The sequence below is a fragment of the Drosophila kikkawai genome, chromosome 2L (genome assembly GCF_030179895.1).
Source record: "Drosophila kikkawai strain 14028-0561.14 chromosome 2L, DkikHiC1v2, whole genome shotgun sequence".
NCBI classification, from domain to species: domain Eukaryota; kingdom Metazoa; phylum Arthropoda; class Insecta; order Diptera; family Drosophilidae; genus Drosophila; species Drosophila kikkawai.
Genome location: NC_091728.1, coordinates 4,497,681 through 4,605,541, shown reverse-complemented (window position 1 = coordinate 4,605,541; position 107,861 = coordinate 4,497,681). Strand labels below are relative to the sequence as shown.

General features: G+C 43.3%; 13 protein-coding genes and 2 long non-coding RNA genes across 24 annotated transcripts; 8 read left to right on the top strand and 7 right to left on the bottom strand.

Moving 5' to 3' along the window:
• Window positions 1-17,491: 17,491 nt before the first annotated feature.
• Window positions 17,492-19,610, bottom strand: LOC121502393 (uncharacterized). Of its 3 annotated transcripts, none has more exons than XR_005990969.2 (4): window positions 19,475-19,610; window positions 19,323-19,415; window positions 19,202-19,268; window positions 17,492-17,582 (listed from the first exon to the last, which is right to left on the bottom strand). It is a non-coding gene; the product is annotated as an uncharacterized lncRNA (long non-coding RNA). The 3 variants fall into 3 exon arrangements; XR_011444311.1 differs by lacking the exon at window positions 17,492-17,582 and adding an exon at window positions 18,633-18,765; XR_011444310.1 differs by lacking the exon at window positions 17,492-17,582 and having other exon boundaries at window positions 18,714-19,268.
• Window positions 17,553-71,564, top strand: beat-Ib (beaten path Ib). Of its 3 annotated transcripts, none has more exons than XM_017168568.3 (7): window positions 17,553-17,752; window positions 38,571-39,257; window positions 68,127-68,338; window positions 69,569-69,704; window positions 69,768-70,024; window positions 70,080-70,251; window positions 70,870-71,564. In XM_017168568.3, exons 2-7 carry the CDS (start codon window positions 39,188-39,190, stop codon window positions 71,004-71,006), a joined length of 984 nt encoding a protein of 327 aa, XP_017024057.1. In that variant the 5' UTR covers window positions 17,553-17,752; window positions 38,571-39,187; the 3' UTR covers window positions 71,007-71,564. The 3 variants fall into 3 exon arrangements, with proteins under 3 accessions (XP_017024057.1, XP_070139289.1, XP_041631745.1); XM_070283188.1 differs by lacking the exon at window positions 17,553-17,752 and adding an exon at window positions 38,366-38,481; XM_041775811.2 differs by lacking the exon at window positions 17,553-17,752 and having other exon boundaries at window positions 38,420-39,257.
• On the bottom strand, window positions 20,401-21,905 carry LOC108075928 (uncharacterized). 2 transcript variants are annotated; one of them, XM_017168565.3, is made up of 5 exons: window positions 21,774-21,905; window positions 21,631-21,726; window positions 21,187-21,582; window positions 20,809-21,122; window positions 20,401-20,746 (listed from the first exon to the last, which is right to left on the bottom strand). In XM_017168565.3, the coding sequence occupies exons 1-5, from the start codon at window positions 21,809-21,811 to the stop codon at window positions 20,520-20,522; spliced, it is 1,071 nt and encodes a 356-aa protein (XP_017024054.1). In that variant the 5' UTR covers window positions 21,812-21,905; the 3' UTR covers window positions 20,401-20,519. The 2 variants fall into 2 exon arrangements, with proteins under 2 accessions (XP_017024054.1, XP_017024055.1); XM_017168566.3 differs by having other exon boundaries at window positions 21,631-21,720; window positions 21,774-21,852.
• LOC108075929 (uncharacterized) lies at window positions 35,897-37,229 on the bottom strand. Its single transcript, XM_017168567.3, has 3 exons — window positions 36,621-37,229; window positions 36,268-36,563; window positions 35,897-36,211 (listed from the first exon to the last, which is right to left on the bottom strand). Exons 1-3 carry the CDS (start codon window positions 37,175-37,177, stop codon window positions 35,994-35,996), a joined length of 1,071 nt encoding a protein of 356 aa, XP_017024056.1. The 5' UTR covers window positions 37,178-37,229; the 3' UTR covers window positions 35,897-35,993.
• On the bottom strand, window positions 43,574-44,072 carry LOC121502392 (uncharacterized). The gene is made up of 2 exons (XR_005990968.2): window positions 43,920-44,072; window positions 43,574-43,860 (listed from the first exon to the last, which is right to left on the bottom strand). It is a non-coding gene; the product is annotated as an uncharacterized lncRNA (long non-coding RNA).
• Window positions 51,985-61,773, top strand: LOC108075931 (phenoloxidase-activating factor 2-like). Of its 3 annotated transcripts, none has more exons than XM_070288770.1 (2): window positions 51,985-52,010; window positions 60,789-61,773. In XM_070288770.1, the coding sequence occupies exon 2, from the start codon at window positions 60,834-60,836 to the stop codon at window positions 61,572-61,574; it is 741 nt and encodes a 246-aa protein (XP_070144871.1). In that variant the 5' UTR covers window positions 51,985-52,010; window positions 60,789-60,833; the 3' UTR covers window positions 61,575-61,773. The 3 variants fall into 3 exon arrangements, with proteins under 3 accessions (XP_070144871.1, XP_070144869.1, XP_017024058.1); XM_070288768.1 differs by lacking the exon at window positions 51,985-52,010 and adding an exon at window positions 60,369-60,573 and having other exon boundaries at window positions 60,792-61,773; XM_017168569.2 differs by lacking the exon at window positions 51,985-52,010 and adding an exon at window positions 60,369-60,573.
• On the bottom strand, window positions 56,847-57,535 carry LOC108075932 (uncharacterized). The gene is made up of 2 exons (XM_017168570.3): window positions 57,376-57,535; window positions 56,847-57,227 (listed from the first exon to the last, which is right to left on the bottom strand). The coding sequence occupies exons 1-2, from the start codon at window positions 57,446-57,448 to the stop codon at window positions 57,085-57,087; spliced, it is 216 nt and encodes a 71-aa protein (XP_017024059.1). The 5' UTR covers window positions 57,449-57,535; the 3' UTR covers window positions 56,847-57,084.
• A 2,157-nt stretch (window positions 71,565-73,721) lies between the features above and the next one.
• Window positions 73,722-75,336, top strand: LOC108075807 (retinoid-inducible serine carboxypeptidase-like). Its single transcript, XM_017168379.3, has 2 exons — window positions 73,722-74,706; window positions 74,978-75,336. The coding sequence occupies exons 1-2, from the start codon at window positions 73,734-73,736 to the stop codon at window positions 75,286-75,288; spliced, it is 1,284 nt and encodes a 427-aa protein (XP_017023868.1). The 5' UTR covers window positions 73,722-73,733; the 3' UTR covers window positions 75,289-75,336.
• A 578-nt stretch (window positions 75,337-75,914) lies between these two features.
• Window positions 75,915-77,504, top strand: LOC108075788 (retinoid-inducible serine carboxypeptidase). The gene is made up of 2 exons (XM_017168353.3): window positions 75,915-77,051; window positions 77,133-77,504. Exons 1-2 carry the CDS (start codon window positions 76,079-76,081, stop codon window positions 77,441-77,443), a joined length of 1,284 nt encoding a protein of 427 aa, XP_017023842.1. The 5' UTR covers window positions 75,915-76,078; the 3' UTR covers window positions 77,444-77,504.
• Window positions 77,505-77,522: 18 nt separating this feature from the next.
• On the top strand, window positions 77,523-79,542 carry LOC108075789 (retinoid-inducible serine carboxypeptidase). Its single transcript, XM_017168355.3, has 4 exons — window positions 77,523-77,759; window positions 77,814-78,153; window positions 78,237-79,148; window positions 79,211-79,542. Exons 2-4 carry the CDS (start codon window positions 78,078-78,080, stop codon window positions 79,501-79,503), a joined length of 1,281 nt encoding a protein of 426 aa, XP_017023844.1. The 5' UTR covers window positions 77,523-77,759; window positions 77,814-78,077; the 3' UTR covers window positions 79,504-79,542.
• Window positions 79,543-81,378: 1,836 nt separating this feature from the next.
• On the bottom strand, window positions 81,379-82,991 carry LOC108075812 (uncharacterized). Of its 2 annotated transcripts, none has more exons than XM_017168384.3 (4): window positions 82,785-82,991; window positions 82,650-82,730; window positions 81,849-82,576; window positions 81,379-81,754 (listed from the first exon to the last, which is right to left on the bottom strand). In XM_017168384.3, the coding sequence occupies exons 1-4, from the start codon at window positions 82,808-82,810 to the stop codon at window positions 81,474-81,476; spliced, it is 1,116 nt and encodes a 371-aa protein (XP_017023873.2). In that variant the 5' UTR covers window positions 82,811-82,991; the 3' UTR covers window positions 81,379-81,473. The 2 variants fall into 2 exon arrangements, with proteins under 2 accessions (XP_017023873.2, XP_017023874.2); XM_017168385.3 differs by having other exon boundaries at window positions 81,849-82,558.
• Window positions 82,992-85,365: 2,374 nt separating this feature from the next.
• Window positions 85,366-90,386, top strand: Tep1 (Thioester-containing protein 1). Its single transcript, XM_070289099.1, is given in 10 exon segments — window positions 85,366-85,395; window positions 85,856-86,658; window positions 86,661-87,045; window positions 87,096-87,357; window positions 87,422-87,650; window positions 87,708-87,770; window positions 87,835-87,940; window positions 88,001-88,179; window positions 88,290-89,212; window positions 89,299-90,386. Coding segments are annotated over 9 exon segments (3,993 nt in total). The 5' UTR covers window positions 85,366-85,395; window positions 85,856-85,871; the 3' UTR covers window positions 90,358-90,386.
• An 11-nt stretch (window positions 90,387-90,397) lies between these two features.
• On the bottom strand, window positions 90,398-91,926 carry LOC108075811 (phenoloxidase-activating factor 2-like). Its single transcript, XM_017168383.3, has 2 exons — window positions 91,401-91,926; window positions 90,398-91,256 (listed from the first exon to the last, which is right to left on the bottom strand). The coding sequence occupies exons 1-2, from the start codon at window positions 91,899-91,901 to the stop codon at window positions 90,486-90,488; spliced, it is 1,272 nt and encodes a 423-aa protein (XP_017023872.1). The 5' UTR covers window positions 91,902-91,926; the 3' UTR covers window positions 90,398-90,485.
• A 487-nt stretch (window positions 91,927-92,413) lies between these two features.
• Window positions 92,414-93,575, top strand: LOC108075808 (phenoloxidase-activating factor 2-like). The gene is made up of 2 exons (XM_017168380.3): window positions 92,414-92,541; window positions 92,607-93,575. The coding sequence occupies exons 1-2, from the start codon at window positions 92,482-92,484 to the stop codon at window positions 93,396-93,398; spliced, it is 852 nt and encodes a 283-aa protein (XP_017023869.1). The 5' UTR covers window positions 92,414-92,481; the 3' UTR covers window positions 93,399-93,575.
• Window positions 93,576-98,946: 5,371 nt separating this feature from the next.
• LOC108075950 (aminopeptidase N) lies at window positions 98,947-102,120 on the top strand. Of its 2 annotated transcripts, XR_001770749.3 has the most exons (5): window positions 98,947-99,536; window positions 99,595-99,750; window positions 99,827-101,186; window positions 101,416-101,637; window positions 101,699-102,120. XR_001770749.3 is itself a non-coding variant. In XM_017168596.3 (4 exons), exons 1-4 carry the CDS (start codon window positions 99,082-99,084, stop codon window positions 101,509-101,511), a joined length of 2,067 nt encoding a protein of 688 aa, XP_017024085.1. In that variant the 5' UTR covers window positions 98,947-99,081; the 3' UTR covers window positions 101,512-102,120. The 2 variants fall into 2 exon arrangements, 1 of the variants encoding a protein (XP_017024085.1); XM_017168596.3 differs by having other exon boundaries at window positions 101,416-102,120.
• Window positions 102,121-107,861: the final 5,741 nt, after the last annotated feature.

Below are 107,861 nucleotides of genomic sequence, written 5' to 3'. Positions count from 1 at the left end.
ATTGGGCCACCGCTTTTCGTTATTTTCCTTGATAATCGTCCAGAAATTGGTAAAAACATATTTGCTGCCTTTTCCTATTTTCAGTTTTTCCTCTTTCATTCTTCTTTTTTTTTGTAATGCAAATAGAATTTGTGATCCTATAAATCGAGTGCTCAATGCGGCAGAACTGACGCCCCAAGAACCGAGAGCTGGAAAGGGCGGCGACGGCGGAGGAGATGGAAAATGATTCGCAATTGCATGCAAAGTCTAATTTATGAATTGGCCGGAGGCACACCAGCGATGAGAGGTGTTCGGATGAGTGGGTATCGGTGTTTGGCAAGTGGAACATGTCAGTGGCGAGGGCGTGGCCACAGGCCAGCTGTCAGGGCAAAGCCAAAAAAATGACCAGAAAAGTTGGCCAACCGGGCAGCCGGCAATTTTTATAAAAGTATTTGCGATAAAGTTTCATAAAAAAGGCATGGCTGAAAAGTGTCAAGCTGTCATAGCCAAGATTGTTGGGATCCCAAGGCAGATCAACGTATTTTCACGCGTATGTTTTAGAATTCTACTGATCAAGACTAAAACATTGATATTTTAACTTGCAACCGTTTAATTCTAGCATTACTGAAACGTTTCTAAACAATTAAGAACGGGCAGAAAAGTGGCCTCACATGGATCCCTGCCCCATCACGGAGAAAAATAACCAAATGGGGGTGTGTGGTAGCCCCAGTAGCCAGTGGCCACAACATGTCCTGTCATTCCAGCGCCGAGCTGTGGGTAATGGCCATGCGGTAAATGTTCCAGTTGTTGACAGCCATGTTTGTACTGTTTAGTTTCAGTTAACAAGATGACACACAGAGGAGGGAGGTACTAGCCAAATGGCTATAAATATATTTTATAAAATAAATAATAATATTATTGGCAAACTCTTTAAAGAAAACCAAAACCTTGTTTAGCTAAATTTTTACTTAACCCTGGTCACGCCTTCCCTTAAAGTTGACAAAGCTAACATTTAATTCGCATAAGTTTATGGACATTGTTAAGTTTTCGCCAAGTCACTGTTCCGAGAGCGGCAAAAGTCTGCCAAGGACACCTACTTCTTGCTTGTTAGTCCTGTTTGTGTTCTTCGTGACGCAAAACTTTTATCTATGAAAATATTTTTTTGCATAAAACACCTGGCCACACTCAGACCGATATCGGGTTGGGGTAAAAGGGGCGGGTACTGCGGCACTGAAGCTTTTGCATATTGAAAACTTTTGCATTGGACAAACAACATGGTAGAGTATTGTCTGATAACAAGCGATGGAAGAGATAGATGGTTGCCTGGCTTCTACTTGTTGGCTGGTTACCCTTTTTCGAGGCAGCATGCGAAAGTTTTGTTCCAACTTGGCTAACATATTTTCCAAGCCATAAACAATATCTGTTAACTAATTACGGCCATCAATTTTGCTGGAAACTGGAGTAGTGGAAGCTAACCAATTACATAGATCTTGCATCGTCGGTAGCCAATAAGTGTCTGCGTTTTGAAGAATGAAGTGTTATTGCTCATTGTCCGAAATTCCAGAATGCGCAGCTATAAATTTGCCATGCACAGGCGGCGGTTTAATGAGTAATCAATAAAGCTGTTCGATTGGCATTCAAAGGCCTCCGCAGCGACAATAGACAAATATTGCCCCTCGTAATTATCAATTTCAAGTGCAGTCATCGTACCCTTTGTTTGCAGCAATCATAAACGTCGGTCATTGCACTCAAAAGAAAATTTACTTACAATTCACTAACAAGAAATGCTGAAATGTGGAAAGTTTTTGTTAGGTATATAGCTTTTACTAACAACAAATAGTATATTTTCGGAAGCTCTAAGCAGTCTAAATAATTTCATTTATTCAGTTAAGACATTTAGCTTGGTTTCTCTTAGTGTGTCGACTGTCTTGGCCAAACGATAGAACCCTCTCCCCGCCTGAGCCCTGCTCCTCTTGAATCCTGATGACTCAACTGGAAGGACGGCTTGTCTATTTGTGGTTGTGTAACTCAAAACTCGATTGCAATTGCATGTGTGTGCAGCGGCGGGCGGACTTGTGGTGCGGTGAGACGTGAAATTTCGGCATCTCCCCGGCAGCAATGTTGTATTGATTGGGGAGTTAGGACCCTACAGAGTGGGCCAGATGGAGTCGAGAACTGCAGCGAATCGCTATTCCGGAGAAAGAGCAGAGCCCTGCAGATTTCAGCCTTCAATTAGTGTGTTTGTTTGCTGCTGTGATACGAAGCTCCCCATAAAGCCAGGATAATACCGACAGAAACCCGATAGTCGTATGAAAGGGCATGAGCAAGATTAATGCGAATAATCCATACGGTTACTATATTAAATATGATATTATCTGGCAGTCTAATGAGGGGTTTCATAAGTTATCGAATTCATAGGCTGGTGGATATGCATTTCAATGTAATAATTGCTTTAAACTTTGCCTTAATTTTGAGTGCTTATGAAACTTGAAGTACTCATGGCAAACCATCAACAAAATAACCCAACTGAGCCCTAGGATAGGTATAAGTATTTTGTATTTGTGTAAGATCATTAACTGAATACTACCTTGTAATTCTACTAATTTAACGAAATTATTATTTTCCTGGCTCTTTGGGGGAAGAGCAATTGCATCTGCAAGATATAACCCAAATTCATCTCGCTCTTGCTAATTTGATTACGGCTATAAGGAGATAAGGATAAGGAGAATAGGGCAGGACAAATCTTAGGGCACCCGGAGAGAACAGCAGGACATGACTTGTGTGATGTGTGGAAATGCGGCAAGGCAAACATTTTATAATTTGCTGCAGCACGACGCATCGCATAAGTCAGCAGCAGCAGTCCTAGGCCAAGGAGCTACGGAGGGGTCACTGGGCTGCGATGAGGACCCTTACTGCCCGAATCCTGCAGCACATGAGACAGGAGCGAAGGGAGACGAGGGACTGGCGCATTCAGCAGGCTGCATGCGAACTTTGTTCCGGCGACTCGCCGCAAATGGCAAATGATTTTGCAGCTGACAGTTGTCCGTTGCCATTTGGGGAATTTAGTGTTAATTATGGTCGTAATAAGTTATATAACATCAGGCAGCAAGCCCCAGTCCAGTAGGCTTCCCTGCTCCTCCCGGAGATGTCACAGCCCGACAGTCTGTCAGTCAGCCTGCCTGCCAAGTGAAATAGTATCTATCCACAGGCCACACGAAATTGTATTAAATGCAGTGTGTTTAGGTAGGTCAGCCGACCGTTGATCGTTTGTCCAAAAGGACTCGCTACTACATGAGGTCCTTGCTCCAGAATTGCAGCTTTTTGACCCCTAATAAATTGTCGGGATCTAAGTTTATGTTTTTTAATTTATTATTTACTCTTAGTATATATTTTATATTAATGTAAAAGCTGTAGTAAAAACTTCAATATGGAAAAGGTTGCCAAAAACAAGAAGTAAGACTCAGGACTAATAACGAAAACTACTCACAACGAACTGCAGTTGTCGAAATGGGTTGAAAAACATTCTCCAAGTGCTCTTTAATTGCATCTTTTCATGGCTTACGAATATAAAAGTCGTTCTCCTTTGGCCCTGGCACCCTGCCACCGCAATTACATGCAACTGTCTTCCACTTAGCTGCTTAAATTTACATGTTTAATGCCCGCCCCCATCGTCATCAGGGACCCCTTCAGAAGTTGAGACACTCAAGACCTTTACGCAAATCGCTTGATAATTACTTAAAATAATCTGCAGACGAGTAACCACAGGCGAATGCAGCTGGGCCCAGGACGAGGACGAGGACGAGGACCACGCCCACGCAGGCACGAGAATCTAAAAAGCCGAGCACACCGAACAGATACCGAGGGGATCCTGCGGGGAACACCACTGAAATGAGGAGTGTAAATAATTCCCCTAAAAAAGGCAAAGGCAGAGAGTCCTTTTCAATTTCCCAGGCACGTCTCGGCAGCCAGCAAAAACAACAATAGAAGGACAGTGTTCGCCTTCCCCTTTTTTATGTGTGGAAACTCGAAAAACAATTAAGCGACAAGTGTCTCAATTTCAACGTCACTTACAAACATTTTATGCACCGCTCTTTTGCTCTGTATTTGCTTGTGTGTGTGTGTGTGTGGGTACAGGACATGAAATGCAAAAGTTTTTACACATTGAAAGTTACGTGTCGAGGAGCAGGAGCAGAAGCAGGAGCACAGAGACAACCAAGACCCGCCGCTACCAACAGCCAGGACATCGAAAAAGTTAGAGAAAAAACTTAATTATTTGTGCTGTTGAAGTGGGCTTGGCGGAAGTCCTTGATGGAAATCTGTGCCCCTTTGCCTGAGTGTGTGTGAGTGATTGTGCGAATATGCGCATAAAAGTATGCTGCGCATTTTAATCGAAAATGTCTGCAGAAAATGTGGCCACCATTCCAAGGTTCTTCATGGAGAGATTTTGCATGATGATGGGTCACAAGAAATACTTGTACAATATAAATATATTTATTACATATTGATATAGTTAACATATCAAAAAGCATGGGAAAAAGGAGAAAGAAAATAATCTGTAAGTCTGAAAAGTCTTGAAAATATCAAAATATGTGTAATAAAATACTTCGAATACTAGTAAAGATTATATCTGTTAATAAATTGAATTTGCCAATTGATTTGAAATCCTTCATAGGACATCATCTGTTCCAATTCTGATGAAAGCCTTCCCCTTTTCAAGTTTTCTTTTCACTTTTCCAACCGCTCAAGATGTCATCTCGTTGACTTAACTCTCAGTGTTCCCGAATGCGAATCAAATTCTGGTCGCGAACAGATTCCACAAATAGAAATATTCGGAAATCCTCCCACCTCCCCAGCGTTGAACGCACAATTTCTATCCGCGCCCTTCGCTAAGACAAATCCCCTGGGATTATGTGATTCTGGCCCGTAAACTCCGACAGCGGCCATAAACTGACCCGGAAATGTAGCTGGCCGGCCCCAGCTGAGATTCCGAGACCTGAGAGGGCGTCACTGTCGGCCAGGTGTACGATTCGGATTCAGGTGCACAGACCGGGCCTGTCCGGCACCTGGTCAACCGACACACAGACTCGCCGCACACACACACGGGCTCCTGCCAATCGCTTTCCATTTCGTGTTAAATTACACATCGAATCGGATTGCGGCGGCCATAACATTGTGGCCAAAAGGGAAGGAGCAGGCCAAACCAAACAGTTGCTGCGGTCTTTGGGGCCCTCAAATAGGTTTTTGCGGTTTTTTAATCAAGTTATTTGCTCGGTGCAGGAAATTCGTAGGAGATTTACTAGGTGAAGGTGGGAGAGTCCAGCCTACGGTCCGAGAAAGTCGCATAAAATAAATATATTCCGAGGGCAATTTATTAAATGTTTGCGCAAATAAATCACAAATGTGTTTTCCAATCAAACTTTTTCTTGGCCCCCACACAAACGGCTGAGTCTGTGTGTGAGTGTTCAACCAACAAATCTTCTGGCCCTTTGTTTGGCGGCATCAAATTTATGGCGTTAATTCGCATGTAAAACATTTCTGAGCACATTTTCTAAGCATTTATCAAGCGTTTTATTATTGACAGTGCTTATAAATATACATACTATATCTTCTTCTATTCGTGCTGCGTCTGCAGTGGCAAAGTTTTCGCTTAAAATAAATACATATCTAAATTATATTTATGCCCGACATGGTCAGCAATAAATTTGGACTCGAGTTGAGTCCAGAGTTTGGCATGGGCATAATAAGTATAAAATAATGTTTGGCATTTGGCAAATTGAGTTTTGATTTCGATTTTGGCCAGTTTAATCGGCTTGAATGGGGCGAAGAGGTCAAGGGTCAGAAATTATGGATAATATCAATTAATTTTGTATGGGTATTTGAAACATAAGTCTTTCCATTGGGGTTGCTAGGAGAGATAGACAGAAAAACAAATGAGATGGGACAGAGAAACTTTTCTATTTTATTTAGTTTTATATTTTTAATGTTTTTTTACCGAATTCAAGACTTTATATTCAAGACTTGTGCTTTGTAATTTCCAGTAATGAGTCAAAATTTTCGGATTAATCCTGCAGTGTCCAAGAATTGATGGAAACTTTAGAGCACCCGCCCCGCCCATTTGCGGCGCACGCATCTCCTTCTTACCCGCACACCCTGCTCGGTCCGACAAGAACTCAATAAATTCTTGGCGGTGGATCGAGGGGCGGCAAGGGCTTCGAGCGGGCGATGCTACAAAAATTTCTGAACAAATTGAAAATTCCAAAATTCGCTGAAGCATGCGAGTAGAAAATGATAGAATCTACGATGAAATGCACAAAAAGACGGGCGGCAGCCACGGGGCTGCATCCACACACGCACCCTGCCTGCATCCGTAACTCCTTCTTCTGACATCAACTGAGCAAAGGTCACAGAGGGGGCGGTGGTGGGTGGTCAGGGGTTCAGTGGGTTTGAGTTGGGGAGAATGACACATTTGGCGTGGCTTTGGCATCAAAGTCAAAAGCAACATTTTCGGGGGAATGGGCGGGGAAACTGAACAAAAGTCAGTTGGGAAAATATTTTGTCATGTCATCAGCGGCATCAGCAACTGAAAACTGAAAACTGGCAACTGTTGCAATGGCCACCACCACCACCACCACCACCACCACCGATGACACCAATGGCACCACCTCTCCGCCACCATTGCGCCACCAACAAGGACTCCTCCGGCTCGGTTCGCTCCGCTGCTTTTCCCTGTCGCCGCCAAATGTGGTTACAATAATTTATGCACTTGTAATGACAGACAACAAAGCGCTCAAGAAGCCAGGAGTCGTCATCCGAGAGAGACCCAAAAAAAGAAACATGAAAATGAGTTCATTTCCTCCTAGTACCGTTTCAGTAAATACCCTTCTTTTAGTTTTTGTGTATAGAAAGAAGGAAACATATATTATTCCAACCAAATGTATACTTTACAATAGCACATTTATATATTTTATTTATATATTATATTATATCTATTAACCTGTAGGTTAGGCTTATGCACAATTCCTTAGTACCCCTTGGTAAGGGCCTAAAAAGGATTCAGACGCAACGGAAGAACCCATCTCAGAGCTTCGTTCTCTGTCAGTTGCGGCGACTGACGCGCAATAAAATGCGTGTCATGTGTGTCGTCACTCCACCAGCACTCCGCCAACACCACTCCCGTTCGGCCAAGCCTCCCTTAGCCCGTTGATGGGTGGCCTTCGCCAAACGGAGCTCTGTAACTCTGCAGCTCCGGCTGCACTTCAAAATTAATTTAAAATTTATAGTTGGCGCTATTGCGTTAAACGATGCTCTGCGAACAGCGGTCGGAGTCGAAAAGGTGGCGTTTGCTGAATACATCTATCATGGCGTTGAGTGATTTGCGAGTGTCAAAGGAGTGGAGACGGGTCTGCTCGTCCTGTGGCGCGCATTCGATTTATGTTAATACGCCTGCCAGTCGGCCAGCACAAAGCCGGCAGTGCGGTTAAAGTGCTTAAGACAGAAGCCTCCAGGAATGGAACTGGAAACCGAAACGCATTTGCCCACAGTTATATAGATTATCACCTGATATCCATTGGGATAGCTCGTGTAGACAATTACGAAATGGGTTTCCTAGGAGATTAATTCAAGTTTTAGCGTTCATTTGAAATGTGTACTCTCTTTACCAACCAAAATAACAGTTGTTAAGGCAGTTTGTGTTTTTTGTTGGCTCCAATAATTAATTTGTTAGAAGTAATAAGAGGATTGAAGTCCAATTAAAGACCACAAAGTCTAGAATACCAAATTTTTTTTCTAGACTGGTTTCTATTTGCTCCAAAGATACACATCCTTGGAGCAGCCGGTGATCCTTTCAGTCGCCCCCTCCCATGCCGCTTATTCATCTTCATCCGGTGTTTGTGTGCGCTCATCGTCAGCTCGTTTGTCAACACTGTAAGTGGGGTAATTTTCATAGTAAACGCAACGCCTACAGCAGCTGTTTCCCTTTCGCATTCACGTTTGCCCTTCGCAGAGTCGCCGTTTTCGGAGGGGGAAACTTCTGGGAGGAGGAGACTCTTCGTCTGCAGCTTGGGCGTAGGACCTCAGGGCGTGGCCCATTCATTTGCATTGCACGGGCGAGGTTGGGGAGGCTGTGGGCGAGGCGTAGCAAGGCTGCATTTTGAATTCTCCCCCAGCACCTTAGCCCCTCCAAAGCAAGGTCTCGCTTAGAGTTGTTCCTGTATAACTGAGGAGTGTTTTTACAGTGCCAGCAAACATATTCTCCCCACACGACCCCCTCAAGGTTATCCTATGCTCTGCTAATATGCAAAATTCACTTGGCCCGCCGTCGCCTAGAGGTTATTTCTTTTCGTTTCTCTAGTTTTCGTTGTGATACTTTTTCATTTCTTTTCTTTTGTATTTTTTCATCTTTTTTGTATGTGTATTTCTGCTCAGTAACTGTGGGAATCGGGAGTATACATTTTGATATTATTCTGGATTAAATAATATTTTAAAGTTATAATTATAGAAAGAGTACTTAATCTGCTTTCGTATTTTTAAGCTTCCAATATTTTAATACCCAAAAAAGTATAGCTTAAGTTATAGATTGATTTTAAATTTTCTATTTATTTGTTGTTTACCTCCCACAGATTCCAGGATAAACTCGAGTCGATAGGATAGCTACAGAGTGTCCTTTGGCCTATGCTTTTATTTTTTGTATGTTTCCAAACTTCAAACTAAGCATAAAGTGTTGCCTAATGGGTTTTGAGTGTTTTCGACGACTAGAACTACGACAGCAGCGACAAGAACAACAGCAGGAGCCGAGGAAGAAGCGGGACGAGGACGAGGACGTGGGCAGGATCAACACTGCAATGCATGGCATGCATTTTTTGTTTGCCGCTTGCCAAAAGTTGGTCATTAGCGCTGTTTTCCAGCACTTTTGCCTCCGCTTCGGATTCTGCTGCTATTGTTGCCTTTGCCTTTCGGGCAGAGAGCGGAAAAGTAAATAACAATTAAAACAATTTTCGTGTGCAACGCAAAAATCTCCTAATGACTCGGAGCTCGCTCTGAGGTCAAGGATAAGCGCTGAGCTGGCTTTTGTTGCCAGCAGTTGTTGCATATTTTCGAATATTTATCGAAAAGAGATTTCCTTTCTCCCCCAGAGATTAATCTAGGATTTCCGAGCAACTTTCCCGGACAGGAGAAGGACTACACTGAATAAATGAATTTTTCTAGAAGGATAAGAGTATGAGGGAACATGGATTCCAATTAAGAATTGTAATTCCTTTCTTTTGAGGAGAAATAACTATTAAAAAAGCTTACTTTAAAATTTATAACTATTTAAAGTTTTAAAATATATCTTGACCTCATTATTCATCAAATATACATGAAAGTTATCGCAAGCCGTCTTAATTCTTTGAATAAAATGAGCAACTTTTAATAAATACACATTTCCTGCAATCTTTTCCCTTATTTACGAGTCACCATTGAAGGCAATCTCTGACCTTACCCGCTGCCAAATCATAAATTAAACAATTCTATGCGGAGTAAAGTCCCTCGCCAGTCCCACGACCCTCGTCCGGCGCCTGCTAACCCAAAATAAACATTAAATTTCACCTTTTTGCATACGATATGCATATAAATCTATTATAATCACTTCGACGCCACAACAAATTATGATTGAGAATGTCCTCCAACCCCGAGCAAAGACGGAATAAATCTCCAGAGACAGACCAAAGAGCAAAGGAGCAAAGGAGCAAAGGAGCAAGGAAAGGCATCCCAACCCAATGCCACAAAAAGAGGAAATGTCAAGCCAAGCAAAAGATCTGAGGGATATGGTAAATCAAGCTAAATAAATCATTTAAATGATTACAGCTTAACTTTTGACGCTTTTAAGCGAAATTAAATGAAGGATCAGTCGGGACCAGGGCCGAAATGGAGCAGAATGGATTGGAATGGGCTGCATGCCATCATAAAAATTATTTATTTGCTTTGAAGAACGTCGAGGCGAACCAAAAATAGGAGCGCCAGGCCAGCAGAAATGTAACCCAAATCTATGTAAGTGAATCAAGAGAAATCACTTAAGTATATTTTTATGCTGGACATGCTGCCAGGAATTACAAATACAGGGCGGCACGCACGCACGCACAGGAGCAGGACCACGACTACGACCAGAACTGAAATGGAAACGGTGACGGGAGACAGGACGAGGGCAGGACATCGACGGTCGGTCTGTCTGTCGGTTGTTCAGTTCCTCTGTTAGTCGCTTGGCGGTTTGTGCGGCAGTCATTTGGCCCCGGGGGCCGACCCGATATGCGGAGAGGGGAATAGGATCCAGGACTCAGAGAATGGGCCAGGAGAAGAGCCATCAAAAGGACATCAACACGTAGCAAATAAAAGACATGCCACAAGGATATGCCGGCGCTTCTTCGGATGCTCTTTGGCCAATGCTACATTGCAAAATTATTATGATTTATATGGCCTTTGGGAATGCGCACTAAAACACACACTCTCCCAGGGGGCCAGAGGGGACAGAGCGGCCAGAGTGGCGAATGGGGAGCGGCAACAATCGGCGAGTGTCGCACAAAGGACTTGGCCAGGATACGTAGTATACTTTCAGGCGAGTCGTCGCAGTGGCCGCAAAACTTTTGCCCGCTGCGACAAAATAGAAAACTTTCTTGGCATAATTCTTTCTATTTTCCTCTGGCCTGTCGTCGTATTGCCATAGCTGTGGCTGTGGCTGTTGCTGTTGCTGTTGCTGCTGTGTTGCCTTTGCCACCCAAGTTCCCTCCGGCATCGCACTTGCCATCTTGCGAAATTAGGTTAACACTGACGAATTAAGGACATTAGCGTCATAAAGAAATAAGTAATGAAAAGAGCAGCCAGTTGAGCATTTCTGCCGAGTGCGTATAGCGCCAGAAACAACAAGAAAACAAAACCCGAAAACTTTTCCACCTCCTCGCTTCAACTGCAGGATTCGTTTGAAAGGCTTCGCAGGCTCGGACAAAGCGAATAATACTTGTGACAAGAGCCCCAATTGAGAGGAATCCTTACATTACATTTAAACACTTGTTATAACAACAATCTGCCAAAGAAGTCTATGTGTTTATTTAGAACTTTAAATGTTTTCGTTTGACAAGCTGATTAAAAACGGTTTGGTTTGGAAATAAAATTGAAAAATTAATTTCTACTAAAACTAATGGTTTGTTTTTCCTTTGAGATTTTAATTTCCTTAGGCTCCTTTATTGTATTTGAAGACCTTAAATCAATTTTCCAGAATATGACAGATTAACTCAATACCTTTGTCGTAACCTTACTGACACAGAAAGGTGTTTATTTTGCACTTCATATTGTTTATTGTTGACAGAATGGCAAAAGGCTTGTGTGATTGCATTTGAATGGGCAAGAAAATAGCTTTATTTGTGTGAATATTGTGATATTTAATTACATGAATGCACCATATTCAAGGAAAATTCCAATATGTTGTCGTTCGCCTCTCTTATCTGCTTGTCAGCCAAATATTCCCCTTCTGTGACATCGGCTCACGCATATTTTTCAGCTAATAAAATATTGATTTATTAAATTATGCCCCGGCAACGACGACGAGTCGCTTGTCAATATTTTGCAAATTTGTGTTCCCATCAAGCCGCCCAGAGCCCCATGTCCGCAGACACACCCGCACACGCACACACACTCGGCTTATAGTTGCCGCAGGCAGTTGCCACGCCCCTGTGCCTGCGCCCAGCGTGCCACACGATCTTCTGTTGGCCTTCGCAAAGTGCTTTTTAAAATCCCGCCCGGAGCATTTTGTTTGTTTGCATCATTGGCAGCTGTTGGTGGTGGCCAGCTCCTGATTCGGGCGGGAATCGGGGGGCCTTACAGCAACCGCACAACTTTAAATTTGCCGTTCACCCTTTTCCCTTGCAGGCTTTGTTTGTCCCGCCCAATAAAGCATCTTTGACGTATAACCACCGCCCACGCTCCTGGCCCACTCTAGGGCCGATAAAAATATGAGCGGAAGCTTTACGGCTCAGCCTCAACCTCAAGTCCCAGGGTTGTCCCTTGTTCCACACAGAAAAATAAAATGTGCTGCGAAATGCGGGTCCCTTAAATCTGATTTCTTATTCCGTGTTGACGCTTCGAGAGTCTAAATATCTATATATAAATAATCTTATTCGCAGCGATGTATACAAATAAAACAATTTCACTAATGGGATTTTTTATTGGCAACAAAATGAGCCACAAAATCGAACGCAAAAAAGAGCCACATCATAATAAGTTCTAAGACATTTGATAATTAAGGTAACAAGCCAAAGGTTTAACTTGATACACTGTTATCCTTCAAATACATTTTATCGATTTCAAAACACAAATACCATGGATTTTACAAGTCATCCCCTTTTGTTCTCTGTGCACCCACTCCGCTTTTCCCACTCGTTGTGGCACTCCATTCCAGTAACTGTCTTTTACACTGTTTATTGATGCTTTTGTTGTAGTTTTCTACTGCCGCTGTCACAGACATTTTCTGACGTCTATTATGCCTTTTTATAGAAATTTTCTTGGGCTCTAGAACAACAACAACTTTTCCTCCCAAGAAGAAAGGGGTGTTGGGGCGTGCTGGTCTTAGTTTACAACACTGTCTTGCGGTTTCTGCAAGCAAAATGGTTATGCTCAAATTTTCCATGCCCGTTTTTTTTGTTTGTGGACATTTTGGGAAACTGTTTAAAAGTTTATAACAGACATTTTCGACAAGGGCTCTGTAATGGCTTTTGTTTTATATTGAATACAAGAATTAATAGTTGATATAAGGTAATACAAACCGTTAACGAATAGTTGCTTAAAAATAGTATTAAAAGAATGTATAGGCAAGATATGAAAAATAAAGAGAATATTTTTTATTTTTAAATTAAACACAGCGCAAAGCTTTTGAAGAGCTGTTACATTTCTGCAAACCATAAAAAGTGCAATTATGCACTCTAATACCCAAAGTCTTTAACCCAAATACAGCCAAATATGGCTGCTCACAATATACCTTGACATCCGCTCGAGAGGATGCAGGAGCCCCTCCTGGAAGCCCCATCTCCCCGGCTCCTGGCCAAAAACTGCAGTCGGGGGAGAGACAAACTGCTATTATGGCACACGATAAAAGGCAAATGGCGGAGAGAAGGACACGGACGCGCTGAAAAAAAAAAAGAAATAAAAAATCGGAAGCCGAAAGCGGGCGCATAAAAATTGCATTAAAATTGCCACGCGGACATCCGCAATGGACCCCGAACTCCATTTTGGGGGAGGGACTCGGATCCGGGGCTCGGGCTCAGGTTGGTTGCCCAAACGGGGCGGAAGTGCAAAAGTAGACGGAAGTGCAAGTTGTGCAAGAACCACTACATCGAATTCTGGGGCGCAAAATTAAATGTTTCGGCATACAGATGTCGGTTCCGAAAAAGGGACCCCAAATAAATGGAGCACGTGGCCATTTTCTAGTCGTTTGCCGGACGCCATTTTGACGGTTTATTGCATACGCTTCTGGCCGGGCTCCCCACTGACCCGGGGGCGGAGGAGAGTCAGTGCTGGCCTCTCCGGGTCGTGTCTAATTTGGCACATCATTTAGTGGCGGCAAATCCCCGCCCGACTTGACTTGGTCACTTGTCACCTCGACGCTGGCGCTGGCGCTTGACATCCATTAATCAATCAAGTGGCTTTCTTTTTGCGGCATAGTTCGGAGGACCTCGACCTCCAATGCGTGCGCACACCGAGACAATTAGCGCCAAGTTTCCTGGCTTATGGGTTTCTTTGAAGTGTTTCCTGTTAATGAGAGACAACTTTTGGTTTCTGGTCAATTGGCCTAGCTGTTTTTTAAGAGATTCCTAGGACAGAAGTGGCGGCAAAAGCGGATTACTTGGTGCTTGAGGGTGGTTGAAATTTTAGTAAACTTCAAAGGATTTAATTTAATTTTATATCTATTAATACAATATAAACTAAATTTGTTAAAAATATATAAAACAACATGTCTGTCAACCAATTAATATCAAGGTAATAAAGCTTATCTTCAACTTTGGCGAAAAACTTTATTTTACCAGGAACTTCTTGTGTCAGCTCGTCCTTAGTATCTGCTAAGCCCGCCCCTGGAGTCGAACTCTGGGTGCCTCTGACCTGGCTCGCCTCATCAACTCTCGCTTCATTAGCCGCACACTCCGACGAGCTCCCAATGCCAAAAGGTGAAAACAAAAAATCCCCCGCACACGTATATACTTTTGGGGGGGAGAGAAGCTGCTCCTACTTGTAGACAATACGGCAAAAGAACGAAGGAAGCGCTGCGAGCTGAGCAGGTCAAAGTTACACAAAAGGAAAAGTTGCAAAGAGGCAGTAATAACAACAAAAGCCACAACATCGAGGAACAGGATCCGAGCTGGTTTCCCCCTCTGCAGCAGCAGCATCAGCTGCTGTTGCCCGTCCTGTTCCAGCCTGCGGCTGATTGATCTCGTGGGAAATTTTGCACAGTTGATGCAACCAACAGCAGCAGGGACAGAAGCAAAAAAATACAAAAAAACAACCAAAAGTAAAATAAAACGTAAGTTTTTCCCCATTGCCACTTCCTTTGTTTCAGCTTTTTCGTTATTTTTTTTCCCCAACTCGCTTCTCTCTTCGATGGCGCACACGAAAATTAACTTAATGTCACTTACACTTTAGTGCTTTGGGTTAATTTGGTTAGATTATTGTTAATATCCTTCGGGTGCTCTGAGACAGAGCAAGACTGTCCGGATGTGTGTGAGAGAGAGAGCGAGAAGGAGTGGCGGAAACTCTGGTCGTAGAGGTTTTCCTCCAAAGCTGGGGGCACATTAAGCGCTTAGGCAGTTCTAAAATTTTTCACATAAAAATGATGCATTGGACTTGGTCGCAACTTTAGGGATTGGCGGCTCGGCGAGAGATTTGACAGATTCATGGAGAAAAACGGTACACATATAAATTTATGCAATATAAAGTGTTAATTATAAAACTGAGATTCTTATACTCTACTCAAGCCGCTAAATTTGTCATATTAAATAGTTCTTTATAATTGAGGAAAATGGTAATTGACCTGGATTTTACTTTATGCTTAAACCTAGCCAAGATATTTACTTATATAAAATTAATCTGGGAGCTGAGCTCTCACTGAAATTTAGAATTGAACTGAATATTGCTGGCATTCGGAGTTGAGTTTTGCTTGTTTGCTTACAAAAAAGAAATAATAATAATATCAAGATTAGGGGCACATTTAGGCTCATTTTATACTCCAAAAGCAACCAAGATTTCAGAAAGGAAATTCTTTAAAAAAAAATATCTTTTGGGAAGACAGAATTAGCAAAGCGAGAAATAAATTTAAACAATATTCGTGGGCTTATAGGCACGTGTGGGCGCTAAAAACTTTCCGTGGGCAAAGAGCACCCTCCATATTCATAAGTCAATTGAAATTTATGACACAACACATGCCGCCCCGCAGCCACCAGCGAAAATACTTTGTTTATCTCTGGAAAAAAATATATTTTTGTGCATAGTATGTGGGGTCTAAGCACCCACCCCGACTTGGGGTCTTGGCATAATAATTTACAAAGCATTTTACGCTTCGCTTCGCCTGCCATCTGCATTAGCCGCAAAGTCAGTTTCGCAAAGAATTTCGGAGCGAAGGAATAAATATGTTTGCATAATGTAAATATAAAGGAGCTGTCCTGATCTATGGTCGCATTTTATTGCCAGGTTGGAGTTTATGAGGTGATGCAGAAATATATTTGACGGACACTTTACAAATAGCTAAAAGCGAAATGTTTAAAACAATTAGCCAAGACAGGCGAACTAGATCAAGTTGACATTTAAATGTGTTTATATTCTTGTACTTAAAATTTTCTTTATATGTACAATATAACCTTAAGGGAGAGACTTGAGAAACCAATTAACGATTATAATTTTAAAAACTCCTTACAGCCTGAAGCATTCAAAATGCACATTTAATTTTCTCCTGCTTTCCGCAGGCAACAATAAAAATCGCGTGATTTTGTATGGGTATTTTTATGACAGTCACAGGTACGTCCTAGCCGTGCTTCGTCCTTTTCACGAATTACGCTTTCATTTGTATTCAGAGATGCGGCGCCCTTCTATGCGATTCTCATAATTACATTAAGCATATTAAAGCTCGCTGTCTGAGCCGTCTCTCCTCAGCCCCAACCCCAACCTGCCCTTCCCCGAACCGCGGCTTTCCCCTTGTCCTGGGCCAACTAATAACGTGTCATAAAAGATTTTCAGTGCTTTAAGTATGTGTTGGCAAAGCGAAACACATTGAGGCGCCTTGAAACACTGTGTGGGCGTGGGAAGAGAGGTGAGGCTGATGGCTTACACTAATTCCTCTGACTCTGCACCAAGCGGTAAACGCATAATTCCCAATTAGCGGCAATTAATTGAACCTCGCCCAGCGATTAGACTGACGTGTGAGGGCGCGGAAATGTGGTCTAAACGCAAGTTTTTCAATTAATAAAAAGTTATATAAAGTTGTTTTTTGTTTTCGAGATCACTTAATAGAAAAAAAACATATTATTTATATCTATTTCTCCGACTTTGTGTACTGGATAGTCAGACATCCCATCATTCATTGGAAATCTATACGAAGAAACCACTAAACTGAGGTATTTTAGGTATTTTTACAAATACGGACTATTTGTGTAAATGCCACAAAAATTTAAATATTTTTTTAAATTAAATTTTGGGTTGATTTAAATAAAATTTTTATTTTTATTGAACTCAAAAAACGAGCAAATAAAAATATTCAAAGTTGTTTGACTTACTAGGTAAAAGAAACACTATGGAAATTATTTAATTCCTATTATTAATATATTATAGTAAAAATATTATATTAAAAATATTTATTTATATTAAAATCGTAATAAATATAAATATGAATTTAAATACTTACTTGAAATTACTTTACATCATAACAATAATTTCCCCCTATTTTAACATTTTTGGGACTCTGGATATTTAATAAAATCCCTAGATTAACAGTGCCTTACAAAAGACAATTTAGTGTTTTATTTATTCTACTCTACAAAAATTACAGTGTTTATTGTTTATATAATTTTAAGTTTTTATCAAATGTTTTATGAAAACTTTTAAAGTAATAATGGCACTACAGCTTCAAAATATCCTGAACGTTAAATGGCCCTGCCAGGAAACAGAGAGTGTCTCTCGCCGAGGACTATATACACTTCGGCACCTTCGTTAAGTTGAGAGCGAGAGAGTCGCGCCCTGCGAGAGAGAGAGAGAGGGGATGAAAGGACTGCCGAATGGCCACGAGCGAATGTCCTTTTTGGGGCGATGCTGGCGACGATGACGAGAAAAATCAGCAGTTTCATTGATAACGCGCAACGAATTGGATCTCAGACGAACAACGGCCACGGCTACACTGTCAAAAAAAAGTTGTGAACTCCTCTGCAAAAGCACACAAGGCAAACATTCCAAATTGAGGACTCCTTTGCCGCTAACACTGCGTATGAGTGATAATAATATAACGTATCCGTGGTGTTTACAGTCCCATTTCTTTCCGCCGACTTGACTCTCGATTCTCGCAGCGCGTGTGCTTTATTATAACGCCGCATGCGGAGGATTATCCCCTTTGCAATAATAACGAAAACAGGAAATTAAATTAAAGACCCGCAATCTGTTTAATGTGCGTGAAATAAAAAGAAAACGATAAACACAAATCATGCCGAATCATTAAAAACTCTAATTAAACAAAAAATATATAAATACAATTCAAGTGACTGAAAATATAATATAATAAGTAAGTAGGTATTAATATATCTGTTTCAAATATAAACTTCACTTAGCAAGGCTGCTGCTCAAGAAGCCTAAAATTTAACTTGTTCCTTTAAGAATCCCTTCAAAAATATTATTGAAAAACGTCTCCCTTTTAAATGTCTTTTCGAAGGACATTCACTTTTTTCAGCTTTCAATTAAATTCATATTATAATTTAATTAAACTGCGAGCACCCACAAAATGGCCACTAATTAGTTTGGCCTGCCCCGCCTTTTTTGGAGACCCAAGTCAGTCCCTGACCTTCGGTTCAAACAGCAAAAAAATTCCTGGCATTTCCTATATAGGACAGAAAAATAAAAACAAAATAAGGGAAACGACCTAATTAAAGTGTGCGGAAAGAGGGTGCCCCCAAAAAGAGATTTTTGTTTTCTCGGTTTTCATTTAAAGCGTCGACATTTTCATTCCAACCTTTTCAACAATTTTTTGCGACCCCCCCGTTGATTTATCTAAATACATGGGAGGGGTTGTAAACACCTCCCACGCACCCTACTTTTTCACAGAGAAGATATTTTATTTTTGTTGTGTTTTTTTTGCTCTGAGAAAAGTTCCACGTCGATTTTCGAGGGACTGGGGCTCTGTTCAGTGGTCGCCTGTCGTCCAGTTGGCGTCACATAAATTTATATATATTTTTTTTTCCGCCAGCTTCCCGCCCCGGGAACTGACAGTGACTTAATGAGCTGCGGAAGTTAATGTGCAACTTGGCCCAGACTTGTTTCCATTTTGCTGGCAAATTTATTTGCATATTTGGGTTAATTCAGTTTCTCCGCAGTTTTTTTTTCCCTATGACTAGCATTATTCTTAGCTCTTGTTCACTGTTATTCCGCTGTTTTTCTGACCCACTTTTGGCTTAATTAGCATGTTCTTTTTTTGTCTGGCCCAAACCATAAAAAAATCTCACTTGCTTATAAGTGTATGGTTAATTTTATTATATTAATGCTGTTATTATATCGATGCTTTGTACAATTTGTAAAAATTATCTGTTGGGGAAGAGATAATCTATTAGTTAACAAGAAAGAAAGCTAACTTTGGCCAGCCAAACAAAGTTTGTATACCCTTGCAGGTAACAATTAAAATATATCATAACTAAGCCAAAAATGCATTAATTTCGATTCGGAAAGCAGTTTTGTTTTAGTTTTTATTAATTTAAAAAAACTGCATACCAAATTTAAAATGAAAATTTTTGGCCATTTTTGCTGATTTTAATGATGTAACCCCTTATCAAATTTCGCAAAAATGGCCAAAAAATCGATTTCTTCCGGGCATGTCTAGAAAGATTCCCCTGTTGATGCTGATCAAGAATATATATACTTTATAGGGTCGGAAACGTCTCCTTCACTGCGTTGCAAACTTCTGACTAAAATTATAATACCCTGCAAGGGTATAAAAATCTGGAAAATTAATTTCCGGTCTTACCTGTTACGCATTGTTTGTATAAGGAATCATTCGGGTAACAACTTTAAGCGCAAGCTTCAAGAAAATTCTGGAAATCAAAATATAGATTATTTTGGTAAGGTATTATGTATGATAGTCTTACCTGTCCTATGCTTATGTGACGAACCATTCTCATGTGTGTCTTGGAATCCGTCTAGGGAAATGCAGGCCGGATTGTGTACATCTTTTCTGTATTCTAAAAGCCGAGTTTTTAGAATAATAGTTCCAAAGAATTAAGCTACGAGATATGCTAACCTGTTTTTTATAAATTCATTCTCTGTTTGTCTCTCTTTTTCACTTTATGCTTAAACCTAGCCAAAAGATTTACTTTGTACTTTGTTTTTACTGAGCTAGGAGATGTGTTCACTCTGGAATTTGGAATTGAACAGAATATTCCTGGCCGCCTTCGAAGTCGAGTCGATTTTGGGGGTGAATCAAAAATGCCAGACTACTTTGCTTGCTTGTTTAAAACAAAAAGTGAATACTCGTATCGTGCTTCAGTCCCTTAACCCCAACTGAGCCCTGGGAGCACACAGACCTTCCAGGAATCAGAGGAAATAGAACGGAATGTTGACTTCTGTGGCCTCACAATGGCCATGCCACGCGCTTCCCATGCGAGAAAGGAGGAATGTGTAAATACCAGTCACACACAATCAATAGCAAAGATTTTTTCTGCACACACGTTCTCGGCTCCTTAGCCAATTTTCTTTTATTTCAGACGTATTTTCCCAGCCGCTTCTTTCATCTTATTTTATTCGTGAAAAGTGCTGGGAGAAACTCTTCAATGGAGCCCAGCGACACAATTGAGAGCCCGACCAATCTGTGGGGAAAATTATATTCTGCACAGCTCTCTGGGAGCCCCAAAACCTTTGCCTTTGCTTATTTGTATGCCCAAGTTCATTAGCGTCAGTTGGCAAATATTTACCGAGTTGGCAAATTGTGCTTCACTTTTTGCTAAGGCGCTTCTTTTTGGCTGCAACAGCAAACATAATTAAATTTAATTTGTTGCCAATATTGAACCTACGTACATACCTTGTGTGTGCGGAATCAACACAAATACAGGGCAGTCATGGCATCGAAGGGGTCAAAGAAAGTCTGGCTTAAAAGGCTCACACTGCTCATACATTCATGTGTTCATTTTTGGGAAAAGTTTCAGTGAAAGCAGGTAAAAGATTCCAAAATGCTGACAAAGTACATGATTTTATTTCTATTGGCTGCCTCTGCAGATCTCAAGTAGCTTAAAAGCTTTACATTTTTGTAAATTATACCTTACAAAATATACAAAGGTGTGAAGAACTTTTTAATTATCAGCAATCTCGGCGGATGCTCCACAAATGCACAGCCCCAGTCTGCCGAATATATCCTCTAGGTTCTCTTGGGCCTCCTCCAGAAGGACCTTCATATCGGTATTTTTGAATATTTCCTTCGGTAGGACCTTATCCCCATTCGCGTTATGCCACTTCTTCATGTCGCGAGTGATGCGCTTAAAGAAGGCTGTTTTTTTATCTAGCCGATAAGTTAACTTGCCTGCAAACAGATGGAAAATTATAGTTTAGACTCTGCTAAAAAAGGCCAGTCAATTGACTTACTCGCTGCAATCTTCGATTTGCGTATATACTTTGACTTCAGGTTCATATCGGCCTTTCCGGCCACAAATTTCCGAATCAATTCGATGGCCTCAGGGGTTTGCTCAACCACTTCCAAGGACGAGACATGTCTCTCGCAAAGTTCTTTATAGTCGAATCCACGAAAGGGAACGTTGGTATAATCTGCAGACACCTTGAAAGAGTTTCGCAAATCATTGATTTCTTGTTTTGTCTGCTCCATTCTGTAGCAGGCGCGGCCATTGTATATGCGATAGTCGAATGTGGAAACCAGCTGTTCTATCGTTTCGTTGCACTTCCTAGACAAGATCTCATTAGTAAACCGATTTCAAGTTCATTTTAATTTTAAGTCAATTAGCTCACTGCGGAAGACGAATTCTGACTCCTGGAAGCATGGCCTTGTCCTTGAGCTCATTTAAGCAATTGCCCAGAATACGGATTATGTACTCTGACATGGACATCTGCAGATGCCTGAGCTTTCTCATGTCGATGCCTTGCTTCCGGTACCACCAGCCACGAAAGACTTTCTGAATCAGGGTGGCACTCAAGTTGTACAGCTGCACTACGGCCAGCTGTAATTTGGTTTCGGCCACGACGATGAGGTTCTTCTGTGCCATGTATCGGCGCCACCACTTCTGAATCACCACCGTAGCGAGCTTGAGTTTCCGCAAGTTAGTACGCACCAGCCAGCCCCGAATGTGTCGCTGAATAAGTTGAGCCGCCTTGAACTGCTTATAATCCAAGATCAGTCTTAGTGTGCTGCAGAGAATGGTTAGAGATATCGGGGAGAACAGGTGGACTACTCACCGTGGCAAGGTCACCACCACAGACGAACATGCCGAGTTCTCCTCAACTTCCTCTTCAGATGACCAATCTTCTAAAGATATTTCGGAATCGCTATAGCTAAGAAACAATTATGATAAGTTTTTCTGTGTACGGTAAATTCTTACACTGGGGTTGTGTTGAGCTTCATGTTGAAATTACTCATTAGAAAAGTTATCTAAGAAAATGCAGAAGTATATTCCACCTAGAAGCCGTAGAACAGACCTGAAAGTCAAGGCCAAGTTGATGGGTAAGCCAAGTTCCTAGGAGAGTTTAGAAATTTTCCAAATTTAAACCACAATTTGGAATAAATATAATTTAATAAAAGGATTTTTACTGTTAACACTAATATATATAATTACAATCGCACTTTGTCCAGTACAAGTAAACCCGAAACCATCTATCATCCTTACATTTTACGCCTTTAGAGAGGCAGAGAGCCAGATAGTCGCGCATTTAATACATTTTTAATGGCGATCCGGCTCGCTCGATATTCCAGGGAAGGCGCAACTTTGCCACTCAATGCAATCATTTGCCAATGCACTTGGCCAGGAGGGACGGGGACGGGGCGTACCAAGAAATGCGGAAATCAAAAGTTAAAATAAACTTCGCTGTCCTTGTCGTCGTTGCTGCTGGCTTTGTTGTCCTTTTTTCGGGTGCCTGCCAGGGAGCTCCTCCTTATAAAGTTCCAGGATATCCGGTTGTTGTCTTCGGTGCTCATTTTTCGTCCTCCCTCGCCAGTGCGCCGTCGAGAGCCCCGGCTCTGGTCCTTGTCTCGTTTAATGTTTCATTTATTTGTATTTTTGTGCTGGGGCTCGGAAAGGAGCAGGCCAGCACTGAGAAGCCAAGGAGGAGGGTGCCGAGGCTGCAAGGACTACGAGCTGGGACCGGGTATTGCATTGTACTGGGTCGCTGTTTTCACTATTTGACGCTTGTTTACTCATTTCCGGTGGCTGCCTGCATTGTGTCCCATCCGAAGGACATTGCCTTGCACAGCGGCTCTGTTGTCGTCTGGAAAAACTGAAGCACTTTGTAGCTTCCATTACGAAAATGCTTTAACGCTGACTTGACTTGGCAGCCGAGTGTTCTTTCATATTAAACAAATGTTACGAGTCCTTCAGATGTGAGAGTTATGCAATGGGTTCTCTTTTATGATGCGAAAACTCGATTATTCGATTATATCGATTAAGGAAATGCAGACAATGTTTAAAAAACACATTCTCTTGTCTCGCTAAGCTGAAACATTCAACTGAACAGATGCCCCAATTAAACTGTCCACTTTAAATTGAATTCAAATTGCAAATAATTTCAAACCCCCTAGATCGTCCTCTGCCAAACTGTGAAGGCTAAACTTTCAACCCCTGAACCACCAACCACTCGCCCGCGGCGCACAAATAAAAACTTTGTCAATGCGGTTTGCGCTTCTAATTTGCCCCAAGGCCCAGGCAATCGATCAATATTCATCAAAATGCTATTTAATTTGAATGCAGCCGCCCCGCGACTTAACGTCGTCACGTCCTCGTCCTCGTCCTCATCCGCGTCCTTCGCCGATTTTCAGACAAGGAGGCACACGCAACTTTCATTACTCTCTAACTCGGCGACAACGTGAACTTTGAAGTGTCGCAGTCGACATTGAGGAAAAGCCAACACGGAAGGATGCACTGAACCAAATGGGGAGCAGATGCAATTAAGCCTAAAGTGAATGGAAAAGGGGTATAATTCCAAAAAAATACAAATGCTTCTCCAATGCAAACGTTTGAATTAGAATTTTACTTTACTTTTCACATTTTATTTATAAGTTAATTATTAATATTTATTCTGAGCTTGGGCAAGTGTACATTTTGGCAGCTTCCGTTTCTCGCTAAAATTTCAATTTTTTAGGCTGCACAAGTCTGCCTTGCATCGGAAATTCTTTGACTGAATTTTGCATTCTTGGTCTCGGCTGCTAATTGCAGCAACTTGCTTTCCCCGCTTCCCGTTTCCGTTGAGGAAAATTGATCACGCATCCCAATTGCCCCAGAAGACAGGTCTTCGTTAACCTGATTTTGCAGAGAAAACAAGGGAGCGAATGGAGAGGTAAACATTTACCAAACTGCATTTGTATGGCTCACACATATAACGAGTAAATAAAACATCAATTGCTGGCCCTTTACCCTCAATTTTTCCCGAAGCATACTTTATTGGTTCATTGATGAGCCAAAGGAAAAAAGGGTCAGACGGGCTCTGACTTCCAAATTGGCAGCTGTAAATTTCAAGTTGCCCCCCAGCCCAGACAAATATGTGGGATTACGTGTAGCTGGCAGGGGAGCATTAAATTGACGAGTTTCAGGGGGGAAGGAAAGGTGAAAAACTTCTACGAACGTAAATTGTATACTGCAATGCGATTTGAAAATAAGTTATTCCGTTAAGTAAGAAGCTACAGATCATTAAAGACAACCAGAGCAAAGCCTTAAGCTAAATATTTTCAAGCAAACCGAAGCGTGCTAAGAATTTGATCCTTGCAGCAAATTTAAAGAAAATGCGTTGGCATTATATTGCCTGCCAGACTAATATAAGTTTTATTGGCCGCACAGACGTTCTGATGGAAACTTTGCCACCCCCGCATGTGGGGCGAAAAATAATTTTAAAGACCACAAAAAGCATGTCCTTGTGTGGAAAGTTAAGACCACTTAATGCACGCCAAAAGCAGTTGTTATATGTATGTATGTGTGCCTGCCATCTATGTACATGGCTCATAAATACTTGTATACTCGCACATAGGGCCACTCGCACGCACACACACCCTGACAAAACAGGGCCAACGACACATGTTTTGGGTTTTTGGCCCCTTGAAGGCATCATTTTGGGGGCCTGCTTGTGTATGCGGTGTTAATAATGCCTTTGATGTGTGTTAAGGACAGCTTCAGACTACGACAACCGAAATACATGGCCAACTAAGACGGCTCCATGTCCTTTGTTGTTCCTCTCGATCTGCAGCTGCTGCTGAAGTCTGCAAAAATGTTGGCAAATGTAAACAGAATTTGCAAGCAAACAGGATGCATGTGAATATTTTCACAAAAATTGAGCTTAGCCTTTCTGTTGAGTGTTGTTTTCATATATCTTTAAGTAATTTAATTTTTCTAAATTACAAAAGAGAACCGAAGTTAAGCAGGACAATTTGTTTTCCATTTCCTTGTTAGAATAAATTCCCTGTAAACCTCAAGTCTTTTACAGCGGTTAACGAACCCTGGCAGTCATTAAATCTTTTGAAGGCCTATTAGCGCATAAATAAAACGGCATTCGCGCATTACGCATACGCGGCGTTGACCAATTTTTTTATGGCTACACCTGAGCCTCAGCCGTTCCTCTGGCAAGTGGCCAGTTGGCCCCAACGCTCTGTCTCGGCTTCGCGTCCTGTAAGCCGAAGGAGGCGAGGTAAGTCTATTAACGGCAATGACAAAGCACGCGAAAAGCTAATAGAGAGACACAGAAAGTGAGGGCGAAATAAGCCGCCGGTGGGCGGTTAAGTAGTTTGGCAAGTCTATAAAAATGTATTAACTGCCGGACGACGGGAGGAGGCGAAAATAAAGTCATAAAGCGAAGTGCCGGAGAGTGCGGAGGTGTTCGAGTCCAGGGCCCAGAAACAATGGCCGTAATATGATAATCATTGCGTAGGCACACACACACACACACACACACACACTCACTCGCACCCGCACTTAGGGGCGTGTGAAAAGTGGGCAAATGATGCAAAGCAGAAGGAAGCTTTCCGAGGTTCCTTCAGGCAGCCTAGGATGCCTAACGGCAAATCCATTAAACCCTTATGATGCACGAGTACAAATAAAGTGAGTGAAAGCCGACAGACAATGGAAATGCCACGAGTGCTGGCTGCGGAGGTCGCAAGGAAAACACACGAGGCGTGGGGAATCGGTGGAAAACAAAAACATCTGGGCGCAAAAAAGGCGTGTCAAAACATATGCGAAAAAAAGAGCAGTAACCACAGACCGAAGCGACGGGAGAAAGTAGGGAAAGCTGCCCGCAAAGTGAGCAAACACTTGAGTCAAGTGGTTAGCTGGTTAAAGCGCTCCTATCAGGATGCGAGTGCAAATGGGGGTGAAGGGGGGCCACGGCGTGTGAAGTGGATGACAGAGCGAATGTGAAAGTTCATTCAAGTGCACCGTCGAAGAGGCCTAAAGGTTCTCGCCTCAAATTATAAACAGATGCTGGCGGGCAGATTAGCCGGATCAGGCAGAACAAGTGGGTAAACGGGCCAAGAGGATCATGGCTAAGAAAAGCCCACCAGAGTTACGTGCAATTATGTCGCATTTTATTAGCTAGGAATAAACATAAGGAATAAGTAGCAAACAGAAATCTAGAAATAAAACATCTCTTGAGAGTTGTGACATATTTCTTAGTGAGTTTTGTAAATAGTAGTAAATAAACAAGTTTCTGTATTACCCATATGTTTAACCTTCCACCCACCTTGATACAAAGTCCCCAATTCAATGCCACGTTTTGGGAGACAGCTTATCCCTGTGTGGCTTATCTCATGTCCAGGCGAGCAGGTACAGAATGCAGGGAAACGAGGACAGTGGAACAAATAAAGCGCAGGGCTGCAACAGTGGCCTAGCTACGATTCAGATTTCAATACCTGAGAGCATTTTTAGCATTTCCTAGAATGCCAGACCTGAAAGGGATACCGGTGGAATAACAACAATACAATATATGATACTTCCGCCTCCATTCATTCCCCCTGCTTGGTGCCGGTGCACAGACATTACGTATACGCGATGTGGGTCTGAAAGAAGCAGGAAAACATGGAGAATACCCAAAAGAGATACTTGCATTAGAGACATGAGCACCACCACCGGGCATCAAACTAACAAAAGCAAGTTTTTTTCGCATAAAAATAATACTGACAAACACACACGTACATTGAGCAGGCGAAGAAAGTTTAAATCAACTTGTGGGAATTTAGACAATTTTATAAACATGTATACGAGCCGGAGGACTGTGGCAAGATAAATCCGCATACATATAGATGTGCGACTAAAGTCGAAGGAGTTGCTTGAAAGGAACATCCGAGCTCATGTTCACTGAGCACATTTTAATTTAATTTAATATTTAAATAAGTTTATACATTATGATTTTTGATAAATAATAATATGCAAATATATAAATAGTAATTTTTAATATAAAATAAAAAAAACAATACCAAGCAAAACTAGAATAATACCTCAAAGAGTTATAAAAAGAAAGGAAAATGAAAAATAACTTTATTTCAAATAAAATTAATATTATTTTAAGCCCAAAATGTAGTATTTCTTTCAGTGCACCCACATGCACTGTGCACATATAGTACAAATTTAAAAGTAAACCAAGCCGCATCGCATCGCGCTATCTGCGGATGCTTCTGCCGCTTATTTCTTGGCGAGCCCACAGACACACCCGTCTTGTTATTGTTGTACGGTGGTGTTTATGCAAATTCTCGCCCTGTGTGTTGGGCCAGCGCCAAAAGGAGATACGTGCTTTATATATATTCATGAATGTATGAATATCTCGCCTGTATAAACAGAGTAACTGAATAATAATAACAACGGCAGCAGCCGACGGACGGCCAGCCACGAAAACTTGACGGAAATGTCGCCAGGGGAAAAAGTTTTTCACGTAAGAAAAAAGTAAGCTGACAAAATAAATATTACATTTCCCTGTTACTTCTTTAAACGCTTTAAATTAGGTTGTGGGAAACAGCGGGATAAATCAGTGTGGAAGCGTTTTATTTAGTCTGAACTCGTGCCAGCGATGAGTGCAATATCAGCTACCGAAATTCGAGAAATCGTACGTGATACATGATACTAGCCCAAGTGGGCTGGAATAAATTACCATGTGCAAATTATCATTTTTGCTGAGCTATGTTGTTTCAGAAACTATTTCAAAATAATACGAAATTCCTTTTTATAAAAGCCAAGGTCCGATAAGAATTTAAAAGTCGTCTGTAGGGATTATTGAAATCAAAAAACTACCAAAACATATTGCGCTTTTAATTTTCTAACTCGCTTGCCACCGCCAGCGGGTCAGTCATCCGTGGGCGATATCCTGGCCCCTGACCGGGTACGCCATTCGGTGGCACAGTGAAGCGTGAAACTTGTGCGCTTGTCACAGAAGCGCTGCCCGTCAGCCTTCGTTGCGTTCCTTGTGGTTGCCCCTGCAACAACAGTGGAGTTGCAGAAACGTCGCCACATAAATTACCGAATAGAGCAAACCGACGAACGAGTTGCCGCACAACAAACGACGGATTGGATTTCACCTTCTTTTTTCGACCACCTCCTGGCACCTCCCTCACTACTCTCCACCTCAATTGCATTAGCATTTTGACGTCTGAGTTTCTTTTTTTTTGTTTTTTGCTGTGGGTGCCATTGCCACTTGTCTCATTTCGAGCGCTGTCAAGCTGCAGAAAAGTAAATGCACAGCGCCATCTTGTGGCCAGCAGCCGGAGCAGCTCCTTCCCACTTCCGCCCATTTCCGCCCACTTCCACTTCCGCTTCCTCCGGTGGCGACTGCATCGCTGAGTGGATTCCACAAGTCCGGCACTTGGACATTGCTCTATTTTTTCCATTGCGAAAGTGATTGCTTGTTGCTCTCTTTGTTCTCTCGGTTGCTGATTTGCTTTTGTTTTCTAATTAATTATGGAGGGAGCACTGTGGCCTGCAAAAAAACACCCGCAAAAATGCAGAAAAATAACATTTTGAGTTTTTTCAAGCAACCTACAAAAACCTAGCAAAAACCAATATCAACATAAAAATACTTCTGAATGGTTCTAACTTCTTTTAATGTTAAATTTATTCTTGAATATTTAAAATTTTATTAAATTGAACATAAGTTCCCTCTAAATTAAGTTGTAAACTTCTGCAAATAGAATTTCCTTCCGTGTAAAACCCACTGTAGCTCAAAAGTTGCCTTCTTCCAGACAACACTTTTTGTCACTTGCCCATTGTTTTTGTTTGTCATCGCTATTTTCATAGTTCATTAGTGTGCTGGCCCCTCCGTAAACTCCTTTTTCCCAGTTTGACCAACACTTTTCTGCTCTCGGCGCTCTCTTCTTTGTCGGGATTTTCCGTGGCATTTAACAGCTGCTGTCAGACATTAGAAAAATATTTGCACTTTGTTTTTATTTTATAATTTCCTTGCACTGTCTGGCAGGCTCTTAACTTGACAGCGTTGCAATTTCGCCCCTGTGTGGCCCGGACTTTTTGCGCGGGTCTGGCATTGATTTTCCGGGAAAGCAGCTCCTTTAAGCCCGGGTTGGCTAATGACTTTAGTGTGTATAAAGATAAGCAGCCTCTGTGTCGGGCTCCCAGAATGCAGGATGCAGGATTCTTGAAACTGGATGCTTCCATATGCACCGAGCACAAGGAGCGACGACGACAACAAGGCAGTGAGCGACGATGACGACGACAACTAAAATTTGTTTCGCCCCGGCATTCCCCCACCCCTCCCCACATAAAACAGCTTGGGGTCCCGACTTCAGCTCCTGGCAGTCTCCCGCCTCCTGTCTCCTTTCGGCGGCTGCTTGGGTAAAATAAACGACAGCTAATAATGCGCACAACGAGCAGCCTCGGCGTAAAGGAGCCAGGATCTGGGCGGCAGCGTGGAAGTCGAGAAAGCTACTTGGGTAGTGGAAGTCAGGCCATGAAGGTTGGATAGTTCCTTGTGAGCAAACATGAACATTTTGGGTGTATTCAGCAGAAATATTAAAGCTCTTATTCTCAGAATCTAAAGGTGTATAGAACGTAAATGCAGCGTCTGAATGAAATAACATATTAAATAAGAATTAATATATTAATGCTTTTCTTTCGCCTCAGGACTTTCACTTTTAGTTAGTTTGGGTTTGTGCAAATTTCGCTGATGTCGCAACTATTTATAGAACATTTTAGCTTCGAATAGGGTAAAGTATTTCGTCCTTAAATATCAAGAATCCTCTACGGTTGGAGGCGTGGAAAGGTCTTTAATTGGCACACATGCAACAAAAGACGCCGTGACACACTTGCCGCACTCACACCATTCGGGACGTGGGTTAATGAGAGGCTGGAGCTGGGGCTGGGCACCGGCTTCGAGGACAAAGTTTCTCTCGTATGCATAGACACATTTCTAGGGCCGGGTGGGGGGCCTGGCGGCTGGGAATGGCTCCCCGGTTGATCTTTTGGCTGGTAGGCGGCAAAGGCGCTCCTTATGCAAATGAGCCAGGATGCGGCCGAGACAACGGGCCGGGCGCAAGTGTTAAGGGTCGCGCAGCTCGAGTTTAATTAGACGCAGGACGTGTGATTTATTTGATTGTCGCCTCGGCAATAGTTGACAAATGGTTCTGGGTCACACCCAGTATGCCCAAACCCGGTCCCGAAATAGTTTCCAAAGTTCCAAATCAATAAATATATAGTGGGAATCGAGTCGGTGGGGATTTTGTGAATATTATGAGCTTCAATAAATTGTAGGAGAAAACTTCTCAAACTTCTTACTCCTGCAAACATAATTTAGCTATGGATTTATTTTACACAACTCTCGATAAGCAAATCTAACTTATTTCTTACTCTCATCTTATTTATAAAACTAGTGAGAATTTATTTTAATTTTAATAATATTTGCTATTGTTTTATACTTCATTTAGCAAACTTTATTGGATAAAGTGAACCATCTATCCCAATTAATAAACCCATCATAATTCGAAAACTTCTTTTGGGGTATGAAACCAGATCGTTTCCTGGACATTCAGCTGCAAAACTTTGAAACTTATATTTATGTCGGATGCAGATTTCGGTCAGCCAGGCAACGTGAATAATCATATCTGTCAGTCGAACGGCAAAGGCCACTTTTCTTTGTCTGTCGACCAAGGCGTCTGGCTTTACGCCTGATTCGTTACGCAACTTTGGTCAGGTAATTTCCAGAGGAGTCGGGTGCATCACTCAGTGACGCAGTGGAGCGAACGAAAGTGAGTAACTGTGGCGACGGAATGCGCAATGTGTCCGCGGACTGAAAACCCAACTTTGACCTGCCTTAGAGTACGCATCCCTAGTCCTAAGTCCCGAGTAGCTGCTCCTGGCATCTCCGCAAAAACTTGTCACTTGCATTCAGTCGCTGACAGTTGGCGTGCAGCTTCCCTCAGCTGCCACTGACAGTTGCATTTATTTATTTCCTTCTGGAAAAACCTGGCGCTTGAATGCCGGATGAGCCCGCCTTCATCTCCAGTTGGGGCAAACTGTAAGCCGAACATTCGTTACGCTGGTAATTTCCATTAGCCCGGCTAGAAAATGAAAATTTCAATATGGAAATATTAAAATATGCATTCGCACAACTGCAAACTTTGCATGCAAAATTAATCTGGGGGGAGGTGGGCGTACGGAAAGGCCTGGGCACTCTGCTGTGCTCTGGCAAATATTTAATTATCCATAAATTAGGGCTGCCTTTCATATTACCCCTCTCTAGTTTTCCACATCCAGTTAACAAATTTGTACATTTCCATAGCTGCTGAATGTTGATGTTGTCTGCTAATTGTTTTAAATGCTATGCAGAAGTTTTATTTTGTTATTTTACATTTACATTTACATAGTGTTTTCTATTCATAAACATACCTTTTGTGCTTATTTTATTTCAAAATAAAAATGGTATGATTATGGTATTATGTTTATAGATAGAAAAGTAATTAGAGCAAACTAAAATGAAATTTTTTATATGAAACAAAACTAAAATAAGCTCAATCGAAACTCTATATCAAGTTCATTCTTTCTAGATTTATTGCCTCGGTCCTTCCACTTGGCCCTGCAAATCGTTTCAATTCAGTTCGCTTTCCCACATATCTGAGCCTGGGAGGAGCACATCCTTCAGGTATTTCTCCGGGACCTCCACTTCAGTCTTCGCTCTTGCAGGAGAAAATACAAATTTCTCCGTTTACAATACAAATTATAAATAACGATTTATCATGAGCTGCCGTGGCTGTTGGCTGCTGGCTGCCGGCTGATGCATTTGCCAATTGCCCACCTGAATGCGTCCTGGAGTGCCTTCGCATCTTGGCCAGAAGCAATTGGCCGGGCCGAGGACAAAATCCCGCAGCTGCAGTTGCTCGGCTGGAGGAAATAAATTGCCAATGGCAACGAGAGCTTGGCTTCCAGTCAGCCAGCTCCGCTTTTGTTGGGAGTTTTATGTTTATTTCTTATTTTCTGCAGCCAGACATCGCAGGCACACACAGTATATGCTGGAGTTGATTTGGAAAATGTTTCCGCAGTGCATCTGGGCTTAAAGCGGCCAGAGTTTGCAGCAAAGGAAAAATAACATTTAAATTGCAAGTCGAGTTTCGAAAAGAAAAGTCGAACATAAACTCGGCACATTTGCCGCTAATCGCTTCCCCACAGACGCATTAACAATTTATCTTGCCTTATTTTATGCGAAAACTTTTTCGCCAGCGCCACGCCCATGTAACCGCATCGTTCACCTTCTCCGTTTGCCCCAGAAATCGAATTCCCGAAAAGAAAAACATTTGAATTGAAAATCGTGGCGAGCAGAGAAGGAGCGAGGAAAATATCAACGGCATGCGCATAATTTCAGCGCACACAGGCATCGCTTTCCACGGGGAAATGCGAGTACGTGGCTGCGAGGATAGGGCGAAGGGATTGGATAAGGATTTGGATATTGTGTCTGCCGAGTGTGAGTGTGTGTGCTTAGGTAGGCCTTTGGGGTTTCGATAAGGGAAGCAGCGTATATTTGGCAGCTTAAGGAGGCAAAAGTTCGATCTACTCTGGATGTTTTGTGTGTGCGGAGGGATTGGGATAATGGAAAGGTAAGGAGCACCTTCTTGACATTGCTTATACTGCAATATTTGGATGCTGCTCCAGTGCGGGGAACTTTAAATGAGCTGTAGAAAAATAATATTTATACCCTTGCAGGGTATTATAATTTCAGTCAGAAGTTTGCAACGCAGTGAAGGAGACGTTTCCGACCCTATAAAGTATATATATTCTTGATCAGCATCAGCAGGGGAATCTTTCTAGATATTTCAGGAAGAAATCGATTTTTTGGCCATTTTTGCGAAATTTTATAAGGGGTTGTTACATCATTAAAATGAGCAAAAATGCCCAAAAATTTTGATTTCTTAAAATTTTAAATTTGGTATGCAGTTTTTTTAAATCGAAATTAATGCATTTTTGGCTTAGTTATGATATATACAAACTTTGGCTGGCCAAAGTTAGCTTTCTTTCTTGTTTTAGCCATGTTTAAAAGCTTTCCCTATATGAAGGTATAATCCTTTGGCCATCAGACACATACTTAAATTTAATTAATTTACTTTGACCTAATTCGTTCTATACTTTATAGACTCTTTCTATACTTTTCAAGACTCTATAACTATCTTTCCCATATATGTATCTCCGCTTAAACTCAGATCATGTAACACATGTCAAGTACTGCTAAACTTCAGACAGTTACTTTAGCTTTCAATGGACTGAAAACCCACTTTTCACACAGTAACCCTGCCCCCTTTTAATGGAAAGTTGGAGTTCAATTTTCCGCAGCTGCCAGTTGTCAGCGAGTCGAGTAGAGTCCAGCTTTGTATGGCCCGATCAAATCCAATAAATTCGTAAAATAAAATGTGCCAATAAATTGCTGTCTCCACTATCCGCAAGCTGCAAAACTGAAACTAAAGTTAAATTGAATTAAAATTCAGAGCGCTTAATGTGCCACACACACAGAGAGAGGGAACTTACACACATGTTATCCCCCTTCGAGTCTTCACATGTCGCAGATTTTTCAATAAACTAAACAATTTACGAAAATTGAAGTTTATCTCAATTGTGCAGCTGTTGTTGACAACGCTCTCCGCCGTCCCCTATATGGCACAGTACACTGAACGCTTTGTCGTGCTCCTTCCCGGCCGAGAACTCAATTTGGCAATAAACCGGCATTCAAAGCTCATGGATTCAGGACTCCCCGCCCGAGCCCCAACCGAACCCTATAGATGAGGCACGATGCCTTTGTGAAGTGGGGCACAAATGCGCTTAGTTGCTTTATTGGTCAAGCTGTTGTGCGTGGATAAAACCCTTTTAGTGCACAATTGCTATAAATTCGCTTGGCCCATTATGCTGGGCACTGACGACGTCGACTGGATATGTGCGGAGGGTCTGGCATTGTCATGTGGGCGAGCGATATGCAAGGGATGGCACCCCGGACGCTCCAAGTCGATGTCGATTGACGGAAAAGCTTATTTTAATCTCATTTGACAGCCATGAGCGAAGGAAGCCGAGCAAAGAAAAGCCCGATGAGGGGCGGCGGCGGCGGCGGTGGGTGGAAAACTATTTTCCGGCGAACAGCTGCTGTGTCGAGCCGACCATTTGACAAACGGGGACCTTGTGCCAGGGTCAAAGGGTGCTGCCCAATATAATTTCCCATGATTAAGTCCGAAATTTGCATGGACCGGCCTGACACATTTTGATGACCCAAGCATTCGGAGGCGCTCGGCAGTTTGGTGTTAGTTTATGGCCAAATTGGGTCGCCTGCCTCGTCGTTTTCGCACATGGTCTCTCTATTTTTTTCTTTTTTTTGCATAATTAACATTGGGGTTAGAGAAATGGATGGGGCTTAGGTTGGCTATGACCTCTAATTGGAATCCCTTTGTGCCCTCGCATAATGGTCAGTTGAGCAGCAAAACACTTGAGTGAATGAGTGCTAAAGAAGTGCTTAAGAAGTTGTATACGATTAGTTCAAGCAATTCCGGTCGAGGCTGATGGGATCATTGCGGCAAATTGCTTAGCGAAGCGAGAGCTTCTCCATAAACTAATATTGAGGCGGCTATTAAATATCAAATTATCAACTATAAAATAATAATTTGCTAATAAGTATCTCACTCATACTAAGAGATGAAGCTGAGTTCATTAAATTAAACCGTTCTGACAAATTGAATAGACAAATCCTATGCGGCTGGGAGAGTACATAATTGTCTTTTTAGCATTTGAGCGGGCTTGCCGATTCTTACATTCCAGGCCAACACCTGGTACAAGTTGATTCCCCAATAACAAAAGGGAAACTGTAGAGGAGCCCGATTTCTTCTGCCAGATTGATGATCCAATCGAGAGCAGAGAAGAGATAAAGATACCGTAAACCTTCGATTTTTTCTTTGCCCGACAGCTTAATTACATTCGAACGAAACGAAAATGGCCAAAAAGGCAAATAAACAGGGTCTCTCGGGGGGGAAACGGGGAAAATTCCCGACTTAGATGTGGGCTATATACGTATGCACTGGCATCTTGGCCAGCCCGACTCTCTGGGCTGCAGCCAATCCACTTCAGCACCTCGGGCTTGTGTTGCGGTTTGGCGCTTGTTAATTTTGCACTGAAAATTGCTTTGGTATTTACAGTGCACTTGGCCGAAGGCGCATTCCGGCATGCCTTACAGCCCTCCATTCATTCCCCCCAGAGAGCCCGCTCAGCCTGAGATCCGTCCTTCTGCCATCGACAGCTGTTAAGCATTTTCACGTGCAGTCTGCTGATGCTGCTGCTGCCAATGCCTGATTGTGTTTGCCCTCTCGTCCTGGCAGTCGTCCTGGCCGGCCCCAAGACGAGCATCTCCACGGACTAATCAAGACGGCCACTTTATGCCACAAAGTGTGCTGCACGAAATTGTGTAACCTACTTATCTTTAAACTAATTTGTTTCCTAGGTTGAGGTCCTCCACATCTGTTCTCCTTCTGGCGCTTCGGTTTTATCAACCTCGGTTGTCCGCTTTTCAGCTTTTTTATGGCGGAGCATTTCGTTACCGACCACGACGCGACCATAAAACAATGCAGCATAAAAAGTGACCCCTCCACTTCCCGCTCCACAGCGCGAGGAGGGAAGTACTCAAAGCGAATAAAACAAAAGTAACTATAATAAATGTTTGCAAATAAATTGTGAGCTGCTAAAAACGCACACTCACCCGGGCGAGACTTTGCTTTCCTTCAATTTTTGTTGCCGTGACATTAAAAAGTTGGAGCGCCCTGCTTTATTCGTCTGCAGTGGAGGGACGAAATCTGTTTTATGCTGAGGAATTTGTGAAATTTTGTGACTGATGACTATGGGAAAATGAAATGGTCGGAACTGTCGTACAAGTCCAGTTTCGAAGAGGATGTTGGGGAACGTACGGGGGATTCCCAAGACATAAATATCCATCAAGCCAGAGGAATCTGTATCTGTGGTATGTGTTCAAGTATTTTAAGCAGCCACAGGTGCCGTTTTCGATATCTTGGGTCAACTGCATATATATGTAATTATATACTTTGCTAAAATGTATCTGCTGTGTGTTGTGACAACACAAAATTTCAAAAAATATTAGCCAATATAACGTAATCTTAGTTACTACATCCCGGTTTCCAAATCATTGTGGACCTTCGAGCTGCAGTAGCAATTGTACTCCCCGGCGTCGTTCAGGAGATCGTCGATGAACTGCTGGATCAATGCGGAGCTGGGCTGATAAGTCGACTGGTTGGGGTGACCCCGGATCGTCCGCTTTATGAACTCCTTACAGAAACGGCGCCTAATGACTTCGCGATTCGCCTCCATGTTAGATCGGAGACCTGCAAATAATTTGTATTTGCGGGGATCTGTTCAAAACAGTGCACGGAACACTTACGCGCCGAGAGATTCAAGTGAATCTTCTTCACATGGCTGTCCCGATTGCACTTGTCGTACAGCAGGAAGAGCCGCTGCTGTTGTGTGCCAATCCTCTTATATGCACAGAAGTCTGGTTGATTTGCCAACTGCGAGGCGGGTGCCGGGAAGGGAGCCGGTGTGAAGAACATGGATTTCTGAAAGTCATGGCGCTGTCTCGCAACCATGGCTCGCCTCTGGGCGATGGCCGCCCGCATGCGTCCGTTGTGGAAACGATAGCCGAAGGTAAGGGACAGGCCCTCGATCTTTTTTAGGAAGCTGCAAGCGAGATATTATTTATTCCCTGCAAAGTATTATTATGTAAAGGGTACGTACTCAGATCCCCGCAGGCAATAGATTCCTGGCAGCAAACGATCTTTCCGCATTTTGTGGAGACTCGTGGCCAGCTCGCTGAGCATTTCCTCAGCGTACTGCATTCGAAGTGATTGCATGCCCTGGAAGTCCTGGTAATTCATCCGGGCATGCCAGCCCCGGAAGATAGATTGTATCTTGATGGCCATGTCGTCAAAGTACTCCATAATACGCTCCTGCAGCTCGGCCTCGATCACGGTGAACTTCATGTTTCGTACCCAGAAGCCGCGCCACCATCTGGAAATAGTGGTTGCGGCCAGGTTCCGCTTGCGTAAATCGAGTCGGCAAAGCCAGCCACGCACGTTGCTCTGTATGATCCTAGCGGCCAAGAACTGCTTGTAGTCGAGCAGGACATACTCCAAGTGGCTTCTCTGCTGGGAGCTGCAGTCGGAGGGCAGATTGTCCGAGTCTTGGGGGGTGGACGTCACATTGTCGCTGAGATTCCATTCCACCAATGTGTTGGTGTCTTCGGAGTTAATAATGGACATGGTGTGTAGCCGTGTGCTGTAATTGATATTCATTCAATGTTTTAAGACTTGGTGGAGTGTTTGACAGGACTGCAAAATATTACTGAGGGATATTAGAAAAAAAAATTCTAAGAGGAGCCAAAGTGTATACAACTGGAATATATACTTCTAACAAGGATTTGACCCGGAATCGATGCCTATCATCTATCAAGCAGCGCTGCACTGCCTCTGCTTGTGAATACTCCTCACTCAGCCGAAAATATTGGGCTTACTTGATTCTGGTATTTGCACACAGTATATCTTCTGTTCTCGGTGGGGCGGGCATTAGAGCTCCCTTCGTCCCACCACTTGGCACACATATCGAAGACTTGACGGGGCCGAAACCCACTCCGTAAGCTGATCCAGGTCGCTCTTCGCAACTCCTCCGCTCCAATCAGAGCCGCAGTCAAGCTGTCAGTGGGTCGGCGATGGATCCGCGGGCCGAGCTCCCTGCGAGCGCATTTCCAGCTTAAAGGATTTACATTGAATACCGAATACTGATACTTCATATCAGTTTAGTTTGGCTGGCTCCTCTGGCTGGAAGAAAATCTTCGATTTCCATAAGTGAATTTTCGCCATGCACACAGGCATGTCAAGTAGGCGGCGCCTTACCCACATGTGCGCCACTGTCCCCGTCCCCGTCCCCGCCAGTGGCAGAGGCAGTCGCTGCGAAATGGTGTCATGTACGAAATGTGAAAATCGTGTTGTACAATTTCATGGCTTGGCTTTTGCCAATTTCCCATGTAAAACCGTGCGGCTTTCGCTTGGCGCCAAAGTCGCCGCCCTTCTGCGGCGTAGCTGTGCGTATTTGGTTTGCTAATGGGCAACATTTGGATTTTCAAATCAGTTGGAAAATGCACTGAGCCCGTGTTTTGTTTTCCCGCGCTGCCAGGCCCCGAATCCCCGATGCAGCTTAAAGCGTCCGTCAATGATTTAGACCCGTGGGATTTCCCGAGTTGAAGGCACTAAATCCTGGCGGGGATATTGGATTCATGATGATTGGGGTTGTCAAGACAGGGAAGTGTCACACGGAACCGGATAAGCGACCGCCGAGAGGCAATAAGATTTTCGAAAATTAAAGCAATGTTTGTGATTTACAGAATATGTTGGGATAATAAAATAAACAATCTTATCCATAACATGGTCTCTCTTAAGTAAGACCCTGAGTTGCGATCACCTTACTTTAAACACTTTGTTTTTGTTCTTTAGTTAAAATAACATAGTAAACTTTCCCAAATTCGAGTTAATAATTCAATAATCTTCTTATAAGTAGTAAAACCCTGCCAAATTAAACAAATAAAAAACTAATATTTTCTGATGTATGGTTTATATTTCGAAACAAAAAAAAAATACCTTTGCTCGCAACTAAGTTTAATCCTATTTCCCTCTCCACTCATCCATTTTTCAGGCTAAATCGGAAACGGACTCTAGTTCAATCATCTGCCAGCAACATTGTTCGGTCCCCAGTGGAAGCAGAGTGAAATCATATAAAATACATACGGGCAAAGTGGAAAAATTGTGTAAAAAGAGGAAATGAATATGCAAAAGAGGCGGAGGGGATATGAAAAATGCAAATAACCAAATCGAGTTCAATGAGAAATGCAGCCAACCCGAGCGTATTTACACAATTCCCAGTCCCATTCACATTCCCGGTGCGCGAAGGTGGCGTCGAGGAGCGAATACCAATGCGACTCACTGTGCAGATTGCTAATTGTGGCTGACTGGTAAACCGAAGAAAGCGCCGGCCGGGGAAAATGAAAAATGCATTAAATGCGACCGCGAAATAGAGAAAAAAGTAAAACCAATCAAGCGACGAAAAAAAGGAAATTGCACATGCTGGGCGCACAAAACAAAGGATGACAAAACGAGTTAGCGAATGTAAAAATTGATTTCTGCGGTCTGGGCAGCGGATATTGCTCATACATATATGACTTTAAATCGTTCGTGGTACACAGTGCGATATAAAACATTAAGTGATTTATCAATAAACAATCACATTTGGGGGGCAGAAGGTCAACAAACAACATGCTAAAGCCAGCGCTTAAACTGCGAAGATTCTTCCTCATCGCGGCTATTTATCTAGCCAGCCTGCCAGGTGAGTTGGTTTAGGATAAAAGACCATTATTGTCACCTGTCTGAGGATTTTACATCCTGACGACCCCTTCTCTATCGCAACTATTACAATTTGCCTGAAATATTAACCAAGAATTATGGACCTGGGCTCTGTTGTTTTCCAAACTGAACAAATCACTCGCCCTCAGGTTGACTGCACTACCCGCATCATTTGCGGTTCAATTATGCTGCGGTTTCCATTTGTGAAAACGTTTTCAGCTCCGGACGAGTCCTTGTTTTTCTCCCATTTGTCTGTCACTCGGGAAATGCCTCGACAAATCGCATTAAACCGCAACGAGTAGCACAAGGCAAACCGAAACAGTAGTAGCTCAAAAATAGTGTGTTTCAGGCTAAAAATTTAAAAATATTATTGAAAGTAAGTAAGTATAATAATGTGTATTATAATATGGAACTAAACCAAGGCCATGTTCTACTCCTTTTCAAACAATTTGATTAGCTTATGCACTACTGGAGTTTACATAGACAATGCGTACTATGAAATAACATTCGGCTTGGCAGGACTTTCAGTATATTTGAAACCAGATTCAATGGAAGCATTGTTTTCATATCCCTTTGTTCCATATAGAATTGCACTGACACTGGCCTTAGCTTGTTCCACCTGCTGATTGTCAATCCTATTATGTCCCTGGAGCTTTTGACTGGCTCTTATGTCCGGTCAATCTTCCTTGACAAGTTGGCTTTCGTTGTTCGCAGTCGGATGCCTTATTTAATTCCCGATCCTTTGGCCATCACTTTCGTAATATTGCAAAAGCCGCCTGGCTCCGCCTCTCAGGCAAATGTCGGGTCCACTTTTCTTTGCGAAAATGCTTTTTATTAATATTTTAGCACATTTTCTTTTATTTTTTCCTCTTGGTGCGATGACTGTTTGTTTGTCACTTCGCCGCTCTCCCTCCAAATGCAATATGACTCGGATTTCATTTCAGTTTTCCGACTTTTCCCATATACCCGCTGCCGCCATCTCCGTCTCCGGGCACACTCCGGGCAAAATAGCTGCTGCTGCAATGAGTTGTCGCTTTGTCTGCATTTCCGGCAGCTTTAATTTTATTTCATATTCCCCTGCCCCTCCCTACCCGCCCACCACTTTGAGCGCTCATTCATTGTGAGATTTGGGCCATAATAAAGTTGTAAAAGAGGCGCTCATAAATCCCCATCGTTTTATATTAAAATCTGAAAAAATTCGAGCAGCGCTCTAGGCTGAACTTGAAACTCTCCTAAATGCACGACCGGGAAATTCATCACAGTGACTTCCGGTTCCGGTCTAGGCCAGATCTGCACATCAGCTCGATTTTAATTCGGACCAGCATGCCCCTGACTTGTGACTCCCAGCTGGCATGTGGCCAAGTGACTGTCCTCTGCTTCACCAGTCTGGGCCAAGTTAGTCATATTTCGGATATTCCTGGGCACAACCCACTGAAACAAAGGGAAGCAGCAAAAGGACCTGCTAAAAAATTCTCATCACGTCTCGCGGATCCTTCACTAGACACGCATTTCAATGGCCAACATTGGGGCCCGGCTTTCGATGGGAAAATGTGGCTGGGAGGAAGCCCAGAAATAGCACTGCGCTGTGGCTCCAAAAATGGTTCCACATTCCATGTCAGAATTTTGATTTTATTATTTTCTTAATAGAAAAACTGACAATCACAATGGGTGAGCTCATCATTGATTTGGTATCAGTTGAAATGGTGTCCCAAAATTGCATTGATAACTCTAAGTAAGGATTCAGTTAAAGAATACAATTAAATTAATTAAAATTCGAGGTAATTTATTATTATTATTATTATTATTATTATTATATTTCTTTTTATTTTCTCAATGCAGTTCCTTTTGTTTATCGCCTGCTGCTGCCTATTACTGCCGATACTTTTAGACTTTGCGTTTGAAAGCCGCCAACAAACCGTTGAACGATTTTCAGTACTAAACTCTTGACACCCGACCAAACACGAACACCAAAACACACACACACCCTCCGATACACACACCCACATGTCCCATGCCCACACACTGGCAGCACACTTGTTGTTGTGACACGCACGCGATGCATGTGGCGGCTGCCGGAAATGCCGGGCTCAACGTCCAGGAGCAGGAAAAAGAAGAGAACGCCAGGAATCAACTGTTGGCATGTTGATGTTGACGTCCTTAACCGCCCACCCGGCCCCGCTTAGCTGACATTTTTGCCAGCGTAATCACGATTAAACTGTCAACGGCATACTAATTAGATTTTTATTTTTATTGCGCCATGACAACGCCGCGTGACGTTGTCGCGTCCTTCCGCGTCCTGCGAACACAACCTCCCCCAGAGGGTCCTGCTTAGCTACTCTTTTTTTGTTTTTTGTTTTGCTTTTTCTCCCGCTGTTGTTGTCCTTTCCAGAGGAGCGCGTGCCTCGCATGACCAAGTGGCATTGCAGACAATCGGTGAGAGAGTGTCCTGGACACGGAAAGAAAATTTGATTCGAACAGGATCTGGATGAAAAATAACTGTCAAATCTAGATATTTGAGATATCAAAGAACAAGCAAGGATGAGTTCTGGTTCTTGGTTGGTTATCGAAAGTTAGAAAATTTATTAAGGATATATTTACATGTTTTCTTTGAACTAAAATGTAGTGCATTAGTTCCAAGTACTCAAATTATATCTAGAAACTTTTTTTTTGTCAGTGTTGGAACGACGAATTTCAGAGAGACGGAGATCCCCGGGCGACAGGACCAGATACGGGACCCTTGGCCGGGCACTTTGTGGCGCCTGCTACTTTGTGATTTATGTCTTATCATATTTATGAAAATTATTGTTATTGATGGCATTCAATATTAAGTGAACGAGGAAAGAACGAGCCACGAACCAATTCAAATTGATTGATTGAAAGATTGAGCGTAGCATTTACGTAATTGATTTAAAATGTGTGGCTGCCAGTGGGCATATTAAATAGTTCAAATATCAGAAGATTTGGAAACAAAAATTCAAATATTTACATATAAAATCCTATGCAATTTTTAGATGCTGTGTTTTAAAGACTAAATATTGCCTTTTTTCAGCTGTTGTTATAGCAACTTTACAGTCTCTTCAAATACTTTATCATTTGTTTAATTTAATACCAAAAGTCTCGGAAAATCTAATTTCTGCAGGCATAGGACGAATGTATTCTTTTTCTGAGAGCAGGAGTGTGGCACATCACACGGTCCAAGTAGTCCTTCCTTGTGTGTCCTGGTATAGAAACTGGCTTGTAAAGTTTTGTGTTCTCACTTAAATTTCCAGACGCCTTTCTGTAGAGTTTTCTGGGTTTCCCTTCAGTATTTTTGTAAGGGCAGCGCCCTTCTTTCGTGTAGGCAGCTCTTTGTTTGCCCTGTTTGTTAGGGTCTATTACTTCCAAGCTGTTGAATGCGTCATCAAGGAATCCCGCAAGCCGAGTTCCAACTTTAAGCCATACACCTACGAGCACTTCCCCCCGTCCGCAGGGTTTCCCGACGCCTCTCTTTTGTTTCTATATATATTTTTTTTTCAGATTTATTTTCATAAAGTTTCCGTACAGGAAGTGAAATGTTTTATTCTCGTTGTTGGGTAGTTCACTGGTCCAAGTGCTAATGCGGCCAGACAATGGGGGCGTGGTGAGGCTGGGCGAAACAAAACCCAATAAAAAATGGAAAAATGTTTATTGCAAGGGGAGGTGGATTTAATGAAAGGACGCAAATTACAGAGAATACAATGCAAGTGCAGGCATCAGGGCTATGGCGTTGTGTTTGTTGTGCAGAACTGCCAATTACGAATGCGCAAATATTTTTGCCTACAATTAAAAATAATTATTGTGTCCGGTAATCGCGAGTAAACAAGGCTCTCGTCCTGCGAATTGTAAGGCACCGAAGTGCATGGTATTTTTAATAGATTAAGGAAAGGTTAACGGATTATTGACCATCATGAAGGTTGAACTTTTAGCGGTTTTAAATTTTCCTGTTTTTAATTAATGCATTTTTTATGTTTGACCAATGTAAAAGTTTCCTCAACCTTAAATTATTTAAAATATTTACAAAATTGCTTATTTATATATCTGAAATATTATTATCTTTGAATGGATTTATGGCTAGTACACATCCGCAAACATAAGTCAGAGCCAAAAACAACATTATGTATCAATCTCAATCTCCATCTCACATCAAAGCCATAAAAATCAGCTCAAAGCCGCAGTTTGAATTATAAAAAAGTTTTCGCTCAAATCTGAAATAGTTGCACACATCGAGGGCAATCCTCTGAGAAAGAAACAAAATAAAGCAATACAAATTAAATATTAATATGAGTGGGACACTGCCATGCAGAGGATAAATTTATTTATGCTGATTCCTGATGAATATGCGGGAACTTTCTGCACAGACACAAGTAAAGGCTCCCGTTGGCAGCATCATCATCATCGTCATCGTTGTTGCCATCGTCATTAGCGTGACGTCATGTGGCGTGGCCAACATGACGCATGAAAATTAATATATATATACCAGTATTTATGTGTTGTACACTTCGCTTTGCCTGAGCTGTCGAACAAAGCCATAGAACGTGCTCCGTGGATCTCCCATTGCATATTCATAGCTGTGGAAATATTTTGAATAATGCTAATCTCATTTGGTGCCGTGTGCAAGTGTTTTCACCAGCTTTAAGGCTGCCTCGAACCCATTGCTTGCATTTAAAGTGGAATGGTATACATTACAGCTTGAGCCTTTAATTTAATTTAAACATTTTAATGACAAAAATACTATAAAAAGCACGCTAAGCCTGCTAAACTTTTCAAGGCACAATAGACGGAATCGCCTCGTAAATATTTTGTAACTTTTTCAATAACTCAACTCCGTGTTAGAGAGGCCGGCTTTGGCCGGCATTACATTCACTTAAAAAATCGACGGTACATTCAACTTGGCCAACTTTCACAAAAGAAACCAAGGGACTTTAATAAAAAATTGCCAAGTCCCGCAATCGTCCTTCTTGAATTTTCCTTTCTCCATATTTTTTTATGAGTTCACACAATGAACGCACTTGGCGCACATTAAATAAGCCCGCAAGAAGCATTTATCAAATTTCTCCCTTTTATAAATGCTTTTTTCTTGTTGGCACCATGACTATGTAGTGTTTGCTTTCGTTTCGCTGGCTCGGTGTGTTTTTGAAACATTTATAAAACGGCAGGTGGGCGGGTAGCCAGCGGGCAACAGGCGCGGCAGCTTGGAAGGGAGCTGGGGAGCTCGGCAAGTCCTGAAACTAGCAGGTGGGCAGCATAATGGGAGCCTAATGACAGCGATGAAGATGCCAAAATGATAAACAGCGGCAAAAACAATGGCAATGCGTTGCGAAGTAGGCTAAATAGAATGGTAAACAAACACAAAATAGAAAATGTGTTTGGTCATTAGGACTTTAAAGTGGAGCTGCCAGCTAATTCTAGGTTTGTAGATGTATTTACTATATAGATTTTAAAATACAACAGCACAGCTAACTTAATTTAAAGGGATCTCTCTATACAAACCTAACCTTCTTGAGTTTATAGATAGTCGCAAAATAATTACTAATCATTATAACTTAGTTGACATGTTATCGAGATGCCAGATGATTCATCACTCGGCCAGCTTTCATTTGTATGCGGCTCCTTCATTCCTGGGCGCACTTTAAATGTCAATTAGTTGTCAAATGTTTTTGTGTCCGGTGGTTCGGAGGGAAACCCAGCACAGGCGGAGAAAAAGTTTCTGCTCTCGGCTCCAGGCAAGCGTACAATGTCGAAATAATAATAATTTATAACTATCAATGTCACGAGTTCATGACATGCTCATCAATCAATGCATTAGACAGCTCAACAACGTCGTCCTGGCCTGGGACTACAGCGACTCGCATCGAAATCGGGTCCGAAGGACGTTGGCTGTCCGAGACTTTTCCGCCCCCGGAAAAGTTTTCCCGGCCCCAATCATAATTCTATGTTGCATACTCCACGTTTTTCGCGCTAAAATTGACAGCAATTGCGTGGCCGGGCTATGTGTGCGTGTTGACGCCTTCGAGTGTTTGCCAAACTTGTCGAAATGTTGCTGAAAACTTATTTCGATTTAACATGGCGAACTTGACTCGCTACACGAATTCCCGGGGTGTCCTTTCGAGTGACAGGATAGAGAGATGCTGATTCTGTCAACCGATTGATTGAGATTCATATAGAAGTGGGTAGAATACCAGATACTTGGGTTACTTGGAAGGTATGGGATTTAAATTGAATTATTTTCTAAAATAATTGTTGATTCTTAACAATTATTTAAAGTGGTGAATATTATTATTTAATATTGAAATCGCTTGCTTTTCAACTCATTATCCCTATGGCCATTCAACTCTGGTTGCACATCGACCAGGTCAGGTATTGTGGCCGTAAATTTTTTCACTTTGCCGTAACTTTCCCATTTCACATTGCGTTGCTCGTTTTCTTTGGGATTTTTCCAGTTTGCTCTCCTGGTTTTGTATTTTGCTTTCATTGTTATTATGTTTTCCATTCGTCTCGCCGACTTCCCTTTACTTTTTGCTGCAGTTCGCCCCCTTTTTCCATAGCTTATTCAAATTGACTCAATTTTTGTTAAATTTCCGTTCGCCTTGCCTTGGCCTCCATCTCCGGCTCTGCTCTCCTGCCGTTTGCGGCCAGACTGCTCTGGGAGCTTCTTCGGACTGGCCTTAATCCTGACCAGCAGCAGCAGCAGCAGCAGCACCGGAATGTGCCGGCCCAGAAAGCCAATTTAAAAATGCCAACAATGATTTATGCTCGCCGCCTTCGTCCTGCTCGTAATGTTTTTTTCATTTTTCCTCGACTCGTCGACACGTGGTGGGCAATAATTTAAATGGCCGCTTCTTTCGGCTTTAATTTATGCAATTAACCCATATGCTTAACCCCAGCAAGCCGGGGGCCCAGTGCGATGTAACTAATAAAACGAAATGACTTAATATCCCGGCCACATCCCTTAACGCCTTCGTTCGTGCCAAAGGTGGCATTATCCGCAGCAATTGAGAGTGTAACAACGCCATGCGGGTCCTTGCCAAAGCTAGTGGTAACGTCTCCATTTATATTTTAACCGCCTTGCGTTCGACGCCCAAAGTCATTGACTTCCGCTTGTGGGCCAAGTAATGAGCGTGTGCGAGTATGGTGCTGCCCGTGTTAACAACATTTGCTGCAAAAGGCACAATTAAAGGACACCAGCCAGGGGCACGACAGCGACAAACAGCAGCAGCATAAATGACAAAAGGGAATGTGAAAACGGGGAAGGAGCCAAGAAAATGAAGGGAATAGCCGGAAAAAAGCATGTGTAAGGGAACTCCAAGATACCCTTTCCTTTAAGGCAATGGTTACCACTTCAGTTTGTCTATAAAGTTTAACCTGCATCTCCACAAGTCCAACTGAGCTTCATCGGCGACTGACTCTGCGCCGAGCCATAGAGTGCCTTGGCGACAACAATGATGACTCGACTCGTGGTGCTAGCCGGTCGGTAGTTGCTAGTTGCCGTTGTGTGGCAGTTGCAAAAGGCCATTATAAGCATATGTGCCGGCTAGGAAGCCTAGGAGCTGGCGGAGTGCTTCCGCATATCGGCCACGGATGGCTGAGGGGCAGGCCATTACCGACAGTGGGCTCCCCCGGCCGGGAAAATGTGTGTTATACCACGAGTAATGGGCTTGGTGCTCGTCCTCATGGCCACTATCTACGTTCCTGATCCCATTGAGTACCGACTGACAAGTGGGGAGGTCCTTGTAAACGGTCCCATTTTCCCATATTGGAGGCTGGGGCTGCATATGCAGGCGCAAGTTCATCTCCCTTTAATTGCATTCCCCAGCATTTGTTTGTATTTTGATAACAATTTCACCGCAGACACAGGGCAAACATTGACGGCTGGCCGAAAATTCAAGAGCTACTGTTTGTTTTTCTTCAGGTGCCAACGAATGATTAAAAATCGTTTGCCTAAAATATTTTATCATGCTGTGTGCAGGGTCCATGGAATGTTTTGACAGCCTCTCCGCTCTTTTGCAAACGGTTGGCGCCGGCAATATAAATATATATCCTGATGTGGACAATGTAAATTTTGCTGGTCAAAATGTTTCTCAATTTCGGAATGATTTTACTGCGTTTCTAGTTGAAAATTGAATTGGATGAGAAATTGCTAGTTAAGCTGAAAATGTAAATTGTAGAAAATAAGAAAGCTATATTCATCTATGATTACCCCAACTAAACACCCGCAGAATCATTCAAATGTAAGCTACTCCAAGTTCGAAAAGCTGTGACAAAATGCTCAGCCCAAAAGGCTTCTCACACCCACATTTTCCCCTATAATTAATTACACATAATTAATAAATTTAAACAATCTTATGCGGCGCTTTACAAATAAATCACTCGGCTCAAAGTGCCGCCTCAGAAATTTAATTACACTTTCAGCAGCTAATCACACAATTTGCACCACTCGAAAGGCTTTAAGGAGCCGGTGGCATCGTAAAGGCGGCGAGCAGCACTCGTAAAAGATGCCATAAATCTGCCCTGGAGACGTCACTGGCTCCGGCCCGACTTCGCCTTTGACGGGAGAAGGATCTGGATGCCCCGTCAACTCCCACATCCTGCCGTGGCATCCAATTATAACTCACGCCAGACGTGATAAATCAATAAAAGTGTCCTTGGCAGGAGACTCCACTCCCGTTGAGGTGTTTACTCGCCTGATGGCTTCCCTTGTCGATGTAAATATGCCAAAAAGGGGAAGCATAATGTGACTTAAAGTCTGGCTCAAGATTAATCTCCGGCTTATGGCAAGCTGTTGTGGGTGCTCTGCAGCCAAGTAGTTGGGCTCAAAATAAGTTGTGAGCGCTTGTTAATGGGACAAGAGAATTATCAAGCACTTTTAATTGTCTTTAGGTATTCTTCTTAACAAAATAAAACGTTCTACGCTCTACTTACTCCCATTAAGATTTCTTTAATTATTAATACAAATATTAATTAAATCAAACATTCAATTGAATATCTCGTTATAATATTTAAAAATCATTCCTTGTGTACTTTTCGCTTTACTAACATTTTCGGCTTCTCTCTTAATTCTCGTTTTAGGTAATTGATTGCAAAATTAAATTAATTTCCACTCCTGTGTGCCGGGACTCGCTTGAGTAAGTACGGGCCATATATCACACATTTGAGTAGACGACGGGCAGCGGCGGAGAGGCAAACAACTACTAAATAATTGTTAATGTATTACGAATAATTTATGGCACTATTTCATAAAAAGCAATAATTTTTCAATATCAAACCGAGCGGCAATCCCCGCCCATTGCAGAGCTCCCAAAGTGTTGCACAGTTGCAGCTGAAGGATACGCTCTCCCAGGAGGACGCTGCTGCTTTCGTAATAAGCTTGATAAATAATAAAATAGCATCGGGAGGGCAGGGCCCAGGACGGGCTTTCGGGTGGGGCGGGCCCTGGGAACGACGGGACAAAGTGAAATTTATCATTTTTCATGGCTGCAAGCTGCAGTTTCTTGAAACGTTTCACTCAGCATCGGAGGGGCTCGGCCACTCCACCAGGATACACATTTTGGGAGCTGTACTCGGAGCCGGACTCGGACCCGGGACTCCTTAGATGTCAGCATGCCGGCGTTGTTTTTTCGGCTTGGGGCCACTGGCAAATGTTTGCAAGCAAAGATTAATTGATTCCGCTTGGCTGCATCCAGAGTGTCCCTTCTGGTTTCCCTCGCCGACCAAAATGCTGGGAAAAATGAGTAGCATTGCAGGACCTGGCTATGTCTTTTGCTCCATCTATGTTTTCGAGACTTACTTCCATTTACTAACTAAAGTTTGGTTAGGAACTTTATATGATTTATGGTAGGTTCGATTGCTTCTGATAACCTTGAGGAGGAGAAAAGTAAAGTGTAGGTTGTCTTCTTTTTGCATGATTAAAAAATATGAAATCTGAAAGGAGTTATATTTCTATATATTTTCTTCAATTCAAATATCAGTGTTCCCAAACCAAAAAGATATACATTAATGATCGGCAGAAGGTTTAGTTGCTTTCCCAGGACATCTTGATTGATACACACAGCTCCGCAAGGCTTGGAGTTGCTAATGCTCCACATGATTAAAACTTTATAAATTTTCACCACTGCAGTTAACTGCGAAAAGAAAACTTTGCCAGAACTTGTCACGAGTGCCAGTTACTGGGCAACTTTACGTTAGGGTTGAGGGTTCTTTGCATTTGCGGGGCCTCTGAGATGTTGCACAGTTTAATGTTTGACAGCCCCACCGCCCGGCAGCTCTCGATCTCGATCCTGCTGCGGTTTCGGCAAAGTCCTGGCTTGTCAGCCATTTTGAAGTGACAAATATATTTAATTGCTTGCAAAAGTTTGGTGAGCAAAGTTTGCGATAATTCTCGGTTCACTTGTATATATATTTTTTTGCTGGCAAAATGGGGTGATGGCGCATGTGTGAAATAGACGTTTTATAATTGCTTGTAATTACTTTTTCATTTGCAGCCCTAATGAAACTCTCTGCACAATATTACTGCTCGCACCAATGTGTATCCAGAGTCAAACCTAAAAATGCAGTAGCCTGCAATATAAATTCAGCTGAATTAACATTTTATGAGTCTGCGACTGCGACTGGCTTCGCCTTTGTACAGAAATGACGCAGAAATGCGAGCTGAGAACGGAGTCCAAGTGAAATGATTACATTTTAATTTCATTTGCTTTTTAATGTTTGCCAGACAAGTTTAACTTTAGCAGAAGGCAAGAAGCTATTTATTTCGGCATAACTACTATTTATATATGTTTATACTAGCATATTTTGTGGAAATTAAAGCAAGACATGGGACCAACTACAGTGCTTTTCAATATTATTTGTTTTATTTTGAAAATTCATTTTTAATCGGTTAACAACTGATTCCATTGATTCCAGTTGCGCTTATTATTCATAAATATTCATTACTTTTTAATTGTCGATGTTTTATAGCTAAAATCCATTTTAATATCAACTCATTAGCCTAATCCATACAGGCGATTCCCACTGATCCGGCCAGTGTAAGCTGCTTTGCCAGAATTTAATCACTTGCATTGAAATTATCAACATAAATTCCACGGAATTGCGCACTTTACGAGGCGTCGTAAATATGAAATATTAAACATTTTTTACCGAACAACTAAAAGTTATTCCGTGTCTGAGCTGAGCTCAGTTGATGTTAAACAGTAAAACGCGAATTACGACTTTGTGACACATTAACAGGACCGCGTTGCGAAAAAAATATGACAGAACAAATACATCAATTTCATATTAATGCATTTTTTATGCAAAATAATAGTGCCGGCCAGGAACCAACGGGCCAAAGTCGGGGCAAAAAGCGCAGTAAACTCTTTATCGGGGGCCAATCGAAATGACATTTCCACCGGCTGGTCCCGATTCCCTTTGATGCTCACAAAGGCTTCCCCCCTTTTTACCGGAAATGGCTCCAGTTGGGGGAGGTGTTTATGGGATTACCCGGGCTCGATGGAGCAGGAGGCCATCACCTTTGCCACTTGCCATTTGCCTGTTTGTCAACACTAATCTGCTGCTGCACAAACACACGCTCCGAGGAGGAAATCGAACTCCTGCTGGGACAACACAATCAATGTAGAAATCGACAAGGACACCCGCTGCCAAGTGCTAAGCATTTGAGCCGGAAATCAAAATAAACAACGGCAAATCAGTCAAACAAACAAATAAACAAGCAGCCAGCGAGCTTCGCCTAAAAGCAATAGGGCCGCCATGTGTTCCACATTCGACTGGCTTTGAGTGGCAGGACCACTCCGCCTCCGCCACCGCCACCGCCTCCTCTTCGCAGGACATTTGGGCAATTTTTGTGCGTTCCGAAATTGGTTGTATCTGGCCTGCGATTTGGGGTCAGCTTGGTGCGCAGTAAACTCTGGACACAATTAGCTGGATTCTGTGTGGGCCGCCGAGTCAATAGGGCGGGCCAGCTGCTCTCGGGCCCCCGATATCGGTTAATATTTCAGCAAATATATTAGCAGATTTGTAATGCATAATGCAAGCAGATCGAAAGTAAACATTAGGCTGCCACTGTTTGGCAAGCAATAAATTAATTTCGTCTCAGATGAGTAATAGGGCACATTTACATGTTTGCCAATGAGGTCCGTTAATGGATTTTCTGTCTGAACTAAGATACTTGACGAGGCATTGTGGTATGTGTAGTAACAGATGAATTGATTCAAGTTCAAGTCAGAGTTTCTTGTTAAATAATAAATATTAACAAAGCTAATTTGATAAATTAGAAGAGGGAGATAGCGGAGACTTTAACTGAAATTTACAAATTCAAATATGTTTTGAAAATATGAAACGAAAAGTAAATTAAATGAACCACACAATAGATATGCAAGGGAAAAATAAATATGGATCTATGCAATGTTCTCATATTCCTATTTATTCAACAATATAAATTCTAAAAATAATTTAAAGCTAAATGTATGGGGTATTAAGCCCAACCCAACGCCAACCCTTGCCAACTTCTGGATGAGACGAAACCCGCTTTTAATTACGTCAAATTTGTGCGTCTGCGGCACTCGCTTAACATCTCATTAATTTACAAAATTTCCTTTAATTTCCATTTCATTCAGCTCCCAACCACAAACTCACCGCCCGCTTGCCACCGTGAAAACGCATTACAATTTTATTTTTATTCAATTTTCGCGCAACGACATCAAAAGGCTGAACGCGGAAAACAGCAGTGAGTGCAGAACTCGACTTGACTCCGTGTAATACAATTTTCACCATCCTTGCCGCCACTTCCTTGGCCAGCCTTGTTCGAGAACATTATATTTTTACATAATTTAACATTGGCGAACGAGCGGCGGAGTCGGAAACTCGGTGTCGGAGTTTGTCCGTCATTTTGCCGGGTCAGCTTGCTCTTTCTTGGCGGTAGCCTCGATGTTGTTGTGGCAGCCATTGCATTGACCACTAAAAGTTTGCCATTAAAGGCCATAAAATTGTGCCATTTCTGGCGGAGCGAAGCCTGGGACAACTATGGCAAAAGTGGCACTTGAGTGTCGGCACTCTGAATGGGCGATCCGCATCCCTTCACCATCGCCACCGCCACTCCGCCATTCCATCACGCCAGGGCTCCTTTCCCGCTCTAAGCGTAAATTATGTTGTAAATACGATTTTTTAGCTGGCAAAATGTCTTCATCATCAAGTGGCTGGCTCAAGGGGTATCTCAGCCACCCGTTTTCCCACCTTTTGCCGCCGAGAATGGCCCGAATGCCGTAAAAGCCTGGCAACTAGTGGAGAGGGCCAGAAAGGTTGCTAAGTGGAAATGGGTGCTTAGAGAAAATGTGCGAAAATATTGTTTATGTCCGAGGACAGGTAGGTTGGGAGGCTACATAAGCGGTTTTCTTTTAATCAGTTGTGTAAAGATATCTCTTGTATAGGCAGAATCTAAAAAGATATTTGTAAAAGTTAATCGCTGAATCGTATAGATATATTTCGACCTTAAAAATACACCTGAACATAATTCCATCAGCAATTGAAATTTCTTAAATTTTCCAGCAAACTTGTCTCAAAGTAATTAAACAAATTGTTTACTTAAGCCGCGTTGAAAGTTTCGTTTAAATTGAATTTAATTTGAAACTCCCAAGTGGCAACCTGGGTTCGGAGCTTACCTCGACCTTATCCTTTGTCTCACCCAGGGAGAGGAGGGGGAGCCAGTTCATTGCTCATTCAATTCCCAGACTTGCCATAATTCTCCAAGACATTTGCATAAATACTGAGCCAATCGCTCGCTGCAAAAGATTATCAATAGCCCCAAGGCAATCGGGTAAATCCTTGCGGCCGTATTTAAACTCAAATGCGGCATAATAAGCCAGTCCAAAGGCCCGGACAGAATGGTTGAGATTTCCCTTGTCCGCGGACAGAGCGCAAATCTGAAACTAAAGCCAAAGCCGAGTCCCTAACGCGACGGAAAATCATTACCAGAAATGTCCTGCAGCGTCGTTTGTGAGCGCCTTTGGCAGGATGCCCTCAGTTGTTGGCCAAAGATGGAGTGGTAGCGGAGAGCGGGACGAAGGTCTGTCCCGGCCAACAGCAGACACTTAAGTCTAATGGTCCTGTCAGCCGGGCCACACCCCCCCGTCCTTAGACCGCCCCTTGCAGGACGTCGCAGCCACTCGCAGCAGTGGAATTCGCCTCAATTCGAAACGGCGCTGCACGCATACAAATTGACAATTTTATTAGCACATAAATTAGTAAAAATAATCAATAAGCAATGTGCCAAAAAGCAGTCGACAAAAGGGAAGCTGGGAAGTCGTTGGCCTAAAAGGCGAATGCCACATACTCTATATGAGAATAAATATCCTGTTGAGAAAGGGTGTTAAAACATGGCATTTTTATTGATTTAAAATATTATAAAATAATACAACAAATTACTAACTGGTAAACATATTTTCTAATTTCTGTAGCGATTTAGTTTATATCAAAGATGATTTTATAAATATATTATAAAAGCCTTCGAAAATATCAGCATACTCTCCCCAAGAGGACCTAAAGGAAGGGCAGCTAATGCTCAAAATTGGAATTGGTAGCTGGGTGAAATAAATTGAATTTATTGGCCGTATTTATGCCCTGTCCCCGCACAGTCTCATCGTCCTTGGAGTGGCTGTGGAATTCCTGCGATTGCAATTACCATGCCAATGCCAGGCCGAAGCCAATACCGAGACCAATGTCAGGATTCGATTCGATCCGGCAATGATGCGAAGACGGGAATATTGGTCAATTAGCAGGCGGTGGGGCCATGTCACACTCTGGCTGCAATATAGGCGGAGCTGTGATGCCGGGGCTAATTCGCAATTCGGTGCTTTTATTCTGCCTTTTTCTTCGGCTGCCCTGCTCCGAGTTGGCTAATTGCTTAATTCACGAGCACTCTCTTGCATTGCATACTTTTGGGTGAACCGTGGTCGGCAGGGGGAGAGGGGGTGGCATTCCCAGTTTTTCAACTATTTTCGCGTCGGAAAAAGTTCTGCGACTGGTCTCACAGACCATGATGACTATGGCGATGATGATGGTGATAGCGATGATGCTGCGCTGTTGTTCCTCCCCGAGTTGTTTGTTGTTGAGCGCTAATTAACTAGATTTTCGAAGGGAAAACCGTTTGCTAATTTGAAAACGAAATAGTTTCGGCGTCCCCTCTGGCATCATTTTCAAATGAAAAGTTATGAAACATGCAGTTTTGGGAGCTGTGGTCGTTGAAGCCCCAACGCCAGTTGGGTAATTTTCTGGAACTTTTCCGCCAGACGGCAAAATCGGGGTTAAGCCTAATCATGAGCAGAAAACGAAACATGAGTATAAAGTGTAAATATGGCACAAAGATAATGAGTCAACCAACTATTAAAGATAAACGTATCCTTGATTATTACCTTGAACGTCCTTATGAAATGCAAATACTACCGACTGGAAGCACGCCAAAAAGGCTCCAAAAAGAAAAGTGTGGCACTGTCCATGTTAAGCGGCGGAAATGAAATACAAGCAGACGAGAAACGGAAACGGAAACTGGTGCGACAGGGGCAAATGGGGGGGTCAGGGGTCAAGGGCCAGGAGCCTAGGGTGTGTCAGCAGGTCGCAAAATTCGCTGTCACACTTAACTGAAATTAGAACGTGATTAGATTTCATTTAAGCATTAAGCACAACTGACAGCCAGCATGACAGCGGCGGCGAGGTTCGAAATGATATTTTGAGCTCGCAAATTTATTGACAATTAGCCGGGACAAGTGTGAGACGGTTGTGGGCGGCATCTGTGTGTGGGTGGGTGGGGTGGGGGCACGGTGGACCCACGGCAGAGAACATTAATTATAACGTGCATAATTAACAAATCTGGCAATCAGTTGGGCAGCGGCAGCTTCAACTCTACGGGACCTGGACGCGCCCGGATCCACACACTCACGCTGCCTGTCCAATAATCGTTTAGCCGGGCCAAGGACGAAGCTGGGGGCCAAGGACTTTGAGGGGGCGGAGAGGAGCCGGGCAATCGGAGAATCAGGGGCTTTGGCCATTCAGGCAGCGCTAATGAAAGCACAGCCGGGAGAAATTGGTTTACGGGCTGTTTACGCAAGTAGAAGTTATTAGTTGAGCTCGACTTCCCCTCACCCTCCACTTTCCGGGCTAATTTGCGGTATTAATGACAGCAGAGGGCAGGGGACTCGACTCAGATATCCTCATAATTGGCAAAGGCTTCAGAAAGCAATGGTATATCTATCGTTAATGCAATTCCGATTATCTGGGTGGGCAGGCAGCTGCGTCATGGGTCGAAAATATCTTAAACAGTTATGGCAAATGGTTGCGAAATAAGTATAAATATCAAGTTCTCCAACCAAATAAAGTTCTCAAAACCATCCATATTTGCTTTGTTTTTACAACGGATTTCAGTTGTCCCCATCATAATCCACTTGATTTCCTCGATGGGTGAAGGGCCATGCCACTAAGAAAACCTCGACCCCAACGACCTGCATCACCTGGCACTCCATTCCACCCCAGTCTGCACCTGTCTTGGGGCGTAAACACACACGCAGGTAGACACCGACAGGACAATGTCAGCTTTATCGCTACAAAGTTAAACAAATACAAATAGATTAGTTCAAAAGTTCGGGGCGTCGCTCGAGCCAAAAGTCAAATTGTGTCAACTGCTGGGGCGGCGAAAAAAGAGGAAGGAAAAAAACACGCAGGAGGGCGGAACCGTGTGGCATGTCAGGGCTGCTAAGAACAACTTGTCATCGTGCGAGAGTGGGGTGAATAGTTCGAATGCGACAAGCAAACAAATTGCCTGCGAGTCAATCGATTGACGATTCGCCCGGCACTCGGACATCGGACATTGGACATCAGAGCGGCTTATTGAAATACCTTTGCTGGGAACCGGTGGGGGTCAAAGGCGACACATTTGAATTGCAAAGCAGGCGGCTGGATGAATACGTTCGAGGTGACAACTTCCGCAGTGCGACCACAGTTATCGTTGACACGGAATGCGAACTAGAGATGGACCCAAATAGTCCTAAGACAACTTGGTCTGGCTTTGTCTACTAAAAGAAGTAAAGAAATACAGAACGAGTCGTTATAATTATGAAAATTTCATTGAGTAAGAGTCGGATTTACCCTTAGCTACTTCTCTAATCTCGCCTCTATCAACTGGTCGAGCGGAAAATTAAAATCCCACCCAGTGTTGCCAGTGATTAACAGAACTATTCGACCCCCCGAGGCGGTTCTTCAATTACTTTGCATAAATACGAGCGAACGACAAGCTAATTAGTTCACAGACACGACTACATTTCATTAAACAAATGGTCCCCGGTGTATAATTTTAATACGCAATTACTGGCATTTCAACGACACCCAATGATGCCTGCTGATAGTAGACACCAACCTCGCTCCTCCCTCCTGATACACACTTCAGCCTAAGCCGGAGCAATAAATTCCATTTGAAGGCTTAGGTTACCTTGACTCCTGCTCAATAGGGAGGGCTTTAAATTATTTGACAATTTATGCGAAAATTATGTGCGAATCGGAGTCGAGTAACGAGGGCAACTCAAGGGGAAAAACGAGAGATCTCTTTATTGCCAACCGCTTCCGCGCCGTTCCGCCCCCTCATTAATCAATTGTTTGGTTGCCATGCCGCCGAATCAAATCTCAAATGTCCGCCCAGATTTCCCATTCCTCTCGGTTCGCTGGCTGCTCCATTTCCTGAATTTCGTGGAAGATCTTCATGGGGCAGATGAACCCGCAGACCTGCTGAATTACGAAAAGTACGAACTCAAACATAGCGTCTAGATCTTGATTTCAGGAAACGAGCACAGGCTGCAGATGGGACAGGCGGCCAGGTACTGGCAGTGGAGCTGGATGAGAGGACAGCTCTGGTGAAGCGGACAGAGGGGCGGAGTTCCCAGATATAGGAAGGCCTTGCCGATAGCTGTGGATAAATTAAACAGAAATATAAATGAAAAAATATATAAATATTAAATATTTCTAATTGAAATAAATACAAAGACCTTATAGATTTTTAAAGCATCTTTTCTCACTAGTTAATTATAATAACAAGAGTCCAGCTCATTACTCACCACGTGCTAGGTGCAAAAGAGCTTGTTTAATTGGGTCGAATGGCTGATGTTTCTTTTGATACTTGAATTTCATTTCTCGAATTGAATTTCAAAGCCGAGTGCTGAGCAGAGAAGTGGGGCCTACTACACCTTTCAAGAGTTTCCTTTGAAATCGCCCAGCTCGCCTCCTGTAGATTATAATTGGCAACACCCGAAGCCGCCACCGCAACGCCTCAATTACATTTTGTGGTTTTCTGGTGGTGGAGCTTTTCCTCTGGTTTCAAATCGTTTGTGTAATGTCTTGTATTCGTGCCACATTATTTAGTTATTGTAATTGAAAACAAATTATAAGATACAGTTGCAAACTGTGAGCTATTAGGTTGGGTTTTCTTTTAAATATTTTATAATTTAAAGCCATAAAAACTACTGTTCCCGGTTCACCCATTGACATAAAACTTACATGGCAGAGTATTTTTTATGCTGTAAATCTCCTTATGACATTATGCCGCCACTCTGGTCGATGGTTAAGCCCTCTCCCAGCCGTTTTTTCCGACGATAATTACCAAAATTATCTGGCTGAACACTCGCAAGCAAACAGCAGTTATGCATTTGAGGGCAGGCAGCAAAAAATGCTGTAAAAACGCCGCTTAATTTCTGGGCGGTGTGTACAATTTCAGGCAAGGGGCGTGGCAGTACTGAACAAATACATTTAAAATGCAATCAATCGGTAAATGGCATCGAAAAGAAACGGGCGTCACGCAAAATGGAAATTAATTGTGGACACATTTATTTAATATTATTTATTTATTAATTAATTTCCCCCTGTAGCATTTATGCAGTTACCGGAATGCATTAATATGGTTTTTAGTAGCGTATTTCGGTTTAACGCAGGCCCCCAATTCAATTGAATATGGATTTGCCTTTGGCTGGGCTTATATAAGCAGAGAAAAGAATTATTTTCAATGTGATTTATAAAACTGCTGATTGTTACAAGATCCGAACTGTGGGGTTTTCTAAGAGTTACAACTATTTAACAGAGGACAACAAGGACTACACTTTTCTACTTTAAAATAAATTAAATAACTATTATATTTTTCTGTCAAAGATATTAATTAGTTTCTTCAGCGTAACTCAAGGAAAGTAAGAAGTAAATGAAAGATCTTAATCTTAATGTTCTCACCGTTTCAGCCTAAGATCATTGCCCCGACTCCAGCTCAAGACCCAGATGGGCAATCTGCCCGGCACATTATCATCTGCTCGGCCCGGTGTCATTAAGCCGGTGCTCGTTCATTAACCAATAAAGCTTGCTGGATAATTGCAATTACCATTAACTGCTCTCGAGGCTTACGAGAGCAATCCTCTCGAGCTTGACAGCGGCAACAAAACTGGCCGGCTTCCTTTCTCCGTGGGCCACCACTTCATCATTTGCCGCACATCTTGTCCAGCCGACCACACACTTTAACAATTATTGCCAACCACACGTGGACAGGGACAGGGACATGGACATGGACACGGACATGGACAGAGCAAAGACACAGACTTGGCACGGACACAGAGTCCGGGGCGGAGACGGCCTCACAGTCGAAGCTTGTAATGTGCTCAATTTTTCGCATTTTGCACATCCGTCGGCCGGAACAGGTCCAAGGCGAAGCGTAGCGAAAGCAAAGCCGAATGGCCACCTGCCAGCCATAATAATATTAAACAATATATATAAATCACTCAGCTGTCTGGCGCACACAGCGCACACAGGAAGGTGGGGGGGGGCTTCATAAAAATTTACCGCCATAATGCTTATTTTAAAAGTCAATATGTTCGGTGCCTGTTATTTTAGCACCCGGCGTGTCCAGGCTTCCAGGTGTCCAGGTCACATCCGCTTGTGCAGAGCACGAGACAGGCGACAGGAGCTGGAGCCGGAGAAGGAAAGGCTGCAGAAGCAGGAGAAGGAGCCAAGTGTCAGTGGCCAACGTCACAGCCCACAACACACAACATAAACATAAAGTGAAAAGGGGGAGGTTGAGGATACAGCTGGCGAAATAAGTTGGAAGGCACCTCGTTTTTCTCCCTTTTTTTTTAAAGGCCATCTAAAGCCAAGCGTCACCTGTCGCCAGGACGAAAGGACGAAAAGGAACGGCACCGGCAGCGGCAGCGGCAGCTTGTTGTTCATATCCTGGCCTGTCGTCCGTTTATGTGACATGATTATGTGCAAAAAGTGCAACAGGCAGCATGACCAGGCACCCACGGTTTCACCCGTCCTCATCCCCATCCCCAGCCAGCCAACCACTCACCTGCCGGCTCACCTGACAACGTGTAAAGTAGCCCCGGAGCATTGCGGATGACGAGGGCAGCTGACGGAGGTGTCTCGCCTTTGTTGCCGGCTGCCCAGCTTACACGTGATTTTTCCGGAAATAACGTGGAAAGTCGAGATGCCAGCGGCGGATGTCATGCAACTTATTCAGCTCAATGTGCCACATCTCGGCCCTTTTCATTGACAAAGAGCCTTTAATTTCTGTGGGATAAAAACATTTCTGATTAATAAGAACGGCGTAGGGCGGTGAAGTTATTACTTATGTTGGGACACACATAAGTTTGCCTTCTTTCAAATCATTGTTTGTTGGGATTATTCTTATGCTGAGTAATAAAAAATAGCGGTTTTAACTTACTGTATGATTCACAGTCGGTTGCTTATATCCGTAGTGCTCAGACAAAGAATTTATTCCAGAAACATAAATCTTAAGGTTCACAAAAAGCCCACATGACTGATGGGAAATAAAATTCCTTCCTCCAGCCATAATCATTGAAAATTCCAGAGTCAGAAATCTGTGACACGCTAAAATATCTGCAAATATTATTGAGCACCCCATTGATTTATTCAATAATGACAGAGTGTTAATCTATATTTCTTCATTAAATGAGAGAATTCACAGGCATATATATCAGCATAAAACCATATTGCTATGAAAGCTGAATGAGCAGACGCCCTCCGATAATGTTTAGTTCGTATTCAGCCTCCGAGAGGAACGGTTTGCCAAATATACTGAAAAGTTCGCGTCCGTAATCAATAAAGTTATCATGGGGAAATTGTTATTGCTTAATTTTCAGTGTTTTTTAATTGCCACATTGGTGTTGTTTGGTGCCGCTTTCCCTGTGAATAATACTGAAGATGATTTTGACTTTGATACAATGTTTCTCCCGCCGACCACAACACAGCGTGTAATACATGTAAGCTCTCCGTAATATTTACCAGCCGTTTATATATAATTAGAAAGTTATATTCATTATCGCTTTTTGCCAAGGACGGATTTTATTTTGTGTTTGAAACATTAATGATAAGCTCAAGTAATGCGAGTCTGACCTTTGTGAAATGCTTCATTAAAAGAACACCTTTTATCAGTAGATTTTAATTACTGCGAATTAAAGATCATCGATCTCTTTAGCAGGACGTAAAAGGCCCAGACACTAGTGTATGCGGCGTTCGCAGGATGACTGATCCGGACTCTTCAATCAATCCCAGCAGAGAGACCTTGTTTGGAGCCAATCCCTGGGTGGTGGGAATCTACAGCAAGGACACTGGCAAATATATTGCCGCAGGGACTTTGATCCGTTACGATGCCCTTCTCACGTCTGCCCAAGCCCTTGCGGACATTCCGCAGGATCAGCTCCTTGTAGAGGCAGGCAACTGGGATCGGCTATCGGAGGTGGAGAGTCTGCCACACCTCAACCGCTCGGTGCGCAGCATTGATGTTAACGAGAATTTGGTGGCGCTCGTTCATCTGGATACGCCTTTCTATCCCACATTACCCCACATAGTTCCAGCCTGCCTGCCAAGGAAATCGGATGCGGCTTATACAGAAAAGTCCTGTCAGACGGTCGGCTGGGGTCAGCCCAAGATCAATGGATCCGCCTCAGATAGAATGTGGTTCAAGAAGTACTCAGTCATGAGCCGGGAGGACTGCGACTATTACTTAGGAGAAGACCCTAATTTGGGTTACGGGAAGTTCTGTGCCACAGACGCTGATAACATGTTCAGTCCTCGTAATATCGGAGGAGGACTATTTTGCGCTGAAAACGAAACCGTCATAGCCGGAATCGCCTTGTCGAGCGGAGGATGGGAGCCGGAAAATGAGGCTGTCCTCTTTGCTAGTGTGCCTCATTACTTGGACTGGATTCTAGACAAACTATCACCTTACAATGGGGCGGAATTGCAAGTGGAAATCATTTAATATTCTAGTCAAACGGGATCGTCTAAATGAAACAATATTTGCAGACATGGTATAGTTTTAGGCTGTTTCCCGAGAATACAAATGTGCCAAATAGTAGGCAACATATATTAAGGTCTTTACTAGTTTATTCTAAGAGCATTGTGGATTTAAATGTGTTCAAAAACACTGTATTGCAGACTTATAAAAACAGGATTCAAAACGCTTAATGAAACATATATCTGTAGCTTTTAAGATGTGCGATTAAATTCCAATCAGATGTTTTTAATGTTTGCTAGAAGGCGAAATAAAAGTTCTGACTTGCAATTGCCTGAAAAACGATGATGTTTGATAGCTTTGGGTTTTTTGCTATTTTTGCCACCTGTGATGCGTCACTTTTACCGAAAAAAAAACAAAACACTGAAATATGCCGCCAATAAAAATGTGCAAATTCCACTTGCTGACTGGGAATTTTTTATTGTTTTCTGGTGCAACCATTGGCTAATTCCCACGTGCTGATCCCCTGTTCAATTAGCAAACTATTTAAAATGTTTTAAACTTTTTCACGCCGTGAGCTGTTAAATTTATTTAAACAAATAAAAACCGTACACACAAAAGCGCCAGCAACTTGTTCAATTATGTTTCCGAATATCACGGAGCACGGGGCGTATGAGTAATGCATTTGAATGGACTGAATTGCCCTTCAGTTGTGGCTCTCCGTGTTTATATTTCCCTCCCTTTCCATCCCTCTCTCTCTCTGTCTTGCTTCCTCCTTTGATGATGAAGACACGGCGTAGCGGTAAATCCGTAAGTTTCTAGGAAATACGGTATTATTTTGTACTAATTCGAATAGGCGAGCAGCTTTCAAAGGCGAGCGAGCGAGCGTAGCGTTGTGCCATATCAGTCATTCGCTCTCCGATAAGTGTCAGTGTGTGCATGTCCGACACATACAAGTACAATGCTCACACACAGACACAGCGTTTACACACATGCAGATAAAACATGAGTGTATTTATTGTTTGCTTTGCATGTACAATGTTAATACAAAATATTGTATCGTCTGGCATTTGGTTAATTTGCTTATTAACACTCGCCGTTGGGCTTTGGATTTATTTGTTTAAACGTTAGATACACTGTGAGAAAAGAGGGGACTATTTAGAAAAGTCAGGTCAAAATTCAAATAGTACTTCAGCCATTTATGTTGTTAGTCATATTTAAGGGTACATTTTAGTTAGAAAACAAAAGTACATTTTTAAACCTACCTACTAAGAGTTTTCGATAATAAATATTATTGATCTTTATGCGGTTTTATTTATTTATGATTCTCTTATTTTATAAATAAAATCAAATTGAAAAAAAATTTTTAACTCAATAACTAAATAAACGTAGTCTTTAGTAATTTGTTTGCAGTGCATTGCTTCCTTATTCTTATGTAAATCTCATTCAGCCGTTTTCTTTGAGTGCTCTGTTGAAACCACTTTGTATCCAAAAAGCCAAGAAAAGATACACCCGCTGCCACCAGATCACTGAACGCCTGGGATTTTGGATAAATGGACACCTCTGAAGAGCGGCAATCGGAATAGGAATTGGGAATTGGAATAGGAATCACAAGTGCCTCGCTGCCCAGATACAGATACATAGCGAGAGAAGCGATCACGCTCGGATACTCTATGACCTCATAGGGGCGGACTGCTTACTGCTTGCCGATCTCGCTCCAGCTGTGTGTGCGCCATGTGTTGCTATATAGCTTATCAACTGGGTCTCTAGCCCCTCCCCTACCTGCCGCACCCAATTACACAACACATTTCCCCAGCGATTCGGCCCCGGCACGGCACTTATCCAAGCGAGTGGAGCGGCGAGATGCAGCTGTCAAACGACTTTCAAACGCTTTCTGGGCGCTTGTTACAAAAAGTTTATAATTTCGTATTTAACAAAAAAATTAATGTTTTATAACGCAAGGGGGAGGCACACGCAAAAGTTTATAAACATTTCCAGTGAGTTCCGCGAGGGGTTCAAAATAGCAACAAATACGGGTAACAAATTGTTGCATAGTATGTGTTTCTACAATAAAATTGAAACTTTACCTAGCTGACTAATCAACAAACGACAGAGAACGCACTGAGGGGGCGAATACACTGTAAAACAAATTCAGACACTTGGATAAATTAAATGAATATAAAAAATGTGAAAGTTTACATAAAAAATAAAATGTATTTGCTTTCTTCGGGTTAAGACAAAAGCAATTCAATTAAATAATATATTCAATTAAATACATATTTTCAATGATATAATATTAGATTGTTTAAAACTTTGCAGTTTCAACCAAAAGTCTAGTTTGTTTTAAAATAAATTTTTGTTTTTTATGAAAATCTAAAATATATTTATTTTATTCTACCCGAAAAACCTGTTTGTCGTTCATATGATTTAGATTATTCAAATAATTCAATAATTTTATAGTATATAAAATATATAATAAAATAATTAGTTTATAATTATGCTGCCCTTAGTTTCCTTCATCCAAATCGTATAAATATTTTACAATAAATTAAAATGTTTAAATTAAAATACTTAAAATATTTACTTCCCATTTTATGTCACTTTACCGAGTGCCCACTGTCGCTTTGATTAAAGTCAAAGGTATAAAACAGCTCGCCTCTTGCTCTTTCGCTTTCCCTCTAGCCCCCCATCTCGTTCTGTCTCTTGTCCTCTCTTCCGCACTGAATCGAAACCGTTGCTGCTGACGTCTGCTAGCCATCTCTCTCCCTCCCCCTGTGTGCGCGCGGTCAACGATCTCCAAAATTTCAGGCCCGGGAGTTCGTTGAACCCCGAAAAAAAAAGAAACCGCCCCGAGAAATAGAGGGTTCCTTGCCTGCTGCGGGCTCTGATCGCCTGGTGCGGGCAACAGGCGTCTGATTTTTCTTTCAATCGTGCAGTGGGTTTAAGTCGCAGCGATCGACGGTCAGGGGCGGTCCCTGAACGTGACACCGTTGGCGGCCGCTCACCTTGGCGCCCATGGTCGCGGGCGTTGAACCTTGGGCGGGGTCAGAGCCAAAGTCGGCCCAAAACTGGGTCAGGCGATGAAGAGCATCGCCTCCGAGTCGGGACGCAATGGATTCACTTTCGTTTTTTATGTAGAAATCGATAGCCGGCTTTGCTCGGCGAACAGGCGAGCAGGCAGAGCCAGCCGGCGAAGCGTATCTGCGTATCTGCGCCCGTTTGTATCTGTATCTGTATCTTACACACCTCGCCAGGCGCTGCACAGTGGGTCGATAAGCGACAACCGGGGGAAACTTGGATATTTGTATATTTGATATTTTATAAGGAGATATTGTTTTATGGTTACTGGTGATTAGCATAATTATTATAAGTTACCAAAGGTTTTCTTCTAAGATATAATATAGCTTCAAAAAAATCAAAAAATTCGTTTAGGTTTTCTAAATAAATCAATAAATGTTGTAAATCAGATCTATTATTAAATTATTATAAACTTCTGGTTTAACTACATGGTGGTGTATAATCCAATCCACCAACTTGTAAACAAATGCTATTCGTTTTCCTATCTACAAAAAAATTTAAAAATTTGTGTCTCCTTCTCAAAGATGAAGTCACTGTGCAGCGGCGTACAAGCTACTCGATTGGCCTGTCCGTCCGCCGCCACCGCCTTCACTTTCGCTTTTAAAACATGATCGATAATATACCGGCAGCGGGTAACAGGCCAACATAATGCCGAGTGGCTCGCACTTCAGTTGGCTCTTCGCTTTTAGTGACCTCGTTTTCTGCTGCTCGTTTTTCGGTTCGTTTTGTTGTGTTTTGCTGCTCTTATTTGTGTCGAAACTTAAACAATGGTGAATCGTTCGGGGTGGGAGAGAAGGGCAGTCGTCAAGAGCAGGTCGCTCGTAATGCGGGTCTTAATGCCCTGTTTAAATGGGCAGGGGGGACTGAGGAGCTGTCGGGACAGGGACATGGCTTAAGAAAATATGGCAAATCTCAGGGGATGCAGAGGGACCAGATTCCGATACATGTCATGTGTCGGAGATTGTATTTACATGTTGCATTTATGATTATTATTTGAACCTTATAAGACAGTTATTGCTTCAAAAGAATATCATTAAAATGAAAATTAGCAGATACCTTTGGGAAAATAGAAACAAGTTGAAATATTTTTTTAATTATAAGAGGGGTGTTGAAACAAACTGTTCATGGGAATATTTAATGTTTATTCATTTGACTTAAGAAATTAAATGTTATTCGACTTCTTTCAAAACCTTGAGGTTTATTTCTCTTCATATAAATATTTTTGTAAAATGTCTGGTTACTTTTATAGTTTGCTTAAACATATTAAAATCCTTACTCTTAATTAGTTTTTTTTTATTACTTAGTTTCCTTTATTTTATTCAGAATAGTTTCTCTCAAGTTCTTAGCTGGCTAGTTCTAGCAAAAATCTTGCCTCTTAGCCACACCGAGTGCCCTTTGTCCATTCATGCGCTCCTCTCAGGCACTTAGCTAGTTGTTTTTATTGTTTCCACGGCTGTGGGGCTCGCTTCTGGTTTTCCAAGGTTTTCCAGTTCGATCGCGACGACAACCTCAAGGTTTCCTTGAATTGAACACGTAACGCAGCTGCGGCAGCGGCTGGCAGCAGTAGTCGCTGCCTCTTCTGTTGGCCTGGCTAAAATAGAACAGCAACGGTTTCTAAATAGTCTGCCAATGGATTGATCACCGCCCGCCGCCGCCGGAGGAGAGCACATTTAGCGCCGTTCGACAAAGCAAATAGTGCTCTGTTTACGCAAATTCGTGCTGGTAGGAAGGCGGCGGCCGGCTAGAAAACCGGCATGGCGGATGAGATTAGTTTTTTCGTACTATTTCGATCCGGCGCCCAGCGATGAGCGGCAGCCGCGCCGTGGGGCAGCATGAAATTTTATGCTGATACGGCAGAGGCGACAGCCACCAACAACGCTCCGCTCCGTACGCAGCCAGTGCCATTAAAATCAACGTGAAACAGCAATTAGTATTCAAGGTTAACCAGAAACGAACAGTGCCGGCGACGGAGACGGCGACAGACGGAGCGAAATCAGCTACCAAGTGCGGACGGCGTTGGAGCAATTGTTTAAACAGACCCCAGCAGTTCCCCCCTAACCCACGGAAACCGGTTTCACATTTTAACTTATTTTTTATACATTTTTTTTTATCACAAACTAGGGACTTAAGAGAAGTCTCCTTGTAGATTTTAGAGCAAAAAGGAATGATAGCGAAGCTGCAAGGTGCTGGCCAAACTCCAATATCTAAAAATCTTAAGAGGCTTATTTAATATAAATTTATATATATATGTATATATTAATTTACTATATTTAAAATAGAATGATATAGAACAGCAATATACATATGGTGTTAATAAAACATGTTTAGGTAAATGACAAACTGGCGAAAAAGCACAGTTCTTTAAAGGTATTTTCTTTTTAATTATATATTTTAAAATAGACAATAAATATAATGAAATATTAACTTCAAACATGTCACAGTAATATTTATAAGTAAATATATAGAAACTATAATGTACCTAGAACCACTGAGAACTTGAGAAACTTAAACATATAAGCTAGGCAACCACCAGTTGATCGGTGCCGTCATCTAAGCACTCTGAGATCTTCGTCGCCCCATCCGGGTTCAGTGACCTCTGGGGAACTAGCCGGCTACCTTTGACAGCGGGGCAGCGGAGGCTGCTGGGCCCCTGGTCGCCTGCCCCAACTCGATTTCCTACATGGCGGCGACTCTACGCACTGCCACTTGTGCGAGCGACGGGCCCCTTATGATTTATGGGGTTTTTTTTCGGGGAGAGCGAGACCCTCACTTTCGATTTTAGTTTTTCTAGGAAGCTTTTTATAATTTGGAACAGGCGAGCAGCTTGGGGAGCTCGGTTAAAGTGGAGATCGACCAATCTTTTCGTTATAATCAGCTTTTGAATTCGGGTCTTCCGGTTGTCTCTTTCCCACCCGCGGGTGCTGATACCATCGAGTTTTTATACATATATTTTTGGAGGGTCTTTTCATGTTTTCATGGTCGTTGACCTACTTTTTATTCATGGCTGACGAGTTTGTGGTACACCGAGCGAAAGCCGCAGGGCAAATATTATTTGATGTGGGCATATGTGTGGGAATAATATAAAAATAGTAAACAATAACTGTGTAATTCTGATGAAATGAAATAATATTATAACGAAATAGTTAAAATTAATTAATTAATTAAATTAAAACATAATATTTCTTTTAATTAACTTTCATACGAACTTAAGAAGTTATTATAATTTGGTAGATCGAACTGCCAATGAAAGATTTCAGTAATTTTTCCATTACATTACGGCTTTAAATACATTTCCTTTTACAGATTAATTTCAGAGCTTAAAGTTTTCCTTTTAATCTTGTTTTTCACATTGAGTCGCTGTATAAGAGGACGGCGTGAATGCTGTGTAATCCTCGAGGGGATCATAATTAAGCCACAATAACTTGTCATATTTAAGCCACGGGCTACTGTTCACTGCGATCCCAGGACAACACTCGCTAACACCCCCGTTCTCCCTTGCAGGTCTCACCGTGGGGCTGCGCAATGTCAACGTTCGCATCCCGTCCGCCGTTAAGCGTGGCGATAATGCGCTCTTAATCTGCAATTATGACATCGAGAACGATACGCTCTACACGGTGAAGTGGTATCGCGGCCGGCGGGAGTTCTACCGCTTCACTCCGAAGGAGAATCCGGCCTGGAAGATATTCACCAAAACGAACGAAATTGACGTTGAGGTGAGTGCAGTCAATGTAGCTAGAACTATAGCTATAAGATATAGCTTATATACTACATAAGTTCAAGTAATGTAAATTCAGCTTAATTCGAAAACAATCTTTTTATAAGCAAATATTTGGATGCAGTATTTTTATTAAGCTTAGTTTAGTTTACGGATACATTAAAACGGGTTATAGAAATATGTATTAACAGTTGAAAATTCAGAACAAATCTTTTATTATATTCTAAAGTAAATTAATTTTTAAAAATATAAAATGTAGTAAATATATTTCAATTATGACTGAAATATTGACATTTGAAAACCACTTTTTTATTTAAATACAAAATACGATTTTTTAGTTTATAAATTAAAAACAACTACTATACTTTGAGTTAATACAATTTATTGTTGAAAAAAAAGCCAAAGTACCAACACTACACAAATGCTGATGCAGATAACCTCATCATCTGATTGAAACTGGGAAGAGATACTACGAGAAAGAGTTGCCAGTGTAAATTGCCTTAAATAACTGTGGGCAACTGAGGCTGCTGTGCACACTTGGTGCTGTTGCTGATGGTATTAACGACATCAGCAGCAGGAGAAGTGTAAACAATCGTCCTGGCTTGACGGGCCTGTGTGTGGCTGTGTTTGTTTTATGCATGTTAAAAAGTTTTAATTAACAATTTTGACTTTTCATTTGCTGCACTCTCATTGTTGACTTTTGCTGACATTTCGATATTAAAAGCGACGTTGCGAAAGGACAAAAACACGCATGAAATAAATTAAATACATATAATGAATGAAAAGTTGCAAGAAGGACGAAGGTTACGCCTATCTTATGTAAGTGCTGGCGTAAAAGGGGTCGTCAATATATATATTGGGTGGATTTTCAATACTCAGTTTAATGATTTGGACATGCTTTTTGTTATATATTTATGTTTTTATTTTATTTATAATTTATTATAGAGCAAGTCAGCCAAGTTTCTTTGTCCAAAATTAAAGAAATAAAGAAAATATGAGGAAGATTAACTTGAGATCTTTCAATTTAGCATACTTTTGGGCTGCAAGTAAAACTCATATTGTGCATATAAACTATTTCACTTTAAACACAAGGACTTAACAACTTTATAAAGAACTTGTGACATTTTAGTAGTAGTAGTAGTTTAATTTATTTTTAATATAAAAAATAATAGTGCTCAAAGGGTATCTATTACTTCAAAGCCTTGACACAAGCCATTTTAATTTTCAGACCACCCAATCAAATGCCAGCCATGTCCTGTTGCGAAATGTCCCCACCTCTATATCCGGAAAGTTTGCCTGCGAAGTGTCCGCCGACGCGCCCACCTTCGACACCTCCATCGTGGCCGCCGACATGGAAGTGGTTGGTAAGTCGCCTCCTGGCTCCCTGCCCACCAATCGGAACTAATCGTAATTGAATTTTGCACTAGAACTGCCCACTCAGCGGCCCATCATCACTGGCATCCATTCGCGGTATCGCCTGGGCGACGTGGTGAACGGCAACTGCTCCTCGGACTATTCCAAGCCGGCGGCCAACCTCACCTGGTGGATCAACGACATCCAGGTGCCACCGAACTATCTGCGGGTCTACGATGTTCAGCGTCACCTGGCCGAGCACCTGGAGTCGGCAGTGTTGGAGATCAACTTCGTTGTGACGGTTCACCATTTCATCAAGGGTCGCTTGAAGGTGAGGTCGCCAGCACTTGAGTCGCCAGCACTTCCATATCCCATTTCGCTTACAGCTGAAGTGTTCGGCACGCATCCACGACATCTACGCCCAGGAAAGCGAGAAGCTGATCGAGGAGGACCGTCCCAGGATTCTGGCCTCGGGGCGATCCCCCGACATGAATATGTATCCCTTCGACCAGCCCGGCGAGGCCGACGAGCACAACGAACTTTTCCTGATTCACTCAAGTGAGTAAGAAGAGCTTTTCCGTTTTTATTTTGCCACCTCTGCTGGAAAAAACCCATTTCTAAAACAAAAATCAATGTTAATATATATGCGAAAACAACAAAATTATTAGGCAAGCTTTAAGCCATGAGAAAGTCCTCTAATTCAGGCACCAATTTGAAGTATTCTTTCCTGTCTTTTACCATTGCCAAAGGTAATCAATAGATATCCCATTTGATTAAGTTCCGGTCATTAGAGGTTGGGTTTTTTCTGTTGCGGCTGCTGTTTAAAAATTAGCCCACAGATAGGCAACGACCACGCCCTAATGAGGGGCGAAGGGAAGGCTATTGACCCAACTGGGCCTGATGGTTTTTGCCAGCCGAACAAATGCACAGGGGATACATTTACACGCACGCCATTACAGTGATAAACTGTGGGGCATTAAATCAAAGTTAACGAAAAAGGACCGAGCACCTTATTAGCCCGATCCCCCACATCCTTGTGTGGCAGCGATTTATTAATGCTCTGCGCTAAGCTGGAAGCAATTAATTCAAAGATTAATTTGGCCGCCGGGTGCCCTTCCCGCAGCAGATTTCAATCTCTCGCCAGGGCTAAACCAATCTTGTTTTGTGTTATTTCAGATGCCGCCGCCGGACTGCGGCCGAGTCCGTTCGACTGGAACCGCACCCTGCTCGTCCTGCTCTGGCCGGCCATCTGGATTCTGGGTCAGTGGGGTAACCTGTTGGCGAGCCAGCGTTCCGGCAGGATGGAGCGGTGATAAGCCGGCCACCGGCAGGAGAGATGGACTTCAGGCGGGACTTGGACGAGTGGAGGAGCCCTGCTCGGGCTCGGCAATTACGGAACCCATATTTAGTGAATCCAATAGCAAATCGACAGTGAAACGGTCCCCAGCATACCGACTATACCTACTCACATATACCTATGCCTATGTTAAGTATCTGTAAGGGCGAGTGCATTTCCGAAATGCGGCGTCCCGCATCAACACTCGGGCGACTCCCTGCGAGGACCTCTCTAACCCTAAGTCAAGTGTAAATAAACATCGAGCCCATTCTCACATGCATACCTATGGGTATACCAGGCACACATATACACCTACTCTTTAAGCAGGATTCTGAATGTTTGCTTTTGTTGGGTTTGTCGAGGATTTATCGTTAAGATTGTGGTTTCTGGGCGGATTAAGTGTTTCGTTCGTCTGAGTCTGTTTGAAAAACTGTACAACTATTTAGCCATAGAGATAACTTTAGTGTTACCCTAAGTTGGGAGTGTGCGTTAGGAGCCTTGATGGAAGCCAAATAAACATTGTTTTATTTCATCACCTGTCCCGAGTGTTTTTATTGGAAGCAACATAAAGAAAAGAAGGTAATTATAACAATAATATCTTGGCAAGTATCTACTGCTGATTTGTATTTCACATTTTGCATTATAAATTTTCTAGGGATTACCCCAAAACAATGGACTATAAAATGTAAGCCCTGCTTTGCCATGATTTTCTTTTTAAGCCAGCAAAGTATGTATCTGAATTCCAGCAGGCCATCAATCTTTATTTGATGCTCTAAATCGCACCATTAAAATTCACTCAATCTAATTACAACAACCTTTTGCGGAAGATTAATTTCGCAAGATTTTCATTGTTCTTGAATTTGTGTCTGCCCGCCGGCGATTTTCCATTACCAGTATTTATAACTCGGTCGACCCCGGCAACCGATTTCGGGTGAAGTGTGAAAAATTGCGGCGTCAGCAGTGCAAATGGATGAGGGGAGGGAGGGGAAGAGCCAGGCAGCTGAAAAACTTGTAATTTACGTGACAAAAACAACCAAGTGCCGGCGACGGAGACAGACATTTGGAGTTGAAATTGGCGAAGTGACACCGAAAACAGCGTCAAATGGTGTGCGGCATTCGGCATAGAGCACTGCCTGTGTGTGGGGGGTGTGTACTAGCTGCTGTTTCACAGACGACTGCATCTGCATTTCCCCTGCTGAGAATCTGCATATGGGGGCGTGGCACAGTTGCAAAAATTTATTGGGTGAGTGTGCGCCCACTCTCTATGCCTGCCTGCACACAGTAATTTTCCATCTACAAAAAGTCAAGAATTAAATTAAGGGGTTAGGCTTAGATACATTTATAATGAATATTTTCCTTTCAATAAGAATTGGGTTTTACCTCCGCATCAATTATATAATATAACATATATCAATCTATAGTTTAAAAAATCGTTCTATTCGATATTCAAAAGTGAGGACAAATAGAATTACGAAGAGACGGTGGCGGATGCAAACCATTTCTTTCCATTTTGGGTCTGAGCTTGGGCACCGCGCCGTATTGCCTTGCCAGCCAGCCAGGCCAATTGCTTGAAAATGACTTTTGGCAGACGCCAAAAAGCTGGCTGCAGGAACTGCTTAATGGACAATCGAAAACGCATTCAACTGGCAATTTGGGTTTTGCTCCCGTGGCAAATTGATTTCCGTTTGCGGTCGCTTGGCATCGCCAACTTGCCACTGATGACAGAAGCCGTTGCTGCCGACAGTCGCCAGCAGGCAGCCAGGTGCTGCTCTCATTAAAACTGCACTGCGACTCGGAGAAAATTGGCAGTGGCCTGTGTGGGAAGAGGGGTATGTGGTGGTGGGTGTGGGTGTGGCAGCTGCGAGGGGTCCAACCACTTGCAGTTGTCAAAAGCAGTCCTCCTTGCACGGCTCGCATCGTAAGCTTTTTGCCGTCCTGGTTTTGACTTGCATGGAACAAACAAACATTTGTTAATTACTTTTCCGGGTGGAGCCACAGAGTGTGGAAATCGGATTCAATTTCCACTTCTTCTCGCCGAGCATTCTTCTCCGCGAGACATTTTTCTGGCACCCAGGCTGTCCATTGTTGTGGACGCTCTGGAATTGAAATAAAGCAATTTTAACTTTGACAATTGCGGCACAAAAACAGTCGCGTTAAACACAAAAATAAACTAATTGAAAGCGAAAAAGTTACTCCAATAAGCCCTTTGAAAAATGCTTAAATAAAGGATATGTTTTACAGATTAAAATTCGCATCTCTAATATTTAATATTTTTTTTTTCTCTGCAGCCATACATTCAATAGCTTTTTATAATTTATTTATCCCCCTAAAAATATGCAACCCAAATATATCACTGTGATCCCTAAGTTATGTCTCAATAATAATAATAAAAAAATACGCAAAAAAATATGATCATTCTAATTTTCAGGGTAACGTAGAAAAGAAAGTCTACAACTTAAGTTAAATTTGCATATACATTAAATTAATTTTGTTTAAATAGGTTGTTATTGTAAATTAATATATATTTCTTTAATGATGAAGGCACTAGAAAAGAAAATATTTTAATTCAAGTGCATCTGGCAAAGCTTTTATTTACAAAAAGACAGAGCAAACAAGAGGATTACAAGTTTGTGTTCAAATCAGTTCGATAAATAGACCCAAATTCGCTGTAGCTGGTGCAGTAATTGACCGATCTCCTGGGAGAATGTGCTGCAGTATCCGGACAATCGTGTGTCTACTCCTCGGGATTCACTGGGCGAGTGCCCGACGGGGTTTCGGACCCGGGGAGCAGGACTGGGGTTACGTGGACGTCCGCGAGGGAGCGCATATGTTCTACTGGCTCTACTACACCACAGCCAACGTGAGCACCTACACGGACCGTCCTCTAGTCCTCTGGCTGCAGGGCGGACCCGGAGGCGCCTCCTCCGCCTTGGGCAACTTCCGAGAGCTGGGACCCTTGGACTTCAAGGGTCAACCACGAGAAGGGAACTGGGTGCGGCACGTGAACCTTCTCTTCATAGATAATCCTCTAGGGGCAGGCTTCAGCTACGTGGATAACTCCAGCTTGCTGGTGACCAACAACGAGGAGCTTGTGGACGACCTGATGGCCTTCATGATGCACTTTTACAAGCGACACAGCGAGTTCAAGGAGGTTCCTCTGCACATCTTCTCGGAGAGCTACGGCGGCAAGATGGCACCTGCGTTGGCCATCCGCCTGGATAAGGCCATGAGCTTGGGGGAGTTGGGAGCTTTGGGAACCTTGAAGTCCGTCACCTTGGGCAATCCCTGGATATCCACCCGCCACGTCTGCAAGGAGTACTCTCGGTATTTGTTCGTGAACGGGCTGATCGACGAGGACGGAGTGGCACAGGTAGACGCGAGTGTGAAACGAATCTTCGAGGCTCTGGATGATAATGAATTCGAAAAGGCCACAGACGCATACTTTTCTTGGTTCAAACTCATGCAGGAGCTCACCGGCGAGGTATTCTCGTACAATACACAGACCCATGTTGATTCGTCCGAGGACCGCAGCTACGGCTACGGGGAAGACATCAGGCAATTTATGGAGGACACCGTGGGCAAGGCTTTGCAAATCAACGGCAGTGTATTTGGAGCACAAGCTTACCTGGCGCACGACAACCTTTATGCGGACACTTCAATAGCGACTATTGATGACAGTGAGTACTTCTCCTCATTTTAAAACCAGTTTCTTTATTCTGGATGTTTGAAATTAAAATTCAATGCACAAAGCAGAAACCGTTGCCCCATTAATAAAACTATAATTCCATAATAACATTTGCAAAATTAATGAGAAGCCCGATAATTATCTATCTTTTAGATTTATTTTCAATTTTTTATCCAGCGACTAGGGTTATATAAACCACATCATTTAATTGAAGATTTTATCCATTATTTTCTTATGTGTGTTTGGACGCCACCTTGTTCTAGTTCCCCTGCTGCTTAACGAGACCTCCATCAAGGTCAATCTGTATTCCGGCCAGCTGGATATTATAGTGCCGACTGCAGCCACCTTGGCCTTGATCCAGGACTGGGTCTGGGTAAATAAGTCGCAGTACCTCCAGGCTAATCGTACTCCCATCGTGATCGAGGGCAGACTGCAGGGCTACGAGAAAGTCGGCGGCAAGTTCGGGATGTACTGGATCAACCGATCGGGTCACATGGCGCCGGAAGACAACCCGACGGCCATGGAGTACGTCCTGAAAGTAGTCACACAGTACGACAACGATGTATTGAAATAAAACGAACTAAAGATATCCCAAATCGATCTTATTTGTATTCCAAATTGCAAGAACAAAATAAGTTAAGTAAGTAATTAGATACAACTTTAAACTGTACGCCAAGATATGCTGAGAAAAAATAAATTCAAAATTCTGTTTGATTCAGATCGCTGCTAAGAATTGTTTATATCTTGGGATGCCATAAATTGGCATCGAGTAAACAAAAGAGAATTGTTTGCCAAACTTGCCCTGGGGTAGTGGTGGTCACTTGGATAAAATAAACAAGTGGCAAGTAAAAGTCAAGTGGCTCGACCACGATATACCCGAAACATTGAATTTAATCATTTGAATGGTTTTTGAAAAAAAGGTTAAGTTCATAATTGACTTTTAACAATTATTAAATTTTGTACTTAAACGAAATTGTGTTAATTATACAAGTGTAAAGGCTTTCCCTTTTTAAGATTTTTGGTAGGAATCATTCTCTTTATATACAACATATCTGGCTTATGCCTTATTAGTACTGTAATATTAAATTATAATTATTTATTTTCATTTATCATAGTTGTTTTACGTGACTAAAACTACCTTTCAGAATTTATGTCCGAATTTTACAGGGTGTTTCTCCGAATGCAGGGGTCAAGCACCAAACAACTTTCCTACATATGTATACCTCTCAGCAGAAACAAAGAACATCAAATTTTCATGGTCAAATCTCGACCATTCGAACGCGAAATGGTGTCCGATCCAGACCAATAAATAGACGAAATTCCAAGTGCGAAGACTCCAGTAATTGGCGGACACACCTTTGAGAATGTGGTTCGGTTTCCTGGCTATTGTGAGTCTCTTCTTAGGGGTGCCCTGGACGAGTGCTCGACGGGGCTTCGGACCCGGGGAGCAGGACTGGGGCTACGTGGACGTCCGTGAGGGAGCGCATATGTTCTACTGGCTCTACTACACCACAGCCAACGTGAGCACCTACACGGACCGTCCTCTAGTCCTCTGGCTGCAGGGCGGGCCAGGAGGCGCCTCCTCCGCTCTGGGCAACTTCCTGGAGCTGGGACCAGTGGATGTGAAGGGTGAACCTCGCGAAGGCAATTGGGTCCAGCACGTGAACCTTCTCTTCTTGGACAGTCCTGTTGGCGCGGGCTTCAGCTACGTGGACAACTCCAGCCTGCTGGTGACCAACAACGAGGAGCTGACGGACGACCTGATGACCTTCATGATGCACTTCTACAAGCGACACAGCGAGTTCAAAAAGGTTCCTCTGCACATCTTCTCGGAGAGCTACGGCGGCAAGATGGCACCTGCGTTGGCCATTCGCTTGGATAAGGCCATGAGTCTAGGTGAGTTGGCAGCGCCAGGAATACTGAGATCGGTCACCATGGGCAACCCCTGGATATCGACCCGACACATTTGCCGGGAACACTCCAAGTACCTGTTCGTGAACGGGCTGATCGACGAGGACGGAGTGGCGCAGATTGATGCTCAGGAGGAACGCATTCTCAGCGCTCTCAAGATGCATGAGTTCGAGAAGGCCACGGATGAGTATCTGCAGTGGTTCGGTCTTATGCAGAACCTCACCGGGGAGGTCTTCATGTACAACACGCAGACCCACGTGGACCCGTCCGAGGACCGCACCTACGGCTATGGGGATGACCTGGTCCAATTCATGCAGGAGGATGTGGGTGAGGCTCTGCAGATTAACGGCAGTATCTTCGCAGCGCAGGTCATAGAGGTCTTCGGCGCCTTGCACGGGGATCGCCTGCAATCGGATATGATTACGAGTAAGCGGTTCTGCTGGCTTAAAAAAACAAATTAGTTATTCAGAAGGGTGTGGTTAATTATATTTATTTTTATCACTTTAGTTCCACGATTGCTGAACGAGACCTCCGTGACGGTAAATATTTATTCCGGGCAGCTGGATGCCCTGGTTCCCACCTCAGCCACCTTGGCTTTGATCAAAGACTGGGTCTGGGCAAATAAGAGCGAGTACCTCCAGGCTAATCGTACTCCCATCGTGATCGAGGGCAGATTGCAGGGCTACGAGAAAGTCGGCGGCAAGTTCGGGATGTACTGGATCAACCGATCGGGTCACCTGGCGCCCGGAGACAACCCGACGGCCATGCAGTATGTCTTGAGAGCCGTCACGCAGTATCAAAGCGATTCCTCCGAGTAATGTGTTAAACGTGTGTTAGTATTTTTTAAGCTGCTCGAATAAACCAAAGTTGTTAGTTGAATTTCACGTCTTGAGGCGGATCCAAATGCACCGCCAGATGCCCACGTAAAGTTATTTTTGTTGTTTTGCTAATGACCAGCCGAGTGTAAACACGCGGAGTGGGTTCCGGCCTCCTAAATAGCACATAGGGTCAATGTTTATATTTTGGAAGTGAATATATACGTTCGATTTCGCTTAGGGGTACACATATCGGCCCCAGACACTGCGACTTATCCTCAAGTTTTCCCAAGAAGCTTTTTCATTGGGGATGTGAAAGGTGTGTACTGAAATACCCTGTACTTGGTAATGAATGAGAACATTTTTGGTTTAGGATGCTATTTCTGTCAGCTCATTAAGGAAGGAAGAAAGCCATTAAATATTCTAGTTCTTACTAAAAGTGAGAACTGAGGGTAATCTCCGTTTCGCCCACCGACCATTGTTTGGTTCTGCTATTGTTTATCAGAACTCTGATTGTTTACCAATTTATAATTAGCCACCGGCCAAAAGCTTGCCAGATCAGTGCGTATTTGCCGCTGAAACAGGCAAAATTCGCGTTTAGTTCCACATTCCCCTTGAGAGAACTTTGATCGGCGAAATGCAGCTAACCCAGAATGAGAAGAAATTTTGGCTAGTAGGCCTGGTCATCCACATAACGTTGATATCGGTGCAAGGTGGGTACGTCTTGAGGGAATAAAAGCCAACAAGGGATGTCTTGCGATGTGGTAAAATAATTCCCTGAAAACTCTTGTTTTAGGGCGCGTCGGCATGGGACCAGGTGACCAGGACTGGGACTATGTGGAGGTACGCAAGGGCGCCCACCTCTTCTACTGGCTTTTCCACACTACGGCCAACGTGAAAAGCTTCACGGAGCGACCCCTTGTGATCTGGCTGCAGGGCGGGCCTGGAGTGGCATCCACGGGCACCGGCTGCTTCGAGCAGCTGGGCCCCATCGACATTGAAGGCCGGATCCGGGAAAGCAGCTGGGTGCAGCACATGAACGTGCTCTTCGTGGACAGCCCCGTGGGCACGGGCTTCGCCTACGTGGAGGATCACGGGCAGTATGCCAGCACCAACCGGCAGATAGCCCTCGATCTGGTCACGCTGGTAGAGAGCTTTCTGCAGAAGCACCCGCTCTTCCGTCGCGTGCCCCTGCACATCTTCTCGGAGAGCTACGGCGGCAAGATGGCGCCGGAATTCGCGCTAGAGCTGCATCTGGCCAAGCAGAGAGGACGCGTGGACTGTCGTCTGCAGTCTGTGGTGGTGGGCAATCCCTGGACCTCGCCCTTGGACAGCATTCTTGCTTATGCTCCTTACATGCTCCAGATGGGCATTGTGGACGGCGACGGCTACCGTCGAGTGTCGCAGCTGGCCGGCGAGTTGGCCGCTTTAGTGTACCGCGAGCAGTGGCAAAGTGTCCTTGCGAAGGTCGGCGATATCCAGGAGGAGATCGCCACCATGACTGGCGGAGTATTCATCTACAACACGCAGCGGCGGGTTCATCAGGACGAAATCTACCGCTACGGCGAGGACCCGCAGATGAGCAACTTCCTGCGAACGAACGTCACGCGGGTGCTGGGTCTCGGGAAGATGCCTGTTTGGATGGAGCAGAATGCCACGGTCTTTATGCGACTCAGCGAGGAAATCTTCAAGCCAGCCACCAAAATTGGTAATCATGGCTTCCTATTTCTTGCAATATTTAAGTTGACTTAATGGTAATGTCATTTTTAGTTACCAGACTTCTGGACGAAACTCCGATCCGGGTGGGCTTCTTTTCAGGAATACTGGACTTACTCTGCGCCACTCCCGGCACCGTCAGCTGGATCGGACGGTTAAAGTGGCAAAACAGGCGGGAATACCTGGAGGCGCCCCGCACTCCCTTCCGCATCCGGGGAGTACTCGAGGGATACGAGAAGCACGGCGGGCGTCTCAGCATGTTTTGGGTCTTCCGGGCAGGACACCTGGTGCAGCAGGACAACCCAGCGGCCATGGAGTACATCTTGAAATACTTTACGACCTTTTAGTGGTCCGTTTCGGAAATAAACAAAAGTTTTTATAAAGAATAGCTAAAGATTTTAATAAGAAATGTCCATTTAGCTTGGATTCTTATACTGAAAATGTGTTTGCCAAACGGATTTTATAATTTCCTAATTGTCTACTCTTAGGTTTGCTTGAAATTAGAGCAAGAGACCCACACAGCCACTGGGAAAGTGGTTAAAGTTTCGGGAGTAAGAGAATCTCAATACACTTGGTAATTAAATGCCATAATTCTCGAGTCAAGGCCGCAAGCCGTGCCCACATGAGCCACCCACCCAGCCAGGCAACAACAATTTTCTAACAATTTACTCAAAATTAACTGAATTTCGGTTGCCCGTCCTCCCTGGCCCAGAACTTTCTGGCTGGGATGCGGTTGGCCGCATCACACGGACAGACATTCGTCTGGCTCAGGCAGCCCCATTGTTGGAGCGCTTTACAGGTGCACCGCATCAATTTATTTTCCACACAAAAGCCTATTAAAAGTCTTACACACTTGGGCATTGATGAGTGGCTGGGGAACTTCCAGCTCGAGTCTCGGTAAATGTTTGCCAAATGAAACCACTTAACCTTTTTTTTCTCCCGCCGCCGAAAGAAAAATGAGCAGAGGGGCGGCGAGGGCAGAGTTGGAGTTGGAAAAATGCTGTGCTGCGGCGACCGGGACCGCAGCAAAACAAATTAATTAAAAACTTAAAAGTTTGTCTGGGCCAACATCCCAATTGGCTGGAAAGCGAAAAGGCCCAGGAAGATAATTTCTGCAAAGACGCCCTTTTCCAAGGCTCATTTGTAGACGCCACAAAAATTGGCCAATGAATTCTATATTTTTTCACCTGAAAACAGACTCTACTTAAAGGTAAATGGTGGGTGCATAGGGTTCTTGGCAGAGAGTTGCTTTTTAGAATTGATATCTGGGAATCAATAGTAATCTCTACCCAAAATTCATGACCACAAAAAGCACATTAGCCTGCCATATTTATGCCTGCTAATTTGTGTAACCTATTTTGATGTAGATCCAATTTGACAATTGATTTTGGCGGCACAGCTCCTTACATATTTAATTTTTGGCCATACTTCCGCCGTCTGCCACGTATTTTTGTCATCAACAACTAATTAGGAAATACTTACGGGCGGGAACAGCAATCGAAGCCGCCGAGCCGCCAGTGGCGAAGAGATAGATGGTAATTGGAGTAGATGGCTCAGTGCTCGCGTTCCACACGAACCGCGCCGCGTCACGTCAGAGCCCGAGTAATTTTCACACAAGTTAACGCCACATATCGTGCATATTAATTATAGGCAAATCTAATTTGCCATCCCGCAGCAATTCGGATCCCGGATTCCGCATACTGGTGCCAGTCGCAGTCCCAGTCCCAGTCCGTGGTCACGTAGGAAGGCCGGGGAGCCAGGAACCCCGAGCCGCTCTGCACGTATGTCGAGGGCTCAGGACAGGTTAAGTCGTGGGCTGGGCCAAGTGTGGCTGCCACGTCTCTGGATCGGGGGAAGCTATTGTAGCCATGTCAAATATTTATAGGTAAGCACGCCAAGATTTACCACGCAGCTCACAAATTGCCCGTGTATGTATGCTGGGTCTTCCTTGGCCCGGCCAGAAGTAAAATAAATTAAATGCCTGCTGAAAACAAAGGAAAATTCCTCGTATGAAAAATGCCTGCTTGTAGAGTGCGGTTGCAGGACTAGGGGGAAGCCAGGAGGCAAGTGCAGGGTCGAAATTAAAGAAGGCAAAGGTGAATAAATGGTTGCTAATTAGTAAGCAGTCAAGTGCAGATGTTGCCACTCGGTCGGGCTCTGGGGAAGGATCAAAATCAAAATAAGAAGCTGTCCAAGAACTAATTCGCTTTCTTCGGCAAAGGTTCTTTCCAAGTTCGACTTTTTTTTATAATTAACCAATTAACTATTGAGAAGCATAGGTCTTATACAATCTATACAGATATGAATCACTTTGAATTTATCCAGCACGGCCTGTGTAGTTATGAGCTTCTGAACAATGGTACACTGGAAATATAAAAGCCGTGCAGTTACACTTGATGCCGTTCTCTTCAAGTACCATGCCCAGTTTCTTAAAAAAGCGTTCCCGTCTTCCCGGCTGCTGTAAAATATCCTTGATCCCCAGGTTTGACTCATGCCAGATCGCCCACCCTCTCATGCTCCTGATGACAGTGTTGCAAAAACTTTCCTTAACTTTTTTTTCTCGATCTCTTATATTTTGGAGGCACTCTTCACGTTTTTCTGAGGAAAAGGGAAATATATATATATATATGTATATATCTGTGAGAGTATTTAGAAGACTAGAAACTAGATCAACTCAGTAGTGAATACTCACGCGACCCAGAGTGCAATTGTAACTCCTTGAGATATTTACACCGCTGAAAGGCCTGGTACTCGGTGGCAATGTCGTACAGTCGCGGATCGTTTTTTGCGTTCTCGACAACCACATCTATTTTATCGGTATAATGAGCACACAGACAGAAGTCGGGCCCAGCATAGGGAATACGTGTATGGGAACAACACTCCCGGAACTGCCTGCGGTTCTCCTCCTGCCTAGCCATCTGCTTGTGCACCATCGATGCCATTTGACCGTTGTAGAATCGGAACGCCATAACGGTTAGAATATGATCAGTTTTCGACGTGCCGAAGGACTCTTGCACCGAGACGATTCCTGGCAGACATTCGGTTCGCTTCAGGTGGTGCAGGTTCTGGATGAGGCAGTAAATCAGCTCCTCGATGGCAATGGTCTGAACTCGGGTCAGGCGTTGCATGTCGTGGACATGCCGCCTCTCGTACCAGCCACGAAAGAGAGCCTGAATGCGGGTGGCCATCAGGTTGAGGTGATCGAGGTACGCCTCCTGTAGCCGCCGCTCGAACAGGTGCCACAGCTGGCGCCGCAGCCGGAAGCCGCGCCACAAGCGCTGGATGGCAATAGCCGCTCGCCAGCGCTGATCGCGCAGCTTCCGTTCGCGGTGGCCGCGCCAAAGGGACTGGATGCGGCGGGCAGCAATAAACATCTTGTAGTCGATGATGTAAGCCATGCTCCTGGAGAAAGGTGGGTTCCTTTGTTAGGATAGGATATTTGCTCGGCAGAAGACATGGTTTCCTGACGTATTCCTGAATACGGTTCCCTCACCTGGTTTGCTGCACCTCTAAGTTCCACTCGATGCATTCCTCCGCCTCCTCCTCCTCCTCCCCCACGCCAACGCCCTCAAAGCTGTGAGTTCAGCGGCTATGATTTCATCATACAAGTGGTAAGGGTTCAACTTACTCCGATTCAAATATTTCTATTGACATAATGGAAGGTTATGCTATATTTTGTTTCGTTTTTGTCTTTAAAAAAGAGTCTTCTGGTGTCTGTGTTGCAGCAACAATTAAAACGAACTGGTATACCTATATGTTTATGTTTATTTATGTGTAGTTGTGGACAAGCTTTCCTGGAGAGTTGTGGAGTATGATTAATTTTAAACATGAATCTTTAAAACTGTCAGAAAAATCAATGCACATAAAGTATCATAAAGTATTGTTCCCATCACATTTTATAGAGTACAAAAATGCAGAACACAAATCGAGGGAAAGATGTTCTAAGGGAGCTACTGTTTGGCAATCAGTAAGTTGATTTGCCCCATCCAGGTCTTAATAAAAATGGTCTGATATAATTTGGCAACATATTTGCATACTTTGCGTTTGCTTCTAGAAGGTTGAACGTGAGAGAATGTGACGAACATAACAGAGGGGAAGTAGATTAAATTGCATGTCAACGGCAATGAAGCTTGTCTCGAGGGGAGGACAATAAAAAGACAAGCGAAATTATTTAAAGGTGAAAAATTGCTTGATAAAGTGGGGAGAAGAGAGCTGATGGCAGCAGAGAAGCCAGAGCCTCAGCACCCTTTTTCCCCCCGATCAACTCACCTGTGCTTCTCCTTCCCTTTAGAGCTCAATCAATTTTTGTCAATTTCTCTCCGCTCCTTACGCCTTCGACTTCTTGGCTGTCCTCACGTGATGGCTTCTATATTATTTTCCTCAGAGCTGCAAAGCTATCCTGTCTTCAAGGCTCGCGCAGCGGCGGTCCTGATGGCGGCCTCCCGAATGACGCGTGTCGAAATTTGACACTTTGTGCGCACATCATCAATTTTGAAATTATTACCAAGTACGCTGGCTGTATGAATTAGAATAGTGAGAGGGCTAAGGACTAGATCAAAATTGGGTAGAAAAGTTAATTACAACATTACAGCTATTAGCTTAACTTGTGGAAAAAGTTTAAGCAGGCTTAAGGCCTTCAGAGGATATGAATTGACTAGAACTCACCAGCATATCCTCCTGCAGTCGAAGCACACTCGGTGTGCCACAAAGTATCCGATCAATTTTTATAGTCCACATGCAGCGCCCGGGCTCCAATGCCACAAGCCCCGGCCAAGCCAAGCCAGCCCAACCCCTTTCAGCCCGCTCTAACCCCATTGACGCCTCCGAGCTCCACAGGGGGTCTGACGCTGCCATGTTTCGCCAATAATTTTCAATATAATCAGCACCTGTGACGACACCGAGCATTTGCACAAATGTTGCTAATGTACAAACATTTGTGTGCCAGTGTGTGTGGGAATAAAAAATTTGAAATGCCTCGGCGGGGGCCTTTCTGCGGGGGTTGTGTCCTCCTGTACTCTGTATGATGGGCTTGTGCCAGAGCAGGGGCCTCGTAATGCCATGTGCTGGCGTTAATTTCACCACATGCGGTTATGGCTGGCGGTGCCTTTAAGGGACTGTGCGTGTGTGTTTGGGGTTGGGAACACCTGCAAGAAACAAAAGGCTCGCTTAAATTATTTCAACTGACTTAAAATCTGAGCAATGCGGATATGCAGCTTCTTTTAAAAATTTTAAGCGATAATACAGATAATAATTATACGCTATAGTTGGACGAAATATATCGAAGTGAGTAGTATTTTATATTATCTACAGAAACTGCAGAGAAATCTGCAATTAATCAGATTACATTTAATAAAATTCGTATTTTTATTCAGCTAACACTGTAAACTGACAAAATTTTGGCATTGTTGATGCTTATAAAATATACTTTCAAATGCAGTGGCGTAAACATATATCATCTATAAATTCTTAGAAATATAAAAGATAACCTTCTTCACATTTAATAAGAATTTATATTGAACAAATATTTCCCTTTAAACTTCGCGGCGTCTTAAATTCCAAGTATTTAGCTCGTATCTCTGTGTTTTTTGTGCATTAAGTGAATAATTAATGATTATATGTATTTTTTTAATATTTTAAAATTTTGAGGAAATTTAAAGCTAATTCGAAGAATAAACTTGAGTGTTTAAATAAGTTTGTTAGTCAATGGTACCGTGTAAGTCGTTTTAAAAATAATTACGGACACATTTAAATACTTAATTGCAAAAATAGCAAAGCGCAGTGAGAAATGTCGAAAGGCATTAATTTATTTTAAATTGTTCATACAATTCAAATGTAGCGTTTTAGTATATTTTATCATTTATGATAAAGATAACTCCAAAGCTGAGAGCCTATTTTGTAAGGGCACAGACAGTCGAACATTGCTATTTCTGTATTTATTCCAAATCAAATATTTTATTTAATATTTAATTTAATCTAAAGAATTCTCAGAATGCTCGCGAAAATGACATAAAAATCATATATTTTTTTTTTTGCGAATATAATTAAAATCCAGTGAGACCTTTATAAAGATGGGGCAACCACTGGCATAATCTCATTGGGTCGCGTCTGCTTCAATTGATCGGTCGAAAGTTTCGCATTAATCGTGATAATTTATTAAGGAAAAGAATGCACTGTAAAATATTGTGGCTGTTATTAGGGTCCTTGCTTTTTCCAAATGTCCTGACTACGAAGGACGCCGGGTTAGTATACCACTACATTAAAAATCAAATAATAATAGTAACAATGGAATAATTTAATATTTTTATGACTTTTCGTCTGAATTAGGAACGTAAAGCACAGTTTCCGGACTTCCAAATTCCGCAATCAAAATACATTATTCATTTCTTATTACTTTTGATTGATAACCGTAACAGTTTATAGGAATCATGGTCCGCCAAAAACAAAACACGCGTATTTACATACTTAAAAAGACACTTTTTTATTTAAAATAATTAAACTGAATTATTTTTATAAAAGAGAGAATATCTTTGATTTTTTAGTTATGAATTTAAGGTCAAATTGGTCAAAAATGTGGTAGCGTGTGTTTAAGATGAAAGCGTTAGTCTTACAAGTAAAGGTCAAAGAAAACACTGTATTAATAGGGTTATTAGGTCAAAAAGGTTTAAAATTCACATGATCTCTTCTTGGCCCTTTTTGCAGCACCTATTCGATTGTGATGCCGGACACCATAAGGTCCAACCTTAACTTCAACGTTGTTGCTACCCTGTATAGAGCAAATGGACCTGGTCTTATCAGGGTCACTATAAGTGGACCCTCCTATAATAATACCCAAGAGGTCCAGCTTCAGCCCATGTCCACGCAGATGATAACCTTTCCCGTCCCGAAGCTCCCCGGCGGTAGTTACCAGCTCACGGCTGAGGGCACTAGGGGCATTGTGTTTAAGGAAACTTCCCAGCTAAAGTACGTAGAGGACGCCACCTCCATATACATTCAGACGGACAAGGCCACCTACAAGCCCGCCGACCTCCTGCAGTTCCGAGTGCTCTTCCTGGACAGAAACACCCAACCCGCCAGCATCTACAAGCCCATTCAGATTGACATCCACGATGGAGCACAGAACCGGATAACCCAAATCGTGGACGTCAGGCCGACCAAGGGGGTTTACTCTGGAGAGCTTCGGTTGTCCGACCAGCCGGTGCTGGGCAACTGGACGATTGCCGTCTCGATCCAGGACGAGGGCAGTGAGTCGAAAGTCTTCGTCGTAGACAAGTACGTGGTGCCCAAGTTCGAGGTATCCGTGCACACGGCCACCGACGTTCTGGCCAGTGCAGGAAGTCTCTGGGCCACGGTCAGTGCGATGTACACCTTTGGAAAGCCGGTCAAGGGCAAGGTCACGGTATCGATTGAGGGCAAATCGCTAGAGAAGACTGTCGACATTGACGGCGCGGTCAACGTTGAGCTCCCCTTCGGGGCCACCGACCCCTCTCCTCTGAAAATTGTGGCCAAGTGACCGAGGAGCTGACGGACCTAAAGCACAGCGGCTCAAACTACGTGACCCTTCACCAGCATCGTTACCGGCTTGACTCCGCCTATTGGCCGAAAAGATTTAGGCCGCGAACGGTCTCTCGATTTCCAATTATTGTCAGGAACTTAGACGGTACCCCCGTCAGGGCCTCGTCAGAGAACGTTATCTTCACGTTCGCATGCTGTGGAATCTCGCAAACTCGCTCAGTTCGAGTAAACGAGGGAATCGCCACTGCAAAGATAACACTTCCCGATATTTTATGTGGAAACTACCACGTGACTGTTACATTTAAGGACGCTAAGCCCCACGTACAAACCATTTCGAGGATGGACAAATCACTCAAGATCGAACTAAACACAATTCGGTGAGTATTTCCCAAGGTTTCCCACCACTTTTTATAACACTCGATTACAGTCCCAGGCTGAAGCAGCTGGTCTCATTTGATGTCGTTTCAACCGGTGACCTTCCCTACTTCATGTTCACTATCGTCGCCCGGGGCAACATCTTATTTAATCAGTATGTGGCAGTGCGTCTCGGGGAATCGTCTCGGAACGTTAAGTTCATGCCGACCTTTGACATGGTTCCCCAAGCCACGATTTACGTTCACTACGTAGAGGATGGGGTCATGCATTCCGATGAGAAGAAGATCGACTTTGAGAAGGACTTCGGCAACTCGGTAGGACTCCACTAGATACCCGGTTTCGCAATTAGACCCTACTCATCTTTGACTCTGTCTACAGATGGAAATTACTGCCCAGGAAAGTGCTGAGCCCAGCGAATCAGTTAGTCTCACAGTGAAGACTGATCCCCACTCCTTCGTGGGGCTGCTGGGTGTGGACCAGAGCGTGCTGCTCCTGAGGTCCGGGAACGACCTCAGCCGGGATCAAATCTTCAACGACCTTGGCAAGTTTTCAACGCCCGGCCTGGTGACCATAACCAATGCCCAAATACACAACGATGAATACTGGGGTAAGGCTGCAGACATTTACACAAAACTTGTGGTTCTACTTATCCTTTTATTTTAAGAACAAGGCAATTGCGAACACGGGCTGTATACCTCCTTTACAGTTAAAGAAAAAAACAAATCATGTAAGATGGATCGCGTTTGTAGCAATTATTCCGTTAATTAAAATTAAAAACTATATAATTCCAGATCCAACCTCTGCTCCTGCGACCACTGTGGAATCAACCGACACGCAATCGCCTCCTCCGGTTCGCAAGATGTTTCCGGAGACCTGGCTCTTTTCAAATATAACCGAGTAAGACTTCTAGACTAGTTGTCATTCAACCTGACCCCAACCTGTGTTCCCGATCCACAGCTTTGATATAAATAATGCAAGCTTGACAGCCCAGATCCCCGATACGATTACCTCGTGGGTAATCACAGGATTCTCCCTGAATCCCGATTCAGGTATTGCCTTGACCGACAGCCCAACCATGATCAGTGTCTTTAAGCCGTTCTTTATATCAACTAACCTGCCGTACTCTGTCAAACGAGGTAAGTGTCTCCAAGGACACATAAAGCTATTTATTGCTATGATAACTTTCACTAGGAAATGTAATACCTCCTAAACACTGTCTTCCCAAAATCCATCTGTTCCTCTCCAGGTGAAATAATTGCCATTCCCGTAGTGGTGTTCAACTACATGGACGTGCCAGTGCAGGCATCTGTGACTATGGACAACTCCGAGCAGAAGTATGAGTTCACTGAAGCCGTTAATGCCAACTCTGTGAAGGCCGTGAAACAGAACAGTAGAGTCAAAGTAGTTTCCATTCCCGCCAATAGCGGAAGGAGCCTCTCGTTCATGATCCGCCCCAAGACGGTGGGACTGATCTCCCTAAAAATAACCGCCAATTGCCAACTGGCCAGAGACTCCATCGATCAGGTGTTGAAGGTGGAGCCTGATGGCGTGACCAAGTACGTCAACCGGCCCGTCCTCGTCAATCTAAACAATAACGGTCGACTACACCGTCGGAGCCTGGGGGCCCCAGAAAAGACTATGGAAGTGGAGATACCACCAAATGCTGTAGAGGACTCCGAGATAATAAGGTTCGAGGTGGGAGGTGACATCCAGGCGCCCACTCTTGATCACTTAGATGGATTGGTGCGGTTGCCCACCGGCTGTGGAGAGCAAAACATGGTCAACTTCGTACCTAACATTCTGGTCCTTCGCTACATTGATGCCACCAACAGTGAATATCCTAAAATAGTGGCGCAAGCCAGGAATTTCCTGGCATTGGGTTACCAGCGAGAGCAGACCTACAAACTCAAGGACGGCTCATATAGTGCCTTTGGCCTAAAAGATGGAAAGGGCAGCACTTGGCTCACCGCATACGTCATTCGCTCCTTCCATCAGGCTATTAATTACACATTTATTGATCCCCAAATCCTAATAGGCGGACTCGACTTCCTAGCGGGTCGACAGAAACCAAGCGGGGAGTTCCCTGAGCTAGGAAGAGTAATCCACAATGACCATGGAAGTCCCTTGGCGCTTACGTCGTACGTTCTGATTGCGTTTTTCGAGTGCCAGGTAAGCCTACATTTCCAATAAACTACATTTCGATCTTCCTTGCTTCCACCAAGACTGCTCTATTTCTAACTTTAAATTCTCTGCAGGAGCACGTCCCGAAGTACAGACATATCATTGAAAATGCCGTGTCATTCGTAGCCTCAGAAGTAGATAAATCTGATGATATTTATGCTCTGGCCATTGCCGCCCTGGCTCTGCAGCAGGCAAGCCACAACAAGGGCAACGCTCTTCTCACTAGGCTGAACGGTAAGGCCAGAAAGAAGAACGGACATCAGTGGTGGCAAAAGTCCCCCAACAGTGCTAGTCAGAACGTCGAGATCACCTCCTACATCCTGCTCGCTATGCTGGAGAACGGCGTGGCGGTAGATCCCATGCCCATTGTCCAGTGGTTAATTGGAAAGCGAAACAGCAACGGGGGCTTCGCTTCCTCCCAGGACACAATTATGGGACTGCAGGCCTTAACCAAGTTCTCCCTACAAGCCAGATCGCCCATTGGGATTATGGATATCTTCTTTGCGCCCACTCACGGATCCAGGTCTACCATTAAGGTCACCCCAGAGAAGCCGTTGACGCTATATAGCCACGAGATGCCTCAGTGGACTCGCGGGGTGCAGCTCTCGGCCCAAGGCCACGGATCAGCGCTCGTCCAGATTTCATACCAGTACAACGTGGTCACCAAGGATCCAGAGCCCAGCTTCCAGATCACGCTCATGGTTAAAGACTCACCCAGGGACCGCCTTGTGTTAGACACCTGCTCCGAGTACACTCCCAGAGAAGCGTCGCAGAGGGGCAAATCATCCAACATGGCCCTAATGGAGGTTCAGCTGCCTTCCGGTTACGTGGCCGATGCCATGGCCATTGCCAAGATCCAGTCAGTTCCCCGCGTGAAGCGCGTGGAGACGAAGAATGCCGACTCCCACGTGGTAATATACTTTGAGAACCTGATCCCCGGCGACCCCAAGTGCTTGACTGTGGAGGCGGCCAGGACTCACGACGTGGCCAAGCAAAAGCCGGCATACGTCCGTCTCTACGACTACTATGCACCTGAGCGTCGGTGCACCGAGTACTACCAGGTGGACTCATCTCTCTGCGACATCTGCAGGGGCTCGCAGTGCGGACCGGGATGCTTAATAAATGTTCAATGATCTTAATTTATGCCACTTTCCAAATAAATGCACGGAACAATAATATTTTAATAAATTTGATTTTATGTTTTTGGCAAAAAATATTGTTTTTTCTTTTGTAAACTGCGACTTATTAGCTTTTGATGGAGTTAGAGTCCTTTAATTTTTATGTTGTGCCTTGCCAGTTCCTCCTTAATCCACTCACTGTACTCGCTAATGTTGGCAAAGGATGTGGTATTAAGGCCTACGTTTTTTGTGCCCACCAAGTGGTACTTGTTGTCTTCAGTGGGACACACCAGAGGAGCACCTTTCGGCATAACTGGCCTGTCGGTTTTCATATAGCCACATAAATCTTTGCTAGTGCTGTCCGGACAGGATTTACTCTTCAAGTCCATTTTGATTTTAAGAACAATGTCCCGAGTCGAGAAAGAGGTTGGCTTGAATCGGTTTACATGCCAGCCTGAGATGAAGCAGTTTTCGTAATCAAGTTCGGTATTCCCGTTGTCCAAGCACACAGGTATTATGTGCCTTAGGTGCGGCAAAGCCTTTTCCAGGATCAGCAAGGCAATATTATGTTCTGTGGATACCCAATTAAACTGCTGATGAATAATACGTGTCTTAACTGCCCGAGTTTCATGAGGCACTGGCTCTTTCTCCGTCATAAGATCCCAGTCCCCGGCTCTAACAATCAGGGGCTTCTTGGGCGCTACGCAGGTGGCTGCGGTCAAGATCACCTGGTCGCTGATTAAAGCCCCATTGCAGACTAATTCTTGGTTTTCGTTGAGAATAGCCACTGTCCAGGGAAACTCCGCAAAGCTTGACTCTACATCTCCGCCCTTCACGGTCATGAAAAGACCGCCCACATTGCTGGCTCCGCACTGCTCGAACTCCAAGGCAATCGGTAGGTCATCCGGTCGTAGCTGCAAATAAAAGTAATTAGGAATCAGCTTAAAAGATCTATGCAAAATAAGGGCGATCTGAAGGGTAAAAATGACAATCTCTGTCAAGCCCTGCTTTGGTTTGCTTTGCTGGCTAATAAAAGTGTTGTGGCTCAGCTTACTAACCATATTGTCGGGGTGGCAGCACGCCTCGAGGTAGTGACAGCCACTTAAGGAGGGTTGGTCGAGGTCGATAACTATCCTTCTGTTATTGGTTCTATCCGTTGAGCACTCGGCGCGTTTAACACATATACTATCCTTGTTCAAGCCGCATTGTTTAATTTCATTAACCGGCTTTGCAGTTGTTTTCCTTGTTGTGGTGGTTGTCGTTGGTGCTATTGTTGTTGTGGTTGTTGTTGTTGTTGTTGTTGTTGTCGCTGGTGCTATTGTTGTTGGGATTTCTGTGCTAGTTTGTGTAAAGTAATAATCAAAATCAAAATCGTTATCGTTATCGTTTACTGTTGGGATTGATGCCTCAGTGCCTTGTAAGTTATTTTGATCTTTTTGATCCGCAAAAGTACAGTTACATAACATCAAAACGACAGCCGTCATAAACATAAAATTCTTTTCTCGATTTGATATTTTATTTTTGCAAAGATCACCGAGAATATCAATAGAATTTGACATGATTTTAGCAATGGATTCTACGAAAAGCTATTATGGAGAACAAAGCCGCGCGGAGATTCACTGACTACTGGCTTGGGTATATAAAAAAGCCGAATATACGTACTTTATTGATGGAATACTAAGTAAACATGTATATAATCTCTTTATTTTTATATTTTTTGCTGATAAGCCTGTATTTATTAAGAGCGAATAGCGCAAACAAATAAAACACAAGCTTAGAGTAAAAAAGGAAATTTTAGGGTATTTTGATACTTATTTAAAGTTAAGATTGCATTTATCATATTAATTTTCTGGTTAGGTCATCAAGAACCCAAGAGCAAAAACAAGATTTTTGAACATTTCTGTTAGGATTTTCCTCCAATGGATATGATCGTCAAAAGGAGTTCACACTGAAAACCACCAATAATGGAAAATAAAAGTCCAATTTGTGCTCCGATTGGTGGAATTAATACAGTTCCAAGAATTCTGCTTGAATTCCTATTAAATCGCACTGATAATATAACATAACAGCCCGGGTTCGAGCTCGCCTAGCTCTTCGATTACGCTCGGGCTCATTTGATTCCGAGTAGCCAACCGAGCAATGACGCTATTGTGGGTGCTTCTGTTGGGGCTGCTGGTCGGCTGTGACGCTGGCGAAAGTGTGAGTCTGAACAAGATAATGCTCAGGTGACGCAGTCCTAAAGCCGATTCGAACATCTCTTGCAGGCAACTGGCTGCGGCAAGTACAACCTCAACGGCCTGGATAGGAAAATTGGCTTGATCCCGGGATCCGCGAGGCCTGGTGAGTTCCCATGGATAGTGGCAGTTCTAGATCGGAGAGATGGTCTCACCCGCTATATTGGCGGCGGCTCGCTGATCGCGACTAACGTGGTCCTCACAGCTGTGCACATATTGAATGGCACTGTCGAGAACGACTTGCTGGTAAGGGCCGGCGAATGGAATGTCTCCACCACGGAGGAGTTCTACAGACACGTGGACCTCGGAGTGGAGAAGGTGATCTCGCATGGCCAGTTTAACTCATACACCGGAGAGTATGACATAGCTCTGCTGATCCTGAAAGCCCGCTTTCCAGTGCAGGCCAATATCCGGACAGTGTGTCTGCCATCTGAACGTACGAGCTTTGTGGGCAGACACTGCTTCTTCAATGGCTGGGGCCCGATGGAGGCTCTCTCGGGGGACTACCCCAGCGTGCTCAAAAAGGTGGACGTGAAAATGATAGACAAGACCTTGTGTCAACAACAATTTCAAGCACGTGTCGCACCTAAATCGATATGCGCAGAAAGCCTTAACCGCAGTGCGAGCTGCAAGGGTGACGGAGGCTCCCCTCTCGTATGTCCTATGCCCAGGGACAACACTCGCTTTGTCCAAGCCGGAATTGTCACCTTTGGTATCGGCTGTGGCTCCGCTAGAACTCCGGGCATCTACACCGATGTGTCCCAGATGCGCGAATGGATCAACTACAACCTGCAGAGGTGGAACATTCAACTGGGCCAGTAAGAAGACTGTGAAATTGATGTAAAATTGTTTGGAAAATGATAACTAATAAGGCTTTTTGAAGAAACAATATTGATTAGCAGCTAAGACTTGTTGTGTAATATGTTTTGCAAAGAAGATCTTTTTAGAATTGTTTTCAAAATCAAAAAAATTACAGATAATAAACGAAAACTTAGAGAATGTGAAAGTTGTTATCAAGAAATCTATAATGGAGATTTGTATTTAAACTGAATATGTACTTGTTAGCCCTTTAAAATGTAAAATGTTCATCAAAACATAACTCCTGAACTCAGATGCCTTGACAACTCAGCGGAGAAAGGCCGATTAAATACCTCCCGGCTATTTCAGCGAATTCAAGTTGACTTTGAGAGAACTAAGCATAAAAAAAGAGCAAAATGGCGCACTAAAAACTGTTTTCTGGCTTGAGCTTCCGTTGCTTGATGAATGAGCTCCCTGCACAAGGTTGGCATCGTTTGACAGCTGCAAGCTGGGGGCAGGCCGCTGCGTCCTTTGCCTTCCCCTCGCTCCTGAAATTTGAGTAGACGTTTTCTAATAAACATTAAGTTGACATGAAATACACGCCAAACAAATGAAGCAAATGCATTTCATCCCGGCCACGGCGTGGGTGTGGCAGAAGCTGGCTAATGCCCGCCCCCTTTCAGACCGACTCTCAGCGCCGGCACCGCAGGATATGTTTACAAATTGAAAAATATAGCTGGCGACCGGGAGAACGTGCTGCGGTAAATGCACAGTGGTTGGAAGAGCGTTAAAAATGCATTTAAAAACATTAAAAACTAAAACCATCACTAAAAACATTAATAACAACCTTCCAAGTAAAAAAATTGTATTTGCACGGTTACAATATTGCTAAGCTTATTAGTTTCTCGCAATAAAATATTTTTAAATAAATTAATTTGTATTATATGTAGCTTGCTTCCAACATTTCTCACAGATCTCAAAGCAGTAGCTTCATCTAGGCGAGTCCTCCTACAAAAATGAGTTGTTACATGGGTCAGTTGGCAGTGGGTATCAGACTTCCTGCAAGTGGACCGTCGACGTGCCGCGATGGCTCTTACATACTAATGCTGCATACATAAAGGCTTTTATGAAGAATATGGCGCAAACTGTGTATGTAAGTATATATGCGGTTAAAAAATATTTCCTGCAGGAAGCTAGCCGGGGCAGGGAAAATCTGACACGAAACATTTGCGTGACAAGCGAAATGTTGCCGCATCCTGGGGAATACTTCGTAGGTGGGGCTTTCACGTCCCGTGCATTTCAAAAGGAGCCAGAAAAATAATTATGGCCCAAATCATAATAATGCAAGGGGAACAAAGAGAGCAGCACAAATTGGGAGTGCCCACAGGCCGACGGAGAAGGCAGCTGGCAATGTCAGGCGCAGAAGGAAGACCGCCTGGTAGCTGGCCATGACATTGAAAATGGAAAACTTAGTACTGAGTGCCGACAGGGATAGACAGTGCGATTGATAATGAACGTATTAAAGAAGCTAAATGATATTTAAATTTAAAAATAAATATTGTTTTCATTCAAATGATCTTGTAAGATCGATTTATTGAGAGTTGGAATCACAAGAAATGAGAAGTAATTCATAGAAATTCAGACATTGGAAATGAAGAAAACCTAGCCAAACGCAAACGAGCGAAGACAGCCGTCAGCCAGCTCTAATTTGGCCATGTCAGATTGACAACAATTAAATTTACTTCGCTCTCCCCCCGCCCCAATGAGATGGCCAATCAGCGCCTCGTTCCACCTTCTCAGATGTCGTCGAGCTGTGAAATTGTTGACAGAATTCAAATCAATGCCGCAGGACCCAACGTTGCAGAGCATCTCCATAGGAATGATGCTGATGGAAACGATGCTGTCGCGCCAGCAACGTCTGTGTCATAAATGTCACTTTCAATTTCGGTGGCTCCGCATGCAGGACCAACCGGTGGGTTCGATTAAAGCGTGTCCTGAATGACAAATCAGCTAATCGTCGTTCGTCTTCGCAGAAAACGCATATTTAATTATGTCAGTGGGAGAGATGATGTGCATAATGTCTTGATAAGTTATGTCATGCTGTTTAAATATACAAATTCCATTTTGTGACATTTCAAGTCTAGAAGTACTCCTTGTTAGCATCAGTCTTGGAGTGTAGTAGAAGTCTAGTCTGTATCTTAAAAAGTGGCTTCTAACATGGGCTTATGCAACTTCTTTTTGTCGATAGACATTTATGTTTAAAGGAAAGGAAAATTATTAAAAATGAATAAGAATGCATTAACATTTACATATTATTCTATAAATATTATCTAATTATAAAGTGGCTCCTAACGGAAGATGATTGCGTATCGTGAGAGAGAAGGAACACCGTGTCCAAGGACTCGATGTCGTCGTTCCCTGCTTCCTTTTCTGGCAATGTCTGGGCCGGCAATGAGTGCTTCCGGCTTCCTGCCTCCTGATTCCGGCATCTCCACTATCTCTAGGCAACTGGAGAAGCAACTATAACTGTCGGCAAGTTGGCTTTATTATTTCCACACTGTTGAATATGCATATAAAAAGCGAATCGGCTCCTTTGACGACCAGCGCCCACTTGGCTCGTCCCTCGAAATATTCGGGGCTTCGGTGGCTCGACGGCCCGGTCCTTTGTCCTGTCTCCTGCCAAAGGCCAAGGCGGCCCCTGGAGGATGGGGACCATCCAGTTTTGCGGCCCGAGGCCGGTGCATTATCACTTGCCAGCCAAGCAAAATATTGTGGGTGCATTAAATATTTTCCCTCCTGCCGCAGGACAAAAGAAACGCTTCACAAACTTCGGCAGCGAGCTGCACGAACTATGCGGGCATGAGATGAGCTAAGGGCTCTGGTCCCAGCCTTTGTCTGCGTTTTATATTAAACTATTTATGCTATCGCTGCAGTCGGTCCCCCGTTATCCTTTCCGCTCCCCCTAGCCCTTGGATCTCAGCTCTTGGCCGCCGGATCTCGAGGAGTGCCGGCTCGTTGGCGCTGGAAAGCCAAGACTCGAAAATTTACCTACGACAGCTGGGTTTGTGTGCCGCATTTTTATCGTGCAGCATTTTGCGGGGGAATTTATGAAAAATTTAAAACAATTATGTGGCTTTAGCCGCACTATCTCGGCAGCAGGACGGGATCCCTGATCGCTTGCCTGGTCAGTTGGTCGGCACAAGAACATTTTTGTGGCATTTTTCGATGGAAGATAAAATGTTCATTGATTGGTTTGGAGAAAACTGGCTGCTTTGAAAAAAAAATTAGTAATATCAACCCACGATTTTGGACTAAAAAAATGGATTATTTTACTGCACGAGTAAGGTTTTTTCGTTTAAGGTTTTACTTCAGAGTCTGGAAATTCAAGTTTTTCAATTCAAAAGTAATAACCCTAAATGTCTGGTTAAAAGTGGCATGGCGAATGCTTCCAATTGGCCACCACTTCCGATCCGATCCGCAATTGTGATGCAGTTTTGTGGCCGGAAATAGTGGAAAATAGGCACATTTCGGGGGATTGCGGGAAGTGGGGCTGAAAAACTTAATTAGCCTGCCGGAGCCCGAAATCCAATTGGCCGATGATTGTTGCACAGAAGCAGCCATGGCTGAAATTTCGGGCAATTGTCTACAGTGAAAATCAATTGCACAGCCGGCAGCCAGGAAGCCCTTAACTAGCAGTGGGCTTGGGGTGTGATGGGGTTGTTTGTGTGCGAGCTGTGAGCCTGTCAAACAATATTGCAGCAGAGAGATTAGTTGCTTATTTTGACAGTAGCTGTCAGTGTTGCATTTAGCCCCGGTTCCGTGTACAAAGCTGCCGCTGCCTGCATCCCAGCCTGGGTAAACAAACGAAAATATTCTCGGCTCCGTTTCCTTTGGCGAAGAGAGTTGGGCAATGGATGCCGGGCGGTCCATCCTTAGCCGGCTGAGGATGATGATTCCCATATCTCTGGCGCAGCGAGTGCATGCTCTTCTACTCGAGTGCCCTGCCCCTGCCTCTGTCCCTGCCGCATCCGCATCCACATCGGGGAGAGTTTTTCTTTGGCTTCTTTCATTTTTCATGCGCGCCAGCTAAGCTTTTAATTAAATGCAAGAAAATTCAATTTTAATTAAAATTTCTCAAAAGTCTCTGGCCTGGCACTGCATACGGATAGCGCAGCGATTGAATGGGGATGGGTGTGGGGATGTTGATGCGGATGAGCGCTAGGTTGGGCTCTGGCCGCTTGTCCTGTTTTCGATCTGGGCTGTTCGACTCGAGTGTTTGCCAAACGTGTAAAATTGAAAATTAGGAAATCGAATTGTAATGCCACCAGGGGCGGATGGAAACGGGAAGAGGCCGGACGGAGCGGCGGACAGGGACAAGTCATCAGGCACACAAAGGCAAAATCGTAAAGTAATTGGAAATGAAAATTCATTTAGGGTCCGGACTCCGGAGCGAGACGAGCAAATGCGTTGGCAAAGGGTTGAGAGGCATAAAGCATAATCTGAGGAGACTGTTTTTTTTATTTCGGGAGGCCCCGTAACAATGATGATACCTCAACGATGGAGCTACATCCACATTCTTGCATATGTCTTAGGAGGTTCAGGTTTCCATTCAAACTAAACTGGGGTTTTCTAAATCATTTCTAAAGCACACCAATGTGGTGCTTACGGTGTCCCCTTTAAAATAGATTTACAGAATGATGTTCATATTTTGTTAATTAGCTTGATTAAATCGAAATAAATCGATACTATAATACATCCAGTAACGCAAAACTGAAATGTACAACCGTATATTTTTATTTGTTATTTTTCAACAACAAAATACCCCTTAGTATTCCTTTTTTCCCAGCCACTCCCACACTGAACCCCAAATAGCTGGATTCTTGACTTGTATCTTTGTATCTTTAAGGACCCTCAGGCACTAGAAAATCCATTCAACACGTCGTGTAGGAATATGCAAGCCCATATGCAGCTCGAGCCCGATAACTAATCCACACGTGACTGTCAATATTCTGGCTTTCGGCAAAGGGGCTGCGGCCAAAGTTTTGAGTCAAAGTTTGTTAGCCCCCAAAAGCCAGGCGGCTTTTGTGAGCATTTTGCACATAATTTAAGCGCACACATCCCGTCAGTCATAAATTACACATATTACATGCACGTATAAATCGCAGGCCAGATACGAATACGTATCCGTATGCGTTCGAGCAGCAGCTATATGGCTGTTCGAGTTCGAGGCTGTGCCAAAAGTGCGCCTGCAAACTGGGACCAAAGTGCTTAACATACTTTTTGGCGCTCGGCCCGCACACGCACTGATACAGACAAATCGACATACGCACGTATCGCAGAAAGTTACTAAACTTCTGCCAACCCCCAAGTGAAAGCTGCAAAGTGAGTCAAGAAGCTGCCAAGACGGCCTGTGAGTGTAACTTTTACTTTTGAATCGGTTCTTTCCCACTTCAAATGGCCCCCGATTCGCGAGCTCCGGGTAAAACTGAAAGCATTTAAATGTGTTTCCATTGATTCGATCTGTAAATGCCACAGATCATACGCAGCAAACGTGACACAAATAATATCAATACATTTTACAATATCAAACTAGTATTTTTTTGTCAGAATTATTATACATAAATTGTCTGTATGTTTAAAATTATTTAATTTGGTTTTCTTTTGCAGATCCTCAGGACCGAGGACGAAAAGAAAGTATTAATTCAGCATGTCGAAAGTTCTGCATTCACTGCTTTTGCTGGTCATCTGCCAAGTGGCGATGTCATCTTTGTTTTACGACGAGCCACGATTGCCGCTTTTTGTGGTGCCGTTCCACTACGATTTGACGCTGATCACGCACCTGGAAAACGTGTCAGACTTCCACTACGAGGGCACTGTGAAGATCTCCCTCTACGTGCAGAGACCCACCAACCAGGTGGTGCTCCATGTCGGCGGAATTGGGGTGGACACGCGGAATATCAGCCTGCTCAGGGAGGAAGACGTGTGGCTGAACAAGGTGTACTTCAACCATATTCGGCAATATATGGTCTTGAACTTCAACAGGCGACTGATGATGGGCAGGACCTATGTCCTGAGCATCCGTTTTGGACGAGAATTGTCAGAGTTTACCACTGATGGTTACTTTATCGGCCGCTTTGCGAATGCAAGGACATGGCAGAAGAAGTAAGCAATGATTTGTTCCAGAGTCCCAAAAGCTTGCCTCACGCATCCTCCCTTGCAGCTGGTACTCGATGACATTCTTCGAGCGGAACTTGATCAGAAACACCATGCCCTGCTTTGATGAGCCCAACCTTAGGGCAACCTTTAATGTCACAATGGGTCATCACAAGCGCTTCCAGAGCTTCAGCAATATGAGGGTCCTAGCGATTCTGCCCAAGTGAGTAATCGAAATAACGGAATTCGAATGTATTTGTTTTTGATTCCGGTGATCCCTTATTGTCCCTTTCGATCAGCCCCGATCTGCCGGACTATGTGTGGTCACTACATGAGGTGACTCCCTCGATTCCCACCCACATGCTGGCCTTCTCCGTGAACAGCTTCACCTGCAGCTTCAGTCAGTCCGTCAGTTCGAGTCCGCTCCACTTCCGCACCTGCTCGCGGCCTGGCGACTTGCCCGAGACCTCCCTTGTCGCCTATGTGGCGCCGCAGCTGCTGCAGTTCTTTGAGGAACTGCTGGGCGTACGCCTACCGCTGGACAAGATCGACCAGCTGGTGGTGGACCGGATTCCCGCGACGTCATTGGAGAGCCTGGGCTTTGTCGTCTATCGGAGCAGAGAGATCCTGCAACTCAACGAGGCTCCGATATCTCAAGCGAAGATTCAAGCGTTCCAGGTGATTGCCCAGGGAATCGCACACATGTGGTTCGGCAACCTGATGGGTATCAACTCCTGGTCAGATCTGTGGCTAACGGAAGGCCTTAGCAACTATTTCGAGGCTTTGGGCGTGGATCACCTGCAGCCAGGTGTGGGGCGGCGTCAGCTGCTTCGCTACCGCGAGATGGCCTTCATGTATGAGGCGCAGGTGGGCGGCATCACCCTGGCCCCGCCGGTAGAAATCGAGCCTACGGCGTATGAGACAGCCCTGTTCCAAAAGGCCAGCGCACTTCTGGTCATGCTGAACGGCTTCCTGGGCAACGAGACCTTCTACGACGGCATCCAGCGGCACCTGTGGCAGAACTCCTTCACCGGCTCCACGCCCGATATCTTCTGGCGATCGCTACAGTTGGCCCGAGAACGGCAGCCGAGCTCTCCGTCCAACGAGGAGAGCGTGAAAACCGTTATGGACACGTGGACCCAGCAGCGAGGCTATCCTCTGCTTAAGGTCAGCCGAAACGGCACTACCGTGTTCCTTACCCAAAGCCACGTCTTTAACGAGAGCAGGCCAGAACGCTGGTGGATCCCCATCACCTTCGCCACTCAGGCGAAGCCCAATTTCAACGATGTTAAACCCAAGGTCTGGATGAGCCCTTTCGAGGAGCAAATACAATTGAACGTCACGGTGCCCGAGAATCAGTGGATCGTCTTTAATTTGCACGCCTTGGGCTACTACAGGGTCCAGTATGACGAGCACACCTGGGAGCTGTTGGCCGACACGCTCTACGATGACTTCCGCAAAATCCATGTCCTAAGTCGGGCACAAATCGTCAGCGATGTCCTGTTCCTACACAAGCACAAACGGCTTAATTGGGGCACTGTCCTCAATGTGCTCAAGTACATCGTTGATGAGGACGAACAGGAGCCCCTGATGGCCTTCGTTTTAGGCTTGACCAACGGCTACTGGGGTTTTAAGCCGGAGAATTCAATGTCCATAGCGGTAAGTGCTAATTATAAAATAAAATCATTACATCTTATGTCTTAAAAATTCTTAAAAACTAGTTTCTTATACTTGATTATACATAAATTCTTAACTATATCAGTCATGACTCTGGTATCGTGTAGGTTTCTTAAATTTTATTCATAACTATCGAGTTTCCCTTTGTTTTGAGCTCATTTTTTACATAGACTCGTGTTCCGTATCCTAATGTTCCTACTCTCCTTTGTAGAAATGGCTGGGTATTGCTGGCAAATGGTACGCAGAGTTCATTGTACACACGTTCGACAAATTCGTGTTCAAAGGGATTCAGAACAGCCTTGTCTAGTAACTGGCTGCAAGGAGAGTTCAGTACTAAGGACCGCAGGATAATGGCCCGGACCGGCTCCACAACCAGCTCGTTTCGCCCTCGCCGCGAAAGGCAAAATGAAACCGCCATCAATGAACCGCAATTGTATTTGTTTGCAAATAACTGAGCGTTATCTGAGACTATTTATCTTTATCTGCAACAACAGCAAAAGCGCCTCCGCACAATGCCAAGGGACACTGCCACAGCATCCGGAAGTGGGCAGGACCTGCTGGGAGCCGGGAACTGGAAACTGGTAGCTCATTCCACCTCTACTTGCCAGAGTCAAGGCGCCAACTGAAATAATGATGCAGGCGAAATAACAATAAAGGCGGCACTAGAAGATCCCAGGCCAGAAGTGGAGGACAAGAACATCGATGCTCCTTTTCCGCAAAACGGACAGTGGCGAGGACAATTGCAGACCCCTATGCTGCGCATTACCATGGCAATGCAATGGACTTTGACTGCTCGGGCTTTAAGACCTCTTTAAAGGCAATGCAAAATTCTATCTGCGTCACTTGTTTTTTGTTTGTATGCAGCCTGTAACAATGATGTATATTAATATTTAATGCATATATATAAAATAATAAAGTGTTATTTATTAATAAAAACTAAAACGCTGCTAAAGATTTAAAAAAAAAATTGTATTTTGATATCATTAAATATTGAAACATACATTTAAAATATATATTTATATATATTAATTTTTTTTATAAAAAAATCAGAGCAAAATCAAAAATCCTCGGCAGTGTATGCAAATGGGAAGTGAAAACCAAATCATATTTTACCCGTAATGAAATTTTAGGCCACAGCCAATGCTCAGACGGAAGCGGATTGCGCCTAAAACCATGCAAATTAAATTTAATGGAAAACGTATTACCATTTTTCGTTTTCGTTGTTTTTGTTTTGGAGCCCCTCGCCGCTCTGACGCTATTTCATGGCCAGGAGCAAGACAAATATGTATAAACCTAATTTGGCGCTATGCATTAATAACGTTGTTTACTGCAACAAGTTGGGGCAGATGCCCGAAATAGAAGGCTTTAAATAAGTCTCACAACGTAATTGTTAAATCACTTTAACTATTATTTTGTATATTGATTATTTTATGTATATTCTCTTTAAGGGAAATTTAAAATTATTTTTATGCGATTTTTAAATGACTGAAAAATGAACGCGAATTATTCTTTTCAATTCTCTTTGTTTGATGTGAAAATTCATTAAGGTTGCTATTTATTTTTCTCATTGTTAAATAAAAGACTCCAAACCATTCACTTTGTGCGCAATAAAAACAAAAGTCTTATGCTGCATTAAAAAAAATTAATTAACGTAAACGCAAGGAAAAAAGTCATTATGTGTCAATGCAGGTCATAATACTATACTGAATGCAGATGACAGCTTTATAATGATGTTGATTACGGAAGCGGGCAATTAATTTCCTTTAATTACCTTGAAAGGTAATAATTTCGAAAGGCCTGAAAGTAGCTCAAAAGGGGAGACTCCCTAAAAAGGCCTAACCTTTCACCAAGCAGTATTACTTTTAGATTGCAGATAGTAATAATTAATTAAACACTATATTAAGGTGATGCTGTAAGAATACCCATATATTTGTTCAACTAACATTTTCCCTTCCTAAGCAACTGTTTGGACTGGCTTGACATCTACTATCTGTTGGTATCGGAACTTAAAGCACATGTAGACCTGGCTCCGTCAAAGGCAGTAGCCGAAGCCGGATCAGCTCTGAGAAAATATACTCAGCAACTCACTGGGATTCGAATGCGAGTTGTGTTGAATTTTTTGCATGAATTATGCAAAGGAGTTTGCTCAACTGTTGTGGGTGAGACCGAATTCCGGGTATCCCTGGCTCCCACAAAGGGAATTCTTAAATGGGATTTGGGAAATCACAAACCAAGGAGGGCTGGAAGTGCGCCTTAGAGATGGGGGAGAGGAAATTAAAAGGAGATGGCGAGGAGAAACGGCGGCCAAATGATTTTTTCGCTTTGATGGCATATCCAATTGCATTTTGGTTAAGTAATACTATATGTGTGGGCTGTACGCAACGCACGTATATGGTTTTGCACTGGAAATAATGCATTAAATACGTTTGAAATATAATTATCCAATAAATAAGTAACAAACTAGTAAAAGCTTAAATACTTTAAAGAAATAAAATAAATGTAGAATATTACGTATACGCCCGATATGTTCATGAAAGTCCGAATTTATTTTATAAATTACACATTTCCCTTTTAGCTTGATATTTTATTCACTGTGTATTTTGAAACACATTTGCATTGCATACGGGTGGAACTATTAAAGCCCAACCAATAAATTCTGGTAGCGTTAACTACCTGAAATCCCCTGGCCATTTACTTTGGCCACGTCCATCTTCGGCAATGCATCCCCGCCCCGACAGCCACCTGCAAAATTGCAACTTAACAATGCTTCGGAGGCTCCGGGGCCAGGACTCGAGGACTCCCACTCCCACTCCTGGCAGCCCCTTGGCACGGCTTTCGTACCCCATGTGGCAGCAACGCATGCGGCGTATAAATCAATATTGGCAATTTAAAATTGGCTGGCGGTGTATGAAGCCAATATCCGGCAACGCTCAGCAGCTCGAGTGTGTTTGTGTTCGTCGTTGGGTCCTGGAGCGAGCAGGAAAAAATCGAGTGCCGGGGAAAGGGACTGCAAAAAGAAGTACCCACTCCGACATAAGCTGGCCCCGGCGCTGGGACACCGCTGTGGATCTAAGACAAACACTATCTGGCACCCGAAATGTTCGTTCGATTTGCACCCGGTCACAGTATATCCGAGTGTATCGATGAGGGTCGCACGGGAGTGCTCCGCGGAGTCCATTAAAAATGTTGCCCGTAAATACAGCGAGGTGAGGTCTTTACTAAATGCTTGCTAAGGACTCATGAACGGAAGAATATCTATAATTTATTTAAAAAGTAAAGTTCATATATATGGAAATTAAAATGAAAAACTAAAATCAGCTCTGACGCCATATTTTTGGATGGACGTCAAACAATAAAGACCGCTTTAGCCGCAGGTCCTGGCTACAATACAGCCACCTAATTATGCGCCAAATAAGTATGCAAAATTAAAATATTATGCAAATTATATTGAATGCGTACAGATCGTTGAAATTTAAACGCTTCGTGTTTTGATTTTTGGCCGAGCAATGGAGGGGCAAAATAAAATTATGACATCATCATCACCGCCGTTATCAGCAATGCGTCAAAAACAAATTACCCGCGGGAGGCTGGCTGGCGGGCAGGCTGGCGGTGGCCAAATTATGCGGCATCAAAAATCTTGTTTACTCACTAAAAAGCTTAGCAATATACGGTGGTTGTGGGTCCAAAACAATTTTTGTGGAAGCCATAAGCACAAAATAAAAATACTAAAATTGCGACCGTATCTCAAGTTTTATTGTTGTTTGTCTGTTGTTATAATAAAAAATATTTCTGGAAAGCAAATAGTCGCACTTAATGTGGAAATCAGTCAAGCATAAAGTATGGTAAACAGAGATAAATGCCAAATGGCTATTGAGAAGCTGAGTTATCGAGACCGAAATGCTCTTCGAAAATAAGAATTATGTGTTTCTTCTAGGAACTTTAAGCACATCAATAAAAATTATTAAATACTTGCAGTTGATTTTAAAGGAACTTCATTTTAAATTGTCGGATTGCATCCTTACTCTCACGTTCAATCTCCTACAAGGCTTACCATAATGTTATTGGAGTATAAAACACTTTTCCTAATTAAAACCCAGTCCCTGCTCTTTCCCTCTGCCCAGACGGTTGCATTTGTGTTTTTTTTTTTCTTTTCTCTCAATTTTTTTTCGCCCCGCCAAATGCCCAACTATCCTTTGGGCCGTGCCAAGGGCTTAACATTAATTGCCGTCTTTCAGTTCCCTGCCATCCTCCTCGGCACTCACCTGCCAAGCGGAGGAAGGCGATATGGCCAAGTGAATGCAAAGTTAAGTACGAAACTGTAAAAGGTCTGATAAAAAAGTTCACGGAATTGAAATGCTGAGGAGAAAAGTCTCTAGGATTGCAAAGCCAATAAAAAAGTTTCGCTTCCTTTCGAATTAAGCGGACAATTTTCTGTTGCTGCCAAATGCCGGCTTAATTATTAGCTTGCAGCTTGTAAATGAGACAATTTGGCAACTAAGCAAAAAATATCCGAGTTTATTGATTCATTAGGAGGGGGAGAAATTAGTGCTGTCATTGAATTTGTATCCAAACTTATGCAATAAGTCTGTAAATAAATAAGTAAAAATGTATTTAAGTATTTTACTAAATTATTGAGAGGTGCTTTGCTTTTACAAATACCAATTATATTTGAAAGAATATTGCTTAGAAGAATGATGGCAGTAAATGGCGTTCAAATGTTCTCCCAGATCAGCAATTCAGCTTTATGAACCACCTTGGAACCGTAGTCCTGCAAGTTATCATGCATTTTTAAAAACAATTTTATTTTATACACAAAATTTCCTTTATAATTCTCATCAAATTTAACAAATTATTTTACAACAAAATAAATCTACGTTTAAAAAACATTAAACTTTAAGCCATCTATATTTTGTTTGTTATTAATATCGAGAATTTTAGTTTCAGCATAACAAATATAATAATTGCTCAGTTAGGTGTTAACCCAAATGTTTCAATTAAAGCTCAGTTATTATTTATTTAGTGCCCTGATGCAAAAATTCAATTGAAAAACTTTAAATTTGCTTGCTTCGATATTCCAACTGATGCGCTTAAATAAATGTATAAAGTTTCCAAGTAAACTATTTTCATTCAGTTTTGCTCAATGGAATGTGGATATTTTGGCAATTAGCTTGCTAATAAAGAGCCTTGATCTGCATCTGTTAATTAAGGCAAACATTTTGCGAGAATATTTGTGCCACAACGCATGCCGGAGATAATTTTCCGAGTTCGAGTTTTGCTTATCGATTTGCGTCCAATTTCGCCTGCATTCTGGGGCACACATGCAGGTCGCCTAAAGTTGTGCTATTAATTAATTAAATTTTGACTATGACCAAGCAATCTACCCACCCCACCCCACCCCCATCTCCATTTACGTCCTCCCGTTCCGCAGGCAATCGTCCTTTTGTCTTGGCTTTGTCCCTGTCCATGTCTGTGTCCGAGTCCTGTGTCTGTGCATTGTCGCCGGCATTGTCGCTGCACAAGTTCTGGTGCACAATTAATCCTTATTAATTATATGCTGCCTGTGGATTTATGGCATGTTTTGTGCGTTGGCATTTGGCCAAGACGCACACACACACGCACAGGCCCTCACAAGTGAGTTTCTGGGCCAAGTCAGTTGCAAGTCGGCTTCTCCACTGCCGAGTCCCCCGCCGTTAAGGGGGCTATTGCTTTGCCGGGGCCTTGAGATCCAGAGGCTGGGCATTATCTCCTTCCCATAGCCCACTTTCAGTTTCCCCCATTTCAGATCCCACATCCGATTCCTTCTCCACCTGCTGCAATTGACAGCTGAGACCCTGACAACAGGCCAATGCAGTTTCCCGGCCCACGTCATTACCTAATGTAAGGACAAAGGACTCCTTAATTGCTCTCAGCCCCCCTTTCAAATTGCTCAGATGAAGAATGAGATCTGTTGTCACAATAGGTCATAAATAAACCCCTCTTGTACATATACATAAGTTTTTACATATTTTCTGCTTAAGTTTGCCTCCGTCTTAATTCTGTATTTTAAAAGTCTTCAATTCCTTTAGGGCAATATTCTATAAATATTCACATAATGTGTCCTTTGCCTGAAAGTTTTTGCACCGCAGGGACTCCCATTAACAGGGCTCCTAAAAAATCTCAGAGCTTTACATGTCAACATACAAATGTTTGCTTTACATTCGCTTTTATTCCAAAGGGAAATGTTTATTTTAAAATTGAGAAAACAAATATTTCCTTGGAGTCTCTCATTTGAATACTATTTTTTTACTTTTCATTGTATATATTCTTATCTGCAACGAAGTTTTAAATTAATTTCCCTTAATAGACCTTCCAGGTGGCTCAATGGGAGAACATTCAATAATAGCCAGAGGTCCTGGACAAGCAAACTAACTGAAGTGTTGGAGGAAAAATGCTAATCACTTTGCTTGCGGAAAGGTGAAACATGATAATTAAGTGTAAATTGCATTAAATTCAAATGCAAAACGGATAAGCAATTAGAGAAAGTGCTTAAAGACACCGACAGTACACAGGCAGCACAGGGAAAAATACATTTTCGCCTACATTATGACATTATATAATTTAATTACCTACACAAAACCAATATTACAAAGGTAATAATTGGTTGAGTGAACTCTTAGA

Coding starts and splice junctions, on each gene's coding strand:
- LOC108075928 (XM_017168565.3), bottom strand. CDS start 21,811: ATGAGTAATTTCAACATGAAGCTCAACACAACCCCAGT. Junction 21,727..21,773: donor AAGCTCAACACAACCCCAGT/GTAAGAATTTAC, acceptor ATTGTTTCTTAG/CTATAGCGATTCCGAAATAT. Junction 20,747..20,808: donor CAAATCGAAGATTGCAGCGA/GTAAGTCAATTG, acceptor ATCTGTTTGCAG/GCAAGTTAACTTATCGGCTA.
- LOC108075929 (XM_017168567.3), bottom strand. CDS start 37,177: ATGAATATCAATTACAGCACACGGCTACACACCATGTCCATTATTAAC. Junction 36,564..36,620: donor TATTGCCTGCGGGGATCTGA/GTACGTACCCTT, acceptor TCTCGCTTGCAG/CTTCCTAAAAAAGATCGAGG. Junction 36,212..36,267: donor TCACTTGAATCTCTCGGCGC/GTAAGTGTTCCG, acceptor AATTATTTGCAG/GTCTCCGATCTAACATGGAG.
- beat-Ib (XM_017168568.3), top strand. CDS start 39,188: ATGCTAAAGCCAGCGCTTAAACTGCGAAGATTCTTCCTCATCGCGGCT. Junction 70,025..70,079: donor TCATCAAGGGTCGCTTGAAG/GTGAGGTCGCCA, acceptor TTTCGCTTACAG/CTGAAGTGTTCGGCACGCAT. Junction 70,252..70,869: donor ACTTTTCCTGATTCACTCAA/GTGAGTAAGAAG, acceptor GTGTTATTTCAG/ATGCCGCCGCCGGACTGCGG.
- LOC108075932 (XM_017168570.3), bottom strand. CDS start 57,448: ATGAAATTCAAGTATCAAAAGAAACATCAGCCATTCGACCCAATTAAA. Junction 57,228..57,375: donor TCTTTTGCACCTAGCACGTG/GTGAGTAATGAG, acceptor ATTTATCCACAG/CTATCGGCAAGGCCTTCCTA.
- LOC108075931 (XM_017168569.2), top strand. CDS start 60,424: ATGGGGAAATTGTTATTGCTTAATTTTCAGTGTTTTTTAATTGCCACA. Junction 60,574..60,788: donor CAACACAGCGTGTAATACAT/GTAAGCTCTCCG, acceptor CGATCTCTTTAG/CAGGACGTAAAAGGCCCAGA.
- LOC108075807 (XM_017168379.3), top strand. CDS start 73,734: ATGTGCTGCAGTATCCGGACAATCGTGTGTCTACTCCTCGGGATTCAC. Junction 74,707..74,977: donor AATAGCGACTATTGATGACA/GTGAGTACTTCT, acceptor ACCTTGTTCTAG/TTCCCCTGCTGCTTAACGAG.
- LOC108075788 (XM_017168353.3), top strand. CDS start 76,079: ATGTGGTTCGGTTTCCTGGCTATTGTGAGTCTCTTCTTAGGGGTGCCC. Junction 77,052..77,132: donor GCAATCGGATATGATTACGA/GTAAGCGGTTCT, acceptor TTATCACTTTAG/TTCCACGATTGCTGAACGAG.
- LOC108075789 (XM_017168355.3), top strand. CDS start 78,078: ATGCAGCTAACCCAGAATGAGAAGAAATTTTGGCTAGTAGGCCTGGTC. Junction 78,154..78,236: donor AACGTTGATATCGGTGCAAG/GTGGGTACGTCT, acceptor CTCTTGTTTTAG/GGCGCGTCGGCATGGGACCA. Junction 79,149..79,210: donor CAAGCCAGCCACCAAAATTG/GTAATCATGGCT, acceptor TGTCATTTTTAG/TTACCAGACTTCTGGACGAA.
- LOC108075812 (XM_017168384.3), bottom strand. CDS start 82,810: ATGTCAATAGAAATATTTGAATCGGA. Junction 82,731..82,784: donor ATAGAAATATTTGAATCGGA/GTAAGTTGAACC, acceptor CTGAACTCACAG/CTTTGAGGGCGTTGGCGTGG. Junction 82,577..82,649: donor TTAGAGGTGCAGCAAACCAG/GTGAGGGAACCG, acceptor ATCCTAACAAAG/GAACCCACCTTTCTCCAGGA.
- LOC108075811 (XM_017168383.3), bottom strand. CDS start 91,901: ATGTCAAATTCTATTGATATTCTCGGTGATCTTTGCAAAAATAAAATA. Junction 91,257..91,400: donor GCTGCCACCCCGACAATATG/GTTAGTAAGCTG, acceptor TTTTATTTGCAG/CTACGACCGGATGACCTACC.
- LOC108075808 (XM_017168380.3), top strand. CDS start 92,482: ATGACGCTATTGTGGGTGCTTCTGTTGGGGCTGCTGGTCGGCTGTGAC. Junction 92,542..92,606: donor GCTGTGACGCTGGCGAAAGT/GTGAGTCTGAAC, acceptor CATCTCTTGCAG/GCAACTGGCTGCGGCAAGTA.
- LOC108075950 (XM_017168596.3), top strand. CDS start 99,082: ATGTCGAAAGTTCTGCATTCACTGCTTTTGCTGGTCATCTGCCAAGTG. Junction 99,537..99,594: donor GCAAGGACATGGCAGAAGAA/GTAAGCAATGAT, acceptor CCTCCCTTGCAG/CTGGTACTCGATGACATTCT. Junction 99,751..99,826: donor GTCCTAGCGATTCTGCCCAA/GTGAGTAATCGA, acceptor CCTTTCGATCAG/CCCCGATCTGCCGGACTATG.